General features: G+C 39.4%; 2 protein-coding genes across 6 annotated transcripts in view; both read right to left on the bottom strand.

Annotated features, from left to right (window-relative positions):
- Positions 1–21,344, bottom strand: part of hdac7a (histone deacetylase 7a) — a 59,526-nt gene extending 38,182 nt beyond the window's left edge. Inside the window, exons 1-3 of one of the 4 annotated variants that reach the window (XM_018675306.2) lie at positions 20,996–21,343; positions 5,520–5,699; positions 4,343–4,411 (exon numbers count right to left, since the gene is read on the bottom strand). Coding sequence is in view for 1 of the 4 variants with exons in the window: in XM_018675304.2 (XP_018530820.1) it covers positions 4,343–4,411; positions 20,996–21,014 (88 nt within the window). In the remaining 3 variants the exon portion in view is untranslated. Of the gene's footprint in view, positions 1–4,342; positions 4,412–5,519; positions 5,700–14,198; positions 14,274–20,995 lie in introns of those variants that run through there. The other 3 variants (XM_018675307.2, XM_018675304.2, XM_018675308.2) reach the window with 3 other exon arrangements.
- A 26,647-nt stretch (positions 21,345–47,991) lies between these two features.
- On the bottom strand, positions 47,992–119,227 carry LOC108882657 (vitamin D3 receptor A). Of its 2 annotated transcripts, XM_018675301.2 has the most exons (10): positions 119,109–119,227; positions 117,964–118,121; positions 75,531–75,678; positions 74,245–74,375; positions 65,052–65,236; positions 62,945–63,044; positions 61,029–61,206; positions 58,356–58,507; positions 57,603–57,719; positions 47,992–56,493 (listed from the first exon to the last, which is right to left on the bottom strand). In XM_018675301.2, exons 3-10 carry the CDS (start codon positions 75,674–75,676, stop codon positions 56,240–56,242), a joined length of 1,263 nt encoding a protein of 420 aa, XP_018530817.1. In that variant the 5' UTR covers positions 75,677–75,678; positions 117,964–118,121; positions 119,109–119,227; the 3' UTR covers positions 47,992–56,239. The 2 variants fall into 2 exon arrangements, with proteins under 2 accessions (XP_018530817.1, XP_018530818.1); XM_018675302.2 differs by lacking the exons at positions 117,964–118,121; positions 119,109–119,227 and adding an exon at positions 89,877–90,230.
- Between the last annotated feature and the right edge of the window lie 2,669 nt (positions 119,228–121,896).

The following is a 121,896-nucleotide window of genomic DNA, read 5'->3' on the forward strand; positions in this document are numbered from 1 at the left end:
TTCATGAAGGGACCTGAGAGCTGTCTTATCACTGAATGAGTACGATTTGGTCAGAATGGCTGAATGAGCTACTGACCATCTGAAACTTACATAGTTGAATGAATGAAAAAAAAAGTCAAGGTTTGATTGAATACAGGCAGAAATATTCAGTTTCAGTATCAAGTTGTGCTGTGATCCTTAGCAAAAGTACATTTTGATAGAAGCAAATGGTAAAACACAAATCACCAGAGGCAAAAAAAAATGCTTTTTTAGATCCAAGCCTCTGGTCTGGAGCAGTGGGTGGGACTGAGGTGAAAATTGAAGGTTCCGTCCCCCCAAATGCCAAAGGAATCAATCCTTAGAAAAATAATTTCATCGCCTTCAGTAAATTTCAACAGGATTAAGTGTGTCTTTGTGCATATGCGAGAGGAAGAGAGAGAGAGAGCGAGAGAGACAGTCCCGAGGGGCACACAGGCTGCGGCTGGAGGCCAATCATAGACCAGTTACCCAGCTGACCACAGCAAGGAGCCTCTAGCTCAAAGGTTAATACAACATGAACTGATCTGACACACTAATAAAATGCTATGAACAATGTTACCTCAGGCCACATCACTCACACACAGGCCACATCTCACACACACACACACACACACACACACACATAGTCTCTCTGGCCCATTTGCACCAAAATACTATTAATGTGTGTGGGCTGTCACAGAGAAACAGAAAAATACACACACACACACACACACACACACACAAACAATTAACAGACATGAAACGTAGAACTGCTCACACAGACACACACGCGCACACACACACACAGTGCCATGAGGCCCTTTTGAGAGTATTATATAACATTACCCCTGACATATCAAGTGATTTCACGCACCTAGAGGCAGGACAATCGAGCCATTTGTTCAGCAGGTCAAAAAATAGCCGCCTCCTTCATTGCCGTCTACTATTACTACCATTACTACCACAGCTACTGCACAGCTTGTGTCTGCATTGGCTTTAAGGGGCCCTGTAGAGCAAAATGACCCTAACATGTCTACAGAGGTTAATATAGTTGTTGATCAGAACAAATAAGTTTTCAGTTTTTTTGGGCAGCTGCTGGGATTTAATGACTTTATACTGTTTTGGAACAAAAGCGCTACACATGGTTGACATTTAGGCTGGAGCACAATTAAGTGCTGAATAAATAGTGCAGTAGCTGCAGAAGTATGATCACTCCACTGTGTTGCTCAGTGGTATATTACCTCTGTACTCAATGAAGATTAAACCTGTTGATTAAATGTTAAAGTGAGGTCAGGTTACTTTAGGTTACTCAGACATATGAAGAAAACAGGAAGATCAGTGGCAGAAAAAAGAACAGTAAATCAGTGTTAAAGCTTAACAGGAGCTATATATTCTGTATTGCATTTTTACATATACTGAAATTATGGAAATCATTTAAATTGACATTAAAGATCTGTAGATCTATACATTTTTCAAATATATAAATAATGACAGAATGCACTTGTATATTGACCAAAGAATTACAAATGTAAAAATATAAAAATATATATCCAAGTATGGGGGGGTGGTTTCATAAGAAGATTTAAATACATATATACTTCATGCAGTATCAGAAGAAGGCATTAAATTTAAAACTGAAACAACTAATCAATGGAGTGATAAAATCGGAAACAATATCAATAATACATTTTCTGTTTGTTTTTAATGGTTGTTTTATTTTTTAAGCAAAAATGCCTTAAATTCATTGGTTCCAGCTTTTCATACATGAATATTTGCTGGTTTTCTTCATCTTCTGTGATAATAAACTGAACAGCTTTGGGTTTCAGACTGTTGGTTTAACAAAGACACAATGTTAACTTGGGCTTTTGAGAAACTTTTTTACCATTTCATGATTGTTAATATACCAAATGATTAACCAGTTAACTGAGGAATCAAAACATGATCTGATAACGAAAATAATCATTAGTTGCAGCCTTGATTAAACATACTCTTCTCTGCCGTCATTCCCACTCTGTCTACTTAAACTAACTCTTCCTCTGCCAACATCAAGCTAGCATACCCGATCAGCTGACCCTGGTGCTTGGAAACCAGGATGAGGAAGAGGATATGTGATCTGCACTGCAACTACTACAATCCTGCCTGTTGTTATCTGTCCCTAAAGTTTCTCCCTTCTCTGTTTAGTGAGCCAAAGAGGACAGAATGAGAGACATACAAATACTTATGAAGGAAAAAGAAAAACAGACAGAAAGAGAGTGTACTTTACATGTGCACGCTGAATGGAAAAAAAGTGCTGTAGTCTTTTTTTTCTATTCACAAGAGGAAAAATCTGCCAGTACAAAAGGGTTAGTCTTTTATTTCATTTTATTTTTATTTTATGTGGATATTATGATAGTAAGAGTTGGCTTGACTTGTTTCAATATATTCATCTGCTGACTCTAACAAAGTACTGAAAACAAATGTTGTTTTCTAAACTTATCATTAACAGATCTTTTCACCTGTTATGAGGAAAACGGGATTTCAAACACTAGTGTGACCTCAGAGGATATGAGGCTTCATGGTATTATAAGATTCACAGATAGTGAGCAACTTGTCTGCATGGTGAATGATCCCTGTCTGCAATGTCTCTTCAGGATAAACTGGTTTTCAGGCAGACAGCACAACTTCTTGTTGATTTATTGTGTGTGTGTGTGTGTGTGTGTGTAAAAAAATAAGAGTTTTAGGGTCACTACAGAAATACCAAGAAGAACATACTACAAGTGAGAAGTACTCACTGTGGCCTGCAGGTCTATTACAGCAGACCTGTGTAGTTTAAAGGGCTGTTTCAGCTCTAGAGGCTTTTAAAATGGTGGTTTCACATGTTACACACATCTGTCCCAGACTGCTAACCAGCCTCCATCTTCATAGACACCTGGCATCAGAGCGCAATGCTCAGCAGTAAAAATGTTTTAAAGTGAGGTTATACTGTATGTGGGTAAAGAGAGAGAGATTAGAGAGGAAGACAAAGGAGAGAGAGCCAGTGTCAGTTGCCCTGCGTGGACAACACACATGTAACCAGACCCTACAGCCACGGCCATGACCTCACTGGGTTTTTCCACAGGCAGACGCAGACACACACACACACACACACACACACACACACACACACATACATACACATGGCACATAGTGGGTCCTTGGTTAGCATACAGTCAGCGGAGCCTGGCACAGCGAGAGCCAGCTTCCATTCAGAGAGTCATGCATTGTAATCCTACACAGTGTGATCACACAGGCATGCTTCACAGTGAAGAATGCTAATCTAAACTAAAAAGGCAGGACACAAAGAAACAGTCGGGTGACTTGTTTCTGATGGGTGGAGCAGCGTATCAAATACATTTTGAGCTCAGGTCGAAGAAGAAACGTCTGAGTGTTTCCCATGTGAGTCAGCAGTAACCAAGTGAGGGCAGGCAGAGCGGAGATATTTGCATTGAAGATGACAGATAGAGAGCTGGTGCTGTTATGATGGAAAACTGAAGGTTATCATGAAGAAAATAAATAACATGCCTTTCTTAGTCTCTCATTTAGCTGTACAGTTAGATTCTTCTTAAGATAAGTGTATGAGGGTTAGTTCAAGTTCATATCCTGCATCATGATAGTCACTGTTAACATCTTCATTATCTATCCATGAGCATATTCAGAGGGGATGTGATATCATTGGACATCACTTATAGAAGATACATTTGGATAATTTCAGATGTTAATGACACAGTAATGGAAGTGAAATTGAAAAAAAGTGAAGTGAATCCTACTACTGTACCGTGTATTGGCCTCACTGGCAGATATTTAGCAACACTAGTTAGAACTAACAATTAAATCACTTATTTAAAAAAAAAAAAAAACTACAACTGGCTATTTTTACAATGTTGCAATATGTTTTACATTGTAGGACTTTTTTTACACACACAACTACACTTCAGCATGACCTGCAGCACAACCAGATTTCTAAACCCACACATGAAAAACACAGCGGACTGAGTGCGTCTTTCCAACTAGGCCAACACCTGTACTTCACTGCAGTTCTCTGAAAGTCAAACAGCTTAGATCATTCTGTGCGCTGCGCTGGAAAAACTGCTGTCACCCAAAGTGTCTAACGTTTGTGTATGCTGCAAAAATTCTACAAAGAGGACAAGATGTAGTCCTGAGGGGGCCGAGTGTAGACTGGCAGCATTTTTCTACATGAATGTTGCAGTGCTGATGGCCGTAGCCTAACTTTAACAGGTTTGGGTAAAATGTTTCAGACCAACAAGACAGTACAACTACTTATTAAGTTAGTATTAAGTACATTTAGTTAGGAGGTTAACAGTCCTACCTGCCACTGTATGAAATATGTTGTCCTGTCTGTTTGTCTTTATGATGTTCCCAGAGCTGCTGATTCCATCTGTGGAAACAAAGACAAACATAAATAAGTGAAATGCAGCTCATGCACAACAATAATAAATGAACAAAGTGAGTCAAATTGACAATTGGCAGCTCTGAGCTGAATTAAAATGTTGTTGTTGCTTATCTAAAAATTCTCCCTTCAGTTGTGCAAATGTCAACAGCAGGCCACCATAAACTGTTCTGGAGAAGTTGTTCCTACTGGCAGCCAACGGAGGCAAATGAAAGTCGTAGATGACTTAATGCTTCTTCATGGTTTGTATTAGCAGACCTGGCCAGCTGATAGGTGTGGCTGCTGGGCACAATCTGAGCTGCTCTTGTGATGTAAGACCCACCTGTCAGGTCTAATTTGTGACCCAGATCTGGATAGAAAGATCACAAAATGTGTACAGCAGTCCTGGTTGAGCCAGCAAAAATAAAACACACTCCAATGAAATGAAGTGGGCAAGCAGCGCACGTGCATTTTAAAACCATCTAAAATAATCTTTGCGTGCCTGCGTTTCTCTCTCTCTCTCTCTCTCTCTCTCTGTGTGTGTGTGTGTGATGCTGTTTCTGCTGCTGAACCCAAATGATAGCCAACATCTGCTCCGAAGCAAAAAACTCAAACGAAAAGTTATATGTGTGTATCTCTGTGTGTGTGTGTGTGTGTGTGTGTGTGTGTGTATATATATATATATATATATATATATATAATAAGCAGTTTCCATTGTCGTTTTTGTGTGTCAGCGGCTTTCTGTATTATTATCGCAGGGAATTGCCTACTTGGTCACAGTTTTATCTGTCGGCCTACTTCTATAACATGCTCTCAAGAACTAAACTCACTTAATCATTGTAGACACGTAGGCTATGTATCATGACAAGAATATTTAATATGCTCTATGACATACAGAAATGCTGTGTTCTTCAGTTTATCACAAGATTATGTTTGACGCACTTTTATGCGCACGTGAGCAATTAAAGCAGGGTAAACACCTGCACAGGTAGTTTACCGCCGTCTCTCTCCTTGGCAATTCAAAACTCCGATATAAACCACATTTAAGAAGCAGAGGACAATTATTTAACTTCCAGCCGTTCCCACGTCAGACTTTGTCACCACCAGTGTAGCCTACCTTAAAAGACAGGACCCGTTAACACCTATCAGCCTGTCGACGCAGTCTGAGCCCAAACACTTGAAGATAATCCAGCTAATATCGAGTGGATTTTGGTGCGCTAAACAAGTCCGCGTGCATCCGAGAGAGCGAAAACCCTGACGGGAGGTGATGGAGGGATCCGCTGGTGTTGTTGGTAGACTGTGCAGAAGAGGAGGAAAAGAAAAGAGACTTATCGGAGGCAAGTTGCAGAAAAGAAAGTCCGGCCCCTCAAGTCCTGCCCCCTCCCCTCCTCTCTCCTGCTGACAGAAATAGCAAGCAAGGCGGGCCCCACCAAAAATAGCCTTGACTTCACACGGACCTTCAGGACTATTGTTTTCCTGCATCGCCTGACTCCCATTGGGTGCACAATGCAGCCAATCCGCGCTTGGCTTCTTGAAACTTGTACAACAGTCTTAACTTTGTCTCCACAGTCTGGAGACTTGTGTTTAATAAATTGATAACCCCTACACCGTGGCACCATCTGCTGTCAAAAAACATTAAGACCAGCGCAGTTAGAGCACCAGGCAGACTGATACGATTCTGGGGGTCACCACACTCTCTCGTTGGAGGCACCCAGAAAAATGTGGGCCAGTTCATTTTCACTATTTAAGCCCTTGGGTGCTAGCATTCAACTTCCATTATTTTTATACACTGAACTATATATATCTATCTACTGTATCACATTTAAGTGATTTCATGAGTAATTGTTTCCAAAATTACACACAGCATAGTCAGTATTGGACACAGCATGTTATTCTTGTCAGGGTGAAACAGCATTTAGTCCAACATGTGACTCTTCAACGTGAAGCATATGTTGGCAAGTCTTTAAAACAGAGGAATAAGAGTGGGTCTGGTTTGTAAAAAAATAAAATAAAATAAAAGTGTTTATAACATACAGTTCATGATCTGTTTTTTACAGTTCATGATCTATTCATGATTTTTTTTTCATGCACCACCTGAACTTAAGTCTAGTTTATGTCTATTAAAACCAAAACAGCATTGAACTATTATTTCATCATGAGTGCATATTTCTGTGAAAAACTTTGTCTATAAGAGCTGAGAACATATTCTCAGGAAACAAAAATCTGCTCTTGAACCTAATTTATTTTCCGTTCTAATATTGATTTCCTGCCAGTGAATATGTTTTAGTTCCTGGTTATGACTGTAGTTATCTTAAAGACATGCCAGAAAAAATGAACAAGATTTTTTTTTTAAATATATACAAAAAATTCACTGGACAGAATTAAACATGGCTTTCATTAGAGAGATTAATAGGTGAAATATACTGCAAGATGTTTGCTTGTAACACACCCTCCTGACTAATATGTTACAGTTTGTAAAGTGGTGTGCAACAGTCATAATGAGAGCTTTGATCTCATTTTAGAAGCAGTTGTTTTAAATAGATTTAACACCACCAGAACATAATTTTTCATAATATAAAAACTCTTTGCTTCCATTTGGTGAGATGACCTTCAACAACATTTTTAGACAAACACAGTCAACACATTATGATTTTATAACCTTGTGATAAATCTGCAGAGGAGACCAGCCATGTAAACTGAGAAATAACTCCGGTTAAGATTCCTGAGCATCGTTCTCACGTCCTCAGCAACAGCAGCAGAGAGTCTGTTGAGAGGGCTTAGGGGAAATGTTTGCAATAGTTACTGTGTGCCTAATAACAATGTACATATTGTTGAGCTGATTTTACAAATAGCTTTTCTCACTACTGTATTTTTAATTCACAGAATGGTCTAAACCACATAGAGTTGTAATCTATGAGATTAAAACTGTACTTATCTTGCACATGTGCTGTAGGATTAAAGATTTAATCAGTACTGAACCACAGCTAATACAAGTCTGTTATGAAACAAAACACACCAGTGTTCTGTAACATTGTTAGTGACTGGTGTGAGCTGTTAGATGAAAAGATGTTAGATCTTTCACTGCACCAGAGCACCTCCAACATGTCATTTTAGGAAAACAACCCGCTCAATTAAATATGGAAAACCAGATGGTGATGGTTGTTCACGGCTCAGAGTGGCTATCCCTACTATATGGAAAAAGACCATTAAGATTTCTATAACCATGGTGCAGTATGCACAGTCCTTGAACATACTGAGAATAAGACGGTATGCTTGTTCTTAAAGGAACAATAAATAATTGTCATTTGGCTTCTTGCAGTAATTTACTGAAACTAAATGATAAAAGTGTTACAATAATTAAACAATTTAAATTGTATTTCTTTTTTAATAGCAACATGCTTCAGGTTTACGGGAATGACTGAATCTCATTTAGAGCGATATGTTGTTGTAATAAAGAACACAGCACCAGTTTATTTTGCAGTTACAATGACCCTTCTGTAATTATAAATTCACTGCTATTAAATTACCGTTTCATTTTACAGTTACTTTATTACAACTGTAACTGTTATTATAGTAAACCTACTGTAAATGTGTTACAGCAAGTATGGCCAAAGTCTGGCCCGAGGTCAGTTTTATTTTATCTCTGTGGACCCCGATGATGCTCTGCATCAGCTGCAACTGGAGCTTATTGAGCTGCAGTGTGACTGCGAGTGGCACAGTCAACACCAACAGCTCTCTCTCATAAACTTTTACCAGCAGCTGGATAAAAGCAGGTTTCCCGAGATTCGCACATTTGCGAAGAAAATGCTGAGCTTGTTTGTCTCCACATATTTGTGTGAAAAGACATTCTCTGTTATGAACTTTAATAAGAACAGTGTGAGAACAAGACTAAGTGAATCTCACCTGCGTGACATTTTGCGTGTCAAAGCCATTGCCTTTGAACCAGACCTGGCCTATGTATTGCAGTCCAGGTCTCAGTATCACCCCTCACATTAGTGCCAGCAAGTTACTTGGTTTGGTCATCTGAGATGAATACATTCTAAATTCTGTGTTTAAAATTTGTTTTGTGTTGGTCAAAAACACAGTTAGAAATATACTTTGGACTGCACTTGGACTTGTGGCACTTTATATATTGCGCTTCTTAATAACTGTTGGTGTTATGTACCTGTAGGAGTGACATTGGAGGCATATTCATATGTTTTGAACTTAAAAGTTGACAGAAAACACTTAATTACTAATAATAAGTCATGTTTTAAAATGAATCCAGATATATTTCAGCTTCCTGGACATTTTTTTTTTCACACAGCTTTTTCATATTACATGGCCTTCAGATATGAAAGGCAGAGGGGTTTTGGTAAGACCTATTAATGCCTGCATGGGTAGTCTAGATATGTAGAGTTCTTTCTAAAGAAACCCTTTACCAACAATACATTAAGAGGAAGCTCTGAGGTTAAAAAAAAAAAAAAGTTACTGTTACCATAAAATGTGCTGAAAGGTAAAGTATCCTTCACCACCTATGTATGCTGACATAATGTTTATCAAGGTTGTGTCATTATAGACATTATACGTCTCTGATTATTGCTTATATTAGTGTATTTTGTAACAATGACAGACTCAAGGTCATATACTGTAAGTTCAGACATTTTGTTATTCATCTGTTGTGACACATAAAAGTGAATTAAAGGGGGAAAGGGGAATTAAAGGCTGTTTAAGTCTAAACAATTTTCTCTCATTGCAGGATCAGATTTGAACTTCTTGTCGTCAGACCCCCAGCACAGGCTACCCTGAGCCCATGTAGAAGGAAGTAAAGCATCCTGTCTGTGTAAGCGACTGTTCAAAAACACACAAACGCCTATAGCACATACGTTACTGTGGTAGCTTTTGTGACGCAGGATCATCGTTTGTTTCTCTGGTCCAAAGTCTTCCTAGAATCAAGACGCTGTTTGCTGTTTGCAGACACTTGCTCTGAGTCACATGCATCCTTATAGTGTTGCGTCACAGATACTTAAGTGTGGTCAGCAAGTCCTCACCCCTTTCTCTGTTAAATCATAAGTCTATCATTTCTGCAGAGTTAAATTCTCTCACAAATATAATCAGTATATGTCCAGCAACACAAAATCCATCCCAAAACTTTTATGAATGAAGATTTATATTCCAAAATGAAAAAGTTCACAATTAGAAGACAGATATGCAAATGGGACATCTCTTGTTGTATATTTGACAGAGATACTTAGATACTAGATAGTCTTTTCCACTTCTATCTTTTCCCTGCTTTTCTTTTCTTATTTTACCTGCATAGTACAGCTTAAAAAAAAATCTAGGCAGAAACTGACATTTATTATGAGTTTCACTAATACTTCTCAGTGTTTTTCCCCACTTTCAACCGTCCTCTTGTTTCCACAGAGCACAGGCGTGTGTACGTTTTATCCTTTTTTCCGATCTCAGTGTCAGGCAGGTCAACAACTGATGTTTCAGACCAATATTGAAACCAAGAAGCGTGTGTCTGTCTACTTCTGGTGGTTCTCCATCGTCCGCTCGCTCACCCTCGAGTGCCTCTGTGAACAGGGGGAACCCAGCACCATTCCCAGAAACCCTTAGTATGTGGGTGTAGAAAGCTACATAACACTGTGCGTGTGTGTGTGTGTGTGTAAGTCTTCTGTGTTATATGTGTTTGTGATTGCGTGTGTGTGTGTGTGTTTGCATCGACATAAAGTGTGTGTGCAAGCATATATGTGTGTGAGAGAGTCTGTGAACATGTGCGCATGTGTGTGTGTGTGTATGTGGTTAGTCCATTCAATTACACAATCTACCATGCAGTCTGAATCACATCCGGTTTCGAGCTGAAAATAACAAAACCACAGGGTGACAGAAAAGCAGTGCAGCAGGCGAACGCCCACAGGGAGAGAGGAATACAGACACATATACACACACATGAATATATATACACGCACACACACTCAGTCCAGTACTGGTCAGTTGGTATTTTCCACAAACAACATCTAGTGTATCTATAAAGAGCTTTTCTTTACAGAAATAGGGGCAATGTTGTGTTTTATCTGCTGATTGCTGAGATCCTGAGATAAAAAAAAGTGCATTTGAAAATATTACAAAAGCCTTTACATTATGTATGCAACTGTATGAAGTAACTACAAAATGAGATTATTCTGAAATATATTGGTTAGCCCATATGAGGGCTTATGGCGAATTAAATACTGATCAGTCCTTTCTGTGTTCAATAAATGCAAAGGAAATTCCTGCTACTTCAACGTTCTAAAGACATTGTGGTCAGTACTGAAAAATCAAAGCACCACACCTTTAGTGCAAAAAATGTTGGATTTGATATGTGTTCAGAAACATGATCGGTCATACTTTAGAAGTGAATTATGCTCAAATGACACAGTTAAAAACAGTCAGTCTGACGTATGTAGCCTTTCTGTCAGTATTATATGGGGCAGGATGTGGTCAACTGCGTGCTACATAGTTGCCTCCCACCTGCAGAGACTTGCTCCTGCTACAACACAACATTTGACACAAGAGGATTCTTTGCACAAAACAAAAAAACCTTGGTGCAAAATTCACAGAGTGGCAATTAAAATGCACAAGGAAGGAGCCATGAAAATAATGTTTATTTGTGTGCATGTGTGTGTGTCTAAAGCTGTCCAACTTGAGCCTAAATATTCCATTGATACCAAAATACCAGCTATTGAAATGTAAATGTGAACATTTAGGTTAATTCATGATGCATTCAAAATATATCACTCGCTTAATGTAGAGGACTGCCTGGCTGTTTGAGTGTGTGTGTGTTGAGTGCTGAGCCTTTTCTGTGAACATTTGTGTGTCTGATACTTTATCTCCCATGTGCGGACAGTGTGGCGTTGTTAAAGACACAGCCCATGCGCTTGTATAAACATGAATGAGCCTCTTTTACGTAACAGAGCAGGGTATGACCCTTATTTCCACTAATTATGAAACACAGTGGTCTCAGTAAGCTTTTTAACAGTTTAAGTACAAGCATATAGCCGCTATCTGTAAAATGGAATTAGAGGGGATAGAGGTTTTAGAGAGAAGCAATGAGGGAGTGAAGGAAGAAGGGAAGAAAATAGGAAAATAAAATAACTGGAAGAATAGAAGAAAGTCAGAAAGAGAAAAAGAGTTGAATGAAGAGGTAGAATGAGTAAGAGAAGAAAAGAAGAAGAAGAAAGAGAGGATGAGAGAAACAGAGAGAGAGGTTGGGAGCACTGTAATAATGTTTGGCCTTGGTCTGCCAGTGGGGTCCTTCCCCTTAAGAAGCCAACAGGAATGTGAGGAATGCTGCATGAGAAGAAAAAGGAAGGAGAGGAGGAGAGGGGGAGAAACAGAGGAGGATGATGGGAAAGAAAGAAAAGCCAAGAGGGAGGAGGAGGAGGAGGAAGGAGAAAAGTGGGGAATCCAGAGTGAGATGAAGATAGAAAGAGGGAGACAGGAAGATGAAGGCAGGGGGTAATATGAGGAGGGGGTGGGTGGGTGGGTGGGGGGCACTGAGGAAAAGACTTATTATCTTTAGTGGGCTGAGTAAACACAAAGAACAAAGAGGATAAAAATAATAAGGCTGGAAAATATTTGGGAGGAAAAAACTTGAGCTCTGTTTGTGTTTTTATTTTTGTGCACGGAGATATTCATGTATGCACGCAAGCATGTGTTTGTGTGTGTTCATATACTTGAATTCATGTGCACTTGTGTGAATGTGTCTGTGTGTGTGTGTGAGAGAGAGAGAGAGAGTATCAGGGTGTGGTTCTAAATTCATACTCAAAGTTTGTCTTCGCCAACGATCTCAGCACCAGAAACTTCACACCTACAGAAAATAATCTTTTGCCATGTTTGACAGTGTTTTCAGTAAGAATCTGCTTCAGTCTTGTGGCGGTCAGTTGATAATCATGAGATACAGACGTTGCACATCAGCACGTATGTGCTCAAATCGTGTGTGATCTCTCTGTTTCTTGGAAGATAACGTGGTGGCTACTGAGTTATTTAAAGGACTAAATATGCAGAATGCTGCGACTGAAGAAAATTACACCTTTGGCCTCCAGAGAGTGAACTCGCTGAGGACATAGCTGCAGTACTGACCTACAAAGCCTAAACACAGTGACTACAGACAGAGTTAAGACCAGAATCTGCTGTTCTAGAATTTGCTTTACCATATAAAACACTGCTGTGCTGTAAAAATATGTAATATAAAATAACACTCACAACTTCACTCACAGGAACACAGCAACTATCAAGTCAATGCTATCTGGTGAGGTTGTCATCAACTAATATTAGGTAAATTCTGATCACCTGACATCTGGTTGTCTTTTATGGTTTTATGCCACAAAACTAAATAAGACAGCAGTTAAATGGATTCGTAATATAGAAAAAATAGTAGCTACAATAAAAGGTAACTTCAGCAAAGTAGCAATATCTCTGCTTTTAAAACAAGTAATTTGGCTTGTTTTGGTGTGGCTTGGTTTTGCTAACTTTTTTGGCCACTTGGGAGTGGCAGAAACATACTCTGAAAACAACACAAACAGCGCCACTTTGTAAGTTAATATATTGTGTTAACAGCTGGCACTAAAAAGCTTCACAGAGCTGTTCTCTGGTTTCATCACTGTGAACAGCCAGGTTGTCGTCTTATCCATTGTTATTGTGAATACACTGATTTTCCCTGCTTTAAGCTAGATTTAAATCACATATCTAAGTTCATAATTTTAGAGCTGCAGTCACTGGTCAATTCATCCATTCAAGAGAAAATCACTGTTTTCAGAATCATTCTTAATCATAATCATGATCAAATAATCAGCCAGTCTGTTGCATGGTTTGCTGGCCAGCAAGGATTTTATGTGGTGTATTTAAATCAAGCTCTGACCTGGCATCTGGTATAAAGGTCATAATGGGATTCAGTGTCTGACACATTGTAAGCCTACATAGATGAATAAGCCAGACACATACACATATCCCCCAGAATGACACTATATATTGAGCAAACATAAATGGAAACCTAACCAAGACACAATCATACATTCCCTTACAGCCCGTACACACAAGCATGTTCAAAATGTTTCCATGGTGTGTGTGTGTGTGTGTGTGTGCATGTGTGAAAAAGCAAGACAGAGCGAGTGTCTGAAAAGACCAGCCACATCGAAAGCCTTGGTGACACGAGCAGTCCACAGAAACACAATGGATCGCTGACAGACATTTTCCACAACAGAGCAACGGTGTCATGTGTGCAGTCGTCACTAACTGGTGTTGAGAGGTTAAATAAAGAAGTAATGTGACTTTTTTTTTCCAGGGGGCATATAGAATAATAAATTAAGCATTGCAATCTCAGGAGTAATATTACAGATACCAGTGTACATTTTCTGAAACACAATTATAGTCAAAGAAAATAAGTAGCTGCATTACTGCCACCAAAGCCGTTCAACGTCAGGGTCATGTAGTGCTGAAAGACCACAGCAAAGATGGAGCTGAATACTTAAATTGAAAGATGTTCATATGTGAATGAATTGCAGCCTCTTTTGAACATTTGATCTGGTTAAATTGAAAGTGAACTGAGGTCAGCTCCAGCGACAACCCAAGCAGAGTGAATAATAAAGGGCTGAGGATCCTTTACACCCTAAGGATGTTAGGAGTTACGGCAAGTTGTTCAAAACACAGTAAGAAACCATAGCAACCGCAGGAAAATCCCAGGGATATCAACAGCACACACACACACACACACACACACACACACATACACATATGAACTCTCAAAACAGCAAAGTCAAATCAAATCAAAACTCACCCTTTTAACACCCACCATTCTGAACAACAACAAGCCTGAGAAGCGTGAGCGTGTGTGTAGGAAACACCCAGACAAGCCAAAAATAGCTCTACTCTCTCGTTCCCCATCTCTCGCTTTCAATCCCTCACTCTCTTTCTCTTTTGCTCTCTCTCTCTCTGTCTCTCGCTTGTGTCACTATTGATAGGAAAAAAAAATAAGCTAATGTTCCCGCACGGAAAATATCACCCACTTAAGAGTGCACTTGAATGTGAGAATATGAGACTGAGTATATGATTGAGTGTATGGGGGGAATAATGACTATTTTGGTATAACTGTTTGCACTAGGGGAAACATAAAGCTTCTCACAAGAGGGAAACATTAGTAGGTTGAAATTGGTCTGGTCTTCTGACACATCGAGCTGACGAGGGAAGTCGGACATTCCTTAAGAATATTATAGAAAATGAGAAGGTAATGCTGGTAACTGTATTTTCCTTGTGTCAAAATGAAGTTAGGTCTGGGTAGAAGTGAAACAGGGTGTATTCCCCCTGCATCATTTGCACATTTTTGATGCTGTCACACCCACAGATATCTTGCTTTGGTCCAAACCATGATGGCAACTGTGTCAGTTTGTTTATCTTCAGGATGCCCAATTACAAGTGAAGCAGGGTTTGTAAACAAAGGTCACATGGACTCACAAGTAGCATGTTTACCGGACAGTTTTAGTAACCTGTCATCCAGCTGAATTAGAGATTTTTAAACAAATGTAATTGCAGTCTGTGTTAAATAAGCAAAGCCTGCTAGTGTGGACCTGTTCCTCTGGCAGTACCAACCTGAGCTACAATAGGCCAACTGAGTGTGTGCTTAAAAGATCATTCTGAGTAATTACAACTTGGGTCTTTTTTTCTTAGTTTTGGCCATCACATCTTTCTGTTACAATAACACTATAATCACTAAAGTAATTGAGATCTGGGAATGTGCTGACACCCCCCAACAAAGTCTGATGGAGCAAGAAGCTCAGATGACCAAGCATATTGTAAAAACCAATATAAAACCAACATGTTTGGAAATAAAACATAACTGTGACAAGCATGGTGGGTCAAAGTTGTTCCAGGAAATCCATCTGAAGTTTGGGTGATGCTTTTACTGCTAAACTTTGTTTTCTCTTCTAAATAAGTTTGGTCAAACCTCTGATTGTCTAACTGTTTGTGTCTCTCATCCTGTCTCAATTGTTTTTAGCCGTTTAATGTACAATGGGGAATAAAATTCAAAGGGAGAGCCAACAGAGCAGTGGAGAGAAAATAGAGAGATGCCTCAGGAATTATTGTTGAGTTAGTGGCTGGTTCACCAAAAAGCCCTTTACTTATAGTCTCCATGTCCTGAAGCCTCTAAACCAAGTATGATTTCACAAACACTATACACATTAACTCCCCTGTATCGCTCTCTAGTGTGACCAGGCCTTTACTAATGGGAGGACAAAAACTGAAAATAAAAGCCTGTTTGAAAGAAATTAGTTATCCTCATATGATTGGCATGTCAGTGACTAACATATGGGGAAATCAGGTTTTTTTTTAAATTCATCTGTGTGTTTTCTGTCATAATTATAATATTAATATAAGAATACCAAACAGGTTAATCTAATGAACATTATGTTTTGTGTGTGTGTGTGTGTGTGTGTGTTCTGCTTTTGGCTCTAAAAAGGCTTGGCCCTCTTCACTGGTGTTCATACCAGCATGTGAAAAAGAAGTTGGCTGTCAGATGAAACAACAAAACCAAAATGTGCTTCAGGTCGTTTTTCTGTTATTAGATAAGATTGTTCTCTGCCGTGACAGACCACAGCAGCAGTTTTCTCAGAAGCGCTTCACAGTTTTTGTCATCTTTGTGGAATTATTTGGTGACATTTGAGTTTGTATGCTGTTGCTCTCACAGGGACAAACTATCAGAAGTGCTCCAGTTTGACACAGACAGTTTGTCTGACCTCAGCTGCCCTGTCAAAAAGCAAACATAAACACTTCTAACACACAACTGGTCTGTTTAATGTGACGCCTCGTCCATCCTTGCCATATGGCTCAGGCTTGGCCACAGTACAGCAGTACGGAGCAGGCAGGGGTTCAGTGCCTTGCTCAAAGACACTTCAGTAGGACAAGTAGCAAAGGAAAAAGGCTTAAATGAAAAGCTCTGAAACCTTGGAGCCTAAACCAAACTGAATGTAACATCATTTTAGGATAACACTAATTGCAACCTAGCATGTAATATATCAAACAAGGGATAACTTTGTCATTTTAAACCCACGACTGGATGACAGTGTTTTTCCAAGGCTCAGTAGGCTGATATCAATTTTAGACTTGAATATAATTAAAGTAGAAGGGCAATGTTTTATAACCTCACTAACTATCTGTCTGGCTAAGATAAGATACAGTAAGGTAAACTTCATTGTCCCTGCGGGGAAATTTATCTTGACTGAAAACAGCAACAAACAGCGGCACAGGACGAAAAAACGTCGCACAGTTCTCATCACACACTATGAAAGACTTTCTACACTCTCTGTCACTGATGATTGATGAAAATGAAGTCTCTCAGTCGGGAACTTATGTTTTCTCTGGTGTTTTCAGTGAAAGGTTACACCTCTCCTCTCTGCTGTGCCCTCTGTGGGAATTTAAGAGACAGAACAAGTAAGAGAAAGAGAGACAGATGGCTTTTCCTTGCAGGATATCCTGTTCTAAGTAGAGCTGCTGGGCTCATTCTGACCTCCTCACCCCTCTTGACCCCACGACCTACTCATAGTTTACGCTCACGTCTTTTACCCAAATCCTCTGCCCAAATCTCTTTGTATTCTTTCAGTTTTTCTCTGGCCTCTTTGCTTTCTCTTCTTCCTAACTCCTCCATCACACTCACAGGTGTCACTTTAATTCTCCCTCCTTCCTTTTTCTCTTTGTACTTCTGTCCACACCCACTCAATACTTCCAGCCTTCTTGTCCTCCTCACTTCTATAGTCTTCTCTACCTCTCTGCCTTTGCTGGTAAAGTCACAGTAAACATTCTTTGCCAACTCAATTAATCAATTTAGGACATAAAGCCATCACTGAAAAAACAGTAAAACACAATTATGTATTTGCACCTGTTAGCCAGAAAATCGTACAGTGTTCACTGAATTCAGGGATGAGAAAAACAAAATGAAAGTCAAAAATAATTTGACTTGATTTTCTTCAAACCACTGACACTCATGAAAAAAGGTGGCTTAGTCTAGTTATATGTATTATATTAGTATTATATAACACTATTTTAGAATTAGTGCTTAAGTGCAGCCCTGCAATAGACTGGCCCCAGCTCGCGCCCAGTGTCAGCTGGGAATGGCTACAGCTAAGGATGAGCAGTATACATAATGGATGGATGAATATCATTTAAAAAAAACACTGTTGCACAGAGAATAAATAAAAACAGAAAATTGATTAAAGGCTGAAGTGAAGAGATAAGTTGTTTTTAAAGATGTCAGTGAAGGAGGAAGATGTATTTCTTAGTGGCAAACTAACTTTTGATTTGAACTGTGTGTGTCAAATGATTGATGATTGACTGATCAGTAGATCTGAGGAGTCTGGAAGCAGCAGGCACGATAAGGCTGTCTGACAGAATGTGATAATAGAAGCAAGAGAAAATAAAAGCATGAACTATAATCGCCAACAGTTTTATAAACAATTAAACACTATATTAATAGTGAACAGTGAACATATACCTTTAGGGTACATTTAATTCATTTGAGTAACTTTTTTGACTAGCTGCAAACATCACACTGTGATATGGGTAAGTTGTATTATCTACATGTTAACATGTTAACTTTAAATCTATTGTACAGCTGGTCAGTGACACAGCTGTGACACACAACTTCATCCATGTTCTCTTTGACTCTTTTCAACTTTCTTTTACAAATCTTTAAAATGACACATCCACCAAAATCTCACTTGTTTTTCTCAGCATGTGCGTCATATGCTGAAAAAGAATATCCTCCTAATACTATCTTGGAACAAATGAAAAGATCTGTCGGTAAGCTTGAGATTGTTATAGTTTCCTGAATCAAGTGTAATTTTCTCAGTACTACTGGTGTGTTCTGCCATGTTCTGTCTTGATTCATGATACTCAGGATATCATTACAGCAAATTTATAAAAGACACTGTGATGATGTCACTCTTTCAGCAGCACTAATTGGAAAACTACACACAAAGACACCCCCACCGTGATTATAAAAAAATCTTAATTTGACTAAAAAAAATAAGTTAGACTCTCATAGCAAAAAAAAATTAAAATCCTTCAGGTGTCATTTCTTGCCCTCAAAGACCCCATTTTTTGTCCTCCCCTACTCTCTCTTCATGACAGCCTCTCTGTTTCTCTCTTGCTCACACCAAGCCCTCCCACCCTGCGGTATAACTGGAATCCATTAGCTGATGAATGGTTGTTTGTGTTTTTTCAAGCTCAACAGCGCCACCCCTGGTCTGTGTGGCCAAAGTGAGCGATACCAAAACATTTGCTGTGATTAGAGGAGTAATTAGCCAATCATCTTCTGACCTGTGAGCCAACCCTGAGGTCAAAGAGACACAGAGTGGGCTGCTTCCCAGGTGGTTTCCCATGAAAACCATCAGATAGCAAATATATAGTGGAGTCATTGTATGCAGACAGATGACACATACACACACACGCACACGCACACATACACAAAACACATGCAGTTCTGTGTCTGTATCCCGGCCTCACTGCATGCATGCGTGTCTTAGAGTGTGTGCTGCTGCTTGCATTTAAATGGGATCCCAGCAGGCCGAGTGCAGAGTTTGTCCAGATAGGCTGCGGTGGAAATCAACACTTCCTGCTTCCTGTGGCGAAAGGGAAGTGCTACCGTCGCTGTCCCCTTATCGCTGGATACACAGGCAGCACAGAGGGAGGAAGGCAGGGAGGGAGGGAAGAGGAAGAGGAGGAGGAAGAGGAGAAGGACGGTGGTCAAGCAGGCCAGACAAAGGGAGAGGACTAAAGAAGCAGATGGGACTGAGTGTCTAAAAGGGTTTTTTTTCTTAATTATCATTATTTCTGGCAGAAAAAGCTCCGAAATCAGTAAATGATGATCAAAGGGGAGTGATGATGAGGACGAGAACATGTTTAAAGTATCTCCTGCAGGCTTGCAGTGATGATGTATACAGTATTTCTACTTAATGATTATTTTTTTATGTGATCTCAGCTCTTTGGCTGCTTCGTTGTCCAGCTGCCTTCATCTCTCCTCTAGGAGATTGCAATAGCATTTGGCTACTGCTTGCTAGTTAATATTAGCCACTGAACTGCAAGGAAACATAGCATTTGACAGGTCTACAATGTCATTACATTGTTAATATTTTAAAGAATTATTTGTGTCATGATCAAAACCACATTGTAGTGGTCCATGCAAGCAAAATGACAAATCATTTTATTCTATTAAGTCAGTAGGATTGTGAGAGATCAAAAAAGTAGATAGCAAATGAAACTATTTATAGTTTTAATTAAACAAAGATACAAATTGTATAGAACTAAAAAAAACTACAGTGCTGCTGGTGTTTGTCATGTTGTCAGGAGCAACTACATGTAGCATCCGGGCAGATACAGATGGGAGAGCAGAGGAGAGAGACAAAGTGACAAAGATTGTCAGGAAAAGAAGAGACAAAAGACAGAAAGAAAATGAAAGTGTGCCGCACGCAAAAGAACAAATGCAACAAGTTGGATGCATTTTGCAGGTTGCAATCAGATTTACCCGCTTTTGTGAAGGAGCAAGAGTAAGAAAACGAGAAAGACAGAGGGATAGAGGGGGAAAGAGATGTTTGGGATCAGGGTGGAGAAGCTTTCAGCACTTGGGATTGTCCCAGATGGACACAAGCCGCTCCCTCCCTTTATAAACAGCCTCTGGCTTCTACCTCTCCTCTCCTCTCCGTCAATCTCTTCCTCTCTCCTTTAATATCTGTTGTTCAACTCAGCTCCCACTATGCAGGGATTCTGAGACCCTCAGCAGAAAATATGGACAAACTGACACTCTGTTTTTTCCTCTTTTCTTCTAACAATTTCATCTGTCCCCCGCCACCACCACCCCCCAATCTCTGCCATTTCCAAAGTCAACACACCACTAAATGCTGGGCTGACTCACTTCCACTGTGGGTGGCTCTGTTTCCAATTTTCTCACCAACTCAGCCACCCCACCACCTTGGAAGAAAAGAAAAAAAAACCTTTGTCCAGAAAACAAAAAGTAGCCAACCAGACATGCAAAAGAGAGACACATTTTTCCAAGGTGCTCAGTGTTAAAGGGACAAAGGCATGCATGTAGATGCCGAGGGGAGACGAGGGGCAAAAACAAGCATGCTTCTCCCACTTCTTTTGTGGCTCTGAAATGGTTATCGCTGTTTTCCTTCCTTTCTTTCTCTTTGGGAGAGCGTGGGAGCGCCCTCAGAGCGCTGCAGAGAAACCACGGGGCTCATAACAACAGGAGGAAGCCGGTAACTTGAGTAACTCGGCAGAGAGAGGGATAAGGAGGAGAAGTGGAATGGGGAGCGGAGGAAAAGAGAAAGGCAGCAAGGGACAGAGAAACCTTCTCCAAGCGTCTCACATCTTTACATGTCTCCACATCTTCAAAACATGACATTGAGCTCATAGCAGCAGAAGAACAAAAACCACATTTACAAATAACCTGTTGCGTTTCCCACATGCTAACACACATACACACAAAGTGCCATTTTCATACACACACACACACACACTCACACACACACACACTCATCCCTCTGCACCCCAAATACAACTTTCCCAACCAGAGAGCTGCCTTACCAGACTGTGGTGTGAACATCCAGCATGAGGAGTGTGTTAGGATGTCCCATCAGTCATGTCCACGTACAGTTCAGTCCAGAGAGATCGAGCGCGATGAGGAGGACAACCAAACTACACACACATACACAAACACACAGGCACAGTATCAGTTCCCTCTGTCCAACTGTTGAGAAAGTGAGGGGCCGCAACAAAAGGCAACAGAGGGAGGGAGGGAGAGATCGAGGTAGAGAGAGAGAGAGAGAGAGACAGACAGAGGGAGAGAGATTAACCCCTCTGAGCTGACTGGTGGACTCTCTCCCTCCCTCTCATACACACACACACAGTTGGTTTGCCATATCACTGACTTCTTGTGTTTTCTCTCAAGTGCTAAGAGGAGGAAGGGAGAGCAGAGGGAGACCAGAGAGTATGTGTGTGTGTGTGTGTGTGCATGGTCATATTGTATTGTATTGTAGTGTGTGTGTGTGTGTGTGTGTGTATTTAAAGGTAGGAGGGACTGGCTGGCTCGAGTCCAGAGGCAGCCAGCCTGGTAGAAAAAGACAATAGCAGGAAACACTATATCAGGAGGAGGCAAAATACCAGCACAAAAATAATTAACAGACAGTGAAAAACAATGACATCCACCATGGAAAACACAGCCTGCAGCCTGCGCCAAACAATGACAGTGGAAGCAACAGAAAAGGGTTTTTTTTTGTTACCACAGGATATAAAAACCCCAAATCCAAAAAGATCTGAGGAGTTAGTGGTGATGAATGTCAGAAATGTTGTTATGGTGTTATTTTTGTAGCTGCAACATTTGACACAGAAATTGCAAACTGCATTTTTTGATGAAACTTTTGCAGAAAAGTTATGTATTTTCAGCTTTTTTTTGCATCTATCATCACTTTAAAGGTTTTTTTGTGTTTACTTTTTAATTTTTAAAACTTTTTTAGTGTTTTTTCATATACACTTGTGTGCGATTGCAAGCATGTAGACACACATTCCCCACGCAATCAGTCAGCCATGACTCCCACACAAATCTCACCACCAACCGCCCACACACACACACACACACACACACACACACACATACACACATTCCCTCGGCTGTAATCATATCTAGTGATAAGGGCAGCTTCCCCCAGCGGTCGCTGGCTCTCTGGGCTCCAACCACAGTGACTTACAATGGCCCTGTATTCTGAGCCTGCTCTGATTACACACACAAGGAGCTGCATTACACCCTGCTAATTCAATTTCCTTCCCTCCGGGTCAACCTTTGTGTGTGTCTGTGTTTGTGTGTGTATATGTGAGTGCATAAGGAGGAACTGATTAAGCAGTTGTTGAGAAGAACAAGCTGCTTGCACAAAAACTGACTGTAATAATCTGTGGGGGGTTGATAAGGATGTTGATCAATACCATAGTTGTTGTCCAGTTCTTGAAATTTCTGGTTGTTCTGTGTTGGTACAGTAAAACTTAATCTACTGAAGTGCAAAAACACAGAAAATCAGCTGCTCACTAAAGCTATGAGCAATTAACTGGTGCAGCAACATATTTCAGCCACGAACAAGCTGCTCAACAAGATGTATCTGTTCTCAAGCACTGTATTAATTGGGCTATATTAAATCTTAACCAGATGCTTCTGTTAAATCGAACTAGAACTTTCTCTCCTCTCTACTTTGACTCAAAGGCACCTTGTGGAGTTTTTGGTCACTTATGATACGATGGCTATGATGACGATGAAAGATAACCGGTGAAACAACTGTGGAACATTTTCTCAGTAAATCAGCTCATATCTGTCTTACTTATGTAATGTGCACACATGCTGTTTGCAACAAAACAATATTCGGTGCTAATTGAGTCTATTGTGTGAATAGCATTTGATATCATTTTTTGTATGCCCTGAAGTCAGATTTGGTCCTGGAAACCACTGGCCCCAGCTCACTGAAAACAAAGAATGCAAACAAGTGATGTTTCATGCACACGAAAAACCAAATACATCTGCACGCAGAGTCTTGTGGCTTTGTGCCCTGGGTACACTGATGATTTTCATAGTAGATAGAAGTAACAGGTTTCAAAAAGGCTAAAGAAGAAAGTAGATTGCTTATTTTTATTTGAGGAGAGTTTTTGGAGGCTCATGGACATGGGAGACAGTAGAAAAAAATCACTTCATAATTCATGCATGACAGGGTTAAATACAAAACCGCAGATATGTCAGTTCCTCTATAAACAGCAAAAAAAAAAAAAAAAAAAAAAAATTACTAATTTGTTTTCTGATCTTACACTCTTACTCCAACTCTTACTCTAAGTAAAGTCTGGTTAGTTTTAATACACAAAAACTATTTTGCTATGGTCAGGGAAAGATCATGATTTGGGTCAAACAAGCCAACAGCCAAGCTTACAGCTCTGTGACACTGCACCGGAGCTAAATGCTAACATCAACATGCTAATAAAATCAGTAATTTAGTAATTTAGTTTTACAAGTATCTGATCATAAACTAAATTATTGGACAATATTTTCCTTATGTCTTTTCTTGCTCATGACAGAGCATGTGGTTTGGTATTTAAGATTGTGACATCTCACTTTGTTTTTAGCTGAACAAGCTTTCACTGCTGTATTTATGGAAGTTTTCCTGTGACGAGTTATGTATGGAGAGTATGTAATAACAATATGAGCAGGGAATGAAAACCAACCAATAGTATTTTTTTAAATTACATCAATACTCTTAATTTATAGCTTTACAGTCCAGTTGTAAAAGCACCAAACCAAACACTAATTAAAGATGAACCTCATTTTGGAGGTTTGGAGGGCTCTTTATGGAGGTTTCTTTTATAGCCTCTGAGGAAAATGATGTGTGATGAGTCAAACTCACTAAAGTCAGGGTGGAGATGCAGAATGCGGAGCTGCATCAGTTTTATATGATGACAGTCAGTTGTTCGTCTGACTTTGTTGTGAAAGATTCAAATGCTCTTTGGCCTCTTGTGTTCCCCTCCCAGGTTTCTTAGACTAGGGGTAGAGACGTAGAATAGGTTGCAGGCCTGCTTCTGGCAGGACACATAAGAACACAAGCTAGCAATATGTAATCCTGGGTCCCAAAGTAAGACGCAAAATTCTCATTTGGATCCTGGGGATGAAATATTTCCACAAAAATCCTTGCTTCAATTTGAAGCAAGAGGTCAGATCTGCAGGCTTTTCCACTGATTTGGTGTAATGCAGCCTGATGAAGCGGCTGGCTAGCTGCAGGTTGTTTATCAGACTCGTTCAGCACATCTGAGTTTCATTTTGGCCAAATAAAACAATGCTGTGCGTCACTGTCAAATGCATGGCAAACATATGGAGTGTGTGTGCACATGCATGTGTGTAAATATGAGTGTGTGTGTGTTAAAAAAGCAGAGAATGTGTTTGTCATTAAAATGACTGAATACAAGGGCGAGGTCCCTGTGGAGGGGTGGGTAGCTACATATCCACAACCAGAGAATATACACAAACACATTGTTACTTTGAGTGCCCTCATCTACCTTTGGCAACGTCACTACTGGGAATCAAACCAGCAACCCCACTGACTTCTGTGCAACCTCAACAAAACACAGACACGTACATCTTTGTCCTAACCACACACACACAAACCATCACATACCTTTACTGTCATTTTCTCTGACTAAAATGCAGTTCACACTTGCCGTCTCTCTCTCTTTCTCTCTCTCTCTCACACACACACACACACACACACACATGCACACACGGTAAGATGTCTCCAGATGTGGGCGTGATGCTTGTACACAATGATTAGTGAGTGAGTGCACTGTGTTGTGTGTTTCCACCTCCCCTCCTCTGTTTTGGTTACCAGCCTTGTCTGCTAAGCCTCACTAATCAGTCCTGCTGTCAGGAGAAGAAACACAAGACCGAGGCCTGAACATTCAGAACAATTCACGTACAATGGACTGGCTTGTCAGTCACAGAATTCCCCGCACACCATAATAATCTTCATTCAGTAGACTTACACCCTTTTAGATTATTTTCCCCCTATTCATACTCACAGATGAGCTGCTGTTCAGTATACAGGAGAACAATGGAAGACCAGAAAATCAAATCAGACACACACTTAGAGTCACACTTAGCAGGTATATTCATGAAAAGGACCATACAACTAGCTTCAGTCAGTCATTCATGTTGTGCTGCCACTGCCGGAGAAAACTGTAGGCTTACACATGTTGATGTGTTTAATCATTTCTGGGGAAAAAAAAAAAAAAAACATGAAATCTAATTTGGCACACTGCTGAAAACTGAGGAAAGAGGACAAAGTCATCTGAGGTCAGGGCTTAATTTTGACAGAAATTTCTAATTTTATTAAATGAAAGCATGTGAAACCTCAGTTCAAATTTTTGTCTCTTTCTGAAAGACAAATAAACCACTAATCTTGTTGGGGGTGGAACCCAGTAAGTGCTGCCAGAGAGGCAAAACCTACAGCTGCACAAATCAATCGAATCGAATGAACATGTGAAATGTGAAATTTGTAACTCGTAGTGATGAATACACAAAGAAATATTGTGACTTCTTCTGATCATAGAGACTGTGCAGACTTGAATGTGTATAATTACGATTGTGCCAACCAAGTTAATTGCATAAACTTTGTGTCCAGTCCTGTGAAGTGTTTCTAAGAGTTTCCCCAGCTGTACAGAGCATTTCAGTCTCCTTTCCTTTGCTGTTTCTGTTTTCTAACCTGCAAACATCACTCTACTCTAATCAAAACAGAGCCAAAAAAGAGAAAAAAGCAAAGAGAACCACTGTCATTGCCTGAGCACTACTGAGCTTTTTTAAGTCTTTTAACTCACTTTTTACTTCACTGTTTTGGTTCACTCTCACCTCTCTCATCAGTTCTATTCCCAGCTGTAGCTGGCAGCTGTTTTCAGTGAAAAAGGATTAATAAACCCACTGAACACTACCTCCCCAGCACCAGATGGCAGACAGACAAAGTTAGCAACCTGCTGATGATTAGTATGGTGCAATTTGAAAGTTTGGCAGTCAGATATTTCCCTCAAAAGTAAGTAGTAACCAAAACATAGCTAAAATGGGAATGGATATTGGGTTTACATTCACCAAACTGCCAGACACATGACTCCAAATGAATGATTATCTACTATTATCCATGTCTGCTATATAGCCAATTATGATTATTGTGTTTATAATAATATTGTGCTTTCAGCTAGTTTCACTGCCCCCAAGTGAGCAAAAACATCTTCTGATGCAGCATTACAGGTGAGAAAGTTCATACCTGTTGCCTGGTGCCCGCTGCTGGTCTTACTATCTGAACGTCAATCAAATGAAGAGACAGGAACTTCCTCACAAGGCCACTGCAATGAAACCCAGGTGTAAACATTGTGGCCAAGTTATGTAAACCTAAAACTCCAGACTTTCTGAACATGGTTAATGATAATAACATCAGCCAACACAGTCAACAGAGTCTAATAACACACTCTCTGCATGAGCACAATGATGAACAAATCTGTGTTTGTTTGCAGGGAAACTATGGAGATAAAGTTGAGGTGTGGACAAGAAAGTAGCTGTTGTAATGCTAAGAGTTATGATAGGGCAACTAAAACTATCTGGTTAAGGTCAGGATTAAGGTAATACTATGTTGACAGCACTACTGACAAAGAATGATGTAACAATCTGAGTGAATTTAAGCTGCATAAACGTGAGACTAAGAGGATGAGAGGAGAGGAGAGGAAAGGAAAGGAAAGGAAAGGAAAGGAAAGGAAAAGGTGGGAAGGAGAGGAGCAGGAGGACAAAGAGGAGAAGGAGCAGGAGGAGGAAGGAGGGATTAAGTTGGGGTCCAGACTCCTGATCCCAGCAGCTGCTGTTGTTTGCAGGTCAGCATTACATCAGTAGGTTTATGGAAAAGGCTGGGAATCACTTCTCTACTTGACCTACTTAAAGAATGTTAGTGTTAAATGACATGCAATACTCCCCGGCTTCCCAGCACTCACTCATTCACTTCCTACCCGACACGCAGCAACACACACTGTTTTGTCATCTTGTTTTATTAGCAGTTGCTGAAAGACCACATAATTTAGGAAGCAGGGCCTTAAAATGTTTTTTGAAAAACTGGAGTCCTGCCTGAAAAACTTTGGCTTGGTGAATTGTTTTGAATTTCAAACCTTTTTTTTTCACCAGTTTATGTCCACATTTATTGCACTAATATTTTTTAATGCAGTCCTACAAAGCACTTGTCATCTGAGCTTTTGGAATAACATCTGCACATTTCATTATTGTCATTATTAGTAAAGAATGAAAAGCAATGTCAGGAACATAATCATTCATAAAAATAACATTTCATAAGTTTATTTTTCTTCTTTAACAACATCCTGGAATCAAAACTCAGTCCACGCTTCTCACTTCTTATCAAAAAATGTAACAGAGCTGATGGGACCCCTGGTGTCAGAGTGTATGGCCCGTCAATGTTACGGTCAATTTAACATGCCAGCTGTCCTTTTGGAAAGAATTATGGTTTTAACTTCTTATAAAAACCAGCGTCAAACCCAAAGGAGTCCAAAGAATTCTGCTGAAAAACTGAAATGTGTTGCGCAAGAATTTATAGGTCTTTTTGAATTTATAGCATCCATATGTTGGGGGAATTCACAGTAAATGAATGTGTGAGGACTCTGTATATATATGTTTGTGTGTGTATATGTGTGTGTAATGCAGAGGTTAAGTAGTATGGTTCTGGCCTCTCAGGCAGCAGTCTTCCAACACGGGTCATGTCTTTTTCTTCGCTGCTAGTGAACCACATAGGGCACACACACACACACACACACACACACACACACACACACAACATCATCAAGAGCTGCTGCACTGACAGTAAATGTTTGACTGACAGTGTGAATTATGAAGCAGAGGATATGTCCAAATTACCCATGGGCGCTGTTGCCGTGGGAACAAAGCTGCCATACACTCCTTTATACAGGTCTAATGAGGTGTATCCAGGGATTTATCTCTGGATGACATCATGACGATGGAGCTGTCTCTCAGGAGACATTGTTGATATTCACAAATCTAGATTCAAATGTGTCATACACCATGGCAGATATGCTATACTTCAGAGCAAAGCAACATTACCACAGTTGTGTAACAGTATGATGATCTGATGACCAATCTGAAACGGATATAAATCAGCCCCTAACAACAGCACATCATTAGAAGTGCACAGCCTGCATAAACAGTCATATTTCAGTGTGTTCAACAGTCTGTTGTTACAGCCTAACCTGAATGTAAATAAACCCTGGTTTCATCTAAACATCAGTGTGTACATGAAGCTGCCAGTGATGTATACAACCTTCATGGAGGCAGTGTGGACAGTTCGTCCTGTCCAGCACATTAACACTGTTTATAACAGCCACAGAGTCATACAGCAGTGTCGGAAATTACTGAATGAACATTAAAAAAATCTCCCTACATCCTCTGCTCAGAAAAGAACCAAAAGAACATCATATGAACTTATTCATCATTACAAAAAAAACAACCCCAACCCGCCACCCCCAAAAAACAAAAAACAGTGATGTCACTAATGACCTGTTTAGGGCATGTATCAGCAGAATGATCACTACTTATTTATAAACTAAAGTATCAATCAGCCTTAAATCCCCCTGATGAGAAATGAACATTGAAGTGTGTGTCATTGCATGTAATGATGTGTGTGTATTTTTAAGATCTACAGTGCAATAGCATGTGTGAATTTAGACATCTGGATGTGACATGCATATTTGATATAGTCCATTAAAATGACACTCTGAGACTAATAGCAATTTTGTAGTAGTTTTTACCACCAGTAAACTGGGGTGAACTCTAGTTTTTAGTCATTTTAGGATCTGAGGGAAGTTGTATTTCTGAGGTTTGGTTAAAAGACTATGGAGATCAAGCACAGAGACCTGAATGTGTTGGCTAAAGCAGTTAAGGGAGGATTTGTATATTGTGAGGTCGGTGGTCCAAGAGCATGTGTTTAAAGAGGCATTCTTCTACTTAGAGCAGACATTTATAAAGTCGGATGACTTATGAGACAGATTAAAAATGAATGGTTAAAATCAAAACAGCACAGGCTGAGATATCCTGACTTTTAGATCCCATTTACACCTGGTATTATCATGCAGTCTGGACCTGTATTTATTGTCTGAATAATTACATCTGATCGCAGGTGTTTAGACTCACATCTGGCATTATATATTAAATATTCTCCTCATCTTGATTATGTCCACATTCTGATTGGATCTCAATATGCAGACTAGGTAAGTGCTAACAGACGTCTTATCAAACATGGTGCATCTGAGGTAAAAAGAAGAGCTGCAGGAAATGCATTGCAGGTCATCTGAGCTTGGCTATTTTTTTCGTAGTTTTGCTAACTGGTAATACTGCAAAACGGGAATTAGAGTGAGTAGTAGAATTAGCGTGAGTGCTAGCATGGAGTAGTGCTTGCTAGCACTAATGCACCACACTGATGCAGCAGGCTCTGTCAATACAGCACCTCAAATGACAGCGTGGTTCTGAGCGTTCTGTCAGAATGTGGCCTTAGTCTATCTGGGTCAAGCTCTGAATACTGCACATCTCATAATGCAGCGTTATAGCATCTTTTTGCTCGACACCTTCTGCCTGGCAATGTCACGTCTAACAGACTTCAAGCCACAAGTTTGTAAGGCGTACATCTGTGTTCTCAAGTACCGAGGCTGAGATGACTCTGATGATAGCATCTGTGGTTATTTTCTCAAATTTGACAGAGCTCCAACAGAGTAAGAGAAGGTAATACACAACTGCTTTCACATACTGATATTTATTGCTCATTGACAATGATAAAACCAGTTAAGTGCCCCTTATAAGAGGACTATCCACTGGCTGGAAGCCATTCTGAACAGCCATGCTACAGCAGACTGTGTTTCTACACAAACCTAGTACAACTTGGCCAGAACATAATAAATATGGTTACTTTCTTTTCTGTCTCTGAGCCAAAAAAAAAAACAAAAGACAAATGGAGCAGAAAAAAAGATTTTTCTTGTAACCTTAATTTGAAAACAAATCTACTTAATCGTACTGTTCAGTTACAACACAACTGAAATGAACTCTGTCCAAACCACAGCCATCTTTTCAGAGATATAATGTCCCTATTATATTTTTAGCTATTATTTGCACTCTGCCAACTCTCCACTTGACATTCATGTTAGAGCCAGATGTGGCTGATAGATTTGTGATATCCGAATGCAGAGCCCTGAGGATGTGGAGATGGATGGACGGAGGAAGGAGGTGAAGAGGGAACACAATGGGTTTGGGAGAAAGGGAAGACGGAGGCTCTCTCAGGGGGGAAAGCTGGAGGGGGATTTTTCGCCCACCTCTCCATCTCCCATCCTCTCATTCACATCTCAACCTCGCTCTTTCTGTCCCTCCTCGTTCATTCAGAATCTAGCTTTTCCTATCTCTAACCCTAACACACACACACACACACACACACACACACACACACATACATACACAGATGAGGTTTTGTCTGGAAGAGGCAGCAGTCTGAGTTAGAGCAACAGCTGCAGGGATTAGAGACAAGGGAGGGAAAGGGAAGAGGGAGTGTGTGTGTGTGTGTGTGTGTGTGTGTGGGTGGGCGTGGAGGTGCTGGGGGAGTGAAAATGTTGTAAAATGTGGTGTGTGTGTATGTTTGTGTGTGAGTAAAGACAAAAAGACGAGTTGTGGGTGAGAAAGACAAATGAGTCGAGTGATGGAAAGAGAAACAGATAAACATGTTCAGTCAAGTGTGTTTTCTTGCATGTTGTGTGTGTGCAGATTCACACGTGCAGATAATGAGAACAGTCAGCAGCAGCACTATAAACCTTATATACCTCACAGCTCTTGTAAGTGTCTATATGTTGGTTTGTCTCTGTGGGCTTGTGGTTTAAAGGCAGTGGGAGGTACGTGTGTGTGTGTGTGTGATCATATACTTTGTTGTTGGAAACACCTGTAATTTCACTCAGCCAAGAGTCAACAGTATCACAGTGTAGAGATGTAATCAGCCCTCATCTGCATGCGGCTCACTTCTCTCTGCAGGAGTTTATGTTTTCTTTGGTTTGTCAGCAGAATGTGAAAAACTTGTGAGTGATTTGGACAGAGAGCCATGTGGATTTTGCCAAAACACACACGGTTAAACATCTGGACCTGGGATTTCTGCCATTAGATGTTTATCTGTTTTTAATCATAACTATGGAACAAATGGGGATAATGGTTTCGATCACAAATCTTACACAGAGGACATTTGCATAGTTAATAAATCTGACGGTGAGATGAATGATGTCTTTTGGTGTATCTGCATGGATTGTTTGCTTGGTGCCCTCTGATTTTGTTTGTTGTTTATCTTGTTGCATTAAACAAGGAGTTGTAAAGTCCTTTGAGTAGATATTTTGGAGCATATTATATGATCTTCATCAGCAGGTGCAATTGCCCCATCATCATGGAACTTTAAAAATAACTTCTCATCCATCTTAGCTTAAAACCTGATTTCATCTGCTGATGAAGATCATTTAACATGACTGAAAGCTCCAGACCATTCATTCATTATTTATACCGCTTATCCGTTAAGGGTCTTGGGGGGGGAGGGGTTGGAGCCTATCCCAGCTCTCACTGGGCGAGAGGCGGGGTACAGATCGCCAGTCCATTGCAGGGCCAACATATACAGACATATATATTCACATCTACAGGCAATTTAGAGTCACCAATTAACTTGCATGTATTTGTGGGAGGAAGTCAGAGTACCTGGAGAGAACCCAGGGAGAACATGCAAACTCCACCAGACCAGCTACTGAATAGTCACTGGCCTGATAATGCTTTCTCAACTGCTGTTTCCAAGGTGAAGAATGAACTCAAAGTTCAACTTTGAACCTCAGCCTTTATAGAGGAGATGTCCTCAGTGCTCAGGAAAAGAAAAAAAAATGAAAATTTGTACATCTAAAATCTTGTGACAGCTGGACAAATCTGCTGAAGATCATGTGGCAGGCTTGAAAGCTCCAGAAGAACTACTAAATGGGTGTTATGTGTGAGATTAAGCCTGCAAGAAATTATTATTAACAAAAGGCGTCAGGATATCTCAGCCTTATCATTCTTTTTAAAAATCTGTCTCTTCTGAGTCCCCTAACTTTGCTGAAGTGCAATACTAAATAATGAAAGGGCAATACACATTGGTGATCCATGATGAGCAAAACAAGTGCAATTGTTTGTATGTGTGCGTGCACACAATGGCATCAGCATGTGTGCTGATGTGTCAGGATATATCACTGTCCTATTATATGCTCCAAAAACACACAAAACAAACTGTTTTACATTTGTTCTCCACATTAAGACATTACAGCTACACAACCCTGAGTACTTCTCCTCTGTATTCAGTGTCAGGTGTGTGCTACATGCAGTGGCCCGTGTATGTGCGCAGTGCTTTATGTGTGCAGCTCAGTGGGGTCACTCTGGACACACCATCCTGTTTTGCCTGATAAAATCTACCCAGGTTATTTTTGAAGTAAGATTCTGTGTGATTACTGCTGTAGTGTTTTATTGACTCAAGAGACCCACTTGGGCACCCAGAAGGAGTCTGACCTGTAGCCCAAGTGTGGGTCCTGAGCTGTGGTCTGAGGAAATATAAATACTGTAAAAAGTGTGGGTGCTATTTTAAGAGCATCTGAATGTAAATGTGGTCTAGTACCATAAAAATGTCCGTCCTGAGGTACAGTCCAAATGAAGCACAGTGCTTTCTTCCTGTTGTTGTGGTATTACACATGTGTACACACACACACACACACACACACACACACACACACACAAACAAAGTGCAGGCAGACAAGAAACAATGCACCACACAGAAGAACAACAAGACTGTCGACCACTGTCCACACTAGCAAACAGACTGGCGGGGAAAATGTGCAATAACACATACATGCACAAAGAATAACCATGCATGAATGCACACAGTTTACTCAGACACAAACACACACATTTTCCCTGTGTGTCAGACTGTCATTACGTGGTGCTCTGGGACTATTTAGCTGAGGGAACAGCTCAGTGAGGGAGTCGTTAAAACAGGAAGTGTTTTATGTAGCTGAAACATTCCATTTTTAACTCTCACACAGGCTAGCAAAAATAAATAACACACTCAGCACCCAACCTGGTAGGTGACAGGCTGGAGTGTGTGTATTTAAAGAACCTAAATGTGTGTTCCTGCAGCATGCATGTGCATTAACTTGTGTTTATGCTTGCAATTGTGTATTTGTGTGTGGCAGCCTGCTGTGCACAATCATGCATGCTTGTATGGGTTTGCAGGTGTGTGTGTGTGTGTGTGTGTGTGTGTGTATGTGGGCATACCAGTCCTCCCCCAAGGCACTGCAGAGGCCTCTGAGTCTCGTGAAGTCATTTCCTCTTTGATGAGGGATGTTGACTCTGTGGCAGCACACACACACACAGTTACAGCTCTCTAGACCAGGACTCACTGTGGGATCTGGGTAGTTTCAGGCCCATATAGAATCCATATAGACTCCAGCATGTGTCGTCACACCCTGAAATGGTGGATATGAGGCAGTTAGATCAGTAACAAACTGATTGTAGGATTGATTGATGCAACACTGTTTGTGTGAAAGTCACTTTCCCATTCTAATGAGAATAAGATCTGTCCTAAATAATTAAAACCTCAAAGTCTGTCAAGCAGTAGTTCTAACAAAACACTGTGCTGCTTTTAAAAACACATTAATCTTCTGACAGGTCAGAGGCCAGAGACCTTGTCCTAACCTACAAAATCTGAACTCCCAGAATGCACTTCACTCTGCTGTGAGGATTAAAGGGGTAGTCAGTCTCAGATGATGAAAGCAGCTGAACTAATAATTCAGTGTCTGGAGAAACTGAAGATAAACATTGTGTTGCTTTTAAAATCATATTGTTTTTAAGGTAAATAAAAATGAGTGAAGTAATCTAACTTGCTTTGTAAAGCCAGTCTTTACTTGACTGAACAAAACTGAACTGATAAATTTATCTCAGCATATTAAACTGTATTTTTGAATGAAAGGATTTAAAGGTGCTATATTTAAGTATGTGCTAAGACTACATATCTAACATTGACATTAATAGCTTTTTTCTCACCAGTCTAGAGAAGAAATATGCGAGTTCGGCATCAAACTTAAGTCCTAGAGCTAATTCAATGCAGCGCCAATGTTAACTCTTGTTCTGCTTCTATTTCTATCAGTTCTTTTCCTCCGCTGAAGTTGGCAGTGAGCCCCGGCCCATCCTGTCTCATAATACTACTTTGTGATAGTTAGTCACTGTAGCGTCCAGTCCAATATGAGAGGATGAAGAGGTAACTCTGCCCAGAAGATGTATTCTAACCTCTTGTCTTATAAACACAACAGTGGCTGAAGCTTTTAGTAAGTTAACAGCTTATAATGCTAATGATGGTTATGTAATGAAAAAAAAACTTACATATAGCACAGAATATGCATCAATACCTCATGAAATGTTAAGTAGCATTTTGTCAAATTCAGCTCATCTGGACCATAAGCCTTCTTCAGAGCAGACATTTTGACTTGGCATAGAAGGTAAAACAGAGGTCATGACAGTGTGACAGTGAGTCAACATGCACTGCACCAGGAAACCAGAAAACCCGAAAATGAAAAAGATAAATAGAATTCAGCCATTAGTAATTCTATTCTATACACCAGTACTTTTCCTACTTCGATAGGTCTTCTGTGAAAAAGGCCTTCTGGTTGTGTCTCTTGTGGAAAAGCTTACCTACTTCACAGCCTTTTCCTGCAGAGCAGAGTTGGGTCGTTAGGGAGATTCAGTTCACCTGGGCTGACTCCCTGATGAAATTAAAGTGGCAGTCAGGCAGTTTCCCTCTTTGTCCCTCTATCATTTGGCATTGTATTGTTTAGTTATGCCTCATATTACTTCCCTGTTGCCATTTAGTTTCTTTTCTCATAATCATACTCATACCACGAGCTTAGGTTGTGAGAATGGCATAATTTCACATTTTTGAAGAGTCAGACGAGACGATTGATTCCACTCTCATGTCTGCACAGTAACTATATACAGCCAGAGCTTGGTTAGCTTAGCTTAGCAAAAATACTGGAAAGCCTGGCTTTGTCCACCTCTGAAGCTCAGAAATCGAAACATTATATCTTGTTTGTTTCATCTATGATGACAAGTTGTGGTTTTAGAGGGGGTTAGGCTAGCTGTTATCCCCTGTTTCTAAAATGTCAAAGTATTCCTAGAATGTGTGCTTATCATGTTCTTGTGATGCCATACAAAGCTTCAAGAACAGAAATGTCAGACTTTAATGCACTCTGTGTCTTCATTCTAGGTGTTCTGATTCTACGTTCTCTCTCTGGTTTCTGGTTCCAATCACTGCTGCAGCCTTCGCACAACCACTTTGTATATCAAACAGAATCCAAACTATGTTTTGAATATGAATTTTGCCTGCAAACACTGCGCAGCCTCCTCTTTAAGGAGTCTTGTCTGTGCGCACGCTAGCGTGAGTATTCTTGTGCAGTAGAGAATACTCTGTACATGTGTTTATATTTGTGTATGTGCACATGTTTCTTATTAGTCACAGTGACAGCAGCCTGCTGAGTCCCAACCACACCCAAATGACCGGCTGAGTGATGAAAGCTGTGGTCAGTGCTGACGTGGACATAAAGCTGCTTACAGGCAACTTACTACAGAAAAGTAAAAGCGGTCATCACATCTGATACAGTATATCAATAATTTAGTGCTAGGCTTAAGTAGTTGTTTGTTTTAAAAGTAATGTTATGATCCTGGGGTTAGTACATTTATACTACAGAATCACCCTTAGTTCACCACATATCTGCACTCTGCATCATACTAACATCTGCTGATGCCAACAGAACAGCATCTGCCAACCGCAGACATCCCCTTTTCGTTTCCAGCTAAATTTCTGTTCACAGTACTTACACATCTGCCCACGCAATAATGAGCAGAGATTTCAGATCAAGGCAGAATGAGATGGGAAATGATCACTTCAATATTGGTCACAGTTCATCCATTTTTGCCTTTGATTTTCATTCATTTCCCCACCCTTTGCTATTTCCACTAACTGTCCTGTCATGTCAGATCCAGCCTCTCCCACCTGCCCTGCAGTAACCCAGTCCTTCAGCCCTTTCCTGGTCACCTGCTGTAGTGATCCTGCCTTTGTGCCAGGTTGCCATGTTGTTGACTTCCACCTGCCTGCTTCTGTATGCATTACCTTTAACTAATGTAAACTATTTATCAGTATCTCTGAGTTGTGCAGTTGATTCCTCTGTTTCTAAACTGTAACAAATATTATTGTTTCTGAATGTGATTCTTTCAGCTTCACACTTAGAGATGATTTGTCCATTTATATTCAGCTCGTGTGACAATGAATGACATCTGACTAACATTCTTAGGTTATGTGTTTTACACTTATATTATACTGTACCATATATATACCCACACATAAGATATAGATCATTAGGAATAAGACAACTAACTTCTGATTTTTATTTTTTCTCTTAGCTTGCACTGTCAGTAGGTTCAGGACAATAATGTGAAATCAAAGCAGCCATGAGATATCCTGATCTTGTCCTAATATGGGTCAACTCAGTATCAGGTGCTCAAAGATATTATACACTGTTCACAGCTGAGTACTCATCATGTAAATCTGTGAAGTGTTGCTTTATGTTTGATTTTGTTTGTTTGTTTGTTTGTTTTTTTTTTATTATTATTTTTTAAAAAGCTCCAAACAGTGCTGAGAGTCATGTGCATACACTGTATGACCTCTTCAATCTTTGAGCTGCTGGTATTTTAAGGCCAGAATTTATAGCGCATGGTGTTTTTAGATTTCAGTTGTCATAGTTTGCACAGAACAGAAGCACAATGGATTTAAAGAGTTAATGCTTCTTCCTGTCCATCAATTAACAATAAGGTATTGTAGTAAGCTGAGAGTAGGGATAAGATATAGGAGATGGAGACATAATTTCATTAGTTTCATGTTGAAAAATTGCAAATATTCTGTGTTCAGCTGCAGGATTGTGACCATCACGAGACACTAAAACTCTACACTAAAAGTTGGAGTAATAAAATTCTTTTTCTCATGTGTTGACAGCTTCATGGCAAGGCGAGCCTCCGAACTCTTTCACTGGTTGGAAAACTCACATCACTGCCTTTAAGTGAAGATTGAATTATCAAAGGTCAAAGGTTTTGCAGGGAGGACCCTCCATCATATTGATGACAGTTGCTGGATGGAGGCAGTATCAGCAGAGTGAAATATTATAAAGGCTTCCGCAGGTTAGCTGCAGTGAAATCCGGGTGAGCAAAACAATTCACCCGCCCATCTTCTCCCCCTTGGTGCAATCTGAGCAGGTCGCCCACCCTGCAGATGAACAATTTCCATGTCTGCAGAGGCAGCAGCAGCAGTAGTAGTAGTAGATTACCAAAGCAGACAGCATGTTAAACACAGGTCAAACCAAGAAGTCAGAGCGGAGGAGGTTTTTTCCTATCCCAGAATTCCTCCCAACCCACACACACATCCTACAATGACAGCCATCGAGTTCAATTGGAGGAAAAAAAAGAGCAAGGGGGAAAGTGCAGAAGAGTTTTTGAAAGGGATGACAGAGATCGATCCCTCCCTCAGAGTAGATTTACATACAGATGCATAGAGAGGAAAGAGGAGATAAGTGGGAGAGGAGACAGAGTGATTTGTTTAAACTGTTGAGGTAATTATGTGTAAAGTAATTATGTGATGTTTTGGTGCTAATTGTTTTGGGAAATTACAGTGATATTAAAAATGGAAAACGACTTCTGTGGTGCTTTTCTATTGTGTCTAAAACACGACCCCAAATTGTTGTTTTCACATGCACTGTGGAATGGAAAGAGAGGGATTAAAAAAACAACAACAAACAAACAGAGGAAAAAATGAGTGATGATCTCTCCCGTCCTGTCCCAGCTTTGAGAAAGCGGGACCCTCGGGAGTCACTCACCAATCCTTAATTCCATTTCCCAAAAAAGACTTTCCTATTTTTACCCTGAGCCGAGATGATCCCCAGAGGGAAAGCACCCGCTCCGGGCCGTTTGGTTTTCCCGCAGATATGTCGTCCCTCAAGAAAACCCAAAATAAACATGCGGAAAACCACAAGGATAAATTTGGCTGCTTGTGCGGAAAAGCTTGGAGTCTCCGTGATTGCGCTCTCACATACTTCTTAAAAAAAAAAAAGAAGAAGAAAGATAGCTGGGAGGCAGCAAGTCGGAAATGAGGGGAACAAACAGAGGAATGGAGAAAGTTGGGAACAGATGGAATTGGGTGACATAAAAAGGAAAACTGGGGGCTGATGGGGGAATGTGAGGACTCCTGTCAAAAGTATGAAACATGCCTACACTGTAAACACACACAGGAGGAAAAATACACTGACTGGAGGGACTGCAATATAAAAATGATCAATGCACCATATCATGTGTGGGTCAATGAACAGTTGTGTCTTTTCTAAACTACTCTGAGGCTTAAACACATCCTGAATACCACATTAAACATCCTTTAAATGCCTTGATATATAAGTTAAATCATGTCTTAACATATAAAGAAAAGTAAACTATTAGACGACACAATGACACAGAGATCTCCACATAACCAAAGCTAAAAACACATGTTTCGATAAGATTAACTGTGCCAGAACCAGAAAGGTTACCTCATGTTATTGAAAGTGTTCCATTATCTGTTTCTGGGAAACAGAGGAAAAATCTAAGTCCTCATATTAAACTAAAAATAGGCCCTCCTGCAGAGTATGTCTGAATTCCTGTTTATATGACCTCTGGTCTGCTGTATATCTGCCTTGGCAGGAAATAAACCACATGCTTTACTACAAGGACACAAATACCATCCAGTTCAGACAACAGAAATTTCAAGCTGGATTGAATCTGTGATTCAAACTGTAGATATAACCACAGAAACAGAAAAAAAAAAGAAAACTGAATTAAGATGGTCTTTGAGTTCAAGGATAGAAGAGCTCCACTGAGGAAAAGAGAAATAATGAGTCCTGCATTTGGCATGTTAAAAAAAAGATGTTTATTGTATGGTATGAATCCCTCCATCTGTCAGCTCCACCCAAAACTTGAACTTCTCTTCCCTGACAACAGAGCATAATGTAGCTCAATGCCAGACGACTCAAACTGCAGAGGAATGAAGTGCTACACTGAAGCAGCAGAGAAAAAATGTTGAAATTGGTTTATGGTTTACACAAAGCCCCTCAAGTGTTTTAATTTTTACAGCACTTAAATATAGTTTGTAAATAAGACAAAGTTGATGAGATGTTGACTTTGAGGAGGATTTTTTTGAGTGTGGTTAGGTTTAATGACCTGTCTACAGATTAGGTGGGATATACTACATGAATCAGTGGTGTTAAAAAAAAGAAAATAGCCATCTTCATACAACAACAATACCTAATACCTAATCTCTAATCTTCTAATCTCTGATATGTGAACTTCTCGGAAATGATTAAGGACCCCTATGGTACTCTGATAGATAGATAGATAGATAGATAGATAGATAGATAGATAGATAGATGAGAACAAAAGCCAAGAGATGATAGTCATCTCAGCTGGAGTGACTCAGTCTGATTTTACAACCCGGTTGGTTATCTTACAGAGGGATCAACAGTGTAGAAGGAGGATCCGATAAACACTCCACACCGCTCACTCTGCTTAGTGCTGGAAAAACTGCTCTCACTGTTCATAGTCCTCCCGTTTCTGTTTTTATGACTAGAACTGGACCAACACATCATCACACCATCTGGTATTTTCAACTTACTAACTCCCACTGTGACTCATGGGACTCAAGCTACTTGACCATCATGTGATAAAATTTACAGAAAACATGACGTAAAAACTGGAGTTAAAATATAGAAGAAGTGATACATGAAATAGAATATCCTGAACTCAGTTTACTGAATTCTAACGCTGCCGTTTCTTAAACAGCTGTTTATGCTAATGTTAGCTATGTAGCAATTGTGAAAACAAAAGCAGCACCTTTAATGTTGGCCTTTAATGACAAGTTAATTAACATTAATATAGTATTTATAGGAGATTCACTGTATATGCTCAAAATAACTGATTTAAACTTAAAACTTAACTGTTGGATAGTTTTAAAAAAAATAGAGAGCGAGAGAGAGAGAGAAATTTCCTTTAGCTATTTTTGAGGGTAATCCACTATTAGGGTGACTTTAAGGGGGAAAAAAAGCTTAACATAAAGACTGAGAACAGGAAAAGAGCTGGCCTGGCTCATTCCAAAGGTAGCCTAAAAGAATCTATCAGTACCTCCAAAGCTCACTGATTACATGATTTCCTGGACTTCTTTGTCATCCACCTTGAGGTTGCCAGGCAACCAGTGGTTATGCTAGACTTGTCAGCCTCATGTGGACTTGGGCTCAGCTAAGCTAACTGCTAGCCATAGCATCTAACAAGCGAAGACTTAATATGGTCACAGAATAACGCAATGTAATAACATAAAGCAACGTTAGTAAGATATATACTCTGGGGACTGTGAATCAATCCACTGGTTGCGCTGATTGTTAACTCTGGACTAATGTGGGCTGACAGACATTAGACCTACCACCATGCATGGGTGGAGGAAATAAAACTATAGTGACACTGTAAAGTGAAAAGTGCTCCAGGGATAAAAGTAAAAGACTTGGAGGATTAGAAAACACATAAGGTCTGGTGGTGATGCACATCAGCATGTGTCTTGCAGTTGGTGTGGATTAAATCATTTAGTAAAATGGAAACAAATCTGTTTTCTGAAAGAGGTTAGCAACAGACCCCAAACACTGCTTGGGGACACTGGAAACAAGATGTAAACACAACATTCATCATGTTTCGCGTTTTAAGTTAATATGCCCAACTTGTTAGCAAACAGTTGTTTATTTAATCAGACATGGAGCAACATTATCATTTATTTGGAGTAATGTTTCTGGTGACCTGGTGTACATTCAATATTCACGTTCTAATACCTACTCCTACTTCATAACTCTCACTTCAGTGTCAATGAATGTATTAAAGATACCTGTCATGACATGGCTCTCTCTATCTCTCCTTTATAGCCTGTGAGTGTGACCTGTTGTTCATCATTCCCATTCTAATGTCTCCACCTGCTGCTGCTGTGTGTCACTCGTTTTGTTTTGTTTTGTTTTTTTAAACTTTTGCCTTCTTGTGTTACCCTGGTTATTTAAACTTTTTACCCCTGCCATAGTTTGGTGCTGACTTAGTTTGTTTGGCCTGTTCTTAAAGTGTCAGATTTATTTAAACCAAATGGTGAGCCTTTTAGGTTTCATTGTTATTTGAGGAGGAGGGTTGGAAAGAGAGAAAGAGAGAAAGAAGGATGAGGAGGAGCAGAGGAGGAGTGTCTGGGGTTTGGTCGTGGTCCCTTGTGGTAATATTTAATAACAAACATTAAAAATACCACAGAAATCCTTCACCACATTCCCACGCTCCGACTGGCCAGAACACACATGTTCGCATAAGCACGCAACCACACACACATATGTACCCTTAATACATATAGATGAGACTGTCTGTTTTACTTGCATGCATACTGTACACACACACACACACACACACACATTTATTCAAATACTTATGCAAAAATAAAAGCACTTGTAGGGTCACGTGAACATTCACAGACAGAGGCACACACACACATACCGTCACATGCATTTGCACGTGTGTGTGCCCACTGTTGGACAAATCACATGCGACATAAAATGGTGTGTGTGTGTGTGTGTGTGTGTGTGTGTGTGTGTGATTTATTAAGTAAAAAGCTGCACAATAGAAACGCTCAACGAAACTGTCAAACACAGCTACACAAACAACCAAAACATAAACCATTCAACGCACTGGCAAATGTCAAAATGCATGTACACATAAACACACACACACACACAACCCTAAACTCATTCACTCACACACACACAGAGAGACAGAGAGAGAGAGAGAGTAACAGGGACTGAGGGCTGTCCCAGAGAGAGAAACCAACACTTCACTTCAAAGTGGAAAGGTGTGTTTGTGTATTTGTATGTGTGTGTGTGGGTGTGTGTGTCAGAGAGAGAAGGCAAGAGAGAGAGAGGTTTTAGGTTCGCTCCTCTGTTCCGTCACTCCTTGTGGTTTTCACGATCATAACCCTATCGATGATTATCACCTATTAAACTTCTATTATTACTGTTATTATTACTACCCCGACTCTAGTGTGTGTGTGTGTGTGTGTGTGTGTGTGTGTGTGTGTGTGTGTGTTCATCATGTCGCCAGTGGCTTTCTGACCTCGTCTCGAGGTTTGGTGATCCCTGCCAGAGATTCCTTTCCATCCCTCCCTCCCCTCCATGTTTCACATGTGCGTCAGCAGTGTTACCGCAACCTCTCTCGTCCTCTCTCTCTTTCCCTCTCTCTCTCTTTCTCTGTAACCCCATGATCCTCCTTGTTTTATGCACCCCACCCTCTTGTTTTCACCCGACACCTCCCTCCTTTTCCTCAGCCTCTCTCTACCTCTCTTTTTTCATCTATGATCCCCCTCTCCTTTTTTCCTCCGTCATCCTCTGCGATGCTTCCTCTCCCTCGTTGCTCTTCCTCCTTCCCTTCTCCCCTCTTCCTTTTCAACTCTGTCTTTCCTTCCATGTTGTTCTCTTTCTCCTCCTCTACTCCTGTTATAATAGAACCCCTTCCCCTCTTCAGTTCTTAAAAAAGTCAGCTGGGTCAAAACAAAACCTGTCGTCCGCCCCCAAACTTTCAGTTTCATATTAACAACATTTAACTGTAGCTGCTCACCGAGTCACTGAGTTCAGAAGTGGAGAAGTTCTCTAAAAGCATGTAACATCAAACAGAGGAACAAATGTGTAGCATGGTCAGTTAATGACCTTATATTCATGTAACTATAGTAAATGCTTGGAAAGGAGAGAGAGTAAGAGTTGAGGAAAGAGACAGAAACCATTTTCTTAAAGCTACAATACACATAAAATACAACTGTAAAAAGGCAGCCATCTAAAAAGTGCAGGTCATCATACAGCTACATCAGTACCAGCACATGTCTCACAGTCAGGGATTGTTCAAATCTACAGCATTGTAGATCCCAAGGTTTCCAACAGTACAGCTAAAATTTTGAATGAAATGAACATATTTTTCAAGAAATCTAGACTAATTCTGTTCACTGGTGTGATCACAGGAATATTATGTCCAGCTGGAATCAGTTGTTGGAAGAACAATCAGAACATGTGCAGTGTGTGATATTTGTCATACAGTGTGTTAACATCAGTGTTTCACCATACATTTAAAGCTGCAATCTTTAATATTTTATAATAACAATAGATGAAATGACTATGTATAAAGTGAAAGGAGTAACTCTTTGTGATGAACCAATCCAGAATTATCACCCAGCTCTGTCTCCTCTCTCTATAAGGTCAGGAAATCTGTGATGACAGAGACACCACATTTTGTAGTGCTGTAGATAGAGATGAAATGTTTATTCTATGAAAATCAAACACCAGCAGCATCTGTAGTTGATAACAACTGATATCTGCTCAGCTGGTTATACTTATGGTTCTAATATGACAGAAAGAAATTCTGTCCTCTATTTGCAAACATCTCAAGACATACATTAAAAACTAAAAGACAGTCGATGCTCTGTGTCACCTAATTTTCCACTATTCCAAAATCACACCAGCAAAGCAACATGAAGGAGAAGAGAAAAAAGTCCTGAGTTCCTCTGGATTTCTGTGTAAGAAGCGGAGGGTGGGGGGGGTGTCATCGTACATTCCACTATTTTACATTTATTGTGTAAAGATGGCAGGCTATTTGAGTATGCGTCTGATTAACTGTGAGAAATGGGAGGAATAAATATAAATGCTATATTGAAGACTCAACTCCTTCTCCATTTGTCTGCCGCAACAGCTGTGGATGTCGGACACTTGGCTGGAGAAACAAGAATCTTCTCCACCAAAACATTCCTCCTCCACTGGGAAACACTGTACAGCACAGGGAAATGGTGATGTGAAAATGAGACAACTAAGAAATACTGGATGTGACTCCCTTCTGGGGAGAGGGCTGATACATGTGGGGCCAATATTATCTTTTTTTATTTTTTAACCATGTAACATACTATAACATGGAAAAAAAAAATGATGTGTGCCCATTTCCTTTTACTATTCCTAATTAAAAATCACATATTATCAGTGAAGTGCATCTGGGATGTAGCAGGCATGATTCACTTTGACTTTCTATGTCACATCAGCAGCCAGTCATTAACTCAAGTCAGTAACACGGTAACTACAGGAAAAGTCTGGTGATATTGTATATTTCTGTTGTTCAAACTGTTGTTCAAAATTACTAAAAACACACCAATGAGCTACACTGTTGCACTGAGGGACATGTTCTTTCACAAGGACTGTAGTTTATTTTAAGCCACTACACTGTGCTGGGGCCAGAAGTACTGTACTCACACACCAAATATGTATTAATGTGTGTGTGTGTGTGTGTGTGTGTATGTACATATATATATATATATTTAATGTTGGCTCTGTGATGGACTGGCCGTCCGTACAGGGTGTACCCCGCATCTCGCCCAATGTCAGCTGGGATAGGCTCCAGCCCCCCCCCACGACCCTTAACGGATAAGTGGTATAGATAATGGATGGATGGATGAGCTTTTATTTAAAAATGAAACTACATGTGGAACCTGTTGTTAATGTCTCTATCTGGGATGAATGGGACTGGGTCTGAATTGTTGGATTTGCTTTCTCCATGGAATTTGTTGACAGTAAGAAAAACATAGATAAACCACGGCGTTATCCTTTAACAAATAACTGAAGTAATATTTTGGATTCCGACAGTCATTTTAGTGTCTCATTAGGGTTTCAGAGGCTTTACAGTGCTGGAAGAAATATTCTGGAATAATAATTCTGGAAGAAATACGTTGTTTTTTTTTTTTTTTGGTATAAAATGGTTAAATTTAAAGATCCTGCATAGTAATTCGTTTCATTTCATTGGTACTGGAATCCAAAAACCAATATGTGCCCCTCCCTTGTCAACCAAACTGGCAAAAAGCTTATTTTGTAATTGGTTACAGAAAACAGCACTCATGTTCATCGTGTGAGTGTGTTTTTTTTAATTATTTCAGGGTGGTATTAGCTGGATCTCCAGTTTACCAGAGTGATCATCACTTTTCAAAGTCCTGATTTGCAGCAGCGTTACAACACACTGTAACATTTCAGTAAAGACATGTCACCGTGCAGGATATGACTAAGGAATGCTAGTCATACACATTTTAGTTTATGATGTTTATAACACTTTCATTTCTGTGTATGTATGTGTGTGTGTGTGTGTTCACGCCTCTGCTTGTCTCTGTGTGTCAGAGTCGTTTCCCAACATGGCTGTGTGCAGTAATTATGCAGGAATGTGGCTGTAGAAACACTTCAGACGCCTGGCTCTCTGTCTCATCCCTAACTGTAACTCTCTTTATATGAGCTGTGAAAGCCAGTGATATAATAGTCAATCAACACAGTGCAGTGTGAGCCATTAGCATCTGGTTGGCGGTCGGAGGAGAACTTAATATGGGAGAAGCAGTTATTATGAAAACCGCAATGAGCACAATATAGTGGAAGTGTTGATGGCGGCTTCACTGCAGTTTATTTCAAGCCTGAAAAACACAGTCATCCAACCATGAGGAGATGTGTCATTAGCATAAACGAGGGAAAATCCTCACTAAACTGATATCTTTTTGTAATTTTCAGCATGTGATTTGTCTAATTTAAAGCTATTCACTTAGTAATCACAAAAATACCAGCTTTCAAATGACTCAATGATCCCTGATGATCCTCCCATTAAAACCCTCCTCTATCTCTCATTGTTCTTCCTAGTTTGTCGCTCTTTCCGAGAAGTCCACAGACCTGCATGCGAGGCGTCTCCTGTGGAGGTCACATGGAGGGGATTGTCCTAATGATGTTTGGATGACTCCCATCACAGAGAGGCCCGGCACTCTGTCATCCTCCTGCTTCCCAGACCTGGGTCATGTAGGGGTTTACAAATAACTCTCAGGCGTTTGTTTCACCCTGCTCAGAGGGCCAGTCGGGTGGGGTTTGTCATAACACAACAGCAAATTAAGGAAGTGTCAGATTTGTCTGAAATCAAAGAGAATTCTAAAATGATTATTCCACTTCAAGATGTCTAAGCTCACCATCTCTCGTTGAATTATTCTCTGTTCAGCTCTATCTATCTTACTCTGTACATCCTGTCAAACAGACTGTCTCCTCCTCTTTCCTCTCATCATGCCGCAGCTGGTGTCTTATCATTGGAAGGGGGGAGTGAAGAACCAACAAACCATCAGGAGGAAAGTGAATGTAACAGCTTTAATGTCACTCTGTTATTAAAAGTCTAACAACAGTGATTTGAAAAGTACTGCTGCGGATGGCCATTTCTCAGTTGAAAAAATGTAAAATTTGAAATTGCTCAGAAAGCAACAGTTTAATAACTTAATCACAGAAACTTTATTGCTAACAAAATTTGAAGTCTTAAGAGAGAAATGTATTTGTATTTGATTAGAGGAAAACTGCTCAGTAACACCTCAATAATACTGTTAACCTGAAATAAAGGAATGTTTATGTAAAAATAAATGAATTGTAGTTTAATATCAAATACTCATTAAAAAAAGTAGTGGTAGACTTTCCAGATGAGTCTATAATAACATAAGTGAAAAAGGCTGAACTAGTTAAATGTTCACAGGTGGTTAAAGGTGCACAGTATTTCACAAGAAAAAAGCTATTTGAGAAAAAATGTGAAAAAAAACATAACATTGTGTAGCAGAACTATACGCATTTTCTCACTTATCTGTGGTCTCGACCCCAGGTTAGGAACCACTGGTATCAATTATAATCAGAAAGAAAAGATTAGAGCCATTGAGCAGAAAAATGAGAAGTTAGAGGCTTGAAATGCAATTTCCAATCCAGAGTAGCTGCTGGTCTTTTTCTGAATATTTGAGATTGAACAGTTGAAATTCCATTTCTTTCTGCTCAATTTAAAAATTCACAGGTTTGTACACATTAAATGAAATTTAAAACCCAATTCAAAATTGTGACTTTAAATAAGCCAAAAGGAAAAAAAAAAAGGAAAATTAAAAAAAAATGTGTAGTAGTGCTACTTCTCTTGTGTATGTACATACATACTAATGCATACAGAGACCCCTTAAAAAAGTCCATTAGCTGTTCATGACTACAACAGCATCATATTGCCCTCTACTGACGAGCATATATGTGCACCATTTTCATCTTTAGACGCACTCCTCCCAGGCAAAACAAAAGGTAAGTCTGAACATACATACATGTCTCATACTTTTCTCTATATGTTTCTTCTATAGATATAGTTGATGTGCAGAGATCATGCTTTGTCTTTTTCTCCATGCATATAAAAAGTGTCTATTTTGAACTTTTGGATATTTTAATGATTCTATAAAAACACTTGAGGTGAAAGGAATTTGACTTGTGGTGCTCACACCACATAAACTCACATTAAATATCTGAACAACAATGTGTCTTTCCTGGAAAAATTGTCCCAATTAGTCTGAATAACCCACATACCTTACTGTGCATAGTTTTTACTGGAACTGCTTTGACCAAAGAAATAGTCCCCAGAATTGTTTACAGCTCTGTGGATTATTACGAGGAATGGAGACATAATCTCTGAAAAGAGATGTCACTGTTTTGATTTTTGATGTATTTTTTTATGCTGTTAACATCACAATAGAAATGCCACTTATAAGATAAGATAAGATAATCCTTTATTAGTCCCACAATGGGGAAATTTATATCCATTCTATCGACACAGATACCTCAAAATGTGGTTTCGAGATATGCATCTCAGACGGATAAAATATGTTAACTGATTTAATCTGAGTGAACTAACCCTTTGACCTTTATAGACACACAACAAACCTTAAGACAAAACACAATGAAAACAGGAAGACAAGGGATGTTTTGCATCATTATGTACAGCTGTTTTATTTGTGATTTCCCCAAAACATTATCAGTATTTTACTACATACAATGCATGTAATCAAAGTACAATGGATCAACTTCAAAGAGAAGAAGAGCAAAAAGAAAAGAGCAACACAAAAAACAGGCGGTGATTTTTAACCACAAAGACAGACATTGGTTAAGGTACTGTATGTATAACACTATTTCTTTTTGTATAGGGCTATTGATGATGCCATCAACAGCGATGCCATGGCAACTGTATATGTTGAAAAGACGATTTTCTGCTAGAAGCACTGAGGTCTGGTGAGTTTTACTGCAATGTGGTGTGCATGTGTGAGGGTAAAAGTACTTATCTTGGGACTCTACTGAGCTCAACTATGATTTAACTTTTTTTTGTCGTCCTAATGATGAGAATAGGTCATGCCATGGGAGGTCACAGTCTGCTGGGCATTCTTAAAAACAAGATTAAATTAAGTCAAATTAAATAAATCAATAAATTTCATTAGACTCTGTTGCATCAGCACAATGAGTGAGATTTTTATTTGACACATATGATTTTTAGCAACCAGGTAGGCTTTACAAGAACCAAATGTCACTGAAAAACCAGTCAAGGGAAATAAATAGAAATACTGAATGAAACAAAAGAACAACCAGCAGAGAAACACTGACGTAGCACGTCCTTGTCACATGCACCTCCCACGAGCGAGCTACTGTTGACTCATACACCTGACACAACAATTGAAGAAACTAACAAATGTGTGGATATGAAGAGAGGAAAAACAGCTACTAAAACTTGATGAAACTGTCTTAACATCAGTAATACAAAGACAGATCGTCCTGTATTCTGGTTTAAACCCCTGATATTGTCCCAAAATAAGGCTGTGGGTTCTAGGCACACCAAGGTACAACTGAGCTGAGCAATATGTGCATTTATGTTTTTTTTTCTTTTTAGACATGAAGCTTTGTATATGTACTGAATGAATTAATGTTCAATTTATCTCTAATCACCTGGCTAGTCCAGATCTTACTATAGAGATTAGAGTTTTTAAAAAAAGAAGAAAAAAAGATGATGACAACAAATCATTTTTCGACATCACACATTTTGCAGAGCATTTAGAGACAAAAACACAAGTGCATCATTGGCAAAAACTGCTGGTGAGGGAGAAAGAAGTGCACACAAGTGTGCGTTGTCTGTGTGTGTGTGTGTGTGTGTGTGTGTGTGTGTGTGTCTGAGTGTGTGTGTTGTGTGCTGTGTTTAGTGTCTGTCTTTTTCAGTCAGTCCGTATGAGTGCATGTTTGTGAGTGCAGCTGTTTAAGTGCACGTGTGTATGAGCAAGCGCATATTTAAAGAGGTAGCAGAGAAACGCAATCACAGCAACAGATGACAATTTGCCTTGAGTGACAATCATCCATCTGTTACGACAGTAGAAAAACCGACTTTCTATCTACCTGCTCTCCTCAGGTTCAATCATTCAGAAGGAGACCTTAACTCCAAACTGAGATCTATTCAAAAATCTGTCAACAAAACACCTAAAATTCTAATTTTAGTCTGTTGAATTTCATTTTTTTCATAAAACAACTGATTTCAGTGTTAACATTTAATCAGAAAATAAGCATCTGTTTCAAAGGACTTTTTTTGCCAAATTAGTGAATTGGGTGTCACTTTTTGGTTTCATCCTTTTCCCAAAAGGCCATGAATCAGATACTATCCTGATGCACAATTATATCGTTAAATATGAAACATTTTAAACTGAATTAATCTGCGAATTTTCATAGCTTTCCATCAACAGCAGCTGATGGTAATAAATGAACCTTAGAAGAGCCTTAACTTCCACATGCTGTGAGCTGAAATGTGATTCATTAGTCAATATAATACAAAGAGTGATCACTAAAGGCTTGGTGTGTTATTCACAGCATATATTTTGAAGGCCTGTTTATCTGAAAACTGAGTGAGAGCAGCAACAAAGGATTCAGACCCAGAGTTAGCGGGGGTTAGAGGAAGGCAGAGTGCTGAGGTTGGGCTAGAGCGGGTATGTGAGCCTCGGCTGGCTGCTGAGCAGACAAAAAGTAGGCGCTATTTGTATCTAGAACATCTAAAATGGGATCCCAATGTTACAAACCCTTATCAGACCTTAAGGAAAGCTACAGAGAAACACACAGGTGAAACCTGTGATTCAAAAGCAAAGCTGACTGAGAGACAGCACTGCATTCGGTGCCATGTCCAGACCACAGCCACTGCTTTTTACCTTTTAGATGTTAGGACAGAGCAGTTATCAAAGTCAAACTACCACTCCCTTTGTTTGAGTCAGCATGAATCAATGCCAGGACCTCCGCTTCTTGTCTCTGAACAGTTGTATAAAGCTGAAAGCACTCACACAACTCTGATGGAGAGGTTTTCAACTGAGCAGCATCAATCCGGCACTTTGAACTCAACAAAAAAGCCCAGAGAACAACTGGCAACTCCGTGCAGTCCCATCAGACAAACACAATGTCTTCTGGCCAAATCAGGTGGCATTTTAGTACATCAACACCTGTTAGTTTAGTAGCATCAAAGTAGAGTCCAAATTCTCTTGGTGTACTGCTGCCTCTGAAGTGTGCACTGATGAGCAGATCCACATCGACTTACCACCACTGAGGTTTTATGATACATTCACATAGCAGGTTTCAGCTCCGTCCTGGCATGCTCTGAATTAGCCTGCCTGAACAACCCAAGCTCAAGTCTGCTTTGCCTTAGATCCCTTATTATACCCTTTAAATGATGACTGTCTCTTTAAATCCTTTTTTAAAAAGTCTGCTTTGATGAAGATTGTTTTTTTGGTTTGCTATTTAAAGGAATAGTTAGCTGATCTGGCATACATGGTTAACTTGTGTCGTGGTTCCACAGATCCATGTTGTCCAGATGGATTTTAAACAAATTAATTCAGTTAGAAAATATCACATCTGTCTCATATATAAAAGGATGGAAAGAATGTGGACACTTTGAGCTGCTATGTGAAGGTAGCCTTGCTTCAATGAAAAGTTTTGAATATGCATTTAAACACTCTAGTGGCAAGGTGATGCTTAAGAGGCCTCTGATTTACTGACTTTGAGATTTGTAGGCTTATATTGAGATTTGAGGTAAAAAATCATCCAGCATTTGAAAAGAGAAAAGAGATAAAAAGGAATATACTGTACATATACACAAAACCCTTCTAAATTAGTGTTAAAATAAAAACAACTGCTTTATAATAAACAAAATCATGCTGAGACTATATATATATATATATATATATATATATATATATATATATATATATATATATATATATATATATATATATACACACACACACACACACACACACACACACACACATACATACATACATACATACATATATATATATATATATATATATATATATATATATATGTGTGTGTGTGTGTGTGTGTGTGGGAGGGAGAGGTAGTATGTTTGGTTAAACGCAGTGCCAAAGCTTAGCGGCACGTCATCTGTTTGTAGAGACAAGAAAAACAGAAGAGACAGAATGAGGCAGAGATGAGGTTTCAAGTGAGTGAAGCAGAAAAACAGGAGAGTGACAGTTAACATTTAGAAACATTGGGATCCACTCGTATACTAACTGGTCTACTGGCAAGAGGAGTCTACTGGACAATCTTCTTCATACAACAACTGGCAACTAGTTCACTGTAGGGATTGATGTAAAAGATGTAAAAAATACTGCAAAGATTGAGGAGAGAGTTGTAGTGTGTCTGAGTGTATGTGTGCGCTATGAGTTTATGTTTGGTTCCCTTAAAAGCTATTGTAAAAAGTCATTTTGTAAATTGTTGAGGTATCTGTTTAATGTTTCCAGCTGAGTGAGGTTTCTGTAAGTAAGGCTACTGAGGTGCAGCTGCTGACCTGGGTTGAGGGGAGGAGGGGTAAGAGGGAGAGAGACTTCAGTGTTGTTTGGGTCCATTTGAGTGCTAATGGCTTCTAGGATCAGCTACGGTCCTCGTGTTAACCATTACAGTAAAAATGGTAAGCTAGATCTGTTTTTTGGGCATAACATTCTCCATGTACAACCTAAAACTTAACCATTAATAATGGAAACAGAAAATTATCCACAGAGGAAAATCAACAAAATGTCCATCATCAGAGCAGTTACATAGGTGATGTCTCAGAACCCTTAAAACTGAGCAGACTCTCACCCCGTCACCCACTCCTGCATTCCCTTTCAAACAGATAATGTAGGTGTTGATGTTGTGTGTAAAAAGTCCATTTTTTTTATCTTATTTAACTACTATTCTTTAAAAAATTTCAAGAGCTGCGATGTGAGACAGAGTAGTGAGAAAGATAATGTCACACTTTGGGTTTAGGAGGCGACACCTTGTCAGTGACTGCGCACTCTGTCTGTACAGCGTGTCACTACATCTGCCTGTGGAGATTCTCATTTTAGAAATACTTTACCTCCAACAATCTTCTATACAGATTCTACACAGTCCTCTGGATGTCCAATCCAAAGGTTCTCTGGGTAAAACAGGACAAAGGAGCCATTTCAGCGTTGTCATGCATCATCTACTGTCCAGTTCCACAGCAGCTGTTCCGCTAAATCTCAGACTCCCATCAGCCCTTGGTGCACCACAGTTTTCCAAAAGCAGAGCCTGGCTGGCTGCCGAGTTAAAGCTATGAAGAGCAAATCCTGCTGTAATTGGCTATTGCAGAAGAAGAGGCGGTTAGATGGTTGGGTGATGAATGAAGAGGCACGCCCATGCTGTTGCTGCGACAATTTGCCACTGGCTAAATCCTGTCAGTCAGTTGAGGCAGTGTTAGTTCATGATCACTTGATTGTGTTGGACATCTTGCTTCTGGAAAAGCAGATGTATCTTTTTCTAAATACAGAGCTGGGGACTGCCTTTCCATTAACAAAGATTTAGCTTCATATTCCTTCCCCTCAGGTTACAGATCCAGGTATAACATGGCTGCACTGACAAGTCTTTTGACATTCCATTAGGGAAAAGAAAGGAGAATGAGTGTCCATTCCTTGTCCAAACAAGAGGGTAAAGCCACATCAAAAGGGCTATTCCGTGTACACTGGGTTGAGATCAAGGGAACAAGGGAAGGAGAGCTTGTTCATTTGCACTTGGAAAAGGCTCCAGGAGTTCACTTTGCTCATCTCTGCTTCATTAAAACGGTGTCCCAGCGTAGCAAGCCAAGCACTAGCTAGACACCAAACTCTGACATACATTAAAATTGACAATCGTGAAAAGAACAAAAGAAAACAGAGGGAAAAAAAGATTTTCACCAAAATGAAAATATTATGGATATACTGTATAATTGTCAAAAGCTTATCGATTGACTTTAGAAAGAGAGAGAGAGAGAGAGAGAAAAGACGTACATCCATAAGCTTGGAATGGACAGAGAGGACACTTCCTGTGGTAACATACTGAGTTGCTGGGTGCATTTAAAAGGCTGCCAGAGTTAAGGATGTTCACACTGAGTTTCATGTGTAGATGGTGCATGACACTCAGTCAGTTGGAATGCTCAACACAATCACCACTGGGAATGTTCAATCACATGAAGCCTTTGCAATTTTAACACATTAGGTTTCTGAGTCATTGCACCAATGTTAATTTCAGTTACAGCATCATCCAAAACAGGGCTGGACCAATGCTGGTCCATCATTGGGGACTATATTGGCCAGTTTGCCATGACCAAGGTGCTGTGAAACCTGTCTGTGATATACCAAATACCAGTATTTTATTGATATGATGATTGGTCTATTTTGAATTTGTGAATATTGGCAACCAACACTTTCAGTCAAAAATATCAGCTTGCAAAAAGCCATGCTGGTCAAACCCAAGTCTGACAGTTTTCCTCAGTGCCCCTTGAAACAACTCAGTAACTTCACCAGGATTGCCACCTCTGTACATTCTAGTTGAATACAACATAAGAGTCCATCTCCTAATTGCATATAGTGCTGTATCTCCAGAGCATTTTGCCATCAACAATTGAATTCTCTTAGTATTTTGCCTACATTAATCTCTAACTATGTACAGACTTAGCAAGTGGTATTTACAAAGTTTGTCCACAAGGGGGTGATCCAGGCCTGCATGAGGGGAGAGCATGCACCGTGTCAGCAGAAACATGATATGAAATGTAGTGATGTTGAAAAGTAACATCCTAAACCTCGCTTATGCGGCTGGTGTTGAAATGATATACATGTGACAAAACGGTATGAGGCTTGATTTTATATTTAATATAAAAAAGTTCTTTCTTATGTTTAATAACTCTGTCCCACTCTTAAGAGCATCAAAGGGATTTAATTCCAAAAACACCATATAGGTTATACATTGTTCAACTACTGTATATTGCTACTGTCTGTAGAATATTCACTTTGCCCTGAAAAATACAAATAAACTAAATTTAAGGCTGAGATTAATCAAGCAATGTTTTAATCCAGATGACTGTATTTTTAAATGTAGCCATTTAATGGGTATGTCATCTTTAACTTTAATGATCTGTAATGCATTGTAGGACAATGCAAACCATAAGAGTTTTTCTTTTTTGTACAGAAGCTTAGGAATGACAATCTTGTAGTAATCATTTTAAAAAGATTCATTTGTAGCTTACTTATGCTGTTATTTAGTATGATTAGAAATCACAGTGATGCCTAGAGCTTCAAAAACAATCTCTGTCTCATGATTGTAAGCGTACGCCACACACACCGTAAACACCAAGTACACAATATCATCAGACAAACTTTTCCCTGAGGCAACAGCCGGTAGTTGGCTCATATCCAACTATCTAGCTCTAACTGTCTTAGCAGCAATCTAACCAGCCGAACAAATATTTTTTTGGATAATCACTATCCATGAAACATGACGTTGTATTTGCGTATGTCATTCAACAAACTTCACAGGTCCAATAACGGCAAAATCCAACAGAGAAGTGCTTCCCTGCATTAAACCCTCTGTCAGAGCCTGTTCATGCACCCCCTTGTGGTCCATCAATATTCTCATATACTGTACACACATCACAAAAATAGAAGGACTCCTCACACACTTCTCAGCGCTTTCTTATGTGTGTATACATTTGTCTTCTGAAAGATTACACATACACACTCAACTGAGGAGGGGCTTCCAAATCCTCTACATTGTACAACACTCAGAACTATTTGCTTCCATGGAAGCAACCATGTTTTGCTCTCTTAAATATATCTATATATATATTTATATATATCAGCTTATATGTATCACTTATATTTATATAGCATTATACATACATTCTTGTTTTGTGAAATTCCCTTTAGTCTTGTGAACAGGGAATTCCAATCGTAGCATCTCCCTCCATTTATCCAATCTCCTCATTCAACTCATTCCTCCAAATCTCACCTTTCTTCCCACCATTCCTACTTCCTACTTAAACTTCCTTTCTTCACTTCATCTGACCATCCGAGACCTCTCCTACACAGATACACAGGGCTTAGCAAGAAAACATCTGCTAGCCTTTCATCTTCACAAAGTATTTCCATTACATTATTGTAAGCTTGCCCATAGCTTGCCATGTTGATGTTTAATGTATTTGGATGTATTTGCTGTCAAAAAAACAATAGTTTATAGCTACCTAACACTAGTGTAGTAACATTGCTAGCAATTTATCTGTACCTCACAAGTGCCAGCATGGTTAATAGATGTAAATCTGTGTATCTATTCCTGTCTGTCATCATGATGATGAACATGAAGCAATGTTAGGAGGATGACGGTAAAAAAAAGATGTGATGGTCACATCCATCAAGCTGTCTCCACTGTAAAAAAAAATGGCAGGAATTCAGAAATGATGTCTGGGGGAAGGTGGTGATGAGAAAAGGCAAATCTGGAGTTTGTGGATGTAGAGAGAATTAGGATGTTCATCTGTTCCAGAGGTCTATCAGTGTGGATATCCGCACGACGCAGTCAAATGTAATGTGGTACTGTGTTTGCAGACTCTGTCCAGGTGCTGTAGGAATCCACAGCCTATTCAGGTGTCTTAAATCCATAAATCCAGAGGTCTGGATATCTGAGTCTTGCTCTTTGAGGTCAGGAGGAGGAGGATGGGCCAATAATGAAGACGTGAGGGTTACTGTCTACCTATCTGATTATCCATCTTTCTCCCACACATCCAGGGATGTATCAAGGCTGGGGTTTTCTTGGGGAAAAGGCGGTAAGGGTTGGTTAATCCTGTGTGTGATGAGGGTGTACATGTGTACGTGTTTGCCTCCTCCTCTGCTATGACACCTCGCTGCCAAACACTTCCAGCACCAGCGGGGTAAGCTGCATGCTGTGCTCAGGCTGGAAGGAGAGTGAACGGTACTGTTTGGAGTGCTCCTCATTCAGGCTGCGCAGATCGGCCAGTTTCTGGATCATCTTGGCGTAGAGGAGGCGTCCGCCCGGGTGGTTGACCCGGATGTAGGCCTGCAGTGCCTCCGACAGACGGTCCTGGAGCTGCTCAATGCGGGCGTGGTCTTGGACACCTGGACGATCTGACATTGGACAATGAAGGTGGAATGCAGGGAAAGAGTAAAGGAGGGTGAAGTGTAAAGTGGGTTGAAGTGGGAAGGTGGATGGATGGAAATAGAAAGAACATCAGTCAGAGCAGTTTGTTGTTTTGCTTTTCAAATGCTTGCTTTAAGGTAGCAAATTTTAATTGTGGTCTGTGTGTTCACTGTTGAACTTAATGTAAGACAGAGTGTTTCCTCAACTATACTTTAATAATGAAAACAGATCACACAACATGTAATTATTTTCATATTGACTGGTTACAGTATTTACTCGTGTTTATGTTCCTGCTGAAATTGTATACATCTTCTTTCCCATTTTGTTGTTGTGCTCCCAACATGTTTAGAAAATGTTCTGTTCTGCCCTTTGAATTCACATACTGTTTTTGCTTGGTTTTACTTCTTTACTACTTCATTTCACTTAGTCATTATAATCACTGTGTTTATGCCATATGTTGATATTTTCAGGATGAACCAGGCCATATGTGAGTGGCACTACACTTGTTTATGTATTTTTTTTTTTAAGAAAAAAAACTACGCAATTTGATATTGACTGATTGTGCATGTATGTCCACAGGTCTTTGACACACTACAAATATCTGCTTATGAGTGGATGGAGGTGGATCAGAACTTAAAAAGCTTTGGTACTTAGACTGCAGTGGAATAATGTTCCTCAAGCCTTGAGGTAGAGACATCTAGATATCACATTGACACAGTGACTCACAATAGTGTCAGACAGTAAAAACAAAAGGCTTTTGAAATGTTTTAGATGGTTAATAAATCAGCATCACCTGTTCCTGAAGTAGCCCTCCTTAATGACCTCATTCAGTGATTGAGTTAAATCACTGTCTTCCTCTCGTCAGTAAAAGCTCTGAAATATTCACTTCCGAGTATTTTCTCTTTCAGGAAAATCTTTTTCATGTGTTAGTGTGCGCGTGTCAGTCTAGATCAAAAATAATCTTCAGCAACATCAGCACAAACCCTGTGCTCCACTGTTTATACTTATATGTACTTACTATATATATTGTTTATAATTATACTCAGCTGAAAATACATCTATGTCATCAATGCACAAATACACACACAAGCAGTACCTGGGGAGAGCAGGCAGATAGCCATGAGCAGCACATGTTCTTCCTCATGCAGGTTGAGTTTCTTTAGACCAACCTGGAACTTCACCAGTGGCTCCAACAGCTCCAGAGTGTGACCCGCTACAAGACGACACAGTGAGTCAGTTACATCTTTCACTATGGCAGGGAAATACACTTTGCACAGCAGTGGGCTTCAAAGACGAATCATTGCTCTCTCTGTGTATTTATACATTGCGGACAGAGAACATTACTTCCTGTCCTGCATCTGAGAGTGAATAAGCACTGAATGTGTGTTTGTGGCTGCTTTATTGCTTCAATGAAAATACCTGAAGTCAAAACCTCGTCGTAATGTGCAAGTGTGCGTAGAAAAGCAATGTGTGGGTGATCCTTGTAAGACTCTGTTATGTAAGGTTGGGGAAAAAACATCACAGCTGTGTCATCTGCTGCAACAATGAACACTTTTCTCTCCTGGAGAGTGTGTACTTGTCTGCACAGTTGCATTTTATCAATGTGGTGCTTTATGTTGCAGCCTTCATGGAAACTTTCAGAGGACTTGGTAAACAAGGTAGAAGGGAGCTGTGTTTTGAGAGGATGTGTGATCAATAAGCAAAGTTTCTAACATGCTGTGTGTGAGCAGTCATGTGTACCAGTGTCCAAACATGCTGCTTACTGTATGTGTTTACGTAGTGCAGTTAAAACACATGACCAAGAGCCACTAATCCTGTTTCATTACTGGGACGGTGACATGCAACCAACCCTTTGTGACGTCACTGATGCAGTATTTGAAGTCAGGTCCTCCGCAGCTCCAGGACATGTCCTCCAGACTGAAGGACTGGTTGGAACGCAGCATGATGATCTCAATGGCACTTGACTTCAACAGAGCGATCTGGTCCTCTGCTGTCAGCTCTCTGGAATATGAACATAATCACAGATACAGTATGAGTGACTGAAAACATGTTTACAGTCCAAAAGTAGCATTGTCAGTTTAAAGCACATTCACACATTTTTAATTTAACCTGCTTGGAAAGGTGTATGGAGCTGGTTCGGTTTTTACTTCAGCTTCAACTTCTTTTTGTTTCTTTTTCTTTTCAACATCAGGGACAACAGCTGTCTTTGCGCTGTATCAACAAGTATTATCTTTACTTTGGTTAGAGGAACTGCAGAGTCACTGCAAATCTCTCCAATATTAGCTCAGCACACATATGACTTTACCATGTATAAACAGCTAACCACAGAAACTATATATTTGAGGTATTTTTGCAGTAGTATAGCCATTACATTGGCAAGTAAATTTTCAAATATAAAATGTTTTACAATATAGTACATATCTTATAAATCAAGGGATCCTTATAAAAAATACTTTTGTCAAATTTTAATACTATCCAATATCAATACGAAGCCTGAAATTACCCAGCCAAGATAACAACAGAGAGATATGTTCTAAATGGAAGAAAAAAACAACTGGTCTAAAAGGTTAATGACAATAAAATCATCAAGTGCGCAGACCATGAAAATTAAGTTAAAATTGTCAGAGAATGTCTTGAGTTTCACTCAGACTGAGCATGAAGCACAAACAAGAGGTCTGCATCTGTATGATAAACATGGATGTTTCACTCTGCCAAAAAAACTGTACTTATTACTGCTGAACTTGACTGAACAGAGACAAAAGCAGAGCAGACAGAAACTGGTGAAAAACAAGAGAAACAGCTGGAGTTTTTGGAAAATGTTGAAATCAGTTTGAGCTGTCACACACGTGGAGTCACTGTGTGCTGTTAGTTAGCTGCAGCAAATGTCTCTGCTGTTATAACCACAAATAAACACTGAATGCAAAACACATTTTGAAGTGGTGCAAATGGTGAAATGAAAATTTACTGAATGACCACTCTCAATAAAATGTCTAAATGTCCTCTCAACTCTCTCACTCATAACACACACCCACGTCACATTGTTCCATCCTGCAACAAGGTCCATTTAACAAAAACAGGTATTTATCTGTCAGAAAGTTGTACTTAACCACCTACACTAGAAAATGTGTATGCATGTGTGCGTGTGAGTATGTGTGTGTGCATGCATGTATGTGTGTGTTTGTGTCTGTGTGGGAGGGAGGGACAGGGGGAGACTAATGAGCACAGCATGCATACTGAATGTATTATATAGTTACTGTAGCAACCTATCCAAAGCCTTATGTGGCTACAAAAGCACACACACAAGCACAGTGCACATAAAGACATCATGTGTCTTCGACAAACATCTTCCTTAGGCCGCCTATATTATATCAGATATTTACTGTGTATACAGTACTGCAGTTTGTGTGTCTCTTCACTACCAACACTGTAAACAGTTTTCTCTGTAGTTTCCCTTGAGATATTTTTTTCTTTCAAGCTGTTATCAACTTTTCCTGAGATTTTGTCATCTCCTTTCATGATTTTCTGCTAAACAGAATGGAAGATATCAGAGAGAGAACACACATTCATAAGAACATGTGCTTCTCAGTTTAGGGCCCAGGGACAATATGTGAGTTGAGGTCTAATCACAGTTATTCTGGTGCACCACAGATGAGAAAATATCTGAAAACCTTAATTCAATGCATCAAGCTGCAAAGAGCTCCATGCTGTCATATATCTGCAGTATCTTCAAGGTAAACAAAGAAATCCCAGACTTCTTCATATTTCCATTAAAAAAAAACTAAATACACACAGTTTGACACTCAAAATATCTGAATATACCCATGATGCAACGCAGCAATGTCAGCAGAAGGAATAAATTGCACATCTACAATTTTTCCTCTGTTTTAATTTCTGTTTCACCACATGCAAACACTCATGCATGCATTATGCACATCCATATGGCAGATATGTCTCCTCTAGTCTTTTATTACCTACTCTCTGTATGTGCATTCATTTATAAACTTATCTCTCAGCTCAGCATGTGTTTATAAAGCTACAGCTTGTTCGAGTGTTTTCTTGGAGGAGCTTGTTTGTGAGTGATAACAGCATCTCTCCATACCCAATAACACGCAGCATACATGTGGGCAGCACATCAATGTGCTCTGCGTGTGGGTGGGGAGCTTGTTCAGGCAGCTAGCCTCTGAGTCTGTACGTGTTGCTGTTATACAAAGCAGAATATTACCACTCAACAAATTATCACCAGGACTGAGTAAATGGTATAATTATCAGTATCAGAGCCCATCTGAGCCAAAGATGCTCCTGCTGACCTGCAAGTACAGGTCATCTTCAGCTCTGTCTCCAAGAGGTTCAAATACACTCACACCGACACTAACAAGGGACCATAACAACAACTCATTTAATTGAAGCTACCACCGACAATTGTTTTTATTAATGCTTAATCTGCAGATTAGTTTTGGGATTAATCAATTAATAAACCCGTGTGCTTCTTTAACTCATTATTGCAGTGTGTTTTAGTTTGTACCTGAAGCCTGGAATCATCTTGGCAAACCCAATGACCTTCTGGATGCTGTATGAGACGAGGTCAGCCAGGTGGGGCAGCATGGAGAGCTTAGTGTCCTCTTCACTAGAGTCTGGACTGCTAGCGCCATCCTGGTACATCATTAACAAGTTGCTGAGGTTCATCTTGGTGTCCACTGACTCTGTTTGAGGAGGGGATTAGGAAACAGGACAAGTGCAGAGAAGGAGAGCAGGGAGATGGGATGGGCAGAGGAAGTGATTAAAAAGAAACATTTTGACCTGAGAAATAGCAAAGACTCTAAAAGAGTCAAAGAGTTTAAACAAGGTAAGATGACAGGTGAGCTCACAGTGGAGAGAAGAATGAAAACAAATATGTAGTCGGCTACTAAATACTGACACTGATTTGTCTAGAGTATTTTAAAGAAACATAATTAACACAACTCCTCTAAGAGTTTGATTAAAAAGCATATTAATGTAACAAGCAACAGTTTTAACGATAAAATAAGCTATACAATAAAAAGGAAAATAAATCTACATTAAAAAATGTAGATGAGAACAAATATTCGCAATATGCAGATGCAAGTATAATCTGTTCGTATGAAATGAATTTTAAAAGTTTTGGCAACTGGAGACTTTTTCAGCCTTTTAAAAACCTGGGGATATGGTGGTTAAATAAAATATGAATAAAAACCTTTCCTATGTTAGAATTGCACTGATTACTCCACATTCTGGTATTTTGTTGCAAACACACACTTTAAAAGGGGAAACATAAGGACATAACAGGGACAATGCAATGCTGTAATAGGGCTGGGTGATATGGGAAAAAATCTTATCACAAAATGATTTTTATTTTACAAACAGATCTTGTCTTAAAATGACCAAACCACAAAACTAACTGTGGAGTTAGATACTTGATGGAAATGGAGGGCAGAGCGATGCAGGCCGTGTGAGTCGCTCCGATTCTCTCAGGTGTCAGGTGAGAGCTGTATGCTAGTCGTGAGAACGGACAAAAGTGGAAACTACCAGTTTTATGATGAGTTAAAAGTGGCTGAGTTAACTGAGCTGTGAGCAAGACGCCAACTTTATGTCCACAGTGTCTCTACTATACACATTTTATAGTGGCGACCCAAATTATTGCTGCTTAAATTTGCTAAATAACTAGGTTGAGCCGAGAGGGTAGAGAAAAAGAGGAGGAAAAAAGGAAAAAGGGTAGCGTGAACTAGCTAACATTAAGTCAGATTTGTATTTGTATTTTGTATTTCCTACAGGGACATGTCCCAAATCCCAGAGTTTTTATCAGCTGTGTCTGTCTCTACCGGCTCTCTGTGCCTGTCAGTCCTCTGTTATTCAGGGCTGTGTCTGGGCCTCTTCTTCAGTAACGATGTCACTCAAGGTTTTTTTTTTTTTTCATTTTTCATTTTATCCTTTATCTCGCTCCTACTCCTGACATACTGCTGAGCACGGCTGCAGTATCCAAAACTCTAACTCTAACTCTTTTCCAGCCTGGTGCGGCGCTATTCTCATTATCATTGGTTTTTCATATTGTCTGTCAAAACACAGGTGGAGTGAGTTTTATCAACGTTGTTATCAAGCATGTCTTAAATGTCTATGAGGAAAAGTTATATTGCCATATATAGTGTTATTGTTTTATCACCCAGCCCTATGCCGTAAAGAGATAAATACACAGAAGTCTTAGCAATGAATACAATATCAAACACAACTGTATGACATGAGTTTCACAAGCAGACTTGGTCTAAAAAACATGACTAAAACATGAGGCAGAGGGCACCAAGTTCCTGTGTATGTTTGTTTGTGCTTTTAAATCAGTAGATCTCTTCAGGGCTGTGTCCTTGGTAGAGCTAACCCTGAATCATGAAAGCGATCAAATACAGGAGGAGAAGGACTCTTTGTGTGTCTCACCAGGAGAGTGGTTGAATGAGTCAGAGGAAGCATCAGACAGAGAGTGAAGAGAGGCGGCTCTGCTGGCACTGCGTGTTACTGGGCCTTCACGCACAGGAGGCTGCAAACACACACAGAGAAACACAAATATTAATACCCTCAGTGTAATACATTCACAACTCAGTGCACCGCTGGGCTCCTCCTCCTCCTGGGTGCCACTTGGAGTTAAGAATCAAATACAAATAATCACAGAGGCAGGGTTACCAAGTTATCTAGATAACTCTTCTGACTAAAACCTTTAACTGAGGGGGTTCTGGGTTTTAATTAGCACAGTTTTCCAGCTAACTCATTAACCCTCCACCAGGCAGGAGTAAGAGTCTGACTTACTTATTTGGAGGGCTACATAAAAGGAAGAAGTTTGTGGAAAATCCTGAGGATGTGCACACATGCACTGTTTTGATAATTTGTGACTTAAAGTGGTAAGTAAATTCTGTAGTCCAAATGTGTATTGGTTTAGTTTTATGTTTACTCAAAGATCAATGTTAAGAGTTCTCAAAAAAGCTACAATGTAATGTGTCTTTCATGGAAATATCAGTTTGTCGCCACCAAGTTTTTACATGGTTTCTTTTCTAGGGAATAAGTGGGCACTTCATCTTGTACGGTTCACATGCAGTTCAAAGTGACACTCACAACTCAATATCTGAGAAACTCCAAACATTTACTACCCAAGTGCAGTGTGGTTGTGGCTGTCTGCTGCACAGTGTGTGACAGAATCACACTCAACACTAATAAATCACAGAGACAGGGAGGAAGTGTTTTAAGACTTTCTCATTCCGTCAAATCTCTGTCTTCCATCTCATTTCCTCAAACAACCCAGTTGTTGTGGTTCACAAAGAGAATGCCGTCTCAAAGTGTCAAGTCATGACGTGGAGGAAGAAAATACAATGCCACTGTCAGGCCTTTGGTGACTCGTGTTACTGGTGTCAAGCAAATTGAACACACACACAGTTGACAGTAGCTGATGTGTTGGTCTGAAGTAAATATGACTGTGGTTACAGACATTATTTATTGCTATAAGATGACAGGAGTGGTTCTGACTCCCTTTACTTTAACACAGTACAGTCATTTTACTCTCCACTTCTCCACATGTGTACCATACATCTGTTGAAATGCCACTCATTAATAAATCTGGTTGTCAACACCTACTCTCTGTGTGGTCTTATTTATGTTCAGTTAAGATCACACAAGTTTGCACACAGTCAAACGCATCATGCTAAGCTTTAGTTTGATTTTCTTTGCCCTCAGTATCTCTATAACCTGCTGAGACTGCAGGTCACCATACTGGCCAATAAACCAGCTGCTCGTGTGTTTATGTGATGTTTATTTACAAGCCCTGGTTCACTTGTAAATGCTCAGCATAAACTTGAGTAAGCCAAATACAAAATTGCCACAAAGTTTAATTTGTACAATTGTTTTGACCAAAGAAACCAAAATGTGGGTGTGGCTGTACCCTTCTGGAGCAGTTACATTAAAGTACATACTTGACTCACTTCACCTCACATACACATGCTCACCTTTGTCTCTTTACTCTCCACAAGAGTTGAAGCTCAATTATCACCGACAGCTGAATTATTATGATGTAAACATGTTCAGCCACCCTAATGAAGAAGTGATGACCTTTCCTGATGTTTTAGCTATAACTGGAGCCTTGTTGAACCATTCTCTCATTTAGTTTGTACTCATGACAAGTGTTGTGGTAAACCAGAGCAGATGGTATCCATATCCTATTATGACAGCTTTTTGTTTATTCAGTTCTTGAGCATTTAACCTCAATATTTATTTTCCCACAAATGTAGGTGCTATGGTGGCAGACTGCTTACTCAAAAATGTATATTGAGTACTCTGTGTTGTATATAACTTGTGCTAATTAAAAAAGTAAAAAAATACCAAATTGCTGTTAACTGAAAAATGTAATATTATGTCCAGATGCCATGCTTCAGGGAACCCTCCCCTCTGTAGCATGACATGATGACCTACTCCTGCCATATTCATGGCAGAGAACAAAGTCATTCTGGCTGTATCAGTGATAATGGTTTTAGTAGAGGAAGAAAGCTTGTAATGGACTAACCCTAAAGCGGGAGAAGTCAGAATACGAGGCATCGTAGGTCTTGTGGTGAGCTTCCACCAGGCAGGAAATTATCCGGGCCTGCTCCTCATTCAACCGTGGCCTCATGGCCTCCCGGGCTGCCTCTTCCTCCTTCCTCTTCAGTATCATTTCTTTCTTCCTCTGAACCTCCTCGTCTGTCAGGATGACTGGAATTGGGGATGGAAGAGAGGACATGTTAAAAAATCTTGCAATACAGTCACAAAAACATCAGCAGCACACACACATATATACACATATGCCAATACATTCAAGAGGTAACTCCATTCACAATGCAAGTATCATTTGGTTGTAACTGATCTGGGCTCTTCTAACTGAAAGTAAACACATGCAAATGTTCACACATGGTGCCACACTTTCCGTGTCACAGTGTTGTTACACACATGGAAATGATAATGGTAATAATTGACGACAATGCATAGAATCACACTGGAGGTAGGTAAATAGGTTGTTTGTGCCACAAATACATCAGAGACAGCAGACAAGATGTTTGTATTTAAGTGGATAATAACACCACCCAAAGATCAAAATAAAATATTTTACATTTTTCCATCAAATCCTGACATCCATTTGTAAAACGGTATCTCAGGCTAATGTGATGTTACAATTCAGTTTGTGCTCGCTGTCCTCTGATCAAAGTATGTGTCATAGTTTCATTTCAGTTATATGTAGAAAACAAGCCATGGCAGTTATTTTTACATAATCATTTAAATTCAAATTTTAATTCAAATAATGCTATTTATTTTCATAATAAAGGCACTTGAACATTTAGCTAATTTAAGGGTTTTGATTTAATTGGATTGTTTCTCCCTTTCCAATTATGGATTTTATTATGATTCTCAAGAAAACATAAGGAACAGGGAAAATATGTTTGAACTACACTGAAATTATTGTGCATAACCGACACATGAAGTCATGATATTTTCAAAAGCGATGTCACTGATCCATCATATGTTAGGAGGGATATCCCAAAATGTGCTTCAACCTGGCTATGATGCTACCAGTAAAACAAAGTTGCATTTCAAAACTAGGTGATGGAGATCTAATGTAAACTCCATCTCAGGTTCCATGAACCATATGTCTCCTCAGTTTGGAATGCAGAAAGGCCTGTCGTGTCTGCTAGCTTTTTATGCGGTTGATGTAACGGGTGTTAGACATTAAAGTGCCTTTTGCCTTATTCATGTTTCAGGAGTGGAGACTGCAGGCAGAGTGGCACAGTGGTGCAGAATGGATTAGACATACTGTTTATAGTGACTCTTTTAGGTTTGACTAGATGAGAGGATCGCTTAGGAATTCCAAGGTTTGCGTGCCACTTCGACATGTCTTAGAGCATTATGTTACTCTGTAGAGTTATTCTCATAACACTCATTATTTATTATAGGTTGCAACAAATGTATATCTGTTTCTGCTGGATTTAAAACACAATGCACTAAGACAAAAAAAAAAAGAAAGAGAGTATTGTGCATTTTAGTGTTTTCATATTTTTCAGTAACTTCAGATGAGGCCGCCTTGCTCAAAAGCTGTGCCACCATTGGCCATTATAAAATAGATTTTGAGAAATGTCAGAAGTGTAATAAAATCTTTTTTGTGTTATGTTATAAACCATCAGACAAACAAATAAAAATTTCACATCAAGTTTTGGCAATGTTAACCAATCTCACTAGCATTGTCAACTAAGCATCACAATATGAGCCATCCACTGCCTGTATATTAAAATGCTGTTATTGGAAAGTATGCATGAGTTTCTGTCTGAGTTAGTCACATAACTTACACCATCTCAGTCCTTTTCCTTTCTCAAATTTCACTCACAGTGCAGACTGAGCCTGTGGAAGAGGTCTTTGCTATGGGAGGTGTCTCAGAGCCCTCTGTGAAGTAGCCAACCCTAAAGCAGGCAGCTGCCATTGCTCTGACTGTTGATGTGGAGAGACCATTTTCAACACTTATCATTGTGTGACTTCTACATCTGGATGTGAGTTGTACAGTGGCCTCTGATGGTGCGAAACAGGAAACCTTGAATTACAAGCTGTGCCTAAAGAGAAAGGCGTAGGAGTTTCTAAACAGGCAGCTCAAACGTTCACTGTGTGAATGCAGCATTTGTAATGGGGTGGTCTGTTACATTTCTTATTAGACCTCTCTGTAAACAGAGCCTATTAATTTCAACAGTACATTACTGTCACTGTCTTAACTGAGTTTTGAGATCATCCATTTCATAGCAAGTGTTTGATAGAGAAAGCAGGTGGGGCCTCATGCAACTGATTTGGACCTGGAACATATATGATATATTTTTTTCACCAAAAACAAAAAACAACAGTCAAAAATTCACACTTATACACACTCTATATACACACTTAACTACTATATATGAGACTGTAACACACTGTATTCTGGCAGGAGCTGGTTTTCTCTATGTTTCAGAACATAATATGTCTATTGAGCTGAGAGAAAGAAGCAGGAAGAGTGTTACATCATCAGTGTTTGATGCCACTGATGATGGTAAGAATGCATTTCAACGTTCCAAGAACGCACAGGAAACAGAGCTAAAACCACACAAGAAAAACTGTACAGATATATATTCAGTGCAGATATTTACCACTTAACCAAAATAAGGTAAACAGTATTTGCTAAACCACATTTCTTATCTTGTTTGCAATATCTAGCAAGTTGATTGCGCACGTCTTTTCTTCTTGATACTGTGGCACAGTACCAAAAACAACAGAGAAAGTAGAAAAACTGTTCAATCACTTACAGAAAATTGACTACTTCGGTGGTATTTTACAGTTAGTATTTTTGTCATCCAGGTCTGTGGCCTGTCTCTGTTGGTCACTGTAGTCACTGCTGGAGTAATGCTCTGACCCCTGAATGCCTCGGCCCATATTATCCTTTTGACTCTCTGCCACAGTGACCGATTACCCATGAAGCGTTCAACTGTGCAGACAGACAGACAGACAGCATGACTGCCAGGCAAACCACGTCTGCCAAAGGGAGACAGGCAACGAGTCATGAGGTCAAAATACACAGATACGACGGCAAGTCTGACAGCCTGGCAGCTACAAAGGAACCATCTCACCATTCATACTTTGCAGACATCAAATTTAGCACCATTAAATTATGTTATTTGTTTAGGTTTTCAGGTTTAGATTTGTAACAATTTTAACTGCATAGTGACCTTGTTCATACAGGCTGAATGCAGGATAAAAGTCCTTAGAGCGTTTTCTTGGTGTTATTCTGAATAAGCTCCAGTGTCCTCCTGTTTAACCGTCTGAATCTGTTAATACAGCAATTTCTTTTATGTTAATCTGTAACCTAGACCTCATTGTCATGTGGAAAGCTACAATTTTTAGCCTTTACAATAGTAAGTGTATATTCAGATCAAATACACAAAATAAATACATACTTCACAGTAACTGCTAATTTAAGAGACCAGTGAGATGGCAAGGATGACTCTAAATTAAATAGTGCTCCAATCATGCAGTTCATACTAAATACTGGTTGTTTTCCTGGAAGCTGTAAACAACTATGTTTGAAGTGGATTTTCAGTGATTGCACCCTGGATTGCAACCACAGAAGTAGCGTTATGTAACCGCATGATGTGGTGATGCAGACAACAACAACAACAACAACAAAAACAACTGTTTGGCAACACAGGCTTAAAAAGGCAACTGAATGAATCTGACTGCTTAGCTAACCAGAGGATTTACTTGGCTTTCATCTCTTTTGACCCACCATCATTAATTAGGCTTTGGCTGTGCTCCAATGTCCATCCAGTCCCAAGCCAGGAGCACACTGCCTAGAACCACTCCTTGTGGTGAGGATATCCAAGTATGCAGCTCGAAGCTTGATCATGAATAGGCACAGTTTGGTCAGAGTTTGGCACAGGCCGTCAAAGCAGCTATTCTAAGGCTGGGACATGATTGAACCAGTCAGTTTCCAGCCAAGTTTGAGCCCTGGATGGCATCATTAAGGCAGGAGTCCACAAAAAACAACAGACCATCAAAGGAACATCTTGACCACCCCACAGTTCTTGGCAGACACGCTGCAGTTTACCAAAGAAAGTTTGCTGTTTGGGCAGCAACTGATTGGATGTGGTGATGTGGTGCCCTGAATGGCAGAGGGGAGTGAAGAAAGAAAGACAGAAAGAAAGGCAAACAGTGACAGGGGACTTGGTAAAAAAAAAAAAAATGAGTTTGGTAAACACCAGTAATGCCACACTGACAATGAGGGAAAGGCAGAGTGCTGCGGAGGCCCGAGGTTCACAGCGGGCTTACTCATTAACCAGCCAACGGACCAGTTAAACACAATGGAGGCTGCTAACACTTAGATCTGGTGTGATATATGTCAAGCTGGATTTGGTGCATGGCCAAGATTTTTCCACAACTGTTCTAGGCCTGTGATGTTCAAGAGGTAAATTCGGGTCAGTCAGGCGTCAGGGCGCCCACACATGCTGAGTGTGACGCAAAATGGCTTATCAGTAGATCACAATGGAATTGTACATGGTAGGGCAGTGTGGGGGGCAAAGACATTAGGTGATGCTTGATTATGTCTACTCAGCAATGGTTTGCAGTGAGGACAAAATGTGTCAACATAAACTACTGAGAACCTGTTTTTAAGAGTAACTTATCTCTTACAAATCTGAAAAGTAAGACATACACAACATTTGAGTCTCAACCATCTTTGGACTGCATATTATAAAATGCTTTGAAAGATAAGCTAAATAGTCTACAGAGGATTTCTGGATGGGGGATGTTTTTTTGGATGCTTCATTTGATGTTTTTGGTCTGTCCCACTTTAAATTGAGCATTTGGCACTTATGGTAATGCAGGTGTAAAGGTTGTCAAAGAGACAGAATACAAAAGACTCAGAGAGAGGATGAAGAATATGAATTAGGGAGGTAAATGGAGGTCAGCACCGCAGGAGAAGCTTTGCTACTGAAAGACACCCAGGGCGGGAATTCAATCATCTAAAGGCTAAAACGTTTCAGAAACTCTCCTGTGATTCTAATCCTGTTACAAATACACACCCACGAAAACAGACAAACACAGCAAGCATGCAAATACATACACACACACACAAGGGGGGAGGTCTTTTCCTGGCATCTCTCTAACCTCTGTCAAACAAGGACAGCGTAGGGGTGTTTACTACACACTCAGCTGGCACAGCTCAGAGAGGGCACACAAACAAACACACACACTCTCTCATACACACACACACACACACACACACACAGAGCTCTAATCTAAATGCTGGTGAAGCTTAGACAAAGTGAGCAAAGAGAGGAGGGCGTAAGACAGACAAACACATACCCAAACACATTTTAGGGGAACTGTATTGTAGTTAAACCCCATATGTTCATGAACATAATACACCATCTTCCACTGAAAATTAAGGCTTATCCTTGGCAAACAGTACTATTATTACAACTATTCTGTCTCATCAACTTTACATTCGAAAAATGTATGAATATCTCCAACATATAGCAGACAGATCGATGAAACACACACACACTGCAGACGGTTAGGAACATGTTCGTAAGAACAACATGTGCATGTGACACAACAAAAACAACATGAACGAAACTCTGTCTTTTCCTCTTGGTCAGTAGTCATATGAGCAACAGGTCACAGGACCAAAGGCACAGTCCCTAACCACAGACAGACCTGAGCAACAACATGGAGATCGATCATGACAACAAATAAGTGTCTCCTTTATCAACACCACATGCTTGTATGAATGTGTGTGTATGTGTGCACCTGTGTGTGTGTGTGTGTGTGTGTCGTGTCTGTTTCTGTATTCACACAGAACTCCAGCCGAGAAACAAAGACTCTATAATTAATGCAAGGCTTTCAACTTTTAACCAATCAACGCTCAGTGTCACACATTCATCCTGGCCTCTGCATGTATTTTAATTTTTAGGCCATGCTAGCTGTGTTATTATATCCATGTAATCCAATACACAGACAGAAAAAACAAGGAAGCACACAAACACACATACATGCAAAAGGTAGACACAGTGACATGGATACACAGGCTTTTTCCTGGCTCCGAATGAGGCAAAGGTGGTACCTCAACCATGACCTACTGAACCTGGATTTATTTATTTTAAATAGGAAAATAAACTTAGCGCACTTTGGCTCAAAGAGTGTATGGACTGTGGCTTAAGCCTCCAGTCACAAAAATACGCAGTTATCCACACTGTAACCATTCTTCGTCTGTTTTTTCCAGTTCACAAAGATGACCTGTTTTACAGCTAGAAATGCAAATGTAATAAGGCATTGTGACTGCTTTTTCTTTACATTCTCAATTTATTTTCCGAGCACACGTACTGCTAGACAGATGGGAATCTGTGTGTTTAACATGGAGGCGAGTAAATCAATTCTATATTAGGGCAAAGTCATATTAATAGTATGTGTGCAGACATAAATAATTATATATATTTAATTTGTAGAGCCGGGTCACAGACTGAAGATGAACACATACCTGCTGCTTTCAGATGACTGTGATGGCTGTTAATCAGAGTTTATGTGAATTATGCTTTTAATGTCAAGCACTAATTAGCTAGTCTAACATCCCGCTGCATGTGTTTTCACTCTGGAGTGATTCTTCCTTTACAGTTGTCATTGATACAACATTGTTGAAACAGATTTGTTGTTGCAGAAGTGGTTGTGTTTTGTGCAACCAGTACAGAATCTGAACAACACAGCTGCCACTAAGTTCTCTGTGTAGAAAAAAAAAAAAAAAACTTAGCTACACATACGCACAGACACTGCAGAGACAAGCAGAGCAGCTGTAACACTCAGTAGCGAATACAGTGGGTTTCCTTCACCCCACGAACCTGTGTACACTAGCTGTGAGAAACAAAGAGACCATTTTATACTGATAAACGTCTCTCCCTCTCTCTCTCTCTCCTCCAGTGCGCTCTTCTCTCATCTTTTCTCAATGAAACACAGACACTCCAGTGTCATGTGGCAATTTGTGGTCAACATGGTTGTTATCATTGGTGTGAACCCTGCCCTGCATCATCTCTGTTTCACACAAACACACACATCAGTCTATTTGTGAGTGAAATGTGGGCAAGACCATTATGTATCTCTTAGAAGAAAGAAAGCCATCACTGAACAGGACTTTAACCCCTGCTGGCATCATTCCTTCCTTTCCTCTCTCTTTTATTCTCCTCTTGTCATCTACTACTTCCTGCACTTCCTGTTGGTGGGTTAGTATTCAGATGCACACTGGATAATGTGATAACCTGCCAACACCAGATTAAAGATATGCCTCTGTGTTAGTTACTATGAATCAGTTGAGACAAAATGTCATTTTGTGTTAATATGGGATGAGGTGATGTCTCATTCTCCTTTCACAGCATGTTACTTGTATTACACCCCGGCACTATATGCATAACCAACATGGTCACAGCTGTGTCAAACAGCCTTAAAAGACAATGCCATTTTAATCTGGTTCAGCTATAATATTATACTGTGATTAACAGCATCTAACCTGCAGTAATAATAGAAGCTCCATCTGGCAAGATAAAATTACAATTTGACCCAGGCCTGAGTTTGTCATATGGCACAGCTGGCCTTATGCATAGCCAGTACTGTCTTTCTGTAGCAAATCAGATCAGTTTACACCGACCATTGATTCTGCTGGTTGCTGGTTGCTGTCTTTAAATATCAGATTAAATTCTCTGCAAACGGGAAACCAGTTCACTGTGAGCACCAGTCAGCCTTATGCTCATCTCTCCAGGCAGCTAGTACTGAGCTAGCTTGTTATTGCTTTGCTATTTTCTTGTACTCACACAGAGCATTAGAAAACAAATCAAAATAGTATAATCACTGTCTATTAAGTATAATTTTAATAATGATGATGATAACATAATAAAAAGCATCAATAAAACAAAAACAGTAAAACAAATGACTAAAAATAAAATATTATTGCCTGCAATATAGTACTTAAGTAAGAGTTAGGAGGGTTTTATTTTGAGTTGATTTTCAATATTGCATTAATTTAAATTCTAGTGGAAGATTTTTTACTTAATTGTCCTGACTGGAAGCCAACATGCCAAAAACAGGGAAAAAAATATGTTGAAGACTGTAGGCTACCATCCTCTAATTTGCTTTAACTGTAACAAGCTGGGCAATGTGTTGAAATTTGGCAACTAAAATGATAAAAACAAAAACTTGAGTGTATTTCATGCAGCAATAGCGGTGGTTTTCAAGCTATGCACCAATCCTGAGGCAGCATCAGAAGCAGCTGCTCTGCAGTACCTCACATGCCTGAATGAATATTACATCAAAGAAATGTCAAGCAGAGGTAAAGTTGGTAAATCTTGCCCTAATATCACCTTTGCTATAAGTTTATATCTACCTGATCCAATGAAGCTTAATTCTACTGCTGTTTCATATTTGTAAAAACCTGCCCATCACAAATAGTTGAAGAGACGCTGTTTTGCTTTGGCATGATCATAACATGCTGATAATTAGCTGTGGCATTTCACTCATTTCTATTATCAAATACCATCTAAAAGACAATAGGACGTGATTTTAAAGTATCTATTTCCTGTTTCACAAACTTTCTGAAATTGTGACGATACACTGGGGCTGACCCAAAAGCTTCAAAGCACTGAAGCTTTGCAATCAACATCCAAATTAGTATTTGAATGCTTTGTTATTTTTATAAATTATTATAATCATTATACATCACCACAAAAATCCCAAACACCACATGAAAGTATACACATGAAATAATAAATAATAATCCAATATTATTCATCATGCATCAACAGTAATTATTATCACTTATTCCAAAGACATTCAATCTTAATGAAGTTGTGTGCATCACATGACACAATCATACCACCAGAACTGACACTGAGATGGTGATATGTGACCACATGACAGATGTGGAAAAAGGCAAACGTCTGGAATAATCTAATAAGATGATCCCCAAAAAGCCGATTGCCAGATAAGCCAAAGGATCAATACCAAGTTTGGGAAATCACCTGAAAACTGTAACAGCTGAGCTGTCTTGCAACTGCTAAAATGTCCTTTGTTTCTCTTATGCCTGCTGCCTGCCGCCCGCCCATTTTTTCCTATCTCAAGCGGCAACTCCAACGAATCAGCAGCATTGTCAGGATGTAAGCAATCATAAAAGGTTAACTCACATTCTTTCATCATGCCGATGTCAATGCAGCGTTTGAGGCGACAGGCCTGGCAGTGACGCCGGTTGTCCTTGGTGATGGTGCAGCTTCCGTTGAAAGGACAGGTGAAGGAAGCTTTACGCTTCATACTGCGCCTACAGGAGTTCAGAATGAAGCATTTGTTAATTTAGAATCATTTATTCCCTGTACTGTTTAAAATATACAGCAGCAACCGGTTGAGGTGGCGTCATGCTTCCTGCTACATGGGGATAAAGGAAGGAAAACAACTGTCACTGATGACACTGGTGCAACTTTCATTTAAAAACACTTTCTTATACAAATATTTTAAACCCTTTCAAGATGCAACTATATAAACAGACACAGTACTATGTATTAACTGCAAATAAGACTGAAATAAATTCTAATTCTTCTAAAATGAATTCTCCTTTAAATTCATATTTTCTATACATTAGCATAAGTTTTAAAATCAAGTATTATGGTCTTGAATTGGCCAATAAATTTACATATTACATAAATGTTTTGTTGTAATTACTGACTAAACCCTGAACCAGCTCATTCCTTTCATAATAAAAATCCCTGTTTGAAGGGATAATGTCTTTACTCTTCTTCCCTTGGCTGGTGGGATTAAAATTAATTACAATACTTCATATCTCTGAATCCTATTTAGAATCCTTGATAATTTAGAAAAAGTACAGATGTGTTGTACGTGTGTGTGTCCATCAGTGAGTGTGGGTGAGTGAGTGAGAAAGAGGGGGCAAAAGTAAAAAGGATTACAGCACTGAATAAAGTATCTTTCTCTGAAAACATTACATGCATATTCTCGCAGAAAAAAGTGTCAGTGTATACTGACATTAGATAGTCATACACATTTACTCCTCTTTGAATGTTAATGGCAATATGTGCATGTTAATATTGGTGATAGTCAACAAAATATTAGCTCTAAAAAAATTTTAAAAAACAAATGTTTTAAGTTCAATTCAGTCTTTCAGTGCTGCCTGAAAGTGAAAATAAGCCTAATTCTAAAACCTAAATATAGAGAAGAAATGAACACACACATCTGATATCTAACTGGCCGTAACGACCGACAGTTAATGAAGTTGGCAGAAAAATCACTGTAAACATAAATGATGCCAAATAGGATGTATAATGAGAACACCTCGTCCACAAGACTGCTAATAACACCTCACATACAACACACATACTCTCACACATTTCCCATAATGCCATCATTTGACACATAAAAATACACAATGTGAATACACACACATCAACTCAGGGACAACACCCACCTGAAGAAACCCTTGCAGCCCTCACAGGTCATGGCATTGAAGTGGAAGCCGGTGGCCTTGTCACCGCACACGCCACAGATCCGCGGGGCGTTGCGGTCGAACTCATCCGGTCCGACCACTGACGTCGTCACCGTCATGGGCTCCATCACTGAAGAGAAAAAGAAAGAGGATATGAGAACTTGTTTTGACACTGCTGGCCTGCTCCTTGTTTTGACTGAAACACAAACACAAAAAGATAAGAAACTAAGAAATGTCCACTCTGCTGCCATAAATTTCACCAACCTCGAACGAAGCCAAAAAATCTCTTTGTTACCCCCTGCTCTTGTGTTGTGTGGGAGTGCTTTGAGTGTGTGCTTGATGGGGAGGTGTGTGTTTTCCTCTTCTTATACAAACAGGTGTCGGGCTATTAGCATATTTAGCAAAAACCATTGACAGCCACACTCTGCATCTTGCAGCTATTGGCTGAATGACTCAGCAGACACACACAGACACACACAGGTACACACACACACACATCTTGCAAATCAGGAAATTTCAGTGTTAATGGGAAAGAGAATTAATGACAGACAGAGGGCCACTTGCCAAAGGCTAAGAAATGACTGATACATTTAATACTGCCAAGCTGAAATATTGTCTACTTTCCACGCACACACACTCACACCATCTGGCCTTCCCTATGAAATAAACAGCAGTAGAGTAACACACACCAACAGCTAACTGTGTGCAAACTAATCCTCATCAATATTTTTCTGAAGGCGCCTCAGTCTGAAGCACGGGCATAGATTTGGTTATGGACAGCTGGCACATGTTCATACCAATGTAAAGGTGTTGCTGAATCATCCCTACCAATATTTATTGTTAACTGTATAAACCAATATAATGTTACCAGTAAGGTCTATGCAGAGTTGCCAGGTTTATGTGTTTACTGCAACACATTGGTAATTATCATACACAGTGTAAGAGACAAGGGATATGGGAGATACTTGACTTTGTCCTGGCAGCTCTCAATTTCAAACTGTACTATATTGTACTACGCATTATTGATGAGCTGCAGCACCTTTATTACTGTTGGTGAAAATGCCTCCCAAATCAAATTAAGACATCCAGTCCTTTCTAAAGAAGAACCAGAGTATAAGTAACAGCTGAATATAGCTAATCAGAATGTTGTGTACTGAACCCAAACATGTATGTTGTCTGAAATATTTAATATTTAATGCCATCATTCCCACTTGAATGAGTAGATCAAGAGAAGAGTTATGACTGTATATAGGTTATCAAGAGATGAACTTTATAAGTTAATTAGCCAAAGCTTGCCACCTTGTTTGCCATTATTTTACCCTGAAATTCCTGTCAACAGCAGCCTCTGTCACACAGAGACAAACAGACAAGTGAACTGTAAGCACCCATCATAAAATTCTTTGACTTACATACACTGAAAGATCAGATGAGATTTGAACATGGCTTACAGCAGACGGTTCAAATAGAGTAGCACACAACCTAAAGATTTTTACCCCTTTTTTCTTGTGACATTTTCTTGAAAATCAATCACATCAATCTAGATCTATTTTGTCTCAGATTTATATGAATTTAAAAACTGTATAACATCTGTTTAAAATCTGATACAAGTCCAGTTTCAGGTCAGAGTCAGACTCTATGTCTCTGTGTGTTCACACGTGCATATGAATGAAAAAAAGAGAGGTGGACAACAAGTACACCTACACAAGTCTTATTTTGGTTGTCTGCCAGAAAATGTATCTGCCGAAGATAAAACCAAACCGATACCCTTAGCCTTAACTGACTGACCAGATGGCACACAGACACAGAAACAGATTTATGGTTTTTGTAACTGGGCACAACAGTGTTAGAGTGAGAGTAAAAATGTCTATTTTGATAAAGTTTTCTATTAAAGATTCACTGTTTTCCACAACATGACGGTTTGCCAGGCTGTTGGAAATGTTTGACTTAAACTTAAAGGTCCAAGGGTGAAAGAAAGAAGCAAAATCAAAGGGTAAAAACTGTAGGAAATCTAAGGCAAGGCTCAAAATGCAACAAGAGATGGGAGTGTCCAATGCAATTACCATGGTTAGAATATTTTTGGTATTGTTCTGCTCGAATAAAGTGATCGAGATCAAACAACACAGAGAAATCCTACATGTGAGGGAGGGAGATGTCATGTGAGAGGAAGATGACCAAATGAGAACAAAAGGAGGAGGGGGTGCATGCAGTGAACTTAAGCACAGCCGGAAAAAACAGTCACGTGGCTGCAGAATATAGCCTGCGGGGAGTTGACGTGCATAGAAGTAGGACTCGGATAATGTCGAACTAGGACAACGAGATATGAGGCACTGGTGCGGTGGGCGATGGATGGCGAGACAGAAATACTGAAAGACTGGAGAGTGTGAGGCAGGTGAGAGCATAAGTGAAAGATAGAGACAAACATAGTCTGAGTCCATTAGCTCTCATTACATCCTGGCTTTCTAAAAGTTTCAGCACCAGTTCCCAGGAAAACACAAAGACATACGCATGATGCCAGGAGCTTCCGGCTGTGAAGCATCAATCCCATTACCCAGAACACACCACACCAGGAGAGCAACACACACACCCATTACTTAGTGCATGTTGACCATCTACACGGGGTTTGTGTGTACCTGTGGATGCTTGTGTGTGTATGATTCACATGTAACAGGGGTTTATCTCATTGGCAACCATATCAGTAATTTCAGGTTCCAACTGTGTTGGGATGGGTGAGGAGTGCAGTGAGACAGATGTGCACACAAAAACAAGACACACTCCATTAGTCATCATGTCACAAAAACAGTTTTTTTCTAATGCAGCAGCAGGTGAATAATGAAATAGTTGGAGAGGTCAAACTGGAGAGATGGCAAGTCAAACATCTCAGCAGCTCTGCAAAAACAACTGCAAAACAACATGCAGTTTCATTAGTGGTGCTGATTAACAACACTGTGAGTAGGCTCCAGGTCTGTAATTAACAACTGCAGTGTTATTTCTCTTTTGATCACTTTCTTTGTTCTCTTTTTTCCCCTTCATGTGTTTTCTCATTTGTAACACTGCTTAATAATTAGCATTTTTATTTATTTATAGTCAACAGGATTAATTGGTAGAGAAAAGGAGGGCAGACTTTTTAGCTGTCAGGATGACAGGTAATTCCATCTCTCCCTTTGTGCTGTTTTTCCTCACACATACAGTTTTACTGTATATTTTTTCATCTAATTACATCTACTTTAAGCAAATTCATTAGTACCTTCAACATCATTGTCATCATATATTATTTTTCGTCAAGAGACAACAGTCAGGTACAAAAATACAGCAGAAATTGCAGAGAGAGAATGAGTGTATGATTATCAGTGAAATGAATTAAATTTCACTAAATATGAGCTTGAGTTCATTCTTTGGATAAGTTCAATTTCTAAGTTTATTTGGATATTTTTAGATACAGGCAATTAATATGACATTCATGCCAATATAACAAAGTAATTAAAGTGGGACAGTCAAAGGGGCAATATCATTACATAAAGCTGACCTCAGCTATGGATGATGGATTCTTCAAGGATCAGTGAGTCAGCACTGGTGAACTGATTTATTAAACATGTTATACAGCTGAGGTCACATCCACTCTGTGCATGAGAAAAACAATTAAATATACTGACCAAGATTCTAATATTACTTGTTTCCCATGGCAAAATTAAAAACACTATGAGTAGGAGTTGACAGCAATTTGTAATTAATAATATGTGACATTGGACGAGCTGGAGCAATTAGTTGATAAACTGATAAGTCGATTGACATAAGCTTAATCAATATGCAGGGACCACTGTGAATTAATTGTTTTGAAAGCTTGAAGCTTCCTGTTTCTGTGTTAAGTACTGGATCCTGATATCACTGTCGACACAGAATTGGTTTAGACTTGTGGCTGTAGCTCCAAAGTGTTTTCCACCCAAAAGGAGCTACCACAGCCCTTATATTCTCTTTTTATAACAATATAAATAGATGATTAACTAGTGGGTCTAAAAAATACATTTCTATCATGTTCTCTTCTACTCATTCTGTCTCTTTGTTTGTAAAATAAAGATCCAGGTTATGACTGTAAACAAAAGGGTTGAAGAGCAGGACTTTATATTTTGGGTACATTATTTTTGGGCTTGTGCACAAAAATGGGGAGGTCTGCTAACAGGTTATGCTTCTCAGATGTGAAATGTGTAGCTTTTATCATAGTAACTTGAATATTTGTTGGTTGGACAAAACAAGACATTTGATGATACTGGGTACAGTGTTTCACTGCTTAATGATGCAGAATCAGCCAAATGATTTATCAAGAAAGGAACTGGTGGATCAACTGATAATGAAAATAATCACTGGTTGCAGTCTTACTCCCTACATGACACAAAAGTACAAGCACAACGTATACAACCCCTGCCCTCATTTGTCACTCATTCTACCAATAGTCCTTGCTGGTGTTGACACAATAACAAAATTCAATGCTATGTCAATAGTGTTACAAAATACTGAACACTGCCTTTGCAAACTGACAGTATTGCTAAGTTTGACTAAATGCAATCCACAAGATGAATTCCCACCTCAAGTCAAGCCCTAAGACCGTACAGTTGCAAACTGGTATAAATAGGTAAAACAGAAAATGCTTAAGTAACAAGGTCTACATCGTTGTTGTGCATGACAACATTTGGAGTCAAATAACTGAAAATATAATAAAAGCAACAAATAGTCCTCCTCATTTTTGACACCAGTACAGACGTATCAGTGCTGCTTCTTGTTAACCACTGAACTGCTGTATAATATGTAAAACACAGGTACTCAAATCACCTTTTGGTGTCAGAGCTAACTAGACAGCTGTTGCATGTTTGCCCATCACCCCATCCCAAGTCTCTCCATTTAATTCCTCTTTTTCCCCCCTTTATGTTGCACTTTACTCTTTGTTTCTCCCTCCTCATCTGTAAACACATTTGTCCATGTTCCATCTGAGAGTTATACAGAGTTGGCTACAAGTAACACCTAATGTCAACAGATGAAACATTTAGTGAGAGGGATTATCAGGCCGGATTACATCAGAGTCCCTCTGTCTGTTTTTGCTGATGCTGATGTTATTTTCCTCTCTGCAGCGATGAGCAGTGCAGCTGAGTGCCATCTAGTCATGTTAAAATTCATAAACTCCTCATAGCATGTAAACAGAAGGTCCCATGAGGCTGGCCATTAGGACCCTATCACCATGCAACATGTGGAAGAAACATTCACTGAATGATGTTCAGCATTCCTTAATGAATCACTACAGAGCATAGTTTATTTACACTGGAATGGCTGAAGTATTTAATTCAGAAAGTGCATTAAAAATATTGCCAAGTCTGTTTAAAAGCAGCAAGACCACTTGAGCTCTCAAATATAACAACAGCCATTTTAGGCTGTAACAGCCAACAGAATGCAGCAGCACACCTATGAAGGTTACAGAGAGGGTGTTTGTAGCCCACAGTAAAAAAAATGTTTTTAGTTATTTGTGTTCTTTTGTAAATTATGAAATGCATTATGTAGCTGAAAACTGACAAATATAGAAAAGATGATAATAACAATTGTACTTTCCCACTGCACATTAATTAGGATAGACTGTGAATTTAGCTTTTACTGCCTTAAAATACACAAATATTAGTCAACAAAAAGAGATCAGATGTATTAAGAAAATTACATTTAAATACATGTAATGTAATGGTCTCAAATCTCTTTCAGAGGCTTAAAACAATCCCTAGAATTAGTGGGTAAGGATGTTCACATTTTAAGATATAAAAATGCAAAAATATCCATCAGTATTAAAATCACTGCCATATTGATGACCAATAAACACTCCCTACTGCATCGACGTACACAAAGCCCACCCAGGCTACTTACCACGTCAGACTTAACATGTAGTTCTTTTGTGACTTTCTGTCTGCTTTTCTTTTCTCTCTCACTTTAGCCCCTTCTGTGCCCCTTGGAGGCCGATCAACTGTGAGCTGTGTTTGTCTTCATGCTTCCCATCATAAATCTGATGTCCCAGTTTGCAAAACCTATACAACCCACCAGCTGCTAAAACAATAAGACCACCAGCAGGAAAGAGGAATAGGTTGCATGCTGAATAATGACCATTAGTGTGTGCTGTATATAGTACGAAATAAACTTTAGGTAGGCTTGGACTGTCAGTCTGTGTGAGTGTGTGTGTGTGAGGTTCTCCGTTAAATGGAGAATAAGGTGGACTTATAAATGTATTGATTAAACTGTGCCTGTACCATCAAATATCACCACCATGATTGAGCATTCAGTCACTACAACACTGAGACAGAGTCTGATGATTAATGAAGATCTGGTGGCCTTTGCCTCTCTGTGCTGTTTTGACTATCTGAGAATGCTTTCGGAAACCACAGCCCAACAAAACTGATTACTCCATATTTTGTTGAGAGAAAAGTGTTGACGCTGCTGGACAACTAATTGGATCAAATCAGCATGGCACAGGCTTAACTACAGTGGATAAAGCATTTTTGACCATTTCTACTTTGTCTCCATAAATGCTCTAATAGAGGACATCTGCAAAAATTGGCCATAATGCAGAGAGGTGTGTGTTTAGAAACACAATGATCTTTCTCCCCTTTTTAAGAGATTCTACTGTTCAGCATTGGACTGTATTTCAGTACTATGAAAATGGTGTGCAAAGCCAAAGAAGAAAATGAACCACTGGCATATACCATTTAGAATCCAAAAGGGAGTTATTTCTGACATCCTGTAGCTGGTGTAGTCCACAATTTCTAAAAATACTGCAAATATATTTTTTAACTAAAATATAGGCCTAGCAGAGTGGATAAAGTCACCTGAAAATGTCTTTAAAATTTTGTATCATACAAGCAGTAAAAGACTGTCTTGTTTTTGCTGGTGTCCACTTTTTATATCACATGTTGACAGAGTGGCCACATGTTGTTGAAGTGGTTTGAACTTGGCAACAGGGAAGCATGGAGGTTAAAGAGATTGTCCTTAAACTGAGGACTTGAGCTCACCCCACCATATCAACAAGCATCTGCACTGCTCAAGTGTCCCTGAACTAATGCACCCAAACCCCTGCCAGCTGTGGGGTTGCTGCTCTGTGGCTGACCCTGACCTCTGACCTTCCAGTGGAAGCGGCAAGAGAAAAGACAGGGATGAAAAAATGCTTAGTTTAAAAAAAAAAAAAAAACAAAAAAAAAAACAAAACATAAATCTACATCTGTTGCAACAATGTCTCTGTGGTAGATTTGGTGCAAATGCAAACACTGTAGCTGCAGAATGAATCAGATATCACCAATAGATGGATCATCATATTGATGAATCAAAGACCACCCACATTTATTGAGTAGGGTGTCCTGATATGAGTCCCTGAGTCCTGTAATAATCAAGTCTAAACCAATATCTGTTTATTCATTCATGTTTCTATATATAATACAGCTGCACACTGTAAATCTACAGACAGGTTTTTTGACAATTAGAAACGTGCTGTCATTGACAAGATTTTTCTGTAGTTGTTTTATCTCTGTTGAAGTTGAGACAAGTCTTCTCTTCATTTCTACTTTCTCTGGTGGGCGGTTCATAATAAGAATGTCAGGCTGAGTACTTGAAAAAAATATTTTCCACCAACATTTCCTTCCGGCAGGCAAAAAGTTGTGAGACTTGAAAAGGGGCCTCACTCTCCTTCCACATAGTTTCTCTTCAAAAAACAGCATAAATACAGAGTGCCCAGTCCTGTACATGACTCAGTATAGGAGCGTACCATAGGAAATGGAATCTGTTTCATATAGAGGGGTTCACTCTATAGGTGGCACAACAGGGAGCATGGCTTTTACCACCAGCTGCCTCTCAGCGGGCCTCACTAACAGCTAACTGCCATAAACTCCAGTCAAGTACAATACAATACAGCAAAACCGGCACTCGGCCCAGAGCTTAACATGTACAAACACACACTCAAAATCCCACCACTCAAAAACCCAATGGCTATGCCATATGTTTCCTCACATGGTGGTACACAGAGACTTCTGGCTCTGTCACCTTTGACTAGATTTGTTTACTGAGCTATATATCGCGATAGAACCTCTCCTCGAGAGACATATAAGACATGGTCGATGACTACGTCGATAGAACTCAGTCCACCTATGTTCTGACAGAAAATATGATAATGAGAATAGCGCCATGCCAATCATGTGGCTGGAGCAGAGTTAGAGGCACATCAGGTTAGGTTGACGCACACAGCACAGAGCACAGGAGTAACACAGGAGTAGCAGCACATGTGCTAATGTTTTGGATACTGCAGCCGTGCTCAGCAGTACGTCAGGAGTAGGAGCGAGATAAAAGAGAAAATGATGACAGAAAATGTTCACAAAAACTCGAGCGACAGCGTTACCAAAGAAGATGCCCTAACGGACACAGCCCTGATTGAGAGAGGACCAACAGGTACAGAGAGCCGGTAGAGAGACACACAGGTGATTAAAACTGCGGGATTTGGGATTTGTGCCAATAGAAAATACAAAATACAAATACAAATCTGACTTAATGTTAACTACTATTTGCTCTCTTTGTCTCATCTTTCTCTCTCTCTCTCTCAGCTCAACCGAGGCTATTGCAGCAGTGGCAACAACTGTCCCACGGTGGGCCGCCACCATAAAGTGTATATAGCGGAGACGCTGCAGACATAAAGTTGGCGTCTTGGTCATAGCTCAGTTCTCTCAGTCTCTTTAAAGTCGTCGTATCACCGTCATAACACCAGTGTCCGCTCTCACGACTAGCATACAGCTCTACACCAGAGCAGAGAGAATCGGAGCGACTCATATTCATACTCATCAAGTATCTAACTCCACAGTTAGTTTTGCAGTTGGGTCATTTTAAGAGCCTGATGCTCTGTTTCTCCTGCAGTGCTCTCTGTGTGAACTATCAGGCAGTTAAAAAAAAGTGTAACAACTCGTACATTGACTCTCTTTGAGTTGCATTAAGGTTTTCCCCACTGATTCATCAAATAGTCGACATTTAGGGGGCAGCCCTAAAATTGACCTTATGGTATCTTCACATCTCACTCAGGAATAAAAAGGAGTTCGACAGATATAGTGATTTTATTTATATCAAGATATATCGATATTGACCAATTTTTCCCATATCGCCCAGCCCTAACTGTGGCACTGTTTTTCTGTGTTTTAGCTGAAAAAAAAAAAAACCACTGCAAACAACATAGTATCCATAGGTTATACTGGGCCTCAGTACAGTGCCATACAATACAGCAGGGTCACAAAATATGAAACATGTACGAGAGAGAAGGGAGCACTCTGATTTTATTCAACCAGATGCCTGTATGTTGAACAAATGAGCCTGAAGCCATCAAAAGGATGGGGGGTTCTGAGCATGTATGTGCATTTATGTGTGTGTGCCAAGTCTGTTTGAAAGATACTAATGGTGTGTCCCAATTGGCTGCAGAAGTATGCTACACAGAGGGACTAATGTGATTGGTTTGTATGTGGCACACCCCTTGACACATGCCCAATTACTCACATAAACATTCTCACAATTGAGAAGCTATTGCTTCAACCAATCTGCATAAGTCTCAACAACCATGCACTTGCTGCATCATATTCAACAAACTCACAAAATGTAATAAAACTTTTCAATATGGATTTCAGCCACAACTCTGTCTGCAGTCTATACTAAATATTTCAACCCAAAGAGATACTTTTATGTTTCTATTACAAATAAAATATGAAAAATCTCTCTTTATCCAGAAGCGCTTCTACTGACTTGAAGATGCATGTTTGTCTTTGATTACAGCTTTCAGATTCCGTCCAAGCTCTGTATATAAGAATATAACCAGCCCATACCAAAAAAGTAATTTTATAACTTAAACTTAACAGTGAGTAATAAATCATTAATAAATTATTAACATCCCCAACACACTCTAATGTACATGTAATACAATGCCCTTTTGTATAATTTCAGGCTCCACTCTAAGGCGCTGAGCTTTCATTTTTTGACAGCATACAACCACATTTATCGTTCACAGCAAAACCAGATCAGGGTTTCACACCTTCACACACGCCCACTTACCAGCAGGAAAAGTGCTGAAGATGCTGCTAATGGCCTCTATGGTGTGCCAGTGAATGTGCAAGTCAGGGGGAGGGCGTTTAATACAGCTACTATAACAACAGGGACTAAATACAGGTGGGAACCCTGGCTGACTCTCTCCCTCTATCAGGTGGTGGCACACATAAATACAAGCACATACATACACCGCAGTCTCAAACACACACAGATTCTAACATGGGAAGAGACCAGAACAACCCAGCTGTGCAAACAAAGAATATGTCAATGTAATTAAATGCTGTGGTAAGTCAGCACTCACAGGAACATGAAAATGACTTGTCCGTTAAAACATATTTCCCTCCTTCAAAATTTCAAAAAAAATGCACACATGCACACACACACACATGTTAACTGTTGTATTTGTATTTGTGTGTGTGTGTAAATACATGCAAATATCAAAGAAACTCACGAGTCTCCACTTTGTGGGCTGATAATCAAGAGCTGTGTTCCTCACCAGAGTTACTTGACCAATACCAATACGAATGTTTGGAAATATACCTGGCCAATAACCGGATGGTCTACAAGCTGTTTGCCACACTTACACAAAGTCTACATGTAATTTTAATCTTTACTGTCATGAAACTCCTAAAATTATGAGAAACAAATCCCTGTTTTATTCCTCTAATTTAGAAGTGATTACGTGGACTGAAATTGAAATATGGTGTCTGATTAGATTAAAATTCCATCTATTTGAGGCGATATTCAAATCTGTTTTGACCCAAGCCTGGCCTCCTTCTGTGCTCCCTCCTCTGCCGCCAATCCACAACAGCAGCTTTGAACTTTAGACCTTGTTTTCTAGGCAGAGGATGAAAACGTACAGGCCGTCAGCCTGTTGGCAGACTGACAAGGAGACGGAGAGGGAGGAGCGAGAGGAAGAGAGGGGGAGACAGAGAGGAGCTTGTAAAGAAAGGAATGAAGTAATTTAAAAAAATTAAGGCGGGAACTGAGGAATGAAAGGAGAAAGGAAAAGAGAGGGACTGAAGGGGTAAAGGGGGAAAGTATAGGAGGCAGACAGGGAAGAAGGCTAGTGAAAGAAACAAGAAATGTAGAAGGGGGGATGGCTGAAGACATACAGGTATAAGAAAATTAAGAAGCAAGCCAGTGAGGATGAAGGAAATTAAATGATGATCAACTCTTTCCACTGCACACTGGGTGAGCTTTCTTCTAGTGCCACCCTTGGGCCAAAATGTCAAGTTTTGCACACAACTTGTAGTTTTTCAAATGTGACACTCAGGAAATTGTCCTCATACTTTACAGCTGTTTGTAATGACTGTGTACAGCAGAAGTCTTTCTGAGCCCGAGGGTGTCACATGATCTGGCCAGCGCTGCTACTGGCAGCATAGTTGTGATGGCTTAGTGAGAACTGAGGCTGTAATGTACTGAGTACAAAGTGTACACAATGACAAACAGTCAACATATTTCTGACACTGAGCTCTTCATCTCTTAAGTGCATTTCATTGTGTTTTGTTTGTTTAGTGTTAAAAGAACATAGAGAGATGGGAGATATACGCAAACACGTGGGACAGAAAGCTGACAATGCTTCCTGTTTATCACCAATTATCATTTGCAGCCTATAGTTTCAACATGTCATTAAATATGCTTAATATTAAATTTCCCAAACCAAATCTATAGCTTGACTAGGACAGAGAGGAAAATCTCTCTTCCTACATCAATCAATACATTCTTATTGATTACTGACCCAGAATATGTAAATAAGGGCGACGGGACACCTACTGATTGACTTCCTATCCTATCACGCAGTGTCAAAGTAGGAATCCTGCAGCAACATCGTGTACAAGTGAGCTTCACACAGACAGGCCGATAATAAAGCAATACAGGAATCCAATGCAAAGTTATATTAATATAATAATAATATTATACTATAATATTTCTGTGTGAACAAGAAATTTTCACCATTGTTACAATGGATGGCTGTAACTGTTACCTGAATTTAAAAGACCAAACATTTCTGAAGTAGTTTTTCTGTTTACAGACAATGTCTGACTGTTTTCAGCTGGTCCTACTGTACCTTGTGTTCCCTGCCAAAGCTTCATTAATTCAGATCTGACCCCTTTTATCACAATGCAACTCTGCCAGATAACCTACTTTTAATGGGGTGACTGTTCCTCTGGCCTAATGCTGTATATGACTTGCAATATAAAAAATGTAATTCCTATAATTGTAAGGTTGATTAAAGTATCAAGCATAATGTTAATGTCATACTGCTGGTTGCTGATTCACAAAGCTTATATTTTCACTGTCATTACTTACAAACCACACAGAGGAACCATTTTCCCTAATGTTCTGTATAACAGCAGTGTTTTCTATGTTAGATTTTGCCATAGAAACAATGGCCGCCTGATTTTGAGGATGCCTCTGCCTTCCCTCAGAGGTGGGCCAAGTGAAACAAATAACAAATTAAAACAGGCTGTAATTCAGACCAGATCTCTGATGACGTAAACTGTGATCTGGTGGACAGCAGAGAGAGGTGGTAGTGAGTACTGGAGCTGCAGAGCAGAGTGGGAATGTTTATGTAAGATTTTGTATGTCCACATAGGTGAAAAATGTGTCTGAGGTATTAAAAATAAGGTTAATTACACAAGATCCAAAAACTCCACATTCAATCAATTAAGTTTCTGTTTCCAGTGAGATATATTTAACATAAACAACATCAAATATGACCTTGTCCTACTGAGAAAAGCCCACCCACTAATTCTACTGACAAGCATTTCCATCACATAAAATGCGGCATACAAATACTAAACAGATTCATAAGTCAAACTCTAGGCAAAAAAATTTCTAACAACACTAATTATTAGTTCTCTGAGGATCTGCGTGTGCCTCCAATTCACTGTTTCTTGCTTCAACTTGTTAACAACCAGAGGAATGGCGAAGGTCACTGCCTCATTCAGGCAAGAGAAGCTGTCTTAGCATTCATCCAGTGAGGCTGTCAGGACAGAGAGTGTCTGTGTGGTCTGTGTGTGTGTGTGTGTGTGTGTGTGTGTGTGTGAGCAGCAGCTTTCAATGACCACCTCTGCAAAAGCAATTGGACGTGTGTATTCATCTTTTCATGGGGGATAAGAATATACCAAAACCACCCAGAGTAATGAAAATTACTCTAACTACACTCTATTACTCTAATTACATTCAATGAAAATCAAATGAGGAAAATTGAAAAGCTTGTTTTCTACTATCTCACAGCCATAATCTCCCAGTCATTTAAGGATAAACATGCTAAACTGCACAAAAAATGCAGTACGTTACCATTAGATCTGGGCCTGATGAAATAAGAGAAAGCATTCTGCAGCATATTGAAACACTGCATACACACCACAAAACATAGCCCCACAATGTTAATTAGCTTATTCCCCTCATTCACATATAGTGTCACTATAGCTCAGTTGGTTGCCACGGCAAAAAATGTCCAAAAAGAAAAGGTGTCTACAGCTTGCTTAAATCGTTTGACCAGAAGACCAAAATTGAAAATGACAGAACTGTTGTTTTTTTATTGTGTAAATATCATAATTTTGACAGTAAAAGTGTATACCTTGGTTAATACTGCTAACATGAAGTCCAAAAAAAGTAAATGAAATGTTTGCTGTTTGTTCCATAGTTTCTGTTTTCTTTGTTTTTATTGTCTGGTTTAGTCCTCGTCTGGTTTGGTTTTGGTTAATTCTGTTTGGTTCTCCAAAATGCATGCTGATTTAATTACCAAACAGTAATAATAACTGAAAATGCCTATTAAAGAATACTAAATTAATTTGCTGGCATATCCTGTCATGACTCATACGTTACTCATGAAGGACAGGTTTACAACTCCTTAGTAAAAACAAAACAACAATAAATTCGGGGGGAAAGAAATTCTCTTCAAGTATCATTTCCTATTTATTTTGACTTTCTGTAAGTGTGTTGTTATGCTGTAGGTGACATCCCAATCTCCTTATAATGAAAATTATGCTGTATGTACTGTATATATACATGCATATATTTGTAACATTACCACTTAACACTGAATCATAGCTTTGGCATAATGCAAAATAACACTGACACTGATTGAGATGAAACCTTCAGCTGCCTTTGTTTGAGACCCCAGAGGAATAAACAGACTTGCCAGGAATAAATAACAAAGTCAAAAAATTATATCTTACATAAAGGAAACAACATCACATCTAACCCAGTCCAGAGGCATTGGCAGCAACAACTGACCTTTCACTAGCTTGAGAGAGCGTCCTCCATTTTCCTCCCAGCAGCCAAACACAGTAGCTGACAGTTAACACACCTCCAGACAAAATCCCTCTGGGTCCAGAGGTATAAATCCCACTTCACGCTCTTCCTCTGCTTTCCTTCCTCCCATCTAATTCTAGCTGCTTCAGTGATACAGTTAATCACTGATACGATTATTCGTATATGCCTTACCTCTCCTTTAACACCTTGACTATTTCTTCCCACTACTCCCATCACATCAGATCCCTTTATTTCCCTTTACCAAGAGCCTCCATATTGGATGCAGCAAAAACAAATACAGCCTGTAGCTATGTCAGCAATGGCAAGTAGTGAGGGCAAAGGGCCAGCAAGGTGAAACCTGAGGGTTAATGGTTAACCTGATAATTGGGGTCAGCAGGGTGAGAGCAAACTCCACAAATATAGCACAAGCCATCACCGACATGAGGAAAGAGTTCAGGAAAGAGAATGAAAGGAGGGGGTGAGAAGATGGGAGTAGGAGGGGTGACAGATGGACAAATAATTCGGAAAGTTAAGAAGATAAAAATGCAAATGCAATAAATGGTAAATAATGAACAGCGAAGAAGTAAAAGGCAGTGATTCAGTAAAGTAAGAAAGTGAAGGGGGCAGGAGGACGGAAGCAGATGGAGAAGAGATGTAAATGAAGTTGAAAAATAAAGAAGCACAAAACAAGGTGCAGGAAGAAGGCAGGACTGAAAGAGGAAAGAAGAAGGGAAGCAGAAATGAGAAAACAAAAACAAAAACAAAAGAAAGAAGAAGGATTCCCTGAACTCAACGGGAACCACTGGGCAAACATTTTTACATTTTGACTTGCACAATAATCTCAGTGCATATATGATGTTGTCAAATCAAGGGAGCGTGATAAAAGGTTATGAGAGTTCAATAAGACTGTCAGCAACTGTTTTACAACCTATAATTTGGTTAATTTTCCAAAAATTTAAAATTAGAAAAATGTGTTAGGCATCAACACAAAGGCTTGATTCAAATGCAGATGGAGGTCTTTGATGTAGCATTTATTACAGCCATTTTGATTTTTTGAGATAAATAAGCTATGAACTGCTGCATCTTGGCAGTACCACACCCTTTAATAGAGCCAGTACTAAGTTCCAGTTTATAGTGAGATGGATAATAAAACAGCAGACTCATCTTTTATTTAGATCTACACTGAAGATAATCATCAGCTTTGATTTAGTGTTACTCATCCAACTCAAAGTTGGAGGCCATTTTCTCAAGATTCTAGGTTAATAAAAGTTTGTACGTTTGCAGTTTGTTGCTGGGCACATAGTGTACAGCTTTATCAGAGGTGAAAATAGCTCTGCAGCATCTAGTTAAGGCAGTAACAGTAAACAGTAAAGTTGTAAGCAAGCAATAGTACAGTTCTCTGTAACCCTGAAGAGAAGTGTATAAGATGAGAGATATTTGCTGTAGGCTCATCACTACAAGGTTATATACAGCCATTTGATGCACTGTTCATATAAATATTGATTAGAGCAGTTTTAAAGCATGTTCAACTATCTTAATACAACAAGCATAACTTCTGTCTGTATTCTCACTGGTATGAGTAAATTACTCTAGTCCATAAAAAACAAACTAGGATTGTATGGCCTTATTTAATCCATTCTGAGCCTTACTGCTTTTGAACAACAGTGCCAAGCTAAACTTACATCAATCTGATACTGAACAATAAGAATACTAACAGTATGTCAACATGAGACAACTAGTAATCAGACATCCAACCACCAAAAGTCTCCCTTGGAGACATACGACCTAAATAATGAGGTGGATGAAAGGTCTGGTGACTCCTTTATATTAGTAAGATTGGCCTAATGGTGGAAGCCACATGACACTGGAATGCTGTAGGGCAGTGAACGTCTGGTACTTGGAATTTCCTAAGCCTCAAATAGCCTAAGGAAGTCCATACCAAGATAAGTCATTTTAAATTAAGACATACTGAAAATAAGAGGGCATATGGAGGGTAAAATAGTTGAGAGGTATATGTATGTATGTATGAGTACATACATCTGATGGTGATGGACAAATCCAACCAGAACACTCTGATGCACCTTCAACTACTTCAGAAGCACAGGAACTGAATAATTTAGGAACTCCCACAGTTTACTCTGGTTAAATCAAATTCAACCATTTTAGTAACCGAACAGTTTCATGTATCATTAATGGGTGGTCTTTTGAGTTCAACCACTGTATTTGACCTTTCCCAAATAATGTTGATATATGGAGAGCTCACCTAAGACCTGCCACAGTGAATTACAGCGTGAATTGATAGTGGATGCAATGACACACTGAGCTAATGGTCAATCTGATATCAAAATAAGTTCAGAAGATACTATGCATTATACCTTTAAGTGTCTTGACAGAGAGAGACAGCATTTGAGATTTAAAGTTTTGTTAAATAAAAGCTGATGCCTAAAATCCCGATGGCAATCATTTGTTGAGTTTTTAAGACCTTTTTTTAATACTGTTGCATACCTTTAAGATAACAAATTTTCCAACTCAGATATACCATTATGCTGGTGTGAAATTAAACCCATTTGCTGATCAAACTTGCACTAAAGTCCAAGAGAGGACACAAGAGTCCTTGTGATTTCATCACACTGTCACAGTCCCCCCTGAAAAAACATTTTTAAAAAAAGGGTGAGGGTTTCTCTGCCAAAATCTCCATGTCAAAGTAAAAAAGGCAACAGTCCAAAACTAACATATTAGCTCACTGCCATGTTAGGTGCTCAATGTGCCCAGGCAGCACTCTGAAGGAACCTTCTCTCACTTTACATTCACTTAACATTCTTTATAGTATCCAAAACAAATTCATAGGAAAATAGTTTCCTTTCAGTAATATCAAATAGTTATTGGATAATTACAACATTAGCTGAGGTCTGTGTGGCATATCTAAAATATCTGAAATTGTAGTTTGTTTCTCTGGTAGGACAAATGCCTACAACTCGCATAACACACAGACCATTTCTACCCAGGGGCATTTCTTATTGTTCATTTCCATTTGGGAACAAATCTGAAAAAGTCAATCCATGTCAATCATGTCAATCCATCCTGTAGTTGTGTAGTGACATTTCAGTCTAGGCCAAAGTGATGGACTGACCAGTTGACAGACAGAGACTCTAAAGCCACACTGCTTGAATAGATAACAAATGTGATGATTAAAAAAAGCTGACAAGCATGTGGTGGTAAACTGTTACTTATCGTGGTTGAATTGAACGGTAAGATCACTTTTAAGAACCACAGTGGGGAAGCAGTCACCCTTGTCAGAGAAAAAATGAACTATCACCCTGCTCTTGGAATCAAAACAATAAAATCTCTATTGAGCAAGTTTCAGATTACGTTTTGTATTAGGACTTGCTAGAAGGATCCTTTAATTTTCCGATTTTCACTTGGACTTTAGAGGGAAATCCAACCCTGTTCGCTCCTAACTTGAAGGCTTTGTGTACTGTGCCTTGTGTGCGGGGAGGTCGTTTGTGTAGGAACCACTTTGAGCCAAAAGTAGAGGATAAGCCTGCCCGGTATGCAACTCTAGTCCACAGCTCCCTTCACCATCTCTAAAGGCAGAAAGATGAATTCCTTTGTGTATTATTTCCACGTGTTAATGGCAGTGAGTGGTTGATTGAGGAGAAAGAGATACAGTGGTAAACACAGCCACCCTTTGCTGTGTACCACTTAGGTGCCAAAACAGAGTCTAAAACTCAGTGTCATGTCACAACCATATATTAAGAGACCATCCTCCCAAAGAGATACACAACTTCATGAAAAACATGTTCACGCCTCCCATGTTTTCCTCTTCCAATTGCAGTTTCCTGTCATTCTGCAACATGACACTGTGTACAGCTGCCAGCATCACTGTTGAGCAGGTAATAATAGTTATAATAGCAACATTAGACCACTTTATCTTCCACCACAGTATTGTGGGGGGGGACTCCTCCCAGCTTGTCTAGACTGCCAAGTATGCAGGTGTAAATCAATACACCTCCCGAGTCCATCTCCAACACACGCACACACACTCATGAGTTCACATTTAAACTTCACTGGAATTTGGAGTGTATTTAGCAGCATGTACTCAGCAAGTTTTACAACAGTTAAACACTCAGTTCGACAAGAAAATAAACAAATAGATAACACTGGATGGACAGAAATCTATCAGATGTAAGAGCGCCGCCTCATAAAAACCAGGTGACTGCGATAGTGGACATGGTTCAGGGTCAGGCTAGGGGTTAGGGTATAATAAACTGAAGTGACGGATCTTGAGTTTGTGCTTGAAAACAGACTCTTTCACATTCCCTGATGTGGCTTGGCAAGCTGTTAAAAGGAGAGGAGCTCTGAAGGAGAAGGGCCTGGCACTCAGTGAAGCAGAAGGGCCTCTTACTGAAGGAGAAGGGCCTGACTTTTTCAAGATAATAGGGAGTGTTAAATATCCAGCCACTCTTTCTCATAATTTCACTTAAAACTGTTGAAACCAGATTTTTTCAAGTACTGGCTACAATTTGTCTACAGTTTTATAATAGGACATAAAAACATTGATATAAACATTAACTGTACACTAACACACATTAAAGAATGTAAGACATAAAGCTTAAAGCAGAATGTTGCTTATAGAAATGGAGAATGGATGCTGCAAATGGGATGCAGGACACAGAATTTCAATTGTATGATGCAAGTCAGACAGAGGTGCACTGCAAAGTTTGGGCTATCTACTGTTTGGGGTTATCTGCCATAATGACTTACTATTTTTTGGCACCATATTCAATTAAGTTTCATCACTATGTTGCAGAAATACGAGACAGCTGCTTTGTGTTTGGAGAGGCAGAATCAAGTTTCACTTTCAGATTTCCCACAACAACTCTAAGGTGTAATCACACAGGCCTCAATTTTTAATGACTCTAATCCAAGCAAGATATCACAGCTAAGCACATGGATACCTGATCATTCACACACACACACACACACACACATCCATGCAACACGTAGGTCCTGCAGGGACTGAGGATCAGCCAGCCACACCTTAAATCTCTGGTCCCAAGGTAGGTTAAAAAAGTAAAAATAATAAAGATCATCATTTGCATACATGGTAAAACTGATTTGGTTTGTATTGAATTTTTCATTGTTCTATATTTCGGTCTAAATTTTTCCAAACATTATTCCCCTACTTTGTAGTTTTTAGCAATTTGAAGTAAAACCAATAATTCAATATTAAGTAGTTGTTTTGTTATTGTTGCCTTTCTTATGTTTTACAGTGTCACAGTGCAAGCTGGTGAGTCAGAAAGGAGAATACAGAGAATTGCAGCATGAGGTTAATGAATTAAACAAGTGGGACAAAAATTTAAAGCAGTGGTACAGAAATGCTTTGAAATGCTTTAAAACAATGTATGGTAACTGTATCCTAATTCAAACACTGAACTGAATAAAGCATAAAAACAATATATATATATTTTTTAATACAGTGTGTGAAAGTAACAGTAAAAAACAAACAGAGGAAGTAATGTGGTGGATTGAGGTCACAAATAAATGTGTCCTAGATGAGGTGTTATCTTGTTTACATCAATCCCTATATCCTCAGCTAACAGGTAAGTGCAGAAAAATTAAACAGAGTTAGGTAATATAAGCTGTTAGAGATAAGTGCGTTCATGTTTCTCCATAGAGGTCCTGTCAAATAAAGGCATATATGTGTGTGTGTCATGTGAAAGATGATGATTAAAGAAGGTGGTATCCACTAGTATCCACACACAAAGTCTTTCCTTAATGAGTAGTGAAGTTTATATATATATATATATATATATATATATATAAACACACACACATATGTGTGTGTGTGTGTGTGTGTGTGTGTGTGTGTGTGTGTGTGTGTATACATACATGACAGTATGTCATTCATAATGACTGAGTCTGAACATATCTGTTTAAACGTGTGTGTTCTCCTGGTAATAACTAATAGCAGTGGTATACTGCTATTGGAAATACACTGCGATAGATAAAAGACAAATACAGATGAATTCTGTACAGTAGCATCATCTGTGAGAGGCATGCACATAATCTTATATGAGTCATGGTGGGGAAAGAAGTGGTTACAGTGCAGCAGCCAGGAAAGAGATTAGCCACTGAGATAAAAGAAGAAACTCTCACAGGCAGCTTAACGGAGTGCAAATGGCCTCTTGAAAGGACTCCTTCAGACCCAAACACAAACATAAGCTTCCATTCAACCTCTTTTATCTAATTCAGTTTGATTCCATCAGTATTTTGATTCAATCTAATACATCTTGCCACTAGTCTAATACTATATCAATTCTTTACTACTCAGTGTCAGAGAACTATTCACAAGAGTTTTCAAGGCTGGTATCATCAACACCATCAAGCACAGACCTGAAAATAAAATATTCACTGCTTCCATGAGATCATAAAGGTAAGTTTGAATTGAGCTCAGCTTTAACTCATTAATGTGAGATTACAGTCTTACAGCATCCTGTGTGAGGAGCCATCACACTGTGCCTTCAAACAGAGGGAAATTCCTTTTCTGAATGTCATACATTATGAATGGGTTTTATAGATTCTAGGATCACGCAACTTGTTTTAATGCTAACTCTATGTACAATATGACATGATAACATCAAAATGGTTAAGGTCCCTTCACACCCTTTTTAGTACATGGATTTTGGTGATCTTAGGGGTCACTCCAAAACTTGAGCAAAGCAGTGCTGGATTGAGCTGGGTGGATTTTCACCCCCATTTTAATTTGGAACACAAATAGCAAATGCTTCGAACTAACTACCACATATTTCCCATGGCTTGACATGACTGAAAAGCTGCTGTTGTTTGATTATCAACCAACAGATATTCAGAATCATACCTGCCACCTCATATGCAATGAATCAAGCAGCACACCAGCATGATACAAAACTTGCAGCACTGCTGCACTCAACTTCAACACAAGCACAGGCTGAAATAGCCTAAATGACTAGAAACACCTTCACAGTAAAAATCTTCATTATCTCCTCTTCATATGACATGGACTTGAGCCTCTATATTTGTGTACCAATAAAGGCTGGTTTCTTTTTTATCTATATTGTATACTGTTCATCACATTTTACACTGTAGGTATTTAAATTTCTCCCAGGAAATCAATGGTGCAGTTGGTGTAATGCTAGAATAGACCTAAATACTTTAATTACTAAAACTGCTAGCAACCAAATATCAATCTTAGATCCATGGGCAAGGTGCTAGTCGTTAGCATGAGCCACATGCTAAGAAAATAAGACTTAGATTGCTATAATCAATATTGTATTCTAACAGTAGATTACTTATATCAGAAAAGAGCTGCTCATAGTAATTAACCTACAGATAATTATGTAGATATAAATTCCCCCTCAGTTTTACACCAGTTACAGTTCTTAATGTCTTTCAGCTCTTTGGTTTAATGGCCTGCAACTTCACTGTTGTGGTTCAATCTCACCACTCTGGTAGCAATTTTTTCTTCACCCACAGAATCCACTGTGCACTCTATGTCCAACACTTAATGACCAACAAACTGTGAATGGCAGACTAGATGTGAACATAGTGATGCATTTAGCAGCATGCCATTTCCATCGGGTTGCTGAAATTACAAATTAATGCTAATGTAGCTATATATCTGCTGAATGTAGAGTCAACTCTTCACCATATCAACTTTATATGGCGATAATAGGCCAGGATTGTGTTTCTACTGCCCCCAAGTGGCCAAAAAGATCAGTTATTGTGGGTTTAAGGAGAGAGATGGAACTCATCACCACTTACAGAGACAAACTGTTCGGAGCTCACAACATACTGAAGAACTACGACCATTTCAGTGTAACAAACCACGTATTTTAATCTTATGCCAAGTAATTTCAGAATACATGTTTTGGTCTATATAAAGAGGGAGAAGAGGGTTACATAGGGACAAGTCCATGCAAATGTTTCAAGTTTAACCACAGTCTGCCCCCATTATAAAATTACACCAAATGTGAAAACAAAAAAAGGGAGTCTTTTTCCACCCACTACCTGGCATCCATTTATGAGCGAAAATAACAGGGCTTGGTGGAAAACAACAGTGTCTGACAGAGAAAATGACTCATCTCTCGCTCCATCCCTCCATCTCTCGCTCTCTCCCTTGCACATCCTGTGCATAAAAACACAGCTAAACTTGAATGAGCACATAGACACCAATATACTGTGCACAACACACTTACACTCTGTTCCAAGAACTGATGGAGCTGACAGACATAAAAGTTCAAGAAATAAACCGTGTCCAAATGAGATATAATATACAGAACATGTACAATTGCTTTCAAAATGTTGTTTTTTAAAAAGAAAATGAGCAAAAGGGGAAAAGAGGAGGATACCAATTTTAAAGATTATTTCCATGTAGTCATGAGGGTGGGATGTCCATAACGCCAACTTTACTTGCCAAGGTTGTCTATGTTGCTGTGGCAGCTGAGTTTGCCTTTGCCATCATCTGGTGTATTCTGACGTCAATATTGGATGATGGAGGAATGAGTGATTTTCTTCTCTCTAATCAGGGACTTGTGGGATACATTCTCAAACCCAGTCTGCTACTGAGGTTCAGACATATTTTGAACAAAAAATGTAGAGAATAAACACACATTTCATAATATGTTGTCAGTTGATTGCTAAGGAATTGCAGCAGAGGCAGGCCCAGGCTGCTGGGGCCAACCTCGCCAGGGTAATAAAGCTTCAGCTCCAATTCTAATACTGAGCTACAGTGAATTTCACCATGAATATTTTGCAGCTTTTGTTGTTTTGTTTTACTGAGGAGAAATCAGTGTGAGTAACAGTCAGAGGCCTGAACAGCTATTAAATGATAATGTGAAAGAAACAAATAGATCAGATGACTACTGAGAAGATGATGTAGTGTGTTGCATTCTGGTGCTCGTAGACATGTGGGAGAGCACCGAGCAGGAAAATAAATCTTGCAAGAGAAAACATGTTTAACTGTCCATATAAATGGCACCAAAGTGGTTACAGATCTGAGGACCACCAGCCTGGACATTCACACATTAAAAACAAACTGCCTGTTAAGCTGGTTCTACGAAAACAACTGCCTAATGTATTCAAGTTCTCCTTGTAGGCTTCTTATACCAAGTTCAGAAGACACAGGTGTAACTTTCATATTTTCTTTGGTATCAAATAAAAGTAACAACCACCTATGTATCAAAAGCAATATTTGCTTTTTGTTATTAGAACAAGTCAAGTGGCACTGAACTACAAAGGAGTAAAAGAAATCAATTAAATATAAATTTGAAAGCTGAATATTGTCAGTATTAAATTGCAATTATAAAAATCTTTTCAATTTCTTTGCTCTCTACCCAAAAGGTCACATTTCACAGTTCTGGTTTCTAGAAACAAATTTATTCTTGAACTAAGATGCAGTAGTATATTAGAGTCAGCAGAATGAAAAATATACATGTTAGAGTGTGTGCAAAGAACACTTGTCAGATGCTTGTTTCTCTTGATTCATTACTTGGATTAGATCAGTTCCAGCACGGTGTCACTGATTGTGTGTGTATGTGTTTACAAGCGCATGCACAGTATGTGTGAGTGGCTCCTGCAGAGAAAGCTGCTCAGCAACACAACTCCAATCTCCGTTGGTTTGATAACTCCTGCTTTGTCTTTGTCAGCACTGTTGCCTGTTGTCCAACTAACACAGTTTAGTTTTTTGGTTTGAGAAAGAGAGAGAAGAGAGAGAACTGGCTACATTGTGTGAAGATATTAAAAAGTTGAGTTTTTCAACCACTGGAACATCTCTCAAATTCTGAAAGGGAAATTGCAGTGTTACAGCAGCCATTTCACATAAATCACAAAAACAATGAGGTAGGAAAAAACATACAAATTACAGATGAATTACAATAACCACTAAAATAAATAAAATAAATTGAAATAAATTGAATAAAATCAAAATAGAAGAGAGACTAATGATAGAGACATGGTGGACTAGTGTGTGCTGAATATTACACTACACACTGATAATAATATACTATAGAGTAAGTGTACAAGTTTTATAATCCTGACTAGTTTCACAGACTGTTGTTAATCTCAAGAACAGAGAAAAACAATGTGTTCTGACATATTATTATATTATTATTAACTGTCTGTCCAGTGGAGATAACTTCACACAGCACACCATCTTTCTCTCATTTATTACACCACCAGCCTCTCTTTCTTCCCCGTCACAGCATGCTGACGCTCTCGCTCTCTCCCTCACGCTTACCTGTGATCTCTCATCTCTTTATTTTCAGTGCATTTTGGTCACATTTCCTCTCCGGTTTCCTCTCCTTTCCTGCAGCTGTCCCTCAGCCTCAGGCTACCAGCTAACATTAAGTCCTCTATTTAAGTCCTCTTTCTTCTGCCTATCCTTTTCTGGTTATTTTGGTGGTCACACAAATCACTGCAGTCGCTTTAGGTGAGGCTCAGCTGTTGCTGTTTTTACCTTCAGTTTAATACTGGTACAGTCCTAACTTTATACATTTAGTTTAAGTTTATTCAACAGGTCTGCACCATATGTGTCCAGTTAAACCATCTAATTACAAAAGATTAATCCACACCTTCCAACCAATCAAAATCCAGCATTTTCAGTGCCCATGGTTTAATATATAAAGAATTTACACAAGATATTTACTATCTAACGTTGGCTCTCAATGTATCAATATGATGTTTATAATGACGTGATGACGTCAGAAAGAATACAAGATACTACATTTTTATCCAGTGTGGGCTGAGGTTGTTTCCCAAAGACAAGAAAAAGAGAAAAAGAGGTGAACCAGAACTAACATTTAACATTTGTCAGCTTCTTACACCACACTGTCATTAAAGATGCCCCATGCAGTTTTACCATGTCCCCACAAAAATGGACGCAACAGAAAATATTAGTATTTCAAAAACTCTGAAATCCATACTGTAAAATCAGTCACTGCTACTGTGCTTTACCAACCAGTCATAACATTCAATATCCAACATTTTCAATGCAAAGTAAACATGTCTTTTTATGTGCTATGACTGCATCTATTTTTACTCCAGTTCTCTAAATCTATAATTTATTTTGAACTGGACAGAAGAAATGTTTGTTTCAAATTCTGACTTCCTGTGTATGAATATCAGAATTACGGGCGACTGGAATTTCTTTTCATCTTCGAATGACATTCCCTCTACTGTGGAAGCCATGCCTTACTTAAAAATACTCATTTCTTTTCAGGAGATGTCATTGAAGCTGTTCAGTCTGCCACTGCTTTTATGGATTATTTTCCTTGGCATTTCTGCTGTTCTTGAAAGCAGACCAAGGACAGAAAAACAAAAGGGGAGAGGGAAAATTGTGGCATTACAGACAATGACACACCCTTAGTCACACAGAAGCCCGAACGGAATCAGAAGTAGAAGCAAGTGTCAAAATAGGATTTGAGAATCAAGTCTCTGGTGAAGCCATAAAGTACATGTCAGTCAATTATGATGGCTGTTTTTTAAACAGGCGGTCTGAATCACCACATGTGAAAGTAGAATGTGATTCTGAGTGACAGCTTCAACTCTGCGGTGACCAGCACAACTGTAAACAAGTGGAATAAAGGAGGGGTCAGGCTGAGCAAAGTGTGTGTACAGACGTTTAGGCGTGCTTTCATCTGTTTTCTTCTGCAAATGTGCCTGAATTAATGGATTTATGTGTGTAATCACATGCATGTGTACAGTGCGTGTACCAAAGAGGCTGAATGCCCCCCATTTCCCAGCCAGCCATGAGGTCTTCACCAAATCACTACAAACACACAGCTGAAGAGTACAAAAACCACAACCAACCAACTCCATGTGGAGCAGCAAGGGAAAAGGAGAGGGGAGGGAACACTGAAGGGGTACAAATCATATCATTACCTCTGTTTAGACTTAATGTGGCTGTTGTTTGCTGCTTGGTTTTTCCTCTCTGGGTAAACTAGCATACATACTTGGAAAACAAAACCACTCTTTCCTGGTTTTAGCAGCCATGTATACATACACACACTTATAGGAGCATGCACAGGCACGTGAACACACACAGAATTATGTTGGAATGAAGCCGTATGTTGTCTTTGGCAAACAAACAAAACACCAGTCCTGACATCTGCTGTGCAACTAAATACAGTCAGTTGATTCAGATTCAGACGTTATGATCAAACACTTGTGAGTGTGTCACTTCTATGCCAAAGTGACCAGCTGAAGATAAAATATATGGGGGTACTTAGGAGGTTGTTTACAATCTCCACTAACTGTAAACTTTTGGCCCTGTGGGTGGTGAAGCCACAGACAGAGAACCCAATATGTGCCACCAGGTGTCTGCTAATTGCATTGGACTGGATCCACAAATGTGTATCACTGCCTTGAGTCCTGGTGTTAATGACTCACACTGCCTATGGATATCAACAGAGGGTTTTCAGTAGCCTGGAATCTGAGTAGATAAATGCAGATAAGATTTAGGCCAGTACAAGAAAAGGTAAATGTATATTACAATATATTGCTCTTGAGTTGGACTACGCCACTGTTTACCAGTTGAGGATGATAATTAAGTATTATCAGCCAGTACAGACAGAAAGGTGATTCATCAGGGCATCATATATTTATAGAGAGTGACTCCTCAAAATAAGGGACTAAATGTGTGATTTAAAGACAAAAGTGTAGGAGAAAAAAATCAGCTAAGTTACAAGGTATTCATGGAATGACAGCGTTATGTAACTGATGCTGAATCCAGTCAAAGCTGCCAGAGGGGTGGCTGGATAGAAAAGAAATTTGAGGCTGAGCGGGATTTGAGTTCTTCAAAGGTTTTCATTATTAAAATTGTTTACTTTGTTTCTGACCAGGAGTCCATATTTCAAAAAGTTACATTTAAATCACTAACATCATGCACACACACATTACACATCAAAAACACACATACTGTACATGTGGTCACAATAAAAGTACTGCAAGGGGAAAAAAATGTGTCTGTGCCAATGAGACCACCTCTCAGTACTACAGCAAAGTGGTATGTTGTATATAACCTCTTTAGATTGCTGAATACCGCTCTTTTCATATCTAAACTACAGTAACTGCCACAGTACGGCCTCCAACAGCCACACCTTCACATTCATTCTGCACTTGTGAGCATATAACTTGCAAAATTGTTGATATAAATATAATTTTCCATGTTGCTGTTGATAAAACATGTCTGGCCTCACTACTTACTATAAGAGCCTCTCCCCTAAAGTACAACTAAGGAAATATTTATTTTTTATTTCCTCTTCCTATCTAAACACACTCTTTTGGCATCTGATGTCAACACCACAATAAGAGCATACTAAACAGCAAGACAGCTGCTGCAAAGCAACGCCACAGGGAAAAAATAGAGGTTCACCTTCACACATTAAATGTTTAATTATGAGATTAAGTTAGGCATCTAAGAAGGTGGAACTGTGACTGTGATAACTAGCAATCATTTTTTTAGAGCAAACCTGTCCATTATAATTCTCTCATCTCAGCATCTTGGAGAAGACACTGGCTGTGCTGCAGGTGTAGGTGTTGTTCATTTTACTTGGTCAATGTATATTTTAAGACAGAAACTAACAGCACTGAAATGATGAAATCATATAGAATACAATGAGCTAGAAAATTCAGTACAAAGAATGCTAAACAAACAGGGTTTCTTACAAGCATATTTGGCGGGCCTGTCCCATAAACATAATTTAGGCAAGTGTCCAGTCGAGAGGCTCATGAGTTAAATCTAATTTTGTTGGTCAGATGTTTTAGCTGTGTCATCGAATCTACAAAATAATGTTGTTTGTTTAGCCTGAACTGGCTACTCCGAGTGACTTAAAAAATTCTGATTGAGGTACAGCCCTAATAGTATGTCCACCAGCAATGTGATGAGTTCTGAACACTGGACTTTCACACCAAACACAAAAGTGCAATATCGTGCAGAGTAGGGCCATTATCTCCAATAGAGAGATCAGCTGTACTCTCCCAGGTAGTTATGCAAGCAAAAGCAGTGCGCATTGCCCTGATTTTCCACCAGGTCTTTCTGTCTTAAATACACTGACCTCCACAACGGGGGTCCAGTGGGATTCTGGCATTGGCAGGACGAGGAAGTTATGATGGCAAAAATTTCATTGTAGGGTAGAACGGAAAAGTTGATTTGGTGTGTAATTCTTAAAGTTATGTAACTCTGCTCTCCAATGGCAGAAATTATCAAAGAGAAAATTGGGTTTACATTTAGATCTAGTAGCATCCCAAGCAGCTGATTTGCAGAATTATGTGCTGCACTGCTGTACGAGTCAAAGTAGTGCATCTGCCATAACTTCACAATTTAATCTGTGTCAATATTAGACTGTTCATTCATTTCTCAAAAATGTTTAGTTTGCACGTGTTCTCAGTGCACACAGGTTTTATGAGACAACTCGGACTGTTTTTGTTTTCCTCTGTTGGATTAGCTCTGTCCGATGGCACCCACGTTGTCACAAAAGTTGTTTCCATTGTTTGCTTCACTCTGGTGCAAACAATTTCCTTTCCTGGCCAAGGTGAATTAAAATACCTCACCTCCCTGATGCCCCTGGCACCCAGCCAGCTGAGGGGCCTCTCAGTCTGGATGATGGGGGCTGAAAGCCTCTATCTTAACACGACTGAATATCACTGGGTTTCCTTCAGAAGATTTTTGCTCAGTTTCATTTGGTAAAACAACAGGGACCTTGAACTGACAAGACACTGCACGGTGTGCTGCAAATGCATCATATCTGTTGATTAAAAAAAACAAAAAACATCTGTCAAATAAGTAATCTGTTTGATACATCTGCTCAGAAATCTGTTAATCCCTCCAGGTGATACTATGCCAGGCATCTCTACTCCCTGCTTGCTTTAGTACTTTTTGTCTTCAGTCTCATTTTATGGAGTGAAAAACATGTTCAGTTGGACTGAGGTCAGGCGACCTAACTTGACCAGTCAAAACATTCCACTGTTTGGCCACAACAGAAAAAAAAACTCACTGGTTGTTTTTGCTGCTTGTTGAATATTACTGTCCTGCTAGACTATCATAAAATTCAGAAATATGCCTAATCAAAGGGCTATAAGTTCTACACCGTTTACCCAATATGCACATGAAGCGCCTAACACACTGTTAAAGCTGAAACCTCAGAGTAAGTGTTTTAATGCTTTTGTGCATTAAATGCAAATGTATTTCTATACTACTTAATCCACATTATATGTAGTACAAAAACTAATTTATTTCTCATTTGCATCTAATTGAAACTAATTGATTTACATTCTTGTTTTTGTACCAGTTCAAATGTTTGTTTAAGAAATTCACAGTAATATATACATTTGGCTGAGAGTGTATTACCTGGATAAGCTGCAGCTTTAGACTCAGCAGTATATTTGACAGGGTATAAGCACTCTCTCTTGGCGCACGGTAGCTGATGAACTGTCAAAGTTGATAACTTTTTTCCTTCCATATCACTGTCACGCCTACAGTCTCCTCACAATGTCCAGTCTTTGTCACGCTCACCAGTTCAACCCACTTGTTCCAATGCTGCTTCAAATTCTAAATGGCTGAAGAAAAGGGACACTGGAAATCTGCTGAATTGTTACATTTTTTTCCACCACAACAGCTTATGGCCTTCGGCTCTAAAATTAAATGACTTGAAAATGCAAAGTTTGACTAGAAATGGATGCTGTGCTCATGGGCAGTAAAATAACACGATGAAATACTGCAACCAGGCTCCACTGGCTATTCTCCTTATTTTTTCTCCTTTTTTTTTAGCCTGATCAAAACCAAACTATCCCTTGAAAATGTACTGAAACAAACCGTGCAACTATGCTTGATATTAATTTGGGTCACCAAGTCTCATGTGTTTTCTATAGCTTAGGTTACCCATTTTGGTGGCCCTTCTGACCTGGCCTGATATTTAATCCTGGGACTATAATGCATGACTAAATTGCATATATTCATATCCAAGAGGACTCAGGCATAAATAAACAGCAAGAAAAACAATTTATCAACTTTGTGAAAATGCTGTGATCAAGCTCTATGTAATCATCTGTAGTGTACCAAGTTAGACAGTGTGAACTGAGCAGAGTTAAAAACAAAACGAACCTTCCAGAGCTCCAAATACACTACGCATGAGCAAGCTTTACAGGCTTGGACACAATAATGACCATGTGCAAACACAACAAAACACACTAGAAACACATTCACACAGTGAATCTGTGAAACGGAGTGGAAGGAAAGACAGAAAGAGAAAATCTGAGAAGGAGTGAGATGGAGAAAAAGAGTGATAGAGGGAAGTGGCAGGAGCTGATTGGAGGAGAGCCAGGAAGTGAAACTGTAGATAGTGTAGAGAAACAGTGCAGTTACTGTGAAACAGCTGTGTAAGCTTTCAGCATACACACTGGACACCTCACACACACACACACACACACACACACACACGCACACAGACACAGCATGGACAAAATCAAATATTCCCTGTAACACACAGCTTATGGACACAGAGTGACTAACACACACTTGTTCACATTGTAGCATGGCCAGCATGCCAGATCCAAGCATGTTCACATCTTACACACGCCCACAGCCACCAAGCATCACCCACAAACACTTCCCATGTGTCAGCTGCAATTTTGTTTTGACAGCTCACAAAGTATGTAGCACAAACGTTGTGCAAAGACATGGACAGCAGGCACAATACATTCATCCATCCATCCCAGTCTGACTAAATACTCAGAATGTGACATAAAAAAAGGATGGGCTGCGGGTGAGTGAAAGTGAGTGTTGTGAGAGCCAGCCTTGTAAATAGACCATCTGCACTGCTCAGATCTAAGTTTAGAAAGACAGGGAATGAGTTGAAATGACTCAAAACTCCTGCAAGTAGTCAGAGAGACAAGGGAGTCTGGACAGTGCAGATCTGACCTGACACAAATGCTAGGTGGAGGAAGATCGCACTAGGTTACAGCCATTTACATGATTAAACTATTTAAAAGCTAAATTTTTGCTCCATCACCATATCACAGTTTATATACTGCAAATATCAACACAACCTTTATCTACCTTTCAGGCTGCCTTGCCACCTGAAAGGTAGAATAGTAATACCAATGTTGCCAAAGTAAGTAACAGTAGCATCACTTAAAAGGCACATGGGCTGATTTTACCTGTTGGGCCCCCACAGGCAGAAGATAAAATATACTGTAATCTTGTCTGTGCGGGGGCAGTGAGGTTAATAAAAAGCAGAAAAACATTTTCTTTCCTTTTGATGTGGCTGGAGTCACAAGACTGCCAACTACACACACCAGCATGCTTGTCAGCAAACACAGCATTTCATAGACGGCTCAGTTTTAAGATGATGGTCAGTGTGAGTTTTAGTTTATGAGATCAATCTTGGTGGCCTGAGCTTTCTTTAACTCTTCATCTTAATAACACTGGTTTGTTTCGCTCCACGCCAACTCCATGTACGTGTGTGTGTTTCTGTGGCTATGTTCTCTGTCCAACCTTGTTACACAACCAGAACAGCATAATAAACAAATCTGCAATTCACTTGTGTCAGATATGCTGATTAGATGTGCCAATGAATTTTTGATCCTTGAGGCTCAGAGCTAGAACTGCGCCTTAAAATTATTTTCATTATTGATTGACCTGCAGATTAATTACTTTGTCTTGTTGTCATTAAATGAATCATTTTGTCCATAAAATGTCAGAAAATTGAGAAAAATGTCTGCTCTCATTTTCCATAGCCCAAGGAGTTTTATTCAACCAACCGCCCAAAACCCAAAGATTTTCAGTTTACTATAAAACATGAAGAAAAGCAGCCAACCTATTTCTACTTCGAGAAATACCACATCCATTTATCAATTATCAAAATAGCTGGACTTTAATTTTCTGATAGTTTAATAATAAATTAATCAACTAATCTTGGCAGCTCTACTCTGAGCAACAAATGCATCCAGTGATTTCATAAACATTAGATATGCCTGTGAACGGGCATATTTGATCTTTTTATTTCATATAGAAAAGAACAAAAACAAGCTGATACGTTTTATTAGATCTTTGATAAGATCAGGCTACAATTTAAATAAAGTGTTTCATTACTTACTTTAATTTTAGCATTACATTTCTGAAAGACGGGGCACCCACAATATGTGGTTTTAAACTACTTTAAATAATTTAAATCCCCTTTAGGCTCACCGAGGCTTTCACCAAAATTAAATCCATTATACTGTTGCACTTTATTATCATTATATCATTTCATTAGATTATAAACTAGTGCCACTCTCCTCTGGTGACATAGAGTAGACCATCAGCCAGTCACGTTATTCTGCCATACAAACTATCCTAATCTTAATCCAATGCAATGTTTTTAATTAACACTGTCAATATATAGAGAATTTTGTGATGAAATATATAACACATATGTATGCATTGTCTAAAACAACCGTGGTGTGTGAAAGATTGCATATCTAGTCTAATGAAAGAGAAGCACATACAAGAGTTCACACACACACACACACACACACACACACACAATAATATACTAAGTAGACCTACTTCATCTGTTTTATGGTTCTTAACTTTGCATCATTTGGCAGGATGCAGTATGCAAATGTTGGAGAAAGAGGGACTACATGTAAGTGTGTGTGCAGCATGTTTTTTTCTTGTGCTGCATACTCTGGGGCATACAGTATACTACAAGCCACGATCAGTGTAGCACTAAAACAAATCTGACCCAAGCAGACTCCAGCTCCTGCCAAAAGCAAATAGAGTCTTAAACGCTACATAATACAGCACACAGCGGGAGGGAAAAAAGGGAACAGGACAGAGCAACACAGAAAAACCATAACACGAAAAAAATGCAGTGTGCAAAAGTAAGGACAGACGGAGGGATAGAGTGGAACAGAGAAAGAGAATAACAAGCGTAAAATGCTGGCAGTGGAGGAGAGGAAGAAGGACAAACGACAACAGAGGGAAATGAGGCAGAGACGGACTGTAAGAAGAATGAGACACAGCATGTTTAAAGGCAAATTAAGACTTTACTGCTACCAGGAATTTGACTTAAGACCAATTTTGTAACCAAAACAAAAAAACAAAAAACAGAGAAAGCTGTGTTGCATTAAACCCATCCTGTACTCATTTAACAGTGGGCAAGTATGCAAATAAAACTTACTCTGACCACCTGAGATGAAGCAATAAAGACAAACATTTCTGCACGTCCCTTTCTCGTCTGTTTGTGGAAATCTCTTGTCTTATTTCATTTGCTTTTCATTCTAAATAAACATCCATGCATTTGAATGTTCTATTTCTACCCAGATAAAACTGAAAATAAATGTCAATATCTGCCAAACAGCTTTAACATTAAAAAAAAAAAACATAGTGTTATATATAATATTGTCTGGTGTGATGTAAGTGTATAATCAATATTGCAGACTTGACTTTAACATCATCTTAATTGTGAATATCAATAAATACGGCAGAGATTGTTGAGGTCAACCTTTATGTAACACTGCTGTACATACTGTAAACAGCACAGCATGTACATACTGCATTCCACTCACAAACAAACGCGTCCTGGATCCAAGCACCAAACTCTGACTCAACAGGGATATAAATCTGAGCAGGAATATCAGATATGAAAAGCTTTATTTCCCTGCACTTTTCACGCTGCTACTGTGTTCGCTAATAATGCTACGTGGAGGATGGCATGACACATTAACCAAGAGGAGGAGCAGGAGTTTGGACTATCCTTTAATAAATCATAGAGCTTACACACGTACACATTGCCTGAGGTCAGGGACTGCACCAGAGAGACATGTAGAAGATGAGCAGAGTGTGAGGTAAAGAGAAGGAAAAGAGTAAGTGGAACTTCTGGGGTACAAATTTATTAATATAAAAAAGAAAAATGTTATGGAGGCAAAGAAAATGTGTAACAGTACACTTAAATTAATTCACTGGGTCTTCAACCTCTAGCTTCAAGGTTAAAACTAAAATCATTGAACATTATTACACACTTGTTTAGCATTATATCATGCATATACTGACTGGAAATTCAAATTCCTCTTTTATGACTTCATCATGACACCAATAAATGGTACCAAGACATCTAGAATATCAAATCTTTGATATATGAAGCATTATATCATTTACAGGACACGTTTGGCATCTCTGGAAACTTTAGAATCTATGATTAGTCATTTTGATTTATAAATGAGTTCTGTACTTGCGATGATGGACACACTGGTAGGTCCATCAGAACAGAAGAGATGAAATACATAAAAACAGAGACTGAGACAGAGAGACTGACTCCATCTTTCTTTTTGTTTAACAGATTTACAGGGTGGATAACACATTCAGGTTTCAGGAAGCCAATTTTTAGCCTTTCCAAGACATTTTCAATTCTACCGGGACCTGACTTTAAGACCAATTATAAATCCAAAACCAGACATAAAGCTGTCAAATGTAGCTTGTCGACAGTGCATGATGAAACTATAAATGAATGGGATAAGAAAAAAAATGAGAGGCTGTTAACAGTCAGTCTGCCATCCTTTAGTTAGAGACAGCTTTAACTGTATGACAAAATACAAGACAAATTGAATTTTTTATTTTAATTTTTTATTTTTGGTAGTGTTATGAATTTTAATTCTGAAGTACAAGTATTATTGCTGGTGCTCTTTGTGAGGTTGGGTCCTGTAGTAGTAAAAGTAAGTCTTTTCTGAGGTTATCTGATATCTGGGTGGGTGTATGCAGTACAATAACACTGGTGATTTCATGGTGAAAATGGGATACCTAATGTTGAGAATCAGATTTTATACAAAGACACAGACACATTGTTGGACTCTATACAATATAATCATGAACGAAATGGTGTGTGCATGTGTGTGTAAGACAGAGAAAGCAAAAGTGAAAGTGTTATAGCTCTAAGCCAAAGCATGCCTTGTCCTGTCCTGCCGGCTTTGGCCTGCTGCTCTGCATTTATACTGGATCCATGGTGTTTATGTACACGTGTCAGAGAGAGGCAGGAAGAAATGCAAGAAAGACAGCAGAGCATGAAATATTTACGCCAACAGTAATTAAAAATATTGACATTATCTGCATTTAGTGTGTGTGTGTGTGAACAGCCGAGTGCCCAGTCGTCCGCAATACTTTTGGCTGACTAATTGTCCCACAAACAGGATGAAAGGGGTGGAGCCTTCTGTGGGGGGCCTGTTGAGTTACAACCAATCCCCCTCAGTGGGCTTGTCTCTCCCTCTCTGTGCTATAGTAGCATCAGGAAAAAGAAAATGAGGAACCGAGGTGGGGGGGGGGGGTTGGGAAGGAGGTTTAGCAGTGCACTGAAAGCCCCTTACACTGGGCCTCAACAGACAGACACAGAAAGAGTGAGCAAGACAGAGACAGAAGCTGAATCTCATTTGCAAATGTTTCCTCCTCACTCAGTGGCATTTCCCTGAAATGTTCAGAAATGTTAACACCTCCCTTTTTCTGGAGAATAATATTAAATGATGACAGTCACAAAGATGACGTTATTTCCTATTTTTAAGTGTGTGGAAACGGGGAAACAGCTAGGCTGGCTCTCTCCAGAGTCTGAAAATAAAGCTCCCAAATTAGCAAGAGGCATCTTACTTGTCTAATTTACTGTATACAAACAAAAATATAAAAACAATTATTTGTGGTTTTAGGGGAAATAACTTTTCTTGGAAAGTTTCTAAGAATTTAATTTATGTGCTCTCTAAAGGATGACACATTTATGTGTCAAAATGTTATAAATCCATGTTAGTCTATCATTATCTGTATTATTAACTTGCCAGCAGAATCCTATATTTTTATTCTTGCTATAATTGAGGTACATGTTACGTATTGTCACATATTGTTACAAAATACAGATCAGATAGAGTAGTGTTTCTGGTCACTTGGTGAATCTAAGTCATGATTAAAATGCAAAAATGCTGTTCAAAATCTCACAGCTTTCACACTAGACTGAAGGTTTAGAGTTGAGAACAGTCTGTCACTCTCTCTGTCTCTTCTCTTTTAGATCGCCCACAGAGCAAGTCCAGAGACCACCTTATACATATCCACACACACACACACACGCATACACGCACACACGTACTTCCAGGTTTAATGAGTGACTGCGCTAATGAGCAAGCCGTGCTTTTAGTGTGGCAGTAAAACACATTCAACTTAAGTCTCACATCAGTCTAATTAAAAAGCCTCAGTTTAAATCAATGGAAACTGAGTCTATTTATCAACACAGAAGGCAGCGATGGTTATAATAGACTTTTGGCTGCTTAAGGAAATATCTTTAGCCTGGAGTTTGGTAGTCTGATTCCAATTAAGCCAAATCAAAGTCACTGAACGAGCTGCGCGTTTTAGGAAATACAGGCAGACTTTGATTGCTTCTTGTTAAAGGCCTATGTTTGTGTGACATGAGAAAATGTTCAGGTTTCTTTGTTACAGCAAAATGTAAGGCTTTTTCCCATGACATCATGTCATACAGTGCACACTGCATGAATAAAATCTGACCTGGTTGGTTCCAACCTGTGGCCAAATTTAGAATTGCATTGCTCTCGTCAGGAGACAAGGGTGACAAACAAACCTTCCTGACTCTTACAGAACCTTTCAGATATATATATTCTTTTACTTCTCCAGGACTACTGAAGAAGTGACAGAAAGAATACATCATCAACAGTCTGAATCCATGCCTGGTGGACTTTTTTCCAGTCAATTTGAATAACTAAAATCCATGTCCCTATATTTTAGCCTCATCAGTATTCACAGCATTAAATGTGATGCAAATAATGAACTTCTAAAAGCGTAATTTGCCTGGCATCAAGGGTGGCAAGGGAAGCAGCAATTTGGAGCTTGATTCTCCAACAGCCTGTGCCAGCACAACATCCTACGCTGCATGGAAAACTCACTTTCAGCGAATCACAGAAACACATCTGATTACACACAACTGCTCCACTCTTTGCTTGGCCACTTCAAATATGCTGTCTAAAGTTTAAGAAGCAGGTATCTTGGCGCGCCCCCGTAGCCAAATGGTTGGGGTGCGTACCACGTGGGCTTAAGTGCCCTAAGCAGCTGGTCCCCGGATCAACTCCTGGTTCGGCTGGACCTTTACTGCGTGTCATTCCCTTGCTCTGTTTCCTGTCTCATCTCCACTATCTAAAAAAAAGCAGGCATCTTATCTGAATTTATAGAGGTAAAAAAAAATTCTCTGGGGCAATAAGTCAGGTCTTTGTTGTGCTGCTTCAATCTATTAATTTAGGACTTGGCATACAGTATGTCGCTGTCACCTGAACAACAGTTCAGATTTGCTGTCTGAGTTACCTCTGCAAAGTCAGACTGATGGTGATTTTAGTCTCTTGTTAAGCATTTAAGCTGTTCTCTGGCCACGTTAAGCCCTGCAGGGCCCTGCTAAAAGAAAAGTGGGCCTCTGCTTTATCTTAAGTCAGTCTGACAGGTAAAATGGGTGCTGATGAACATTATCTGAAGGGCTAACTGGTCTTAGCTCTGTGCCTGAAGGGATAGCCTGGCCACCATGGCAAATGATCAGCAGACTTAACGCCAATTTAGTTTGTAAAGATTTGGTTGAATTGATTAGGGGCAAAAGTAGGGAAATAAGTATTCTAATATTTTCACTATCCCATGGCACATTGCATGGATTAATGCAATCCTAGAGTTACTGTGTGTGTTAAATGTACTGCTCAAAGCCAAAGAGCATAAATACTAAACACAGGCTTACTTATATTCAACCCATCCCATCCTGTATTCTTTAAACTACATGATATAACAATGCTTCTTGAAGAAACACTCCATAACCAACCAGGCTATGAATTTCAACAATAAACTACCTAAAACTATATGTGTCTGTACACAACACAGAGGCAGCATGCAGCGTTTTGATTGGGAAACTATTATCCAAACAGCCTTTTACTTCCAATGGTGAATACATTTTTGCTTCATGAGAATTGAAACTCTAACCCCATAAGTGTTCGTGTTGTGTTAAGCTAGCCTAGACCACATCATGCTGTGATTTCTATGGTCTATGCCACTGTTTACCACCACCAATCCATTCAGATGTTGAACCCTGAGAACTTGGAATTCTGTGAGCAAGGGTTGTATGGTATTCTATGACCTTAAACTGTGAGGTGAGCCACTATTGACGTTTATCTCGCCAAACCCCTTAGGGGCTTCAAACAAAACCTAATCACACCAGCCACAACACCAGAGCCTTTGCTACATTTATGTTGTAGCTACACAACTACCTCTCATAAGGAATCCATTAGCCCCTATTTAGCACATTCACATTAAGGAGGGAGGAGGAGAGAAGGAGACTGTGGCTGTAGGAATAAAGGAATAATAAAAAAGGAGTAATCTGTTACATATGAATGTCATAAAGCAGACAAATGTCTGTTTTTCTCCTCTCTATTGCAGAGTTATTCCACACAACAGTGATTTAACCTCCTACATTTTGCTATTGCCAGCACCTGGTGTCTGGTAGGTCTTTCCTAAGGGAAAAACCTTTACCACACAGGGGGTGATGTGGTTTGTTTGAAATAAGCAGAGGAGAAACTGGTCAGTATGAACACCATGGTTTAACAGACAAAGGGAAAATTCAAGAGAAAACACAACAGAGTACTGAGCTGTTTGGATGACGACTTCAAATTTATCTCAATGGGTCTGCAATTGTATGCTATTGTGCTAGGCATGGGTCATGTCCTCTCTGTTAAAAGGGTACGGACTTAAAAATCTGTGATAGACAATACTATTGCTTTCTGTTGAGATGAGTTCTGTAGGAGGTAGAAAGAAGCTTGTGATAAATTAGGTGTGTCAGATTTAGCATTTGGGTGAAAAAAAAGTACTGGATCAGATTCAGAATTGGCCAAATATTAGCAATTAAGAATTTAGGTGGTTGGGCCAATTTTGATCGGGACACATTACCTGCTGTTTTAAAACATCCTTCAGTTAAGCATGAGCCTCTGTCTGTGACAACAGATTGTTACAAGAATCTAAATGGGAGTGCAGATTTAACCAGAACCAGTATCCAAATATTTGTCTGAACTTGACTCAGGACCAGACCTCACCAAACCATCACCAGTTTCCCAAATATAAATATAAATAACTATAAACCAGTGTCTGTCAGAAACATACCTTCAAGTAATCACCAACTGTTGCTGAACATAGTTGACAAACAAAAGTATCATCTATCGGCCCTACACTTGTCAAAACTCTATTCTGTATCAGACAGAAAAGACCTACACACTCCACACAAAAATCCTACAGCTGATGCTTAAAGGACAGACTGGACAATGGCAATGGCAGACAATGAAAACCACAATATTCTGTACTGGAGAGAACAATATTACATTACTGTCAGACAATATAATTTTGCCATACTGTTTATAATACAGTAGCTCTCCTGTGATATCTCTAGATATATGATTAATGTTGTAAACCACTGAAATGCTTTATGGCTGTGGTGGAATTGTTATGAGAGTCACTCTGATTCTCTGGTGTAACTTCTGAAATTGCTGCTTTATCTAACGTCTTCTTTTTGGGGTGCTGTTGGTTAGACCAAAAAAAAACAAAAAAAACCTATTTTTATAGACCAGACAGACAGATAATCAATTAATCGATCGATCGATTTAAAAAAAAAAAATCAGAAGATTAATCCATAGTGAAAATAATTATTAGTAGCAGCTCTGCTAGTCCAAGTTGCAATCCAAGTCGAAATTATCAAAACATCATCCGCCCTTATTGCTTTGTCAGGTGTTGGTAAAACCAGTTTACAAAACCTAAAATGCCTATCCAAATCAGGGTAAAGGCTCACCTTATATCTTTTTTTAAAGGTCTGCTTCTAAGATCTTATAGGATGAAAGAAACAGTCTTGATGGTCTAGCAGTTGTTGTATCTCAGATGTAATGAGACATTGCTGTAAAAAATCACTTTAAAAGCAAATAAGAAGCAGCTCTGACTTTAAACTCCATGAACTGAACAAAGACACTGGAAAATTTTAACTCATAGCAAAAAAGTGTGTGAGTGTGCAAGCCTATTGGTGCAAACGTGTTAATGTGTGAGTGAGTGGGTGTGTGTACACTCACAAATGCACACAAGCATTCCATATTGCCGGGAATTTGCTTATGTTTCAAAATAGTGTGCTGCACCTTGAGGCCCCCATGCATCTGTTATCATTTTACAACCTGCCTGTAACTCAGCAGAATACAAACCTCCTGAGCACAATGTGCTCCACTAAGCACCTCATTACAGACAAAGGTCCCACTGAGGTAATAGGTAGGTGGAAGGAACCTTTAATGAAGGAATCAACACAGCAAAGTGACAGAGTGATTGTCCCTTTCATGACAAAACCTCTCAATTTCCAGCATTTTCCAGACTCAGAACTGTGATGGACTGGACGTTGCCTCTGTGGATTCAGTGCATGGTGTACTGTGTGCCTCTTAGCCGGCAACATGAAACCATGAATTCTTGGAAATAAAAGGTTTTGGCCTCACAACAGTGGGAGGTAAGTGGTCAGTGAATCATGTTATTGCAGGTTGTAGAATGTGTGTTTACTCACAGTGTAGGAGAGCAGCAAACACTGTAAAATCCTGACGCTAAAGGCGCTAAAACAAGGCGAAAACAAACAAACAAACGAATAGCGGAACAAAACCACAATGTCGCAAAATAACTCCCATTCTTCAAAAACAGAACATTAACTTTCTAACCTCTTGGTGGTCAGTGCATCAAAGTTACCAAAGCTACATTGTCTTTCATCATATTCAGGGTAGTCAACACTACCAAAAAAAAAAAAAGGCTGGAACAGTCCTTGCAATTCCAGCACAGCACTACAAACAGAGCAGTACAGCTACAATGTTTTACTTTTAACATTCCATGTCCAAATAGAAATATATATAAAAATTATATGTATTATAATATAATATTATTATATTATATATCACATTATAGCTATGATCAAATAGATGTTTCATTTCTCCTCTGCCAAAAGAACCACTCACGGAGATCAATCACAATGCTGCTATTTAAATAACATTTAAATAATTATCAACCCTCATTTGAAGCACTAAAGGTTATGTTTAGACTTCCGTCTCAAAGTGAAACACATAAGCTGAAAATTCACTTCGAAGTAACACGTAATGATGAGCAGTCACCACTGAGGGGAAAGATGATTTGAGATCATCATCATCCACACAAACTGCACATACAGCAAGGCAGTTTGGTCTACATTATGAATAATAAAATAGAACTGCATGCTGTACTGACACTGATAGTTGCTGTTATCTGGTAATACACGTGTTGGATACAATATAGAATAGAATAAGTTAACTTTTCACCATGCTGTACTGTCCATGTCTGTCTATGGTTACTAAAAGTCACACAACATTTTATTTTATTTCAACTGTAGCAACTGGCTGAGGGTTACCCATGTCCATTCTGCTCCACTCGGCTCCACGCTAATCTGTCCCTTTGTCCTCCCCGCCTTAAGAGGAGCAGCCTCCCCTCCACATCAGCCACTGACAACCTCCAGGAATGAGGACGGGCAACACCACCGTACACGTCCAAAAACCACATCACAACACGCATCCGCCTGTCACTTTACACATGCAGCCACAAACACACGTTGATGTAAACCGGTGTAATACCATTCAATTCGGTTTGTTTCCTATATCGGCGTTTTTGGATTTGCAGGGATTTGCGCACTGGCCCTGCTGCAAGCAGACATACACATGTGGAATGTGGAGGGAAGCACCCGCCTATAACAATAACACCACACACAAAACATAACCAGGACGAGGCTGGTTGAAAGTTTGCTGAAATGCGACATGAATCTGCAGTGTGAAATACCACGAGGCCTCAACGCACATAAACACGGTATAGCGAGGAAACAAAGAGAAAAGCTGCAAGATGTTTTTTTTATTTGTTTTGTTTTTTGCTAATGTGCAGCGGCTAGCTCATAACTTGCATGCTAACCCGAGTCTCTGGTGCGTTTCTGTCACAAAGCCAAACGAGTATATTCTCTCTTACCTGATGTGGCATATCAACCTTCACTTTGTGCAGTAGCAGAGGAGGGGGGCCCAAATGCTGGAGCCAGGTCGCCAAATTTTCCGAGCCAGTGGAGTTGAAGGCGGCTTTTAACAACGTCCCCACGCTGAAAAAACTTTTTTCCTCGGTATAAAACAAAACTGTCAACAGAGAAGAAAGGAGGAGTGAATTAGGCAGGGCTATCTAACGGTCAGTCGGGGGCTGGGAATTGGGTAACGTTAGAGCCCCGATGACGTCCCGTTATTTCTTGCATGGACACACTGTCACGCCAAACGTCATTCAATAAATCTGGCAATTCAATAGTTGCCTTGCTCAAGCGGAGGTAAACACCTCCAAGAATAGGACTTCAGACCTTAGTCGAATCATTTCAGATCGTTTGGGACGTTCGCCACACAAGTTACACATGATGCAACACTTCATCCAAAATAAGTTTCAAGTTTAATAATTCCTCACACTGCCTGCTGCCCTCCCTCACTCCATATTTTGTTAAGGAAACGTGGGAGGCAAAAAAGCACAATCACAACGATAAAGTTAGCATGTCTAGTGACTTTACTACGCTTGCTTGGGAGTATGATTTCTGCCGATTTAAAGACCGGCTCCTCAAAATGTATGATACGTCTCAAGTCATGTCACTAGGTTTGCTCATATGCCAGCATGCACGGCCATATTCAAATGCCACATTTTTAAAGGGAGTTTCACCGTTCCCCTCTTCTCCACACGAGCGGACAGAACGTTGACGGGGCTCGGACACTAGCTAACAAAAACCCCACACGCAGTACCAGCGGTTACAATACGACAATGTCCTATAATTTTCACACACCGTGTATATTATTGTCTTACAGTAGCGGAGCGGCTGCGAAATGGCCTCTCTACAATGGCATTACGCCTAGGCTGACTGGGTACATTGTTTGAGTCAGTGGCATGTCAAAATATTGCAGCCCGCTAGAAAGCATTAACAACAGCTAATGCTACAGTACCAGCAGCTCACTTTACTGGCCTAAAAAGCGTGTGCCTCTCGACCTAAAAGCACTTCTCAGCAAGAATGAAACGTGAAAGCGCCAAACACTACAGAGCTAATTCGGTGTTACAACACCTTTCACTACCTAAAGGTACAGGAAATAACTTACAATTAATCCATGCGAAGAGCAACGTAAGCGACTCTCAGTTAGTCCAGTTTTTTAGATCTGTATCAACATAGATGGACCGCACTTCTCAATGATCCCGCCCCCACGGTTTAGCAGTCAGGCATATCTATACATATATATAATCCTCCCGGTGTCCAATCACAGCTCTCCACTCTGGGATAGTGTCTGCGCCCATTGGTTGAGAGGCTTATCAGTCTCGCGCTGAGTCTCCAGCTGTCTCTGTACCATATAGGGGTGTGTCGTGACGTAGCAGACAGCCCGATAGGTATTAAACAATTTAGCCCAAACTATAAGAAATCAAAATGCATCATTAAATATAAAAATGATAACAACTATATTCTGGAGCTTGTGACGCTCCGTGCCTTTGCATGCCTGAATTTATAGGGACTGAAGAGATGGTGAAAAATGTCACTAGAATTATTGTTTTTCGTTTGGTTTTTCTTTTTGCCATATTTATGTAGCAAAAATTGTATTTAGAAATGTTTATTTTGAATGTCAAAGTTATTTCTTGTCATGAATTATTCATAATTTACCTATACATAATATATGAAAGTTCCACCAACCTCTTCTCTCCCTTTCACCTCTCTGTCCTAGAAACCAGTGGTAACTGATAGTTTACACACACAAAGACCATAAGGAAGTTGGTGAAAACATTTTCACTGACCCACCAAACAACTGGCATGTGTCCACAGTGTATATATGGAGACACAGCAGAGATAATTTGTCTACTTGGTGGAAGAATTCAGAGGGAATGATAGGGCCCTGTGGTGCTATACTGTGTCACCCCTGGGAGGTTTTATTATAGCGCTTCAATCACCACATTACCCAATCTTTAATTAGTAGTCATTCTCTTCTTAAAACCATCGCTTGTCATTTCCATGGATGGGCCAGTGCAGAGCGCCAGCCTGGAGGAGCTGGATTTGGGTGTCTTTTTTTATCAAGGGCACACAAACTGGACTTTAGGTTATTTGGCTGTTTTTCAACCAGTGACCTTTCAGGACAAGAAGGTTGTTGCTGGCAACGTGCCAGAGAGTAATCCATAACTTACTGCACATATCAGGCAGTGACAAAAATGAGACACGCAACATTAGCCCCAGATGGAAAAAGGACAACTGTTCTCTGCGAAAGGTCTAGGTTTTTTTTTTTAAAGCTTTAAAAAAAACTTTTCTGTGCTGGGTGAAAGGAGGTTTTAAAAAACACCCTCGTTATTTACGTGATATGTGACATGCTGTTATTACATGTTAAAAACAACCATGTCATCATGTTAAGTCCAGGTCTTCATTTTCTAAAGGCGGTGCAAATGAGTTCACAACTTGTACTGCTGCATGTCTAAGAATACATTTTCGCTGACTTGGATGAGGTTGTTGTAAAGAAGCAGAAATGTATCCATCACAGATGGAGTTTGATGTTGTTACAGTTTCATCAGCAAAATTATCACAGTTGGCTGCATAGACAATCTACTCTGGCTAACAGCTACAATTTCACTGTAATCAGTGTTATTCAAATTCCTATGTATTTTTATACTATACTATACTATACATTATACTGATTTACAGTATTATACTCTCTGCTATACTATACAAAACTATAATTTATTATAGCCTTATTTACTATAATACATAATCACTCATGAACACAGTTTAATGTATCCCAGGTTGTACTGTGATGGCAAAAATCTATGAGGCAGGTTAACGTGATCAAATAAAGCCTTCAGACTAGATACCACAAGTGAGAGATGACAAATGTTTGCGTGAGATTTAATCGAGTGAAACAACCTTTTTCTACTTTCTTTTTTCTGTCAGGCCTTTGCTTTAATGTTACTTCTTCTGGCAATGACCTGCTGAAATAATTATGATGTTAATCTTATAAGACTAACCACTAAGTGCCTAAATGTGATTGTCAAACTTAACTGCTTGTTGGTTGTGGGCAAATATGTTATAATCGTACAACTGTAAATAAGTGATCAGACCAAGAGCCATTACAGCTTCAAGAAAGCTTTTTTAGTAACTCCAATACATGCATAAATCTCTTTTCAAAGCAGTATGGTTCTGTACAGCTCACACCTTACTGTCCCCTTGTAATATTTTTCTCCCTGTATACAGGGATATATGGTCTAATGTATAACACAGACACTAGAACTGAAAAACTGAGCATAAATCAGTTAGTTTTTATAGAATGAGTATACAAAAAGAAACTGTAACTGCATGTGAGCATAGTCAACCTGCATATGTGATATTCACATGTGTAAGCGTGCATGATATTTTTCCTTTGCAGCCTGCCTGTGTGTGCATGTGCTGGAATCTAGGCCATCCCTTGTGGCTTTGTGTCTGAGAGGCGGATCAGTCTATATGAAGGGCAGCCAGGCATATGGGCGTGTTTGTGTGGGGGCATGCGCACACAGGATTTCATCCGCCAGTGTGTGTGTGTGTGTGTGTATGTGAGAGAGAGAGTGAGAGAGACAGCATATACTGTATGAGGTACTTGGGTTGTCAAGGGGTGTTTCCACTGTGCATACACACTACAGCATAACAGGAACAGGAGACATTCTCACTTAAAGTGTACAAACACAGACACACACACTTTCCCTGTTGCCCTCTCTTCCTCACTATCTTCCTTCTCGGAATCTCTCCATCTCACTTCAACGCCCCCACTCCCCCACCTCTTAACCAACACACACACACACACACACACACACACACACACCCAGCACATACACACCACTTTCTCTCCCACTCACAGGGTGAGTCTAGGAAACAGCTGGAAAAGCAAA

This window comes from Lates calcarifer, linkage group LG6, assembly GCF_001640805.2.
Source record: "Lates calcarifer isolate ASB-BC8 linkage group LG6, TLL_Latcal_v3, whole genome shotgun sequence".
Taxonomy (NCBI): domain Eukaryota; kingdom Metazoa; phylum Chordata; class Actinopteri; family Centropomidae; genus Lates; species Lates calcarifer.

Bases quoted from the DNA above. Each gene is read 5' to 3' on its own strand.
- LOC108882657 (XM_018675301.2), bottom strand. From the start codon at position 75,676: ATGGAGCCCATGACGGTGACGACGTCAGTGGTCGGACCGGATGAGTTC. The intron at 57,720-58,355 runs GTTGGTTGCATG...GTCGTCTTGTAG, and splicing joins CATCAGTGACGTCACAAAGG to CGGGTCACACTCTGGAGCTG. The intron at 56,494-57,602 runs GTACTGCTTGTG...GTCCAATGTCAG, and splicing joins TATCTGCCTGCTCTCCCCAG to ATCGTCCAGGTGTCCAAGAC.